The sequence below is a fragment of the Malania oleifera genome, chromosome 1 (assembly GCF_029873635.1).
Source record: "Malania oleifera isolate guangnan ecotype guangnan chromosome 1, ASM2987363v1, whole genome shotgun sequence".
In the NCBI taxonomy this organism is placed as follows: domain Eukaryota; kingdom Viridiplantae; phylum Streptophyta; class Magnoliopsida; order Santalales; family Ximeniaceae; genus Malania; species Malania oleifera.
In genome coordinates this window covers 128,042,704-128,186,882 of record NC_080417.1, presented here as the reverse complement: position 1 = coordinate 128,186,882, position 144,179 = coordinate 128,042,704, and the positions used below count along the sequence as shown (strand labels likewise).

At 35.8% G+C, this 144,179-nt stretch overlaps 4 protein-coding genes across 4 annotated transcripts; 1 reads left to right on the top strand and 3 right to left on the bottom strand.

The window, feature by feature from the left end:
- Positions 1-33,067: 33,067 nt before the first annotated feature.
- LOC131151195 (uncharacterized) lies at positions 33,068-41,346 on the bottom strand. Its single transcript, XM_058102444.1, has 7 exons — positions 41,202-41,346; positions 40,442-40,815; positions 39,681-39,908; positions 39,134-39,488; positions 38,917-39,041; positions 38,635-38,770; positions 33,068-33,746 (listed from the first exon to the last, which is right to left on the bottom strand). The coding sequence occupies exons 2-7, from the start codon at positions 40,783-40,785 to the stop codon at positions 33,507-33,509; spliced, it is 1,428 nt and encodes a 475-aa protein (XP_057958427.1). The 5' UTR covers positions 40,786-40,815; positions 41,202-41,346; the 3' UTR covers positions 33,068-33,506.
- Positions 41,347-47,059: 5,713 nt separating this feature from the next.
- On the top strand, positions 47,060-61,700 carry LOC131151187 (uncharacterized). The gene is made up of 7 exons (XM_058102438.1): positions 47,060-47,463; positions 47,767-47,835; positions 47,936-48,103; positions 48,932-49,102; positions 49,410-49,619; positions 60,013-60,101; positions 60,599-61,700. Exons 1-7 carry the CDS (start codon positions 47,379-47,381, stop codon positions 61,265-61,267), a joined length of 1,461 nt encoding a protein of 486 aa, XP_057958421.1. The 5' UTR covers positions 47,060-47,378; the 3' UTR covers positions 61,268-61,700.
- A 1,539-nt stretch (positions 61,701-63,239) lies between these two features.
- Positions 63,240-96,657, bottom strand: LOC131151179 (cell division cycle protein 27 homolog B). Its single transcript, XM_058102429.1, has 16 exons — positions 96,408-96,657; positions 93,710-93,782; positions 93,454-93,563; positions 93,164-93,210; positions 92,721-92,818; positions 86,736-87,049; positions 80,878-81,024; positions 79,715-79,913; positions 69,239-69,462; positions 69,089-69,154; positions 67,115-67,234; positions 66,093-66,169; positions 65,207-65,326; positions 64,870-65,089; positions 64,493-64,774; positions 63,240-63,634 (listed from the first exon to the last, which is right to left on the bottom strand). The coding sequence occupies exons 1-16, from the start codon at positions 96,510-96,512 to the stop codon at positions 63,584-63,586; spliced, it is 2,253 nt and encodes a 750-aa protein (XP_057958412.1). The 5' UTR covers positions 96,513-96,657; the 3' UTR covers positions 63,240-63,583.
- Positions 96,658-130,784: 34,127 nt separating this feature from the next.
- LOC131148935 (uncharacterized) lies at positions 130,785-131,426 on the bottom strand. Its single transcript, XM_058098901.1, has one exon. The coding sequence runs from the start codon at positions 131,424-131,426 to the stop codon at positions 130,785-130,787; it is 642 nt and encodes a 213-aa protein (XP_057954884.1).
- Between the last annotated feature and the right edge of the window lie 12,753 nt (positions 131,427-144,179).

The window sequence follows — 144,179 nt, the reverse complement described above, 5'->3', positions numbered from 1 at the left end:
GTACACACAGACGTGTGTGGTCCTTTGAGACCATTTTCAAATGGATAGAATCGATACTTCCTCGCCTTCATCGACGACTACAGCAGGAAGACTTGGGTCTACTTCCTGAAAAGGAAGTCAGAGGTGTTCGACAAGTTCAAAGAGTTCAAAGCTCTTGTGAAGAAACAGAGTGGCTATCGTATCAAGTCACTCCGATCAGACTAAGGAGGAGAGTATAAGGACAAAGCTTTCCTAGAATTCCTTAGGCAGTAAGGGATTCAAAAACAGTTCACACCAACCTACACTCTCCAGTTGAACGGCGTAGCTGAGAGGAAGAACCGCACAATCCTTAACATGACTAGAAGCATGTTAAAGGATAAAAATGTGCCCAAGAGTTTTTAGGTAGAAGCAGTGTCATGTGCAGTTTATCTACTCAACCGATGTCCTATGAAGAGTCTTGATACAATGACACCACATGAAGCCAGGAGTACTCACAAGCCCAATGTGAGTCATCTTAGGGTGTTTGGCTCCATAGTCTACGCCAAGATCCTGAAAACAAGAAGGACAAAATTGGAAGATAAACAAGAGAAGTGTATCCTTGTTGGATACGGTGACAACACCACGGGATATCGACTCTACAATCCCATCAACAAGAAAGTCATTCATAGTAGGGATGTCATTTTTGAAGAAAATGAATCTTGGAGGTGGGACTAGGCTGAAACTTCCAAAGATGCAGAATAAACACTTGAAGAAGAAGAACCTACACAGACAAGAGAAGTGATTATCGAGTCACAAGTTCCCAAAGTGCATACACCTCCACATGGTTCACCACAGAGAAATGAATCTTCATCACCAATTGAGCGTGAAATCTCAGACATGAGGCCTAGAGGTGCCCATAACCTAGCTGATCTGTATGAAAATATAGAACCAATGGAAAAGTATGTTGCTCTACACTGTCTGTTGCTGACTAGCGACCCGATTAGCTTTGAGAAGGCTAACGAATAAAACAAATGAAGAAAAGCGATGGATGAGGAGATTCAATCCATTGATAAGAACAAGACTTGGGAGCTGAAGAATCTCCCGAAGAGCCGCAAAACTTTTTGTGTAAAATGGGTCTACAAGACAAAGAAGAACGCTCAAGGAGAAGTCTAGAGATACAAAGTAGGACTTGTTGCCAAGAGCTACAGGAAGAAAGAAGTAGAGTTGATATCTTGCAGAACACATGATCAGATTGCTGACATTTTCACGAAGCCCCTCAGGCATGATATTTTTGCGAGACTGAAGACAATGCTCGAAATGACAAAGTTAGGAGAGTCAAGTTTAAGGAGGGATGTTGAAAAATAAAGTTAACGGTGGCAGCAAAATTTGACGATGGCTGCCGCACCAACCAACCGCTTCTGTTGATCGGCGGCCACCAATCTCACCAACCAACCATAATTGTTGATTATTTTGTTTTAGAATAAGTTATAAATAGATGTGTGTGTGTGTGTGTGTGTGCAATGTAGTATGTGGTGTTGAGATAGTGAATAACTAGTGAGCGAGAAAGAGTTGTTTTTTAAAGTCCTCTATAATGACCAAAGAAAATTTATCAGGTCCTCGTCGACGAACACAGAGGATTCATTGACGAGGGAACAAGAGGGCCTTGTCGAGGCAGACAAGTTTCGTCAACGAGAAGATATCAAACGACTGTGTTCAAGTTCTGAATTTCGTCGACGAGATGATGGTGTTCGTCGATGAACCTTCCTTTTGGCCTTATCGACGAGGTGACGTGACTCGTCGATGAAGCTCGCAGTATAAATAGTGTTAAACGAAGATTTGTACATTGAAAATTCACCAACACTCTCTCTCTCTTCTCTCCTACGGTTCTTCCTCCTTCCCTCTTTGATTTCGGCCCCGTTAGTCGCCGAATCGACTATTCGAGGCCACCACGATGCTCCTGGGGAAGTTATCTCCAAGTCTGCTAGGGCAGATCGTCGGTGAGACAAAATTGGATTTCATCCTAGATTCAAGGTAAGATCTTTTAAGCAAAATTTTACTTTCCAACAATTGTAGGAAATGTAGTAGACGTAAAAATAATGATATTTTGTTCTGGAATATATAGTTTTCAGGGTGTTAAGTGGAGAAGCCTGCAGGTGTAGGACCCGTCATAGTAGGAGATTTTTAGCATGAATCAGGTAAGAGAAATATGTTATGCTAGGCAATTATTGTATGTTTTCAGTATAAATTATACGTTTTTATCAGATTATTATTCACAGCAAAAAATTATACATTTTATCAATCATGTTTATTATGTTTTAAATTATTGTGTGGCTTGAGAATATAGAGATAGTACAGAAACATGTTTTACATAATTTTTCAGAGTTATGTTTTATAGAATATACGAACAATGAATATGGTTTATAGCATTTTCAGAATACCATGATTATACAGTTTTACAATACCATGACATACAGATTTACAATTAATCTCAGGAACACAGTTAATATAGATACAGTTTACTACAGCGTCATGGTTAATACAGTTATTACAGAATCATGGTAAAACAGATAGTTGTGTATAGAGATGTATTATATAGTATCAGACCCTAATAGACCATTACAGATACAGTTTATAGAGCACGATACCATTGTTATACACAGAATAAAGTGCAACCACCCATTTAGATAATACGTGGTAGATAAGTCGATCGTGCCCACGTGTGGACAGACTCCCCATCATATATGGGTTGAGGAGGGCCGATCGGACTGACGGAGTATAGTGGTTTATCTTGATAGGCCAGTCAGTGATAGATCCCGCCTACGGGTCGCACAACCCTATCATGAGGGGTTAAATCCTGACATACAATTATCCATCTAGGGAAGTTTTCAGTTATTATTATGTATGTACATTTTCACAGAAATAGAGAATATACTTATATATATTAAAAGTATTGTAACACGCCAACCCCGAACGGTCTGAGATATTTACTTTTTACCATTGATTTATAGCGGAAGTAAATAAACTCAATTATTATTAAACCAGACTACTAATTATCCATATTACAATCATTCATTTCAAAAGAAGAAAAATTACACAAACATAAATATCTGAAATCATACTAATATTTCTAATCAATCTTTATTTTTCTAATCCCCACCCGCATGCTTGTTAAACCTGATTTCCGACATGCCCTTCAGAGTTATCTAAAATAAAAATATGATTGGAGTGAGACGACGCTCAGTAAGTAAATATGATTATTATTAGTGTGTGGCCAAAATGAGCTTTTTAAAAATTTCGTAAAACAATATTTAATACTATAACTTCAAAATTGCTTTTAAAATAAATATAAATTTAAAATTTTCTACATAAAACTTTTGTCATTAATTACAACAGTAAAATTTTATAATCATATACTATAACTGTTAAATTAAACTTTTAACTTTAAAACTGTAAAAATATTTAATGATAAACATGTATATATTTTTCCTTATACGTTTTCCTTATATCGTCATTTAAGCACAAAAATGATCATTTTCACGTAAACTTACACTTTTCCTTCAAATCATCAGTAACTTTGTACACGTAATTAAATATGTATTAACATATATTATAAAAACCACCCTTAGGCTTATTTGTCGTAAATCATGTTTACCCCCATGATTGGGTTATGCGATTTGAAGACTGGACTTAGCTGGCTGGTCGACCAAACTAAATCAACGTATGTAAACATTAAGTGAAATTTTCCCTATTAAGTCCTGGTCCGGAACCAGGTGTGCACTCAGGAGAAATCCACTAACATAAATAACCGCTCTGTAAACTGTGTGGGTGCACTTTGATCCGTTTAAACTTTAAGTTGCGGTACTGAGCATCTGTAACTTTGAACTTTCGTTGCCATAAGGGGTTTTAAAATCATCTTATTATAATTTATGCAATTTAAAATAATATTGTGAAAATCTCGTCTTTACTCATATTTTCATAAAAAAATGTAACGTAGAAATAAACTCATGCCACACAAATTTTGTGTTAAAAATATATATAATTTTATTTTTGAATAGAAAGAAATGCTGAAAATTTATCCGAGGGGATTAGAATATTTCTTAACCCAAAAATAGATGCAAGTATATTAAAGATAGAACTGGTATAATTAAATATGCATAAAAATAAACTCATGGAAATTTTGTGGAACTAATTAACATAATTGAAATTTACTTATAAAATAAACTCGGGTATGAATTTTAAATAAAAAAAAACTAACATAATTAAAATTTACTTACCTTCTTCTTTTACCTTGTGCTACGAACACTGTAACTATCTCTAAGAGATGAGATCGGAAAGAGTGGGTGAGTGAGAACTTACTCAAAAATTCTCTCTCCACCACAAATTCTTTCATTCACTAATCCTTCTCTTCCTTGAAAAATTATTGTGAAAAATGAAGGTTGAGAGCTCCCTATTTATAGGAAAATTTTAGAGAAGAAATAGAATTTGTAAAAGTGTGGGGAGAGGGGTGAAATTATAATTTTTTCAAAATTAAAGAATGGGCAAGGGATGGGCAAGGTATGGGTTGAGTATGGGATGAGGATGGAGGTCATGTGGAAGTGCTTGCCACCATTCCCATTAAATAAATTTTTAATTAATTACTTACCTAATTAATTAATCAATTAGTTAATTAATTATTTTATTATTTTATTATTTTTCTTAAACATTATTATCATTGTTATTACTTTTAAACTATTTTTACTATTTATTTATTTTTGAACAATAATTAAATTTAAATTTTGAAAACTCATATGGACCCCACATGGTCTTGTGGGCCCCATACAACTTCGAGACTCAAATGGATCATACGAAACTCCAATAATTCTCATACGATTTTATGAGCCTTACACAGTTTCGAGACTCGTGTAAACCTTCACACGGCTTCAAGACTCATGTGGGCCCCACATAGTCTTGTGGGCCCCGCATAGGATACTTATATTATTATTATTTTATCATATATTTTTACAAATTATGTTAGTCAAAACATTATTTTATGTACTTATTTACGTATATAAACAGTGTCTACTCTGTTTTATCTTATGAAATTCCATTTTGACTAAGCCGACCTCTAGGGGGCTATTGAGCCGCAATGGTCTCTCTGCATTCGCTTAGACAAAGTCTTTTTTAGGCATCAAACATGAAATCAAGGATCCTAACAAAGAAACACTTTCATTTTGATACTAACTAAATGACCATTATTATTATTCATTTTTTTTTTTGGTTATTACAAGTATTATGTATAGAAACTTAAAATACAGATATGTTAAGCAACATGAAAGAAGATGGTGGTTTATATTACTTGTACTACATTTACAGATTCAGTTATACATGATTATATAGAAACTCATTTGCCACACACAAACAATAACATATTTCGTCTTACTGAGCATCGTCTTATCCCATTAAATTAATATTTTTCAGGTGATCCAGCCGGACGAGCGGATCAGGCTCGTAGGTAATGGGGCTTCAGTACTGCCCTGTCAGTAGAGTGAGTATTTTTGGGAGTATTTTTGTATAACCCCAGCCTAGTTGAGGGTATTTTGGGAAACAGTCATATATGTATAGTTTAGGAACATTGTAACTCTCTAGTATTGTACATATTTATATATGGTGGTGTTTGTGTGATTTTAGCTTCTTGCTGCTTAGGGTGATGGTTTGGTTTAATCTAGCAGGTATCAAAGCATTATAAATTTCATGGTATAATATAAAAAAAATACTGAAAAATAAATAGCAGGTCTTTACATCCTCCATATTTATTTTCAGATTGAATTACATTGTTTTTGCAATTAATTCTCACTGAATTTCAGCCACAACCAGTGACTGAGTGTCCACTCCACCCATCACCATCCTGACACATTAATCTGTGGATGTTGTTTTTCATCAAACTGTATGTCTATCCTTTGGCTTGCAAAAAATGCAAGAACAAGCTCGAGAGAAGTTGGAGTTGCATATGGGATATTTCTCCCATGCATATATTTGAGTATGATGGAGAAAGGAGATAATAGACGTTAGCAATAGCAAAAGAAATAGTAAATGTGTCCGCAAGAGATAATAGATGTTGCAACCAAATATTAATGTCCCTTGAGATTACTTATTTTTGCTTATGTAGAAACTCATGGATTCCCTCGTCAAGGAGCCAATGAATTAACCATAGTAAAGCAAAAGACGCATTTCACCCCATCACATACGAGATCCATGAGTTTCTGTCAAAGACATTAATGTTTTAAGGAGCCAATGAATTAACCATAGTAAAGCAAAGACACATTTCGCCCCATTATGTACAAAATTATTTCTAAACAAATTAAAAGTTTAATTGCACATAAGAATGGGGTGCTACCCCTCTAGCATCAAGAAATTTAATGTATAAAAGAATTTATTTTAATATTTTTCACCTATTTATTGCATACGTATATGTAGTCTATTTAAGATGCTTCAATTATCTATTAATATGTGGCATTAGTGTTACTTTGTCTTTTATTGTGTTGTTCAAATTCAACTTGTTAGCCCTAGGGGCTAAGGGTTCTAATTCCAGCTTGTTCTGATGACAACAACCCATTAGTGGTTCTTAGGTTTACTAATACTCTTCATCAAGTTCAGTTCAAATATACAGGACAGTTCCAAGGCAAGCATAAGGGTCAGAAATATATTAAACAAGTAAAGAGCAAATGTGTCATACCCCGAACCCAATAATTGGACTTGAGGGTGAAAAAGTAACCTAACTTGTTCCTATATCACCAAAATCAAGATACAGTATAATGAATGAGGGTCCAACCCCGTGGGATTCCCAGGCACCCTATACACATTCACATACATAATAGAAACACAGCAGAAGATAAGTCTCTTTATACACAATCTGTACCATACCAGAGTCTATGCAAAGGAGTCAAACTTCACAAAAAAACAACACAACCCAGGTGACAACCATAACCACAAAAGTCAACCTGATATAGTCCTAGTACTTACCGAAGTACCTATCGCAGTACACTGACCACTATGCTCCCAACACTAGGACGCTAGTTCCGGTTATTCGAAGGACCTGAAAAATATGTACGTACAGCAGGGATGAGACACCTCTTAGTAAGGGCAGATACAAGTTATATCGGTGTGTGGCATTTGAGTGTTATCATGACAGCGAAACATACACAGTTAAATGCAATTCTAGTACTAGTTTCAAAACAGTGCATACACGCACGCACACACATGATCAACCCGGTGTCGTCACATCCTTCGACCCGTAGCCAGCCCACAATACATGGCATCCTCGGCACATGGCGAACCCCAGGCTCCCATGGCATCGTACTGGTACAAACTGATGGATCCGCACCCTTCGGTGATCAGCTGATAAAGGTCACGCGCTTGGATATAGAGCTGGACACTCTTGCCAAACATGGTCAGCAATTTCATACGCCCTCAGATATAGAGTCAGACACTCTCAGTACCTGGAATAACTTAGAACCTAGTTCCGATTGCATTCCACCAAAACACTACCATGCATGCTTATATAACCAAACAAATCACACCCATTTGGTAATCCAAAAATCATGATTTTCCAAACATATACAGTTTAAATAAAGTCAAGGCACGGTCATCCCTATTACACAGTATAAATCACCATACATATACGATTTTCCAACAAAACCAGGGATGTAACCCAATACCCACTTTTTCCCAAAACTGTAACATGAAAAACCCATTAATTTACCCGTCAGATCCCTCCAGATGAGTAATCAAAACGCACACAGGACCGCGAACCACAGTTCTACTAAATCCGATTTCAAAAATAACCGACATAAACTGAATCCCCTTACCTTTCTCAAATGACAAATCCCAAACTCCAAGGCCCCTAAACAGCGAATCGAGTTCCAAAACCTACACACCACAATACATAATATGTTCGCAACCCTATTCTCTACACAACCACCGAATCAGAATTGAAAATCGAGTCTTACCTCGATTTCGAGCCAAAACCCGAAAACGCCCGAAATGAAGATCCGATTCATAGAACTTGTAGAGAATCCTTCCCTGATCCTTTTGGTAACGTTAGATCTACAATTCTCGCTACATACGGCGAAAAAATCTAGAGGGATAGAGAGTAGGTTGAGTTTCTAGAGAGATAGAGAGAGAATTTGAGTTTTCTTAGCTGAGAAGTAATGAAAATATCTATTTATAACCCTTTGACTCGACCACTCCTCGTCGAAGAATGGCATCTTCATCGACAAGACCATATAAACAGCTCGTTGACGAGACGATGGCCTCATCGACGAGCCTAATATTTCTGGTTTCCCGAAACCCCTTAACTTCTCCTCATCAACGAGACTCTGCACTTCGTCGCCGAGAACTACAAAGACTTTGTCGACGAACTCTGGCTTCGTCGACGAAGCCGGGTTCTTACAAAATGACTATCAACAAAGTTACACACATGGCACATCCAGAGCTCAACCACCCAAACAAATCTATATATATATATATATATATATAAAACTCTACATTAATTTTATTTTTGTTGGGTTGTGTGTGTGAGAGGTAAGATGTACGTTATAACTCTTGTGAATATGGTGTGGTCAAGAGTATCTTGCAAAAGATAAGCAAATTACATATGCATATAGTTCATAATAGGTTAGAACATGAATTCCGAATTCACACATGCATATCAAGTCACTTAACTGCATAAGATGTCAAAATGACTTTCAAACGTATTTTATCAAACCAAGGTATCTTATAATTGTTAAAAAGTTGATTCTGGACAAGATTGGACTTTAACTTGACCAAGAACCATTTTTAGACTTGTCCACGTCTATTTAGGTCCTCATATAAGTAAAACAAAGGCACTTGTAGACGAATATAGGAGATTTGTCAACGAACACATGAAGGGAACTCGTCAACGTTCACAGGGGAATTGTAGTCGATGAGATCCCGAGACCACCTAAAATCTTATGGCAGACTCGTCGACGAATATAAGGGATTCAGCGACGAATGTATATGAGTGGCTCATCGACGTATATAGGGGAATTGTTGACGAAGAGAAATCGAGACCTATATGAATTCAGTAGAGAAGACTCGTTGACGAACACAGGGGATTCATCGACGGATGCATGTATAAGACTCGTCGACGAGGTCATGGAATCATCGATGAGTGTCGGGCTGCAGACAACATTTAATGCACAGTAACGGCTAGTTTTGGGTTTGTCTTTTCTCCATTAATGCCCAACAACTCTCTAGCGTGCTGGTCGTCTCTTTGGCCATAAATATATGTCTTTAGCATTCATTGAACACATTGAATGAGTTGAGCACTTGGTTGTTAAGCATATTGATTGAGCATTCATTTTTAGGTTTTCATCTTTACCCATACTCTCTTGCTCTTTACTCTTGTCTCCCACATCATTTACAATGAGAGTTGTGGGAGGTTTTATTAGTATTATCAGCTCAAGAAAAAGCACTTTGAAGTTGTATCTAATTGTTTTGATTTGTTGTATTGAGGGGTTCTTTGTGAACCTTTGTAAGGTGACTCTTGGTGAACATCTTGTTATAGCTCTTGGTGAGCAGTTGGATTGTAAAGGCTTCTTCGTCTTAAAGAAGGATTGATTAGTGGATTTGGGGAATCCTTGAGTTGGTCTCAAGGCGTGGACGTAGGCTTGGTGCCGAACCACGTTAACATCGCCGTGTTAAGCTCTTCTCACCCTACCTAATTTATATTGTTTGCTTGTTATTATTTACTTTGAATATAAATTGTGATATAATACACTTGTATCTTGTCAAGATAATTTTGTGATTGTAGAAAAAGTTATATATCCACAAAAAACGTCTATCCACCCCCCTCTAGACGCACACTCGGACCGACACAACTTATGCCTTCAACAACCAAAAAGAAAAGGGGAAAAAAAATATAAGTCGCGCATCATTCAACTCATTTATATCACAAATTTTAATATGCAAAAAATAGAATTTGTGTAAATCATTTGGAAATTAGAAGGTTTTTATAGTTGATGAGTGAAACAAAAACAATAGTAATAAAAAAATTCGGCTCGTGAGATAAATAGTTCTCATTTTTCACTTTAACATTTCAAAAAATTAAAAGAGGTTGGTTATTTAAAAAAAAAAATTACAACATTTGAATAAAAATAAATAATCAACATTAAAAGGTTTTCGCACCATTTTTTTGCGGAAATTGTTCTAGTTTCCATTTCTAATTTTCAAATGATTACGAAAATATTATCTTATTTTTTTATTTTTAAAATTATATAAAAAAAATTTAAAAATATATTTATTTATTATTTTTTACTTTTATAATTCTTACTTTACATATGAGAGTACAGAATTCATATCTTAGACTTTGAATTATATTTTTTATATATTGAGTTTCTTCCAAATGCGAAAAAAATTTAATTCAAGCCCGAAGTCCATGATCTCACATAATACTATATATAAGTTTAAAAAATTGAAAATAAGTTTTCTCTTTTATCATTATTTTGAAGTCTAGAAGTAAAAAGTAAAAATATATATCTTGCACTAAATAAAATTTTATTTCCCACCTTTTTAATACAAATCTAAAAAAAAAAAAATTTAAAAAGTTGAATTTTTTATGATTTTTGAAAACTAAAAGATAAGAAATAGAACATATTTTCGATAATTAAACAAGCCCTAATGTGTGTCCATTTGATATCATATGATAACTAAATACGTTTTTATTATACCTTAAGTGACAATATATTGATAATTTATATAATTAAAATTATGTTAGAATTTTTACATTAAAAAACATTTAAATTTTAAAGTAAAACACCTATTTGTCTACTTAAATTTTTTAATTTTTTTCATAACTAATGGTATTTGAGTCGCTTCTAAGATTCAATTAATAACAGACATACATTTCCTTAATGTTCACTTCTCTCAAAAAAAAAATTATTTATCTTTATTTTCAATCATTAAAAACTAAATTTAAATTTTCATAATTTGAAATATCTACAAGACCACAAAAAATTGTGACGGTGCGACTCGTATTTCTAATTTAGTACATAAGGTCCCTTAATTTAATGAATTTATTTCATAAAAAATATTTTACGAGATTTAAGTGTTAACTATTCTTACATAATAAAAAAATCATCTAAGAAAATAAAATGTTAGACCGTAACATCAAACTTGTTTGTTGCATGTGACTATCATATTAAGAAAATTAGATATGAAATCTTTCACATCAATGGTGGGTATAGGGAGAAGGTGAAGCCAAAGACATCCAAATTATGTGCTTAAAGAAAGGTTAACCTAAGTTAAGGTTTTAGCTAATGATGCTTGAAAATCTCCCGACAACGACACACAAACATACTTGAAAAAATAAAAATAAAAATAGAGCTATGAATATTTTATATATTACAACAACAAACAACAAAATTAAATTTTAAGTCTCATTAAGTGGGGTCGGTTATATGAATTATTTTCCGTCAATTTATGCGATCATGGATCATTTTTTTTTACAAATTCAGGAATGTTAAATCCTTACCCACTATCTCTTTACTAGTCATTTTAGGTCGACCCCTACTTTTTCTACTGCCCTTCATAGTAACTAACTGACTCTTCTTTACTAGTGCATTATGTGGTTTACGTTACAAGTGTCCATACCATTTGAATCGTCCCTCCCTTATCTTATTTTTTTATAAGAACTACACCCAACTTAGCATGAATATGTTTATCCTTTAATTTATCTTAATTTTTCGAGAAAAGCATTAGTCATATGGATAAAAGTATAAATTGGTCAAAGATGACGGTCGGATGAATCCAAGCATCTAGTGAATTGAATTTTTATTTTTATTATTAAATGGGAGGCAGCGTAGGAAATTTTTTTTAATTATTTTTATGGAAACACTAAATAGAAGACACCCATACACATGTTTATTCTTTAATATTTTATTTTATTATTTAATATAAAGTTTTTTTTTTTTTTTGTCGGCAAAATTACAACTTAAATGCGCTAATAAACTATCTCAAACTTAATAAAATTTAAAATTTTAACAAAAAATAAATTTATCGGCCGACTATCTTTTGCAAAACATTGTCAATGATCAAATAACGTGAAATTTTATAAGTAGTTGAGTTTAAAAATTGTATCAATCGTGAAACGTTATGTCACAGAATGAGTAAGCGTAAATTTCTAATAAAACTCTTCTACACTCTTACGATAATTATTTATTCTTAAGTTGCAGTAGTATAACGTTTATGTTATGATCTCAGGTAAAAAAATATTTAATCATGGTTGAGTGAGACAAAGAAAACTAGTGTACATTTTTAGTGAAGGCAGCTCATGCGGAGCAGAGCAGAGCAGAGCATTGAAAAGCCTTTTTAATTTTTAGTGTCAGAAAATGAAATTCAAGGCATTGCACACCAACCATAATGAAGCCTACACCAAATGCTGAACAGATATAATATAATGAAGCCGAGGATTTTCAAATTGGGAACATTAAATGCATAATATCCTATTAATGTAGCTTAGAATAGTTTGGAATTATTTGTGAAGAGTTTTTTTTTTTAATTTAATCTAAGAAATATTGATAGTAAATATTGAATTGAAAAATTATTTAAAAAGTTAGATTAAATTATTCATTTTATATGTCTTTAAATTAAAATAAAAATTAAATTATCATATGAATTTAAATATAATAAAAAAATTATATATAAATTAAAAAAATAATAAGTCAATTACAAAATACTTTCTATATTTTTCAATTGTCATGTTCAGTAAAATTTTTATTGTAAAGTAAAATTTTAAAGTATAACAATTAAGTAAAATAGTTGAAATAAATTTTATTTTTATTATAGTAATTTTTTAATGTGTATTATTTGTAATTTTATTATTTTAATCATATTTTCATAATATTATTTGATTTAAAGATGAAAAAGAGCATTCTTTAACTAAAATTTAATTTGTATTAATTTTATAATTATTAATCGAACATATTGCTGATTTCAATTTTTTTTTTTATTTCTATTTTAATTTTAAATTTTAAATTTTTCTTTATAATTTTTATTTTTTTTATTTTTAAGAGTGATACCAAACCAAACCAATTGTAGTGAAGATTTTCAAAAACCAAATGAGAAGTTGTGAGATCTCCACCAATCGGCTTTGCTCGTTGGACTGATGTGTCGTTCGGAGCTTCGCGTTCACCGCGGTGACATCCGGCGACGGAGGCTCGCAAGGACAGAAACAAAACGAGGAAACACACAAATCTCCCTGATCTAAAAGAAATCAAGCTTTCTTCTCGAGTGATCAATGCAAACTTCAGAATCACAGATTGACCCCTCCCCGCACAAGCGAGATCCAGAGAACAAAAGCAAGACCCTTTGCTCGTTGGACAGGGGGTCGGAGGACACCAGAAGATGCCAAACCTTTCGGAGATTCGCTATTCGGGGGAACGCCTACGACGAGGCGACGACCAGCGACGGAGGCAGCGATCGAAAACGAGCGAAAGCTAGGGTTCCCCGAGACGAAACCTTCCTTAAAAAAATCGATCATTCACTATAAGCTGTTCCAACTCCTCACAACCTCTCATTTGGTTTTTGAAAATCTTCACTGCACCTTGCTGGAGGGCTGATGAGACTTGAAAAAACCCCGTATGTTACATACAATTCATCATGATTGAAAATCATTGATTATTAACGTATTCTACTACTAAGTTACAAACATGATTAGAGAAGTCAAACCTCCAATCAACCTTAATAAAAGACATGTGTCTCGTCGATAAAAAGTTACCGAGATGGGGGTTTAGTAATCTAAAATTTATAGACGAGGGGTTCATGTTCGGTGACAAACTTCCTTAATGGACTCGTCGACAAGATGACATGTCTCGTTGACGAATCCGAGTCTATAAGTAAGCCAAAAATTGAATTTTTTACAAAAATCGCGCAGGAACTCTCTCTCTCTCTAAAAATCGACCCTCTCCCCTTCTCTCTTCGCTTTAGGCTCTATTTCTCGCCAGTTCGACGATCCGGGGCCACCACGACACTTTTGGAAAAGTTCTCTTCAAGTCTGTCGGAGTGGATCGTTAGTGGGACTGACTTGAACTTCATCCCAAATTCAGGGTAAGATTTTTTATTTAATATTTGACTTTCCCATAATTGTAGAAAATGTAATAGTTAAAGAAGCTCTTTTTCAGGATATTGAACATGGAACCCTATGGGTGTAAGAACCCGAACCGTGATAATGGGTATACATATATATAAGAGAGGGACATTTTGGTAAAGAGCAGGTTCGTCGACGAAGCCTGTGTTCTTCTTGTCGACGAAATTCAAAGCCTCGTCGACGAAGAGAAGCCGAGGAGTTTCAGAAATCGGGAAATATTAGGATTCGTTGATTAGACCATCAATTCGTCGACAAATTCAGTGAAAGATTCGTCAACGAAGGTACCATTTCGTCGACAAAATTGGGTCGGATCAAAGGGCTATAAAAGGAAATTTCCTTTACTTTTTCATTAAGTTACTTCAAGTTTATCTCTCTCTCTCTCTCTCTAAACTCTCCCTACTCTCTCTCTCTCTCTCTCTCTAGATTTCTTCGCTGATCGTTGCTAGAATCAGGAAACGGAAGTTACCACGAGAATCGTGGAAGGATTCTCTACAACTTCTACAGATCGGAATCTCATTTCGGAGGTTTTCGGGTTTTGGCGAAAAATCGAGGTAAGGCTCGGTTTTCAATTTTGATCCAGTAGTTTTGTAGGTATCAATCTTGTGAGTATATTTTGTACTGTGATTTGTAGGTTTTGGAACTCGGTTCGCTGTTTAGGAGCCTTGGAGTTCGGGATTTGTGATTCAGGGTTAAGGTAAGGGGAAACTGTGTTATATTGGTTATTTTTGAAATCAGACTCGGTGGAACAGTGGTCCACGGTCCTGTGTGTGTTTTGACTACTCATTTAGGGGGATCTAACGGGGAAAACTATAGGTTTTTTCATTATTGCAGTTTTGGGAAAAAGGAGGCGACGGGCTGAATCCCGGGTTTTGTTGAAAACCGAGTATATGTGTGCTTTATACTGTGATATTGGGATGGTTGTACCTTGACTTTGTTTAAATTGTATTTGTTTGAAAAACCATAATTTAAATTACCAAAGGAGTGTGGTCTGTTTGGTTATATGAGCATGCATGTGTGTGTGATTGCGGAATGGCTAATGGGAACGCAGTTCCAAAATGAGTCCAGGTACTAAGAGTGTCCGGCTCTATATCCGAGGGCATGTCTTTATCATCTGCCACATAAGTAAGAGTTCCAACTCTATATATCCGGGGGCGTGAGCCTTGTTCTGCAGATTAGGCCAAAGGGTGTGGATCCACCATTTAGCGTCGGTACGATGCCATGGGAGTCGAGGACTAGCCATGTGCCGGTGGTGCCGTGCTTCGCGGGTTGGCTCTGGGACAACGTTGGATTGTCGCAGACCGGCTTTGGGCTGAAGGGTGTGACGACACTGGGTTATTGATCTGTGTGTGTATTGTGATGGGGCTGCGTATAAATGGTCGTCGTATATGTGCATGTATGCACTGTGTAAATTAGTACTGGATTCCATTCAACTACGTGTATATTCTTGTCATGATAACACTCAAATGCAACACACCGATATAACATGTGTTCTTCTTTACTGAGAGGTGTCTCACCCCTGCTGTGCGTATATTTTTTTTTCAGGTCCTTCAAGTAACCGGAACTAGCAACCTGGTGTAGGGACCGTAGTGGCCAGTGTACTACGTTAGCCCTTGGATAAGTGCTAGGACTGTAGTTTTGTTGGGTTGCCATTTTGGATTGTATTTGGGTACCCGGTTGTACGTTTTGATAAAGTTGTGTTTGGCTCATGTATAGACTCTGGTATGGTACTGTATATATTGATATAAAATGACTTTTTTCCGCTGTGTATATGTTGTGATTGGATGTGTTTAGGGTGCCTGGAAACCCCACGGGGTCGGACCTCATCCAGTGTACTGTATCTTTTGATGATTTGTTTGATATAGGGACAAGTTAGGTTACATTCTCACCTCCGAGTCCCATTTCGGGGTTCGGGGCGTGACAGCGGGTGCAAAACTAGACTTTGTAGGGGCTTTTTAGAAATCACGTAAGGGAAATATGCTATGTTATGAATTTTAGCAAGGTTATCAGAAAATTTTGTATATACATATATATATATATATATATATATAATATGTCAGTTTATCATCTAGTTTTTCTAGAATGTGAGTTTTTATTATTTGTGTGGCCTGAGTGGATATTTGCTTGATATAGAATTTATATAATTTTTCCAGAATATCATGATTTACAATATATACATATATAGACATATATTTACCCGACAGATACTTATTAGACAAGTATTACAGATATTTTTCATATCAGTATGTTACAGTAATTACAGAATGTCATGTTTCCTAAAACCAACACTCAGATTTTATAGATTATACAATCAGACATACAATTATAACAATCAGATACTACAGTCATGCTATTCAGATATTACATTATTTCAAGTTTAGATTTATAGTGTTATGTTTATTTTGGAAACATGATGAAAATAGTAGGGTAATTATAGTAATAGTATATATACAGTATCAGATCCCTAATGAAATATTTCAGACAGATTCAGTCAGCAGAGCACGATACCGTTGCTATTTTCATATCAAAGTGCAACCACATATCTCAAATAGTATGTGGATTTCGTCAACCACAGTTGGAGTGATTGCAGTTTCCCCAGAACTCTAGGTTGAGGGGGCTCGGTTTGACGAGGTAGTTTTCCAGTTCTGTGCTTAGGAGATGACGCAGCTTGGTTGGACTGAGGATGGGTAGAGTACAGTTAATTTACCTGGTAGGCCAACCAGAGTTAAGTTCAGCCTACGGGCCACACAACCTTGTCATGAGGGGTTAAATCATGACATACAATTTTTCAGGGAAAAATCTCAGTTATGTATATGTATACAATTTTACAGAATTTTCATCAAATATAGTATGATATTAGAAGTATGATATGTAGAAAAATTCATATGATACAAATATATTTTAAACTATGATAGATTTAAGTTATATTCTATACTGATTTTCCAGCTTATACAGTTTCAGATATTTTCATTATAGTATTTATGCAACTCGGTTGCCACACACTAGTAATAGCATATTTCCACTTACTGAGCATCGTCTCATCCCGACAATCTAACATTTTTCAGGTGAACCAGCTAGGCGAGCAAATTTGGCTCGCAAATAGAGAGACCTTTTGCCTATAGGGTAAGTGTATTCAGAGGTTTATGTTTTTAAGTAAATGGTATTAAGGAGATGTGTAAATATGTATATATGGTTTGGAAACACTAAATTCTGGTATTGTATATATATATGGGTGTATGACTTTATGTTTTCCGCTGCATAGGTGTGTCAATTTGTGTACAGGGATACTTCAGTGCCTATATGAGGCCTGAGATGCTATAACAGGTATAATAGGGGTATCAGAGTAATATTTATATAAAAAAAAATGGTGTAATTTTTAGGTCGTTATAGTAAGCCTTTGCCATATCCACTTTTAAAAATACATTTCCCCATTTACTCTTTTTGTTGATTAAGTAAACCATTTCTTGCGCCAGAGTAATATTTTAAAAAATACTTCTACTAGGGCGAAAAGTCACTTGTTCTGGAGAGATAATTATATTCAGGCAACGCGCTAATCGGCCTATAATAATTTTTGAAAAAAATTTGTATGCGATAGAACACAGACTAATTGGTCTAAACTTTTCAAAACTTCTTGGATCCTTCACCTGAAGGATAAGAACAAAATATGAAGACGTGAAAAATCTAGGAAGAGGCACTCCACTTCCTTGGCAGCTTCCAACAAATCCTATTTAACAAATTTCCAACAAGATTCGTAAAATCCTGATCCAAAGCCATCGGGACCTGAACTACTATCTTTTGGGATAGAATTTAGAGCTATTTTCAGCTCCATTTTCGAAGGATCTTTGACCAAATACTCATTTTCTTCATCTGTTATCTCCCTAGAGATAAGATGGCTCAAATTAAGTAAAACTCTATTATACTGTTCTGAGAAAAAATTTTGAAAATGCTTAATCGCATCTTCATGAATCTCCTTAGGGGATGCCAGAACTGTACCATTCTCGAAGACCATAGAATTAATCATCGAAGAATTCCTATTTTGATTAATAATTGCATGAAAAAACTTGAAATTTTGATCACCCTCCACCAACCATCGCTTCTTCTCAAGCTAAGCAACATAGGTTTTGTGACGCCTTGAACCCGCCAAGTGGGACCTGGGTGCCACGTGTTCCATTTACCTATATCTGATACTCTAACATCAATTACGTAGTGAAAAATAAACTAACATCCTTTATAACATACCAGAGTTCTATATATCCCAAAATAATATTCTCCAACATCCAGTATTCACAAATATATACATCTTTGAAAACATAAATGAAACCCAAAAATATACATCAAAAGTCTATACCCTCTCTCTCTCAAAAATGCAACTCCAATTCCAAGCTCACTGAGCTCGATCATGCAAAGGTCCTGAAAAGATGAAATTCATATTGGGTGAGACACATCTCAGTAAGACGGAATACATTAACACTAGCGTGTAGCTATAATGAGGTTTGTGTACAAAATATAATCATCATTTACAAATATATCTACAATTATGAAATCATTCTCTATCCCTACTCATACACATGCAGCATATTTTATTAATGAGAGTTTCCCAAGGATTTGGGTGATTACCTGCCTATACAAGTAGCATTTCTTTACTCTAATACCTTATGCAACTGGGTATGGCTACAACTAATGCTCATCAAGGCACTTACCTTACTCAATAAGCCCTCAGATGGATAGTTTGTCTCATATTCACACACATTCACACAATTATTTATTAGCAAAGGTTCCCGAAAATAGGGAAGATTACCCACCCATACAAGTAGCTTCCCTTTGCCATAATACATTATGCAGCCCGGTATGGTGACATTTGATACCGATTAGGGCACTCGCCTTTCTCAGCAAGCCCTCGAGCAGTGAGCTTACCTCACCCCAAATAAATATAATATTACAATATATAATACATATATACTTTTGTAAGAACCCGAACCGTGATAATGGGTTTATATATATGAAGAGAGGGACATTTTGGTAAAAGAGCAGATTCATCGACGAAGCCAGATTTCATCGACGAAGCCTGTGTTCTTCTCGTCAACGAAATTTAGAGACTCATCGACGAGGAGAAACCGAGGAGTTTTGGAAAACGAGAAATATCCAGATTCGTCGACGAGGCCACCGATTCATCGACGAAGGTTGTGTAAGATTCATCGACGAGGACACCATTTCGTCGACAAAATTCGGCCGGGTCAAAGGGCTATAAAAGGAAATTCTCATTACTTCTTCATTAAGAAACTTAGATTTTATCTCTCTCTCTCTCTCTCTCTCTCTCTCTCTCTCTAAACCTCTCCCTACTATCTCTCTCTCTCTCTAGATTTTTTCGCTAATCGTTGACGGAATCGGAAATCTGAAGTTACCACAAGGATCGTGGAAGGATTCTCTACGATTTCTATGGATCGGAATCTCGTTTCAGAGATTTTCGGGTTTCGGCAAAAAATTGAGGTAAGACTCGATTTTCATTTTTGATCTGGTAGTTTTGTAGGTAACTGTCTTGTGAGTACATTTTGTACTATTGATTGTAGGTTTTGGAACTCGGTTCGCTGTTTAGGAGCCTTGGAGTTCGGGATTTGGTATACGGGGTTAAGGTAAGGGGAACTATGTTTATATTGGTTCTTTTCAAAATCGGATTCGGTGGAACTGTGGTCCACGGTCCTGTGTGTGTTTTGGCTACTCATTTGGGGGGATCTAACGGGAAAAACTATGGGTTTTTCATTATTGCAGTTTTGGGAAAAAGGGGGCGACGGGCTGAATCCCAGGTTTTGTTGAAAACTGAGTATATGTGTGATTTATACTATGATATTGGGATGGTCGTGCCTTGACTTTGTTTAAACTGTATTTGTTTAGAAAACCATGATTTAGATTACCAAATGAGTGTGGTTTGTTTGGTTATATGAGCATGCATGTGTGTGTGATATGTGGAATTACTGATAGGAACGCAGTTCCAAAATGATTCCAGGTACTGAGAGTGTCTGGCTCTATATCCGAGGGCGTGTGTTTATCGCCTGCCATGTAGGCAAGAGTGTCCGGCTCTATATCTGAGGGCGTGAGCCTATTCCGGCAGATCAGACTGAAGGGTGTGGATCCACCAGTTAGCGCCGGTACGATACCATGGGAGTCGAGGACTAGCCATGTGCCGGTGGTGCCGTGCTACGAAGGTTGGCTACGGGCCAACGCCAGAATGCCGAACTGGCTTCGGGCCGATGAGTATGACGACACTGTGTATTACTGATCATGTGTGTGTATTGTGATGGGGTTGCGTATAAATGGCCGCCATATGCGTGCGTGTATGCACTGTATGAATTAGTACTGGATTGCATTCAACTGTGTGTATGTTGTATCATGATAACACTCAAATGCCACACACCGATATAACCTGTGTTCTTCCTTACTGAGAGGTGTCTCACCCCTGTTGTACATACATTTTTACAGGTCCTTCGAGTAACTGGAACTAGCATCCTAGTGTAGGGAGTGTAGTGGCCGATGTACTGCGTTAGCACTTGGGTAAGTGCTAGGACTGTAGTTTGTTGGGTTGCCATTTTGAGTTGTATTTGGGCACGCAGTTTGTACGTTTGATTAGAGCCATGTTCTGCTCTTGTATAAACTATGGTATGGTACTGCATATGTTGATATAAAATGACATTTTCCGCTGCATATATGATTGTGGTTGGATGTGTTTAAGGTGCCTGGGAACCCCACGGGGTCGGACCCTTATCCATTGTACTGTATCTCTGATGATTTGTGTGATACAGGGACATGTTAGGTTACATTTTCACCCCTGGGTCCTATGACAGGGTTTGGGGCGTGACAACTTTACTCTACATTTGATATCTCCGCAATATTTCTCTATTCATAATCTCAATTCTCACATTTTTTAGTATTTCACATCACATAAATTCATTTCATGTTTCACATCTCCTGTTTTCACATACTCAGTATTCATAACTATTTCACATACACTATTTTCATGTTATACATTGGTTAAATTAATAATTATGCATTTAGAACTCATTACCAGATGGATAATCACTGTTATGCTTCCCCCCATGACGGGTTGTGTGGCCCATAGGCTAGACTTAACCCTTGTCAGCCCACCAAAGTTAAATCAGTAACAACCTCTTCAGTCTGTAAGTTAGATTGGCTATTCTCATACTAGTCAAGACTCCAAGAAGGACTCTACCCTTCTCAGCTCAATCGACCATCCCGTATCCACACTCTCTATAAGACATGTGGGTGCACTGAACTCTTCTGAAATCACACGCAACAGTCCTATGCCTACTATGGTCCACCAGAGTTCTCAAATCATACGTTGCAATTTAACATTCACATTCTGCTATAATCAAACAATTCACATGCAGTATAAACCCACTACATTTCATTATTTCCAACATGTCATACACATATCACAACTCAACTCAGTATATTCATTTTACTCATGCCACACATTTTCAATAATACGCTATATTATATCATCTAAAATAATAAGTCAACTCATGTTCATCATCCGTTTTACTGAAAGTACACATCATTACTTTTATCATTCCATTTTCTCAAAAAATAACTATAGCACAACCCTAGGCTCAAAAATCTCAGTTTAAACGGTTGGCTTTCAATACTTGTAGGATATTCATATAAATACACAAACAGTTTCCATTTTAACCAATGAAATTTACAAATCTACTGACTTAATCTATTCCTTTTACCTGGTTTCCTGAACTACGCCAGCAGGGACCCCAAAACAATGCCCGCGGCGCTCACCCGAACTCTGATTCAATAACGCTCACCTGAACCCTAATTTAATAACCCTAGTTTATCAACTCAATTCCCATATCAACAACTATTAAACATCCCCAAACTCATACATTCCATTTAAATAATCATATACAAGACAAACAACTCATTTCTACCCTTACCTTAACTTTGGGGTGATGCCTAGAAAACCCCGTTCAACAATCCACTCTACTAGACTTGTAAAGAATTTCCCTTAGATCCTCGTGGTAACTTTTGATCATTGAATCAGGTGATGAACGACAAGAATATCGAAGAGAGAGGGTGAGAAGCGTCGTTTTTCGAGAGAGAAAATGAGGAATTTAGGATTTCTTAATGAGGAATAGGAAAGAGAATTCTATTTATAAGTCGTTGACTCGGCCAACCTCGTCGACGAAATGCAGTCTTCATCGACAAGTTGCTAAAGGTCGTTGGTCGATGAAAGAATGACTTTGTCGACAAACCCTAATTCTAAAATTTCTATCGTTCGGGATCTCTTTGTCGACAACGCCTAAACTTCGTTGATGAACCACAGAAGGGCCTTCATCAACAAAAATAGAGGATTCGTTGACGAAACCTACTATTTCCTTTTTAAAATTTTCCTTTTCTTCATTCCTTTATTATTTTCCATAAATAAATTTTCCGGGTTTCTACATGTTTCCTATTTTTTTTCCAATAATCCAATTCACATTTTGTAACCAGGAAGTTTATCTCCACCTTTTGACTATAGCCCCTTTGTAGTTGTTCCTCCAAGTTTATCATTCGATTTTCTAAATCCTTGATATTAAGGTTTACTCGGCCAAAGACTGCTACATTCCACCTCTTTAAAGTAGATGTAGTGTAATAACCCAAATAAAATGGAATTTAAATAATAAAGAGAGAGGGAAATAGAGACAGAAACCAAAGGAGTTTGTCGACGACATTGCATTTGGGGAATAAAATAATTTTTAAGAGATTGCCTGAATTCGTTGACGAACACAGGGTTTCGTCGACGAAGGCTTTAAGGATTTCGTCGACGAACACAGGGCTTCGTCGACGAAGAAATACTGAGAGGGGGTTTTGGTGCCGACTGAATTTCGTCGACGAAGACTGAATTTCATTGACGAAATTAGTAAGAATTCGTCGACAAAGGACGGGCTCGTCGACGAAATCCCCGGTCTATAAATATGAAAATTTTGATTTTTAAACATCATTTGAAGCTTCCTCTCCACTCTCTCTCTCCCCTCTTCGGCCCTCTCACTCTCTCTCTTCGATTTTGGCCCCGCCAGTCACCGGATCGAAGATTTGAGGCTACCACGACGCTCCTAGCAAAGTTCTCTACGAGTTTGCCCGAGCGGATCATTGGAAAAATGAAGTTGGAAATCATCCCTAAGTTGAGGTAAGGCTTTTTAAGTCAAATTAAACTTTATGGTAGTTATAGAAATTGATGTACGCATGAAAATACTGATGTTTAATACTTGGAGTTTTGAGTTTCAAGGTATTGATCAGGAAATCATACGGGGGTTAGCCTAGGATATTTTGGGGGCTTTCTCAGTAGTCAGGTAAGGGAATAAACTAAAACAGTTATTTTCCACGCAAGTTATTATTAATTATGAGCACATTTATTTTCAGAAAAACATATGTTATGTTTGTTTCTCACATATGAAATGTATGTTTGGAAAATACTGCTATTATGATTAAAATGTATATATATGTATGAGATGCAAGAAATGATGATTTTAGAACATGAGGTATGACTTTAAACGGCACATGTGTGACATGAACATTATTTTATATGAAGTGAATCATGATATGAATGATTTTACAAGTAAAGCATATTTTTAGGTATTTTGAAAAGACGAGTTATGCTATATAAAGTTTGATGAATATATGATAAATGAGGTATTTTCAGAATGTAATACCTGAAACGATTTTGGCACGAGGCCGTATTTTATGTTTTTGGCACGAGGCCGTATTTATGTTATTGGCGCAAGGCCACGTATTTATGTTTTGGCACGAGGCCGTACTTATGAAATTATGAACGATGCTATATTACTATGTACTATATGTTATCAGAACCCGGATGTTAGTTTAGTTCAGTTCAAGAGCTCGGTACCGTAGTTATATGTGTAGATTAGATATCTACGTCAGATTAGTACTAACCATCCCACGAGGGGATGGGATGGATAGTCGACGTGGCTTTCAGTAGAGTGTGGACGTCCATCTAGCAATCTGAACCAGGGTGTGGTGGGCCCATCGTACTTACAGACATATTTGATTCGGCAGTGGTCGGCCAGCCATTGTTGGATCCCGCCTTCGGGCTGCACAACCCGTCATGGGGGGTAATACATGACAACAGCTAGCTATTCATCCTTGATATATTTTCAGTATTACAGTTATAACAGATGTTTATGTATGTCATGTTTTATTAATAAATATGGAAGTTTATGAGAATATAGTACTCTATGATGAATGTTTACTGATACATGAAATGTACTATATATGTATAATTGCATTAAATGTTCATGTTATCACACAACTATATTTAGTTTATTTTCCCTTACTAGAGTGTCTCACCCCTGAACTTAATGAACTTTTCAGGAAACCCAGAGAAACCGATGGGTCAAGGCCGCCGTTGAGTGAGTGGAGCTTCCCTACTAGAAGGGTAAGCGTTGAACTAGGACCATAAGATTTTTGTTGTAGGGTCCTAGTGTTGTTTTGACTTTTTGATAGTTGTGTATAAATACAGTATTTTGATGATGTAATAAACTTTGGTATTATATCTGATGGATGGATGATTTCAATTTTATACTTACTGTTGCTTAGGTTTCCACTGTAAAAGACAGGTGTCCGCATTACCCATGGGTTCGGGTTGACCATTTATTCATTATCTTACATTTTATGTTAAAGAAAATTGAGGGTCGCTACATGTAGCCTTTTTAAGCTTTGCAACCAACTTACACATGCCCGAAACCTGAACTAGTTCCATCCAAATTTGACGTATAAATGGGAAAAAATTTTCATGGGAACTCCACATATTTTGATACCTAAAAGGAGATGACCCATATCTTGTCAAGTGATGTGAGAAGTGTATCAGCATAGGTTTGTGATCCGACGTCTTCCTTGCCAAGTATTCTAGCCTAGTAGAGTGAAAACGATTAATAGACAACACATTCACAAGAGCCCAGTCAAGCTTCGCCCATCTCCTAAATGGACCAACATGTCCATTAAACCAAGACATATGCTCACCTTTAAATTTTAAATCAACAACACCACAATTGTTTAAACAATTACTAAACTCCTCCATAGCAGCCAAAGGTCTAGGCTGCTCCCCAATTCATTCCCCATCCTCCCGAATAATGCGAAAGTTCCCTACAATAAGCCAAGGATTCAGCCCTACTTGAAGAGCTTCTAAATCTTTCAAAAGACCCATACGCTCATAAAAGGAGCATTTCGAATAAATGAAGGTGACAAGCACTTTTGTCCCATTTAAGGCCACCCAACCCACGATCATTTAATTCGACATACTCACTATTTCAAAATCATCATGTTCATTCCCCATTACCCACACTTTACCTCCCATTGCTTTATTTGAAGAATAGTTAGGAAAATCTAAAAATTGTGCGAAACGAAACAAAGAGTCCTCCTACATGAATGCTTCCAAAATGGCCAACACAGAAATCGAATATTTCCTAACCAAATTTCTCAAGCGTTTCTTTGATGTGTCTATACCTCACACGTTCCGTACCATTATTTTTGTCCTCATAAATGAAGTCATACACAATCGGTAATAACCCGTTGGGACTGCCTTGCTCTATTACTAGAGGCTTCTAGCAAAGGAATTCTAGGTCAAGAAAAATTACCTTCCGAATCATCGCTTTTGTCAGAAGCCAAACCATGTAGTTTACTCTCATTCTCTTGAACAAGCTGAAATTGTTCTAAAAGTCCAACCTCGTATCCTATACGTCTGAGTCAAGTTCAACAAACTCCCCTTCCTCTATCACCATGTTCTTCTAAGCATCTCTTCACCCTGCACTCTTGCACAAGACAATCTTCAACCTCCTTTGGAATTTATATTCCTCCTTTACTACCTTTATCCACCACCAATGTGTTACACTATCTTTGCCCTTCAAGTTGAGCCATCTCACTCTTCTCAATTGCCTAAGAATTATTTTCGAACCCACTTGCATGCAGTTCCTCATCAATAAGGACAGGGAGAGGACTATCCTCCTCTAAAACATGTTTTCCTTTATCTGCAATTAATTTTACCTCCTTTTCAATATCCTTATTATCAGACACAATAGTAGGACCCACCTCCACATTTTTACTTGTACCTTCGATTAAACTCTTATCCTTTTTTCGCACCTCCTTCCAAGCTTCGACCTCCTCTTTCTTCCCTTCAATCTTTATCTCGCTTTAATAAACTGGTTTCACCTTAAACTATCAACCAACCTACTGGCAACCTCTGTATGTCCTTGGCGGAAAAACTTTTTGCAATAAAAACCCTACTTCTTATACTCCACTTCCTGCCAAACTTGATGTTTTTTACCTATCACTAATAGGAAGCCACTAACTAGCTCCTCCTGCAAATCCACTTCGACAAAAATTCTCGCCTCCATAGCTCTCTTTCTATATAGTGTGGCATTATCTATTCCAAGAAATTTTCCAAACCTTGTTGCTAGAATTTGAAGACAATTCAACCAATACAAGAGCAACGGCAAACGTGGTAGGAAAATCCATTGAGGAGCCATGGATGATTCTTTCTTTACATCAAAATCAACCGTCTAGCTGAACAAACGAAGCTGACAACCAACCACAACCCGTCCCTCCCTCACCCATGTGTATAAATAATATTTCTTATTCACCAGGTGCAGCAACACGTGATATTTATCCATAAGGCTAATTATCGACACCTCACTGAACCCCATGTCTTAATAATCTTTATTTATTTTGATGGAAAATTTTGAGGAAGGCAAAATTGGAAATTTTTATCTTCCGAGGGGAGCTCCTTTAATCTTGTATTCATTATATGCGGATGACTTGCTTGTTTTGCTAACGGAGAAAGGAAATCCTTGAGGATGATTTTGAAGACGTTGGATTTGTATGAAAGTTGGTTTGGCCAATTAATCAACAAGGAAAAATCAGCTCAGGGCTTTTACAATTAACGGATTTTGCGGAAGGAAATTTTCCAACGATAGAATGCTTGATCCATTGGTCTTAAAAATTCAAACTAAGGTGGCGAGTTGGAAGATGAGGTTGCTACCTCAGGGAGGTCATTTCATCCTTGTTTGACATGTTTTATCATGCATGACAACTCATACACTAGTGGTTCTCTCAATTCCTTTGGTGGTGATAAAAAAATATTAACTTCATTCTCTCTTCTTTCCTCTGAAGGGAGAGTAATGGTAGGGCAATAATGAAATGATGTGCTTGGTCAAAGGCTTGTAAACCCCTAGATAAAGGGGGTGTTGGAGTAAGGTACCTTAATGATGTTTAAAGATCTTTTCTCATGAAATTTGTTTGGAGAATGATGATAGTAGATAATCTTCGGACCCGATTCTTTAAGGCTAAATACATTAAATCAGGTCACATGGCTTCAATCGATTATACTCCTACGTGATCTCAATTTTGGAAGATAATCTTAAAGGTCTTTCTAGAGGTCTATGAGAATTTTTATGTGAAGGTTATAGAAGGAAAATGTCACGACCTGCTCATTTTTCACATATTTTTCTTTTTATAATAATATCAACATCAAACATCACAACTCAACAGGTCACCATCCACCTGGTCCCGTGGGTACCAAGGATATAACAAAACATACAGCAGAAGCTTACGTAGCAGAAAGTATAAAATCATATACATCTCATCATAATGTGCATAATACATACCAGAGTACTACAAACACTATCTCTCAATATATACATCCCAAAAATAAGTCTAGGGACAATTCCCACAAAAATCCTATCCCTACCAAAAGCTTACCCTTCAAAAAGGGCAAATAATCCACACTATGTCAGCGGGGCTTTTCCCGCTTTCCTATCTGGGGCTCCTGAAAAGTTAATGAAGTTTAGGGGTGAGACACCTCTCAGTAAAGGAAATAAACTAATACTAGTGTATGGCAATATGAGTAATTTGTGTTCAACATATATCATATATAACACATTTAGTACTGTTTCATCAAATCTGGGAAAACATATATATAGATATATATCAACATGGCAGAACATACTGCATTTTCATAACATATCTCAACTAATGTCATAATAATAATAACATAAAAATCATCCTGGTGGGCTAGTTGGCTGTTGTCATGTATTACCCCCACATGACTGGGTTGTGTGGCCCGAAGGCGGGACCTGACAATGGTTGGTCGACCACTGCCAAGTCGATAGTCTAGTCTGTAGGTCCGATGGGTCTACCCAGACTGGTTCGTACACCAGGGGCGATAACAACACACTCCTCGAACATAACCCATCGACCATCCAATCTCACACCACTCCGTACAGCGGCGTTAACACAGATATCACGATCACGAGGACCATGGACACATAGCAACGGTACCGTGCAAGTGCTAGTCTAAACCAAGCCAACCAGGTTCTGATATCATATACATATACTGAAACCGTGATACATAAATATCTCATATCATTTATTTTCACATCAATCATATCATTTCACATATATGCGTGTATCATGAAAATCATCGGTCCGCACACCGGTATTACACATTTTAACATAGCTTGGCTCGTACGCCAGCTACACATAGCACAGCCCGTACGCTGGCAAACAGTAATCACATAACATGGCCCGTATGCCAGCAAATCACATCTCCTAGTACGGCCAGTACGCCGGCAACCACAGTCACATAGCACGGCCTGTATGCCGGCAAATCATATAGCACGGCCCATACGCCGGCAAATCACATCCATATATATATATATCTAAAAACATCTCGGCCCGTACGCCGATTTTTCCATCATAAAAACCCATCTCATCCACGTTACCAGAAAACAGCATTTCACAACATTTTTACTCATGCCACACAATAGATTTTCCACATATTCAACATACGATCATTTTCACAGTATTTTTGCAAATATAAGACATATATATATGTATAATCATATACATTTTCCATAAATCAAATGATAACTATAACTATATATATAAACATTTTCCAAAACAATACTAGCTTAGTTTATCCTCTTACCTGATTCCTGGAAAGCCCCTAATAAAATTGCCCGCACCCGCAAGGTTCCTAACTCAACACCCTGAAAATGAAAAATCCCAGAATTAAAGTTCAGTATTTCTAAACATACAATACTTTCCTCAACTGTCAAAAACCCGCATATTGAGTAGAAAGTTTTCACTCAAAAGCATTCAAGTTTAACACCTGAGGGGTTCCCTGACCAACACTCTGAAACTGAAAACTCTCAGTATTAAACTTCAGTATTTTCATGCACACAACATTTCTTCTAACTAGCGCAAGACCAAATATGGCTTAAAAAGCCTCACCTCAACTTTGGGATGATTTCCAACTAGCTTTCTCCCACGATCCGCTCTAGTAGATTTGGAGAGAACTCCGCCAGGAGCATCGTGGTGACTTCGGATCGTCGATCTGACGACTGGTGGGGCCAGAAACGTAGAAAGAAAGGAGAGAGAACCGTAGAGAGAGAGAGAGAGAGAGAGAGAGAGAGAGAGAGAGAGAGAGCTTGGAGGTAAATGATTAAAAAATCCCGAATTTCAACTATTTATAGAACAGGGGATTTTGCCGACGAGACCCTGTATTTGTCGATGAAGCCCTGTGTTCGTCGACGAATTTTCTTAAGCCTTCATCGACGAATACAGGGGATTCATTCGACGAAGCCCTGAAACTCCCCTTTTTTGTTTTTCTCTCCCAAAATGTTCGTCAACGAAGTCTACAGCTTCCTTATGTTTCCGGTTTCCATTTCCCTTTCCTTATTATTTAAATTTCATTTTTAAATTCGGGTCGTTACAGAAAGGTTTCCTTTTGGTTCTATAAGTGGTTGAGCAGTGGTCCCCTTGCGGAGTGTTCTGACACGATCTAGCACCCTGAGCTTAAGATTCAAGACTGCTGGGAGTCTGAGAATTGGGATACGAGTATGCTGAAAGGTTTGGTAGGGATCCCTAAAACGGATGAAATTTTGTTGTCGTTCATAAAGCACAAAGTGGGGTCTGATGTGTTTATTTGGAAGTCTTCCATTAATGGAAAATTTTTAACTGCCTCAGCTTGGGAGGTGATTAGAATTAAAGGGGAGCAGTATTCATGGATGGAGTGGGTATGGCATAAACTACTACCTAAGAAAGTATCCATATGTATGTGGAAAGCCATGTTCCAATGTCTTCATGTAGATGAGAAAGTGCTGAAACTGGGACTTGATATGGTCTCTTGTTGCAATTGTTGCATGAATACAAAAGAGGAATCTCTTAATCATGTTCTGAGTATGGGATCCATCGCAAGTATGGTTTGGAAAAGAGTTCCGTTTGTCTTGGGAATTCTCAATTTTGATGATGAACCTTGGAGGGTGAAAATTAGTAGATAGTTCAGATGTTCCAAAAATTCAATCCAAAAAGGTACGATCATTGGTTTGTTACCTACTATAATTTCTTGTAGACTTTGACTCAGACGTTGTAAAGTTTGCATAGAAGATAAGTATGAGTCAAGAAACACAGTTTGGTTATCGGTAAGATTTTGGCTCGCAAAAATTGCAGAAGGCATGAAGGGTTCCTTGCCTGCTATTGATAAGAATTTATTGGAAGAGTTTCAAGTGAAAACAATAACTTTGAAGGTTAGAACTCCTCGAAAAGTAGTTTGGGAAAAACTTTCTGTAGGTTGTTTGAAACTAAATATAGATGACTCGTGTAGAGGAAATCCGGGTTCTTGTGGTGGTGGTGGTATCATCCGCGACTGATCAAGTAATATTAAGATAGTCTTTTTTGAAAAATTTGAGTCGGGTACTAATAATGGAGCAGAGTTGCAGACTTTTACTAGTGGTGTTCGGCTCTATAAATAGTTAGGATATCAGAATATTTGTTTTGAAAGCGACTCGGAATTAGTGGTGGGATGGATCACTTTGAAATTTGTTCTTCTTAATACTTATGAGACTTTTGGGAATTGTTAGAGAAAGAGCTACAAGGCTTTCAATTCTCTATAAAACACCAATTTAGAGAAGGTAATCAGGTGGCGGATTATTTGACGGGTCAAGGCGAGGGAGGCAACGCGAGGAGATATTTTGTAGGTGATGAGTTGTCAAGTAAAATGAGAGGTCTAATTCGTATGGATAAGATGAGTATTTCAAGTCTTCATCTTTAATTGTCATCTTTTGGCTCTTCTATGTTTTCCTCAGGTTTTTGTTTTATAAATATATGTCTTGAGTTTGTAGGTATCTTGTTTTTTGTTTGTGTTTGTTTGTTTTGAATTCTTTTGAACATGTTTAGTTTATTTTAGTTGGTTAAATGATTCGGATTTTGTTAGGCTTGTTGTGATTTTGGTGTCTATGCTGATTTTGTTAGTTATTCGTAAATTTGTTGTGATTTGTTTGTAATGGCGATTTTCCAAAGTCAAGGTTTTTGTAAGAAAAAAAAATTAAAAAAAAAGAGGTTGGAACAGTTTATGGCATACAGAGAGTGGTCGGTTCCACCACCTGCTCATTGCTGCAGCGACTGCCCGTCTTTTTCGGCCAAGCTATGACAATGATACCTTGTGATGTGATGCATCACACCCATCTCTTTTTAACTTTAGATTTTCAGCAACAAAAAAAAAAAAAAAAAAAATCTTTTCTTAGCTGAGGCTGCTTTATATAAAATAAGGCATCCTATGGTTATTAAAGAAAGCACCACAGTCCAATCAACGTAGGGCTAGGGCCTTTCCAGTGTCACACCCTTGCCTGCTGGCTCAACCAATAACTTGTTTATTTATTTATTTATTTATTTTTACTTTGAGATATACTATTCTATACATTTTAAAATTTATCTCAAATTACAAATCACTCTTTAAATATTTTTCTAAAATTTAGATTAAATATAATATAAAATATATTGAAACTTATCGAAATCTATCTAAATTCTAATCGGAAGTCTGAAATTTATATTTCAAACACAATATAATCCTATGTTTAAAAAGGTTTTAGATTTGAATAAAATATGATGTAAAATCATATTAAAATTTGTTCAAATTCATCTAAATTATGATTTATTAAAATTTTAATTATAAGAGTTGATTCAACATTTAATGTTATATATGTTGTGCTTTATCCAAATCATTATTTAAAAATTTTATCATGAAAGCACTTTTGCATTAAAGATTTGGTGTGTTTTTGGAAGAAATTTACGGCAAAAGCTTTTGTTTTAGCAAGTCAAAAAAAAATAAAAAAAAAAGAGAATGGCTAAAATTGAGAATTCTTGTTTTGGTTGAATTTGTTTTAGGTAATTGTAATAGAATTGCAATAATTTTATATGATTTAAAATTTTTGTTTTAACTTTTGGAACATCGAAGTGTGTGCGCTTTTTGCATGTATTAAGATTTGAATAGTACATTTTTTGCCCGATAAATTTCTAGAAACCCCCCACCATCATATTTAATTGGAAAAAAATAAAATAAAAGGGGGAATGAGAAATGAACAAGAAATATATATTTTTTTTCATTGATGCATTGAAAACTAGAGTGTAAAAGAAAAAAAAGAAAAAAGAAAAAGAATCTACATCTTAAAATCAATTTCTTTATCCTCATTTCTCTGATACATGTTACATAATATTGGCATCTTCTAAAACCCCTTCATGCCTATTGAAAATTTTAAAGGTTAAAAATATTTTATAAAATCATTTCATCTTATTTAGTCACAAAAACATAAATAAAATACATAATGACCAAATAATTAAATTTTCTCTTGAGGTCTTTAATATTTAATTTTCATTAAATGTTAATTACATTTAAAATTAAAGTTCATTCCTTTCACTGATAGATTAAAATATAGAGAGAGAGAGAGAGAGAGAAAATGCTACAAACAAATTTTGCTACCTTGGCCACTCCATTCTGATTACACCATTACAGTTTTGTAAAAAGCCTGCTGCTAATTTTAATATGTTAGATGAACTTAAAACCACCAAGTTTTGAAGCCATAAAACCCACAACAGAACAATAGCAAAGCCTCAAACAACAAATACCAAAAAATTTCAGTTAGCTCCATTATACTGTTTCCTGGAACAGATAAAGTAAACCTTGAAAGCAAAAATCCCTACAATGATTGTTTTCTGCAAGGCATGTGTTGTCTTCGTCACAAATACACAAACACCACACTGGGACAACCAAGCAGCTCAAGTTTTAAATTAACAAGAAAACTAAATCAACCATCCTAAAATTTCGAATTAAACTTTGTAATGCTTGAGATGCTGCAACTGGATGGGTTAAGAGAGGAATGGAATGCAAAATTGTGCGGTGACCAGAAATAACCGATTCCACTTCATTTCATTCCACTCAATTCCTACATTCAGAACATTGCCTTGGTGTAGAGGAGAATCTAGTTTCCATTCTCCGCTCACCAAAACTGTCAGGGAGAGCTCATCTTCACTACCAAACACTGATCATATGAGAACCTAAACATTAAAAACCAAAGAAACCAAGCTCGGTAGCTCTCTCCTTCTCGAATGTCTCAAAGTACTGATATATGATCGTCACCGCAAGCAAAATCCCTGTGCCAGAACCAATTGCACCCATAAAATCTGCCAACACAGTCAGTGCCCCGATGCACATGCCCCCAAAGGCTGCTGCAGTGGGTATGTAGCGGTTCAGCTCCTTCTGTAAATTTGCCTCCCGGTGCCCAGGCATCACCATTTGTTGTTCCTGCATATCCACAAAATTACTGACATTGCTCAAAATATAACACACCACCAGGCTTACAACAGAACTAATTATTGTTTGTACCATTTCTTAGTGGAATGAAACAATAGCATGATTATTAGTTCCTAGTTCATAATGTGCCATGTCTCTTTCCTCTACCTGAACGTATTTTACAAGTTCTTTGAAGATATAAATTAATATAAATAAACAAAACATCAGGGTCTAGCTAAGTAGATACAGAGGGCTGCTGCTGCTTTTCACATGTGAAGATTTGGCTGTGCAATATGGTCTTGGGACTTGAATGCAACCATGCAATCTATAAAAAGGCCAACCAGTGAGCAAGGCTCCTGCTTATAGCCAGGTTTAGGTAATAAACAGGCTTATACCCAGTTCCCAAAAGAGGCTAATTACGGAATACAAACAACTACTGCTCTTAGTGGATGAGCACTCCCATCATGCCAGGACTAACCTTCAATTTAAATGATCCAAGGAAAGAGTGGTGGTTGTGGCAGCAGATCGTAGCCATGGAATATATCCCCATTGAAATGGACACTCTTGTATCATAAACTATGGGTTGGTGAGGAGAGATATTTCACATTCTAGAGGAGCTATAATTGGAATTACCAAGTGCTTCTGCTGCATAAGTTTGGATAAGGCGTGGGGACTGGGGAAGGGGTGGAGTAGTCTTATTTCAAGAAGGGGGATTAACAATTATTATTGACATAACATCTAAGACATGGATTATATTGTTGCATCATAATATAATATAAAGTGCTTCTGGTGCATAAGTTTGGATAAGGCGTGGCGGCTGGGGGAGGGGGTGAGGTAGTCTTATTTCAAGAAGGAGGGTTAACAATTATCATTGACATTACATATAAGACATGGATTATATTATTGCATCATGATATATAATACTATCGTATAAATACAGCGCATGCAGCCATTTGATTTTCTAGTAAACAGGCGCTGAGAAGACTGGGAATTCCCAAAGGCCATTTCCTTACATTATCCTAAAATCATTCTAAAAAAATTATACATGCCAGAGTAGAAACAGGCAGTAAGCTTCAAATTTCAACTGAATCCTATTATATTATACAGGGGTAGAGTTCTAATTGTTTCTGGCTATGTTATCATTTCTTTTGTATTCTGATGTGCTGGTATTTTGGCGCAGAGTATGCATCCAATCAGAGAGTTATTTGGGTAAGCAGTTGAGTCATACATTAAGCAGAATAGAATTTCCTATTTTAGAGTCCTAATTGCTTAAGAAAGAGAATGTCTGTATTTGCTGTTTTGTTGTAATTTTTCAGGAGTTTAAATAAAATTTCAAGTCTTAACAGTCTATAAAAGCTGTTTTACCTATTTAAATAATTTGATTACTTAGTTACAAAAGGCACCTAGCTTATTCATTTTTATTTTCTCAATCTATGCGTGAACTACTCTCCAACCACCCGAATTCTAATGCAACAGCATACATTTTATTTAACAAACTCCCCTTAAGGGTGCTGTTATACAAGACAACAAAATGATCATATTTTATCCATCAAACCCCTTCTATGGATACTTTTTGATCTGGGATTACAAGAAACATAATTTTTGGGTATCCCCCAATGCGCAGACTTGAACCATTCCATTCCCTCCCTCCACTTACAATCCAGCTCATTGATTTCCCCAAGCAGCTCCTCCTCCCTTTAAATCCTGAAGATCTATTAGTTCGATTTCTTCAACGGTTCAAACCCACCTTCGGCCACACTCACCACTGCTCGCACGTTAATTTTATAATTCTCCACAAAACTAGCATATCCTTCAGCATGATCTTTCACCCCATCAGCTGGAAAACAAACAAATTTGCGATCCCTTATTCCCCCCACCGCCCAAACAATCAAAAACTATACTTCTCAAATCAACACCACACTTGAACTCATCTCCGTTTCCTGAAGAGTCACTAAATTTCTAAGATAATTTTCGACAACGGCCCTTGTTTTAAATTTTTTGACACCCCTACCATGAAATAATTCTCTTCAGCACGTTATAACGGAAAATTTAAGCTCCCATTTTCTGCTCTTGCTGTTTACAAATTTTCCTTTTCTTACCTCATTTTTTCGGTCGTCAGGAAGTCTTTTATTTTTGGAGTGGGGAGGAACAGAAGATTGTATTAAGAACCAAATAATATGCGGGAAAAAAAAGTACAAGATGCCCTCAAGATGAAAAAGAAAAACCTACAACTGGAAAAGTCAAAAGAGAGATGACTGCCAATACCTTTGAAGATTGGAGAACGATAAACCCCAAAACCCTCCCAAAAGAGTGGGCCATAACAAAACCAAAAACACCACTCTTTCTCTGTCCCATAATAATTTTGGACAAGATGTGTGGCCCTTAAAGATTCTCGTCCCTCTCAGTCCAAGGGTCCATACGGTAGCGAAGACTGCTCCACTCCATAAAACAAGTCCTTTTATACTAGAGCCTAAGCCCCCTTATGCTTCGCTAGCAAGAAGTCTCCCACATTCCAAGGCACCACTCAAGCTTCATCAATATAAGAGAAGAGAGCATTCCAAACGTTTGAAGCCAATGCTAGAAAAGAGATGAGCAATCATTTCATTGGTCTCACGGCACATTGCGCACATATCAGGGCTGAGAAACATATAGGGCCTTCTAATCTAAAGTATATTGTGCATATTAATCCTATTCAGTAACACAGTCCAGATGAAGGTCTGGATTTTCCAAGGAATCTTAGCCTTCCACATTATGTGGCTCCAAGGAAAAACAAGGAAGGGGTTTTTAGAAGGAGTGAGAAGAAAGATTTAGAAGAAAACGACCCTGGAAAATCACCCTCTCACACTCTCTCACCCTCTCATAGGGGCAAAATGGTCCAACACAGAAAGCAAGGTGGTAAGCGCATCGACCTCTCTTTCATTGATATTCTGAAAAAGAATGGAAATGCGACGAAAGAGGGCCTCTCTCAAAAGAGCTGAAAGAGCTGATAAGTAAATTATGGAGAGAAGAAATCTTAAACAAGCAAGGCACCCTCAACTCCAAAGGAACCCAAATATACTTCTGATCACCTTGTGCCGCAGGGAGTTTACTTTCTAGTGGAACCCTCCACAATCATTTACCAATTGGGGAGATGATTTTGGATACCACATTGAAAAGCCCTAGGTTTTCCTTCGGATTTAGGTTAACTGACCACTTCCTAACTAACTAAGTGCTCTCTCTTGCCCTCCCCATGACCAGCCCAAAGAAAGTACGCATCAACCTCTCTACTCTAAAATCCTGGCAATTTCTGTAGGCAATCTTAAAAAGGGAAGGAAGTAAATAGAAATGTTGGATAGGGAGGCAGAAATGAGTGAGACACAACCGCCAAGCAATAAATACGCCCCCTTCCAATCCTCCAATTTCCTACCAACCTTTCAATCACAAGATACCAAAAGTCTGGAGTTCAGGTTGCCTCCAAGCTGGGAAACCAAGGTAAGTAAGCAACAACTCAAGAGAAACACACATTGTCATCAGGACATTTGAAAGCCATATTTTTAAAACCTTTGAGCCACATCCCAAAAAAACTCACACTATCGTCACCTTCTTCAGAACCAGTAATAAACTTGACCTTTATAATCAAACTAGGAACTTGATCCCTGTACACGTCACTCCCCATCTAGATGACAAGATCTGCCACCAGCATCACCTCCAGTGATTTGTAGTTACACATCAAGGGCACTCACTCCTCTCCGCTTCTCAAGCCCAGCCTCCTCTCTGTATGAATGATTGTGAAAAACAGACAAATTAGACAAGCTGGGTGAACTCCAACCAGACCAGCCCATCTTTCTTTTCTTCTCAGGGTTCTTTTCTTCTCTCCCTGAAGTCACCTCCACTTTTTGAGGACCATCCTTTCCATCCTCCTGCCCTCGTCACAAAGTCTCCCCTCACAATTACAGTCATTCAAATTCCTTTGACCCTCCTGATGGGCTTCGGCCAGTTTCCTTTTTAGTATCACCATTTGGGCTTGCTTCTTTCAAAAGCCACTACAATTGAACAGCCCCATTCTTTTGAAAAAACTTCAACAAAAAGTTCAGTAGTGCAAACTATTGGGTTTAAAATTCACCTTGGGTCCACTTCTTTTGAAAATCCCATTTACAAAACATCAGCCTTAATCACCTTCTTCTCCTTTTCTAGGCCCATCTCCAATGCTTTCCCAAGCTACTCAAGGGCAGAAAAAACCCTGTATTTAATATAACCCAATTGGTTTTGAGCTTTATATTTGAATAGGGTCAAAAATTTTAAAAATAATAATAATAATAATAATAAATAGAATCTGCAGCTCTGTAGCTTTAGTGTCCCTGAAGCTATCTATATCCCCAAGGCAGTTACATACTTGCAAGTGTGAAACACACACGTCATCCTCCTCCCTTCTGCCATGGTCTATAGCCCTCAATGCAAATAAACATCTGTTCCTAAGCTATGCTTTTACTTGTCCAAAAAAATATAAGTCCAGCTAACTTGCTTTTCAGTGCAGTGATGAGTTTAAAATAATAAGAGGCTAATTGATTCTTTCAAAAAATTATCATTAGTGGGAATTGGGAAGCATGACTGAATTAGACTCAAAGAGAAGGGTAATGAACATAAATATAATAAATCTAAAAAGGGTATGGTATGAAGCTGCTAGAAAAAAATTCACAGTTATATTGTACAAAATATTATTGCATAATGAGAAATCATAACACCATGCATTCTTCTTTGAGGCTGTAATAATACACAGGCATATAATGATTAATAATTATTTCTTGCAGCAGCTTTTTTCATAGCGTTCGTCCAAAAATCCACATCTGCCTCCAATATATAAGCATCAATGGCATAAGGAATGCAAGAACAAGGAAAATAATAGACCATGTGCTAATCATACCTTAAGCTGCTTTGCCACGTCTTTAGCAGATGACCCAGATACCTCAATCCAAGTTTTTGAGAACAGAGCACAGGCGGATAACATAAAAACAAGGTAGAACAAAGCATGAAAAGGGTTGGCTGCCATATCGGCCAAGCTGCAAAAAAATTTCCGGATGTGTTATTGGAGAATGGTTAGCAATCCACATCGGACAGAGAGCAGGGTGAACAAGTGAATGCAACAAGATTTTCCCAGGAAGAGAAATGCAAACATAACAGACAATTAAGAAAAAGATAATCTTACCTTGATGGAGCAGTAATGTAGTATGCCAGTCCACCAACAGGGACAGATTGGCCAGAATATTCTGATTCCTTCCATTTACCCAAAAGATTCACAAGGAAATTTCCACTGTACTTCCTGTATAGCAACTGCACAGAAACAGATAAAATTAGATCAACTAAATGTCAAAGGGAAACAAAAGTGACTCAACTTGCAATTTACAAGCAAACAAATATAGTACCTGGGAAATGAAGTAGAGATTAGACACTAGCGCAGATTGAAGAATAATAGGCATGTTTGAGGTGTAGAACAACTTGATTGGATAGGAACCCTGCTGTCCGCGGGCATTCTTTGATCTCACAGGCAAAACTACACGGAACCCTTGAAAGTAGATAACAATGAGGAAGATCAAGACCGTAGCAAGCAAATTTGTTACATTTGGTAGGTTCTGCCGGTAAAAAGCCTCACGGAGAGCTCGAGGCTTGTCAGTTCGAGTTATCAGCAGATGGAATAAGGCAATAACAGCACCTTCAAATTCAGCTCCTCGCCCACTATTAATTGTTGTCGGACTAAATGCTTTCCAGATGATGTTCTCACTGCAAATGAATGACAAAGACTCTTAAATTGAGGATGAATATTAACATTAAACACCAAACTGTGAATTTAGAAAAACAAAAAACGAAAAAAAAAACAGCTGTTCAACAGATTATAGTAGCTATGAAACAAGACAAACTCTTGAAGTATAGAATATTGTAAAGAACATATTCAAAGTGAACACAGCAACTCACCATATATTGGTTGCTATAAAAAGAGAAATCCCAGAGCCCAGACCATATCCTTTCTGGAGAAGTTCGTCTAGGCATATAACAATGATACCAGCAAAGCAAAGTTGAATTATAATAAGAATGGCATTTCCAACTCCAAGTTGGCTAACACTGCCATACATTCCCGAGAGGACATATGCAACTGCCTCACCAACAGCTATCAGAATACCCAATAACTTCTGTGCACCATTTCTGAAAGAGGAGAAAAAAAAAATTAATCAAAAGGAATCCTTGTTAGGATTAAAAATAGCACAAGAGAGATGCAACCAAAAAAAATTACACACACAGTGCACACACTTCTGTAAGTAATACATTCATACCCAAAAAACCCAAAACGTGTGCAACACTGCAATCCCAGTTAAGTCTTAAATATTCACAAAATATGATGTAGAATCTAAGGGTAATACATGCTTAAAATGAATAATCAATGTAACTCTACTAATCATGTCACCATCAATATTAATTTTAAAACATCTATTGTTTCCACTAATTACAAGAGTGTTCATTTTATGGATCCTTCATCTGAAGTAAGATAATCAAATTACACCATCATTATTATTAGCTAATACGCAAGAATCACAAATTAAACGCCGACTATGAAAATTCAAATTCTTTACCTTGGGGCAAATGAAAGTACATTAAAGCATCAAAAACCCAAATAACAGATGAGATAATTCAAATTAAACCAGGAACATAAACGGAAAATGACCACAACATGTACTTACAAAAGGGCACGATCCTCGCGAACATTATTGTCAACTTCAATTATCTTGGACCCAGCCAAGAGTTGCATCACCAATCCAGACGTCACTATGGGGGTGATCCCAAGCTCCATGACGGTCCCACGGTTCGAGGCAAGAATCACACGCATCCAGTAGAATGGATCTGCACCCGTTGTAGAGTGTATGCCATACAGAGGGAGCTGACTACATACAAGAAAGATGAAGAGTGATATCACGGTATATATCACCTTCTCTCTGAATGGAACTTTCCGATCAGCACTCTGAACTTCGGGCAAAAACGAAAGAAATGGTCTAACAAGATGAAGCACTCTAAATCCACCTCCCATTTTGTTCTATCCAAATAAAACCAACCTATCCTGCACCGATCGTGCACCAAAAAAAATAATTAAAGAAAAGAAAAGCCAGTACCATCAAAACGTCAAAATATAACGCATAAGACCGTTCCAAGGGAACCGAAAACAAATCAATTGCAACAATTTTCGAAAAGAGAGTCGGTAATAAAGATGATCTGTGCAATTTCGACTCTATTGCGTAGATTTCAACGAATCTAACAACAAATCGCTGTGAAACTCAAGAAAACACAGAGAAAAGACAACTAAATTTCGAAGATTCTGATCTACATCGCCTTAGACCCCAAACACGATCCCAAGAACAAAAATTCGGCTTAATCAATCAAAAATATGGCAAGCATAACATTGTGTCAAGGGATGGCGATTGAAGAGGTTTAGATTCCGATACGAACCGTTCAAACTCGTAGATTCAGAACTCAACGAAAAGCCAAATCGCAAAATCGAAACCACTCTCTCTCTCCAGGCGGACTCTTCGAGGGACAAGAAATGGGCAATATAAAATAAAACTATAAATTGGTAAATGACTGTGTTACCAAAAAATAAATTAATAAAATATATAAATAATTGTAGTCGTGGATACATTCCACGAGGCATGGCCAATGCAAGACCGACGCGTGTTGGTTTCAGTGACGTGGATGCACAGGTGGCGATTTGATTACGTGGTTCTACGCGTGGTAGGTGATTTGACTAGTTCGATGTTTCTCATCCTTTAATCCTCCACTTCTCATTTCAGATTTCACTTCAAATCCACTTTAGTGATTTTTTTTACCTACACTTCAGTTTTGAATTTAGCAATTTTAAATGGAAAAAAAATTAATTTTCATATTTATTTATTTTTTAAAACATTAATAAAAAGTTAGACTAAGACTAGATATTTTTTTTAGAAAATATATTGATATGATTTCTTTGGACTCATAAATTTGATCTTAAAGATGCTTACATTGAAAGTATACTTTATTGTTTAACTCATCTTGTCTTCTAACAAACTCTTATCTCTTAATTATTATGTTTTTGCTAAAATCGTATTTTGATTTTTGCATTCGTATCTACAACAAAGAAAAAGAAAAGTTTAGGACACCTTTGGAGTTTCGATGATTTCTAGAGATCTTATTTAACGTTCAAGTTAAGAATAGTAAATAAATATATATATATATATATATATATATACACATAGAACAATAATGGGACTTAAAGAGATCAATTGCCCTCCTCTACATCCACAAGAATCTCCTCTATAAATAAGATAGTTTTTGGGTATTTAATATTGAGTGCCTTTAATTTGTAAGGAGGTATAAGATTTGTAAGGTAGTGCCTCCTTTATTTTCCTATTTTTGTTCTCTCGCAAAACTAGTGGTCATGGTTGTTGGAGCTAGCCAAAACCGAGAAGCTCCTTAAGTGGTCCAACGATCGGGAGGCCAATTTAAGAGTCATGAAGTTCTTGGTATTACTGTCTATGAGGTGAATGTTGAAAACTTCTTTGTTCATCAAAGTAAGGTCCCAAGTGGAGTTAGTCATATGTTGTTGTCGATTTCACTTTTATTTGATGGTAGCATTTTTCCTATTTCTTTTTTTTTTTCATGTCTTTTTTAGGCCTTGGAGTCAAGGTGCTATTCAGTTTGGGGTTAATTTTGTTGTTGCTCTCTCTCTCTCTCTCTCTGGACTCCTGGAATGTAGGGCTCAAGCTGCTCCCCAATTTAAGGGACCATTTTTTATCTATTTTTTTTTTAAATTACAAAAGTAATCAGGTGGAAACAAACTTTCCTTACCTGATGTGTAAAACAATTACACCAAAATTGTACCCCAATTTTCTTGCCCACAAAATTGTGACAATCACTTGCAATCAAGTGAATAAAGAAATCTTAAGAAACATATGGTGGCCATAGTGTCCAAAATTACCCCTATAATTTTCGTCATTTTGACTACAATGCAAAATATGATCACATGTTATTATCATGATAAGAATGAATTATCATAATAATTATTGTAGTAGTGGTCTGTTATATGCCAAAGGGTCAACACTTATTAGGGTGAATTTTCAAACCATGTTAACTCGAATATCGAACTCGAGATGAGAATATGTCAAATGTGATATACGACTTAAGATTTAAATTAATGTAGTCCCTACTATCCTATGTGCAGTTAGATCACTTAATTAATTACTATCTATTAATTGGTCTTCTAGTCACACTTAGGGTGAAGGAGTTGATAGTCAAAGTCCATGTAAACTGCATGAGCCGAACTTAGAAGTACAATTATGCAAACAAAAGGTACTAACACCTCCTACAACCGTTCCACGAGCAAAACCTAATTAGTCTATCATTTTTTATGTTACTCACTTTCCTTTTTAAATATTGGATAGTCTCGCACAAATAGAAACTACCCTTACTTCAACATTCACAAGAACATGCATAAGCACAACTCTTGTTCCCATTGAGTGGTCTCGTAGAAGACAGAAACCATCTTCATCTCAAGATACTCAAAATTATACACAGTCACAACTAAAGGCTTGAGATCCATCTACAAATTGATTAGAAAAAGGCCTGTAAATACTAAATTAAATTTGAAATTACATGATAAGAGAAGCCTTATTATTTAAATAATGACAACCAAACGTGTCAAGTTAGCAAAGTATGCACATCAAACAAACCAAGAAGTCTATCTCAGCTCATTATTATAAGAAAAAAAAAATCCTACCCTATTGATCTTTTCAATTTCTCAAATTTTGACCTTTTTACACAAATGTAGAACCCTATCCCCTATGGAAAGCTATAAGAAAAAAAAAAGCCTCACAACCTTAAAACTGTAGAAAACAATCTAGCATTTTCAAAAAAAAAATAAATTTAATTTCTACAATTTTCCTATTTATGTGGGTTTTTAATGATTTTTCATTGTTGACAACATGAAAAATGATAATTATAAAAGCTATTAATAATAAGTAATTAATAGAATTCAAAGAGTAAGCAATTTAATATTTTTTTATTCTAAAATTCTTAATTAAATAAATAAATATAATTATAATGACGATGATGATGATGATGATGATGTGATTGGTAGTGAGTTGTTGGGAGCAACTTGAGCCAAGAAGCAGAGACCATCCCACAAATAAAAAGCTTCAAGAAAGAAATGCTTCCAATGGTTGCTTTTGTTATTTTTTAAAGAACCTAAATATATAGTGAAAGAAAATAGCATACTTCTTAAACTTAAATCATCTATAATGTGTAGGAGTTTCAGAGAAGACATGCTTTTAGTGTATATTTTGTTAGAAATTAAAAATAAATAAATAAATAATTAATTAATTAATTAATTAAACTTGACATATATTCATTGTGTTGGGTTTAAGTATATGAAAAGTCTTTTCAATTGGGAGATGTATCTATGGAAATTCATATAATTACATAAATAGACTACAATAAATATGTTAATATTAATTATTATGGATTCATGAGATGTAAGTGAAGCCCATTAAATACTGATGTACTATATTCTAAGTGAAGTCCATTAAATACTGATGTAGTCAATTTATATGCATCAAGTGAAATAAAAAACATTAAAGTGTTATATCATTTATCCATTCTCTCAATCTACTTTGTAGTTTTTATTTTTTACAAATTGGTATCAGAGTTTAGTGTGTGTCTCATATTTCAAATGACGGCAAATCCATTTCAAGTTTCTCTCCTCATCAAAGATAATTTTGACAATTAAGAGTATTCGAATGAAATTCCTACTTAGATCTCAAGATATTTGGGAGATTGTTGAAAAAAGGCTATGTAAAACTACAAAATGAGGGTGATGAAGTTATATTTGAAAATTTTGTTAGTAAAATTTTGTTAGTACAACTTCAAAAACAAGCATGGGACAACCTACAAAATCACAAAAGGAGTTGAAAATCGTAAAAATTTGTCTCCAAACACTAAGATGTGAGTTTGAAACACTACGCATGAAAGATTCTAAATTAGTTTCTAATTATTTTTCAAGAGATTTGGATACTGTTAATCAATTGAGAAGATATGATGAAAATTTAAAATACGCTCGGATGATAGAAGAAATCCTGTGATCATTGGACCCAAAATTCGATGATGTTTTTATAGCCATTGAACAATCAAAGAATTTGGAATCCCTAACAGTTGATCAGCTCATGGGGTCTTTCTAAGCCTATGAAGAAAATCTTGTTAAGAAGAAGTAAGAACCATTGGAGCAGGTTCTTCAAACCAAACCTTCTTTCAAGCAAAGAGAAGAAAGTTGGTAAAGAAGAGGTCATGGATGTAGCCATGGTTGAGGTTGATGAAGAATAAGTTATTCCAACTCATCCGAGAATGATGAAAGGAATCAAAACTATCAATTCAATGAAGGATGTGGAATGGGATCAAATTTGAGAAAACAAAGGTATGACAAATCTCAAATTAGATACTATAATTGCAACATATATGACCATTATTCGTATGAGTGTAGAACTTCCGACAATGTTCAAAAAATGAACGATTGTATTGTAGAAGAAAAGGAACAATTGGAGCCTACTACTAGCATAGGAGATGAAGGATAAGAAAAGAACACATGGTATCTTCACAATGGAGTGAGTAATCATATGCAGAAATAAGAATTTGTTCATGGAGTTAGATGAATCGATAAGTGGGAATGTTGCAGTTGGGGACTTGTCCAAGATTCAACCAAAAGGGGAAATGTGAAATATTAATTCTTCTAAAAGATGAAAGACATCAATTCATTAATAATGTGTACTATAAGTCTAATATAAAGAAAAACACTTTAAGTTTAAGACAACTCTTAGAAAAAGGATACAATATTCACATAAAAAATTATAACTTTTTGAAAAGAAATCCTAAAAATTATTCGGTGGCAAAAGTGATGACGACAGGAAATAGAATGTTTCAAATTAAACATTCAAATTGATGTTGCTAATTGTTTGAAGGTTTGCTTGAATGATTCTTCCTAGCTTTGAATGATTCAAATTGATGTTGCTAAATGTTTGAAGGTTTGCTTGAATGATTCTTCCTAAAGCATGTACAAACTATGATTACTAAATTGTTAATCCCTAATCTCAACATCAATGTTTAGGTTAGATTTGGTTGTATAATTAAATATTTAAAAAAAAAAAAAAGAGAAAGAAATGAGAGACGCAACTTTCTTGGACCCTAATGTGATTTCGGTCATTCTTTCTATTTCATTTGCATTACCTTTTCAATTTATTTTTTAAAACTTATGGACACGCGCATTGCACGTCTAATATTTGTTTGCTTTTTTTATATAATTAATTAAATTTTATAATTTTAATTTTGTTTATTTTTATAAATTAATTAAATTCACCTTTTTATATATATCTAACACTGATTCACTATGAACAATAACTTGTTGCCATTAGGCTTGTGCATTACTTACATACACATGCCCATGTTAGAAAAGCAAACCCAATAAATTGATGTGGTTGCATTTACAAATCACCATGATCTTAAATACAACTCGATTTTATATAAATTATGATTTTATTATGATTTTTATTTTAAAAAAATTAAGTTAGGCATGTATGCGACACGACACGCCTTCTATTGTTAGTATTAATAAAAATGCTAACCTTTCTTGAAATTCCACAAAAGAATACAAATCTTTATTAAAATTCGATAAAACCAAAACAAATTTTTTATGAATTTTCAATAATCTCACGGACCTAACATTTTTTTTTTTGGATTACACACCGGGTTTCCACGTATCCGTTTTATGGTTCACGTGACTAATCCCGCGCCCCTTGAAGCCGACCCCATAACTCCAAAGGGAGGTAAATTTCAAGAATTTAGGGGGAGAAACGAACCCGGGAGGGTTTGAATACTTGAACTCGTGAGAGACACTCCCGCAGCCCGTACTACTATCTGAACTACACCCTGGGTGTCCTAACATTTAATTATAGGGTTTGTACTGAGTTTTTTTTTTTTTAATATTGAAAATGAAGAAATGTTTACATCTTTTTAATTAGGTTTTTGAAATTTTAAAAATCTTAAATAAGATCGTTTATTTTCATCCAATTATATATTCTATTTTCCCAAACACATAATTTAAAAAGTAGAGACAATTAATTGCAAATTATGGAATGCAGAATGAGTGGGCGGGAATAGATGCGTTCTGATTGGGCAGGGGGGCGTGCGTGGTTCAACTAAAGAATGGTAAAAGTGCTTTTTTCCCACAGTGCTTCTCCCTCAGAACTCAAAAAGCACTTTTCTTCACTGGCCTACGCTGTTGCGCACACAAAAGATACTGTCGCACTGCTTTCTTTCTGCAGTCAGATTTAAAAAAGCATTAGATTAAATTTGACAACCCAAACAAAAAAAGATAAAATTAAATTAATGGCTGAAGAAAAATACACGAAGAAAGGGAAAGTTGATTGAGCAATTCCCACCCAAATCCTCACTGCAAACTGTGAAGAGTTCTGAGTAGTTCAGTTCCTCTCCACGTTTCTCCTGCCATAATTTGCAGACTTGCAAGTTCTTCTTGAAAATTAGACCTCTTTTTGATCTTATCTCCCTTTCCCCGTCACCCTTTTTTCTGTTTGGTTTGCTGAGAAAGCCATGAGAAAATCCCGTCTCTTTCTCGCTTTCTTGACCCTTGTGGTCTCCTATCTTCTCCAATTTCAAGCTCATGCTGCACCTGCAGGTTTGTACCCATCTCTCTCTAATTTCGTGATGATTTTTTTTTATTATTATTTTGATCTGTTCGGTTGATGGTTATCCTCAATTCTGAGCATTTTACCCTCCTACTTTCTTCTGAAGGGTTCTTCTTAACATGGAACCTTCATAGAACACTCGTATTTTATAGTTTCTTACTCTGCTTACATTGCACTTCCAGGTATAACCCATCTCCCTGTCACTCACAGAGACAGTTGGGTTTCATCAGTCTGTCTAACCAATGGGTTTTGATTATGTTTTTCCATTGTATTTGCACTTATTGCTTATGCAGGACCTTTGATAAAGCACTTGTCTTCTCTTCTGAGATGGACCAGGTCCTCCTCCAAAACCCCCCAATCAGGTCAACTTTCTGGTTTTCTGATTCTCTGTGAAGGTTTTCCTTGATGAGAAGAAAAGGAATTAAAAACTAATTACTGATTGTGGGATTTGTTGTTTGACAGATGGGAATGTTCTCCAGTTTGAGAATGGTTATTTAGTTGAAACTGTTGTGGAAGGAAACGAGCTTGGTGTTGTACCTTACTCTATCCGCCTCTCGCAGGATGGTGAACTGTTTGCCGTTGATGCCATTAGCAGCAACATTGTTCGGATTACACCTCCATTGTCCCAATGTTTGTTCATTTCCTTGACCTTCTTTAACATTTTATTGTTGATTCATTGTAGTCTGCCCCAATTTTTGTAATTGTGCATCTGTATTGAGCTCAGTATGTAAAAATGGCATCTTTTCTGTCCCTTTTGTGCCCTTTTATGTTGCTGAGGAAAGAGTTGTTTGGGATAATGATATTGTTTTCAGAAAACTGTTTCCTGCTTCCAAAACATAAATCTAAAGAAGGGGCATTGGAAAAGTGGGCATTTGGTAATGCAGTTTTTACCAATACCTAAACTTTTTTTAAAATGGGCTTCAAAAATAAACAATGAGAAGTGTTTTTTTTCTTTTTCAAATAATGCAAGCGTTCAACAATTAAAAATGACCTGAAAAAAAAAAGAAGTTTAGTGTTTCCATTAACTTCTTTTTTGGGAAATGAAATATGAAGTTAACGGCTGCTTTTCCAGTCATGAATCAAATGCAGCATAAGATTTTCAAAGCGCAAGGTTGTCATTAGTTTGAACTTGAGAAAACAGTACTCATTAGTTTGGAATTGCCTCTAAAAAAAAAAATGTAATCGTTAGTTTGAAATTAAGAACACATAGTTTCAGCTGAAGTCTAATCCGACCATTTCAGTTAGTTAGAGTAATCTTTAAAAAAACGGGGACAGAATAACATTACATAAATTTACTTATCCTCCTTAGTTATCTTTGCCACGAATTGGATGATTATTTGTGGGAGATACTGAAAAATCCTTTGGATTGTGAACTGATAAAAATAATGTTATTCTTCTATGACTTTTGTGCTTATTATTATTATTATTATTATTATCTTTCTGTTCTTATGGTTGCAGATAGTAGGGCAAGATTGGTTGCTGGGTCATTTCAAGGTTACAAGGGACATGTGGATGGAAAACCAAGCGATGCTCGCTTTAATCAGCCTAAAGGTGTAACCATGGATGATAGAGGGAATGTGTATGTTGCTGATACCTCAAATCTTGCGATCAGAAAGATAGGAGAAGGGGGTATATATGACTGATATCACTCTGATACTAATCCTTTGTCCTTATATGCTGGGTTTTATTTCTAATTCTATGTGCCAAGCAAAAAAAACATAAAGGTTCTAAGTCTATATTTTGTAATTGATCATGGTTTGGTGAATACTAAAATCTTCAAATGTCAAGCATTTTACAATCAACTGAAAATTACAATGAAATATAAAAAGTTTTGTAATATTTGGCACATCATAAGATCTTTGACAGTGAATGACCACGCATTTCCAACTTTTGTTCCTTGTTGTGAAGAAGATTCAAGTCCTGAAATTCTATGCAGGTGTAACGACAATTGCTGGAGGGAAATCAAATGTTGCAGGGTACAGAGATGGGCCAAGTGAGCATGCAATGTTCTCAACTGATTTTGATGTCATATATGTTCAGCCTACCTGTTCATTATTGGTTGTTGATAGAGGAAATGCTGCTCTTCGACAAATTTCTCTCAATCAAGAGGATTGCGATTACCAGTACAGTTCAATTTCTGCCACAGGTTTGAGCCCCATGTCATATGTTTATTTGCATTGCTTTTTGTTTTCTTCTGGTTCCATAAGCAACTGATTGAAGATACAGTCTAAATGAGTCAAAATTATTAAGCACTGTGGAATCCATATCAAAACGAACGTCAACAAATATTATGAACACACCCAAAATTAAAAATATTTAGGGAATGCAAATCAGTTGAAAGGACTCCATATTGCCTAGGCCACTCAAGGGGGATAAACATGCGTTTAAAAATGTTCTGAGGTTAAAGCTTCCCTATTAGCCCTACCGACAGCTTCTTGATTAGTTGCCTTTGCTGCATATGTGAATGTAGAAAAATGATAGAGAAATTAGTTGCAGAATAGAAAATATTTCAAGGCACGTTACAATGTCGTTTTCCTTAAGACGTTATTTGCCCCTACTAGATCGGTGTGTATTGAGTTAGAAAATATGTTTCCAGGATACAATGAAACCTAGAATATAATTCTGATATCAATTTGTATTATACACAAACGAAAACTAATCACAAACACTTTTAGAAGAATCTGAAATAAATTTCTGGTATTCTATTTTTGCAGAAAACATACTAGATTTGAAGAAGATATAAGTTGTGGAAATTTTATGTGAGAAAGAGAAGGAGAGAATGATGAAATTTTTATGTATTTTGTGGAGTTAATTTTGTCTTTAAATAGACAAAATTATGCCTTTTCCCAAAAGTTACAAAGGTTTGAACAGTTGCATCTGTTCAAAGCGTTATATGCGTCGACCTGGTCGCACCTCCATAATTTCCTGGTCACGCCTTGGTCGACACATTTTAGAAGATTTCTATGTACAGTTTCTATCACAGTTGACCAGGTTGCACTTCCAAGATTTCTTGGTCGTGCCCTGGTTGAACCATTCTGTAAACCTGCTATTATTTAGTACTCTGGAATAATTCGACTTAGACGCCCTTTGTGTCTCCTTTGTCGCACCACATGATCTTATAAAAATATAAGATTAATTTTAAGCATCCGATCATGATCAATGATCACGATCTTGCAACGATGCAAGCACGCAAAGTGCTAAGTGCTTGTGTGCCATCTAAATGCGCCACTAGCGCCCTACAGCCCACGCTACTTGCGCGCGTGCGTGCGCGTGCTTGTGTGGACGATGTGAAGTACCATCCTAGGGTACATACTAGCACTATCTCTTAACCAATTTTAGGAGAATATTCCACCTTATCATTTATTAATCCTTTTTCACTTTTTCCAATGTGGAACATTAAATATATTTTAGAAAATATTTTAACATTCTCCCACCATTTTCAAAATATAGATGAAAAACAATTTATTCAGGTAAGAGAAAATTTATGCATAAATGAAGGTGTTTTTAGAATTTGAACCTTTACTTAGTGAATACATATCAAAGTTAATCAGGATTACGTAGTAGACGAACTTTGAATTAGCAATCTTCTTTTGATTAACCGGATACATAGCACACACAAATTATCATTTCTTTGGGTGTTACCAAAAGCCGACGTGTGGATTGGCCTTGTGTCTATATCCTAGTTTAATAAGTGCTCTAGATTCTAGAGATAAATCTATTTCTCATAGGAAGCAGCACCCCTCTTGAAACTCATATAGGTAGGTTTATCAAAAGTACCCCTGTAATTAAAGGACTTCACAAAACCTGTTATAATCATATAAAGAGCTTAAGCTTAATCTTCACCTTTTTCACATTACAGGTACAAATCACTATTTTCCTTGGGATGAATTATGTGGCACATATACATTTTAGTACTTCTAGTCACTACATATGATGTACTTTGCTCATTGAACTCAAGAGCTTGAAAATTTCAAGTGTTGAGTTGAGTTTCCATCATTGGTGACTATGGGTTACGAATTTAAGTCCCATCCCTTTTGATGTTTTCCAGACCATGTCTCTTGCAAGTCCTTTTGTTAATGGATTAACCAAATTTTGGCTTGATCTCCTAAAATCTATGGTAATTACACCATCAGTAATTAATTGCCTCACATAACTACGTCTTAGGCTAATATGTCTGGATTTACCATTATATGTATTACTATATGCCCATGACAAAGTTGTGTCACTGTCGCAATGCAAAGATATAGGTGGCATAGGCTTTGGCCAAAATGGAATTCTAATAGCAAATTCCTAAGTCATTCTACCTCTTTGCTACAAGAAGCTAAAGCCACAAATTCTGATGTCATAGTAGAATCTGTTATAAGGCTTTGCTTCTTTGAACCCCAGTAGATAGATCCTCCAACAAGGGTGAATATCCACCCACTGGTTGATGTATGATCATTATGATCAGTGATCCAACTGGCATCTGTGAATGCTTCTAAAATAGTAGGATATCCTTCATAATGTATGCCATAAATTATAGTATTTTTCAAATACTTTAACACTCTATATATAGCATGCCAATGAATATCACTAGGATTACTAGTATATCTACTAAATTTACCTACAGCAAATGCAATATCAGGTCTAGTAGAAGTCATAGCATACGTCAAACAACCAATAACCCTAGCATATTCTGACTAATTTACTGCTCTACTAGTGTTAGGATATAATTTCAAATTTGCATCAAAAGGTGTGCTAACAGGTTTGCAGTCATAGTCATTAAACTTTTTCAGTATATTTTCAATATAGTGTAATTGGGTGAGAATTAATTTATTACTGTTTCTAATTATGCTAATACCTAGAATCGCATTTGCATTACCCATATCTTTCATATCAAAGCTAGATGACAAAAGTTTCTTAGCACTTTCAACACTTTCAATATCAGTACCAAAAATTAACATATCATCAACATATAAGCAAATAATTACACCTTTATTTTTATTGAACTTACTATATACACATTTATCAAATTCATGTATCCTAAAGCCATTAGAAAGAGTAACTTGGTCAAATTTTTCATGCCACTGTTTTGGGGCTTGTTTAAGTCCATAAAGAGACTTAACCAACTTACATACTTTATATTCATTCCAGGCATAATAAAACCTTTAGGTTCCATGTAAATTTCTTCATCCAATTCTCCATTCAAGAATGCAGTTTTTACATCCATTTGATGGATTTCAAATTTGTAGATGGAAGCTAAGGCAAGCAAGACCCTTATAGTTGCAATCCTAGTAACTGGAGCATAGGTATTCAAGTAGTCTATGCCTTCCTTTTGTGTAAAGCCTTTAGCTACTAACCTTGCTTTGAACTTGTCAATTGTTCCATCTACCTTCATTTTCTTTTTGAAGATTTACAACCTATTGGTTTTGAACCAAGAGGTAAATCAACCAATTTCCAGGTTTTATTACCCATGATAGAATCCATTTCATCGTTTATAACTTCTTTCTAAAATGTAGAATCTTGAGGCTTCATTGCCTCTCCATAAGAGGATCTGATTCCACACTTGGTGAAATTATAGCTTGTCTAGAGTGTGATTCTATAGTACCTTCTACTAGGGTAGATTATGAAGTCTGCTCCAAAAGACTTTGTTGTTCTCCTCCTCTTACTCCTCCTAGGTTCACTAGGTTCAGAAGGTTCACCACTAGTACGAAGTGATTTCAAAGCATGGTTTTAAATCGCAGTTGTGGGTAGCGTAATGTAACGGTAACGGGTATAACAGGAAGCGAGAGTAGCGGATGTTACATAACGGGAAGTGGGTGTAACGGTCGTGAATTTTTTTGAAGCACTCACAACCTTGTGCATATTAGCGCACTTGCATGTTTTAAGCTTTTAGCCCTTCCTAGAAAGAGTTTTAGTGTATTTTGGATCCTTTAGTTCGAGTAACTAAGTTGTTTGGTAAGGACAACAAGTTTACATTTGTTTTAAACCACCATTGATAGAAAAATTACGTACGTGTGTGTATTTATACTTCTCATTGTTCTTATCTGTGATAAATTCTTATGTGCGCTAAATTAATTAATAGAACAAAATACATTATACACTTTATTAATCTATTAGACACATAAGACATACAAATAATACAAATATAAAATAGCTAGAAAAGAAAGATGGTAGAAGTTGAAAAATATAGAACAAAAATATCACATTACAATATCAAAATAAAATATTTTCCTAACTAGTATTTTCAAATTGTTAATTAATTCATCTATTGTGATTATTTAAAGAAATAGTAAATTTTGTAACATTGTCATCCTCATTATAATCTTTCCCCCCTCATGCCACATGGTATATTGAGAATGATTTATGAAAAAGAGGGAAAAAGTGAGAAGAAAAAGTAAAAAATAAAGTAAAATTTTTGGTGTAACAGTCTTATAGCAGTTACATAATGGCCGTAGTGGCCTTTACGTAACAGTCGCAATCCGTAACGGTCGCTATGGCTGTGATTTTTCTTCTTACTGATTTCGCAGTTTGTAACGGTATCGGTAACCCAAAAAACCGTTATCTAACGGCGTTACGTAACGGTTGCGGCCTTTATTTAAAACCATGTTTCAAAGTCTCCACTGATTTATTTTGATCACTAACCTTTTGTATGGAAGTGAACTTATTTTCATAGAATTCTGCATCTCTGGATTCTATCACTGAATTAACTCCTATAGAATCATATGGTTTAGTTACCAAGAATCTATAAGCTTTGCTATGTTCAGCATAGCCAAGGAGTACACACTCTATTCCTCGCTCACCTAATTTTCTTATCTCAGGTTCAAGAAGCCTTACAATTGCTCTACAGCCCCAAATTTTAAGATATTTTAAATTAGACTTTCTTTTCTTCCATAACTCATATGGAGAAGTCTTAGTCCTCTTAAAGGAACTTTGTTTAATATATGACATGTCGTTAGTAAGACTTCACCTCAATAACCACTACTTAGTCCTGAATTTGACATCATGGCATTGACCATTTCAATCAATGTTCGGTTTTTCCTTTCTGCCACTCCATTTTGTTGTGGAGTATATGCTACAGAAGTTTCATATATCACACCTACAGATTCACAATAGGCGGGGATGTGATATTCACCTCCTCTATCCGATCTAAGACACTTTATCTTAGTGTCACATTGGGTTTCAACTTCTGCCTTATAAACCTAAAATTTATCAATTACTTCATCTTTAGTATGCATATGATTTTAGAAAAATCATCTATAAATGTTACAAAATATTTTTTGCCTCCTATGGTAGGTGTGCCATGCAAATCACATACATCACTATGCACTAATTGAAGTAAAGAATAAATTCTAGTAGTTTTGTTAGGAAAAGGTTTTCTGGTTATTTTGGTTTTAATACATACACTGCACTTATCATCCATGTCACTTACATATCTTGGAATTAATTCCATATTAGCCATATCATGCAATTTTGTAGTATTAACATGTCCTAAACGATTATGCCATAAAGAAAGTGAATCAACAATATAGATAGAAACATTCACTTTATTGATATTAAGCTTAAACATGCCCACATACATATAGCCCTTTCCCACAAAGACTCCACCCTTGGAGAGTACCAATTTGTCAGATTCAAACACTAATTTAAAGCCAAACTTATTAAGTAGGCTTCCAGAAACTAAATTCTTCCTAATATCTGGTACATGGTATACATCAGTGAGAGTTAAACTTTTTCCAGAAGTAAATTTAAAAGTAACATCTCCTTTGCCTTTGACTACAACTATGGATGAATTTCCCATGTAGAGAACATTGCCATCTTCCACCAGTTCATACTTTGAGTTTGAGCTCTTGTCTTTGCAAACATGCCTTGTTGCACTTGAGTCAATCCACCATGTACAGTCATCTTCAACAACATTGATTTCAAAAATCATAGCCACAAACTTGTTAGAGTTTGTTCCATCTTGCTTTTTCTTGAGAAGATGACACTCATTTTTGTAGTGTCCAGGTTTTCCATAATGGAAGCATGAACCTTTTTTTATTTTTTATTTTTTATTCTTAACAGAATTGAACATTCTTTTCAGATTCCCTTTTTTGAGATGTTAGGGCTGTGTAGAACTGCCTCCTTCCTTCTTCCATCATATGCACTTTGGAAGTATGCTCTTCTGCACCTTTCTAGTTCTACCTAAACACTTCCTCAACTTGGAAATGTTGGCCCAATTGTTCAAAAGACATATCATCCTTCCTGTGCTTAAAAGATTTTCTAACATCTTTCCAGGATGGAGGTAACTTATCAATAATAGACGAAACATAAATGCATTCATCCATTTTCATGTTATGTTGATTAAACTGGTTAAGGATATGCATAATTTCATGAAACTGTTCTACAACAAACCTATTATCAACCATGCTATAATTGAAAATTTTTCTAGTCAAAAATTTCTTACTAGTTGTATCATTTGTGAAATACTTAGCTTTAAGTGCATCCTGCAAAGGCTTCAAGTGCATCCCACAACTCTTTTGCAATAGCCATATTTTGATATAGATTGAACAAATTGTCTGACATTGAATTGCAAATGTGGCCTTTGCATATATAGTCATCTTGCTCCCATTTTATCCTTGCACGTCCTTGAGCCAAAGTCTCATTCTCATTCACAACAGGTTTGGGGGTGGTCAGAACATACACCACTTTGAGACCTGCAAGAAGAAAGTGCTTTTTCTACCAGCGCCTGAAATTGTTTCCATCAAATCGTTCAAGTTTGACAAAATCCGTACTAAATTCCCTCAAGGTTGAAGAACCAGCCATTTTGGAAATGACGTTTTAAGATTGTAGAAAAAAGATAGAGAAATTAGTTGTAGAATAGAAAATGCTTCAAGGCACGTTATAATGTCGTTTTCCTTAAAACTTTATTTGTCCCCACTAGATGTGTGTATTGAGTCAGCAAATACGTTTCTACGATACAATGAAGCCCATAATATAATTCTGATATCAGTTTGCGTTAGACACTAACAAAAATTGATCACAAACACCCTTAGAAGAATTTGAAATAAATTTCTGGTATTCTATTTCTATAGATTACAGAACCTAGATTTGAAGAAGATATAAGTTGTGAAAATTTTATGTGAGAAAGAGAAGGAAAGAATGACGAAATTTTTATGTATTTCGTGGAGTTAATTTTGTCTTTAAATAGATAGAATTATGCATTTTCCCAAAAGTTACAAAGGTCTGAATAGTTGCACCTGTTCAAAGCGTTATGTGCATCGACCTAGTCGCACCTCCATAATTTCCTAGTCGCGCCCTGGTCAACACATTCTGGAAGATTTCTATGTACAGTTTATAGCACAGCTGACTAGGTCGCAATTCGAAGATTTCTTGGCCGTGCCTTGGTCGAACCATTCTGTGAATTTAGTACTCTGGAATAGTTTGACCTAGTCGCCCTTTGTGTCTCCTTGGTCGCACCACATGATCTTATAAAAATATAAGATTAATTTTAAGCCATCCGATCATGATCAACGATCACAATCTCGCAACGATGAAAGCATGCAAAGTGCTAAGTGCTTGTGCGCCATCTAAATGCGCCACTAGCGCCCTACAACCCACGCCGCGCGCGCGCGCGTGCGGACGGTGCGAAACACCATCCTAGGGTACATACTAACACTATCTCTTAACCAATTTTAAGAGAATATTCCACCTTATCATTTATTAATGAATTTTCCTTTTTCACTTTTTCCAATGTGGGACATCCCCACATAGCATTAAATATATTTTAGAAAATATTTCAACAATGAACCACACTCTGCTGATAAGTCTACAATCTCTTAACTATATTGCCCAAGGACCTAAACAACCAGGCTTCACTCAGTCTATCGCCATCAAAGAATCACCGTCCAACAGATTGTTTGTACCCTTGAAAAATGCTTTTTCCATTTCCTCTGAAGGAACCACCATCGTCTCTTTAATCACACCCCTTATTATCCCTTACGAGACTAACAAGACTTTGTTTACCTTACATCTTTTTTTTTCTTTTTAATTCCTCCAGTTCTCTATTGACGATGTATGCATGTTTTTGAAAATGTCAACTTTCAGTAATCAATAGAATAAAAAACCAGTTGTCTCATAATTATCATTGTTGTTGGTATGATAATGGAAGTACCTTAACCTCATCTGTATTCCGCTTCTAGCATGAAAAATAAGTATCACTTACTATCGCATAATTATTGTTATCCAACTATAAAAAATCATTCTCAACTTCATTAGGATGTGGATATCATGAGGCATTGAATGATGCCAAACCAGGGTTGTGATGGAACTATCATTTCCATTTACTTAGTGTTATGAAAAGGGGAAAATGATAAAGATGAATATTAGCGATGGTTATTATAGTTAAGATTTATATATTCATTATTATTATTATTATTATTATTATTATTATTATTATTATTATTTTGTCTTGTTTTGCCACAATGTAGTGCTTAAGTTCCTGCACTGTTGAACAATAAAAGTACATGAAGTTGGGTAGGAGCATATCATACTTTTGCTTCATATACTGGTAATGACAGAATCATAGGATGGTTCAACAGTTTGTCAAATTGCCAATTGAGTGGATGAATATATCACCTACGAATATGCATTGCACTGTAATATTTTTTGTTTGAGAATGCATTGTTGATCATCGTTTACAATTTAACGGTTCAGTGGCAAGTTTTCTTGTATTAATCATATAATTTCAATTTCTTCCCATTTGTTCTTGTATTCGGTCGATTAAAAATGCAGTTTGAACATGGGACAAATTTTGTGAAAATGACATTGTTGTCAATTGCCATGTGGGTGCTCTTCAACTCAAACTTGGGGGTGGTACATAAGCAGCATTATCTGGTCAATCTCCAGTCAAGAATCAAGTAGTATAGTCCAAGACTGTCAAATCATCCCATACGTGGGCATGATCAATTCTTCTGGAGAGAAATTGAACTGGGGTTGGGGGTATCTAAAGTAGATTTTCTGTGGTAGGGAGTGAATAAATTCCTCGTATTCATTAGAAGTTGACAAGAAATTTCTAGTTATATTTTATTAGTATCAAGTTGATTTGCTGTGGTAGGGAATGAATAAATTCCTTGTACACATTTGGAGTTTGATACACCTGTTGGGTAACTTTGGCAATTTTACAAAGCTTATGTGAATATCATTAGGACTTTCACATGTGTTCATTGCAGAGGTAGTACATTGGTGCTAAATTTAATGTTGATTTTAACTTAAAATGTAATGTATGCATGTCTTTTTCTTCACTTTTAGAAAAAAATAATAATAATAATTGGCGAGAAGTTCTTATTCTAAGTTGCAATAAAAAGTGTGATCTGAAGAGTTCTTATTCTCATCTGCAATCAGTGGAGTTATCAAATCATATTGTTGTTGCATTGTAAAGATTTCTAACCATTTTCCCTTTGATGTTACGCAAATTTTGTATGAAAAAAATAAAAACAAGTTTTCCTTTATTGGTTTTGTACTTCCCTTCAGTAGGTAGCATGAAGAAGGATATGTAGAAAGCTATGTTAAAACTGCTATGCACCCATTTTCTCTTCAACACTAGCATGACTGACATTTGTACTAGTTGGTGCATTTTCTATCCTAGTAAGTTTCACAATCTGATACTGCTGGAAATATTAGTATTGAAACTCTTAAATGTCCTTATCCACTGCCTGCTTCTCCCTGCAATACCAAAATGAGGAAAAAGAAAACAAGAGAGAGAAGAAAAGTTGGGCCTAGTGCACAAGGCTCCTGCTTATCTGGGTTGGGAAGGTTAATGGTAGCAGTCTTATGCCAACGCAAACCTATTCTGAACTTAGAAAGTACTACATTAAATATGTGTGCTACTGTGCTTCATTATTGATGTTAAAGAACTTTGTGGCCTTTGTCGAAGGTGCTAATAAATGATTATAACAATATTGTTGTATTGTTATTGCTTTTTAACATTCCGAGAATCCAAGTCCACTAATCTGTAGACCCCATGCTTGCCAATTATGGATGTATTGGTCTGTGTTCTGTGTCTGTAGAGCACAATGCCTTTGCTCAGATTTGTATTTAAGCTGTCTAATGGATATTAAGTGCTAACATGGATGAGGAAGCAAATCTTGCGCAATGATAGCTTTTAAGAACAAAACTCTCTTTTTTAATATTCAAGCCGAGTTCAGGGACTGTATTGACAGTTATTTCAAGTGCCCTTTGCCTTTATGTTTTTGAATAGATTTGCCTATAGATTATAGAGCTTTTTCTGGCAGTGATTTTTTAGTCATTGCAGCTTGATTTGAATTGTAAGTAGGTTGGATATTTTTTTTTTTAGCTAATCAAGTAGGTTGGATACTTGAATAGTTGAATTATCTTTCTTCTAATGCTAAATTATATGTTTTTGGTAATGACCATGCCTAAATGTATTTATCACAAATTCTGTCTTGATTCACTTAATTTCGGCAGTTATTACTGGCATATGCTGCATTGTGAAAAATAAATAAATAACTAAATAAAATAAAATAAAACAAACTTCATTGAACCTTGCTTTCTTTTTGCAGATGTCATTATGGTTATTGGTGCTGTGTTGGTGGGATACGCTTTCTGCATGCTTCAGCAGGGATATGGACCTTCTTTTTTCTCAAGGACGGTAAAACCCTTGCCTTATAGCATTCACTTATGGTTTAAAAGATTGCTAGATGGAAGAAAGTAGATGAAAAATTATAATCTCAAAACAATTATTCCAATTACAAATAGTTGAGATCCCAATATTCTACTTCTCTAACATTTTGGCAACCAAGCATATTCGGCCTTTTCTTTGTTTAATGAAGAACTATGCTCATCTTTGCTGCAAAGCATTTGGAATCCATAACAGCTGGTTGTAAATGATGTGATAATGAGCAGTTTCACATGTCAGACTCTTTTTTGGACTAGATTGTCCAATTTTCCCTTTTGTGGGAAGTTGATTAATTGGACATCATTTGGTGATAGTTTGCCATATTTGTTGATTTTGTTCACCATGTCTGTTTTGCTTTCATGTAATTGATCTGATCATCTAATAGCTGCAGCCAATTAGCATCTTTCTATGAATTTTCTTTTACAGTCTATACTCCTGTGGGCTAAGCTTGGTATAATGTATTAATGCAGCCTCAGCAGCCTTCGGAGAGTGAATTTCAAGACCAACCAAGCAAGGAGAAACCTCCTCCTATTGTTGAGAATGTAAAAGAGGAGCCAGATGCATCATGGCCATCATTCGGACAGCTTATCTTGGATTTGTCCAAACTAGCCCTGGAAGCATTGGGTAGCATCTTTCTTTATTTCGTCCCCATTCGTTTCAAACCAAGGAGCTCCAAGAAAGGCCTCACTCCACTAAAAGACACCCTTAGGATGCCTGAAGATGAAGCTGAACCCCCATTAGTTCAAAAGCAGAGAACCCCTGCTCCTCTTTCTGAAACCCGGGAGGCTCATGCCCCAAATGTTGGCGATAAATATTCAGAAATCAAGCCCCCAAAGATGAAATCCTCAAGTTCCAAGGATCCCTCTTTGCCAAGCAAGCACCGGTCTTCAAGACGGCACGAATTTGCAGAATTCTATGGAACTGGTGAGGTTCCTCCTCCCTATGGCCAATCCAGGTCAAAGAGCCAGAAAGAAAGATCACGGCACCGCCAGCGGGATAAAAGCGGGGAAGTGGTTTTTGGTGCAGCTGGGTCAGAGCCAAAACCTGTTGAGATGAAGGCGGTGGGTTATGATGATCCAAAGTTTGATCATTACAATATGAGGAGCAAGTATCGATCCAATGACTCCTTCAACTTTTGATTAGATTTCAATTTCACTTCCTTTGCTCCAGTATCAAATCGGGCTTGGTTCTTTTTCTTGTATCAGTTTTTGAGCAAGTGTATAATCCATCCAGTGCTGGAAATCTGGCAGCAAAAGCGTATGTCTAAATAGAATGGTTCAGTGTCCAGGAATGTAGACTGGACTGCCTTTGATCCATAGCATAGTTGTCAAGAAATTCAGTGCAGGTAGATGGGCATGCTCTGTTCTCTGATATTTCAAACCTACTCACTCTTCATTTTTAAGATTTGAGTATGTGACCTGGAACATGGTTCTGGTGTCACTATTGAGCAGCTCACTAGGGGTTACGGTCCTGGTACGTATGCAAGTCTTTTTAGGTCACAAATGTCTCCCTTTTAAAGATCATAAGTACCTGGTTTATAATAATAATAATAATAATAAGTATTGATAAGCATTTGGTTCAGTGCATAAGGTTTGGTGATATCAGAAAAAATAAGCATCTGCTTGGTTAGATAACTTCATTCATAAACCTTTTGATCACTTCATTTGTGTAGAATTCTAGGACGAAGAATGTATGAAGGAATATGAGTTGATGCAACTAGTGAGGATTTATAATTTGCTTAGACGAAGTATATATCACATCAAATGTTTTCACGAAACTATAAATTAAAAGATTTATTTATTTATTTATTTTATTTAAAAAAAAAAAGGGGTCAAAATTTAATACCGAAATAATCTTCGATTTAATATGAAAAAAACGGAAATGACAAAGTTTAAGAGGGCGACTGCCTTGCGAGCTCTCCCTCGTTGCCTCTTGAACAATGCTATCAAAATATGACTAATGTCAAAATTATAGATAGATATAACTTTTCTTAATTTTTTAATAAATCCATTATGCTCCGTTGTTTTTTTTTTGGACTATCCATAAGCGAGAGCTTTGTGAATCAATTTATTAAAATTAAATTTATTATTAAAAATATTATTTCATCATAATATTTACTAAAAACATTATAATTATTTATAATGAGCTAGAGAAAACAAATTAATAATTAACTTATTAAATTATATATATATATATATATATATATATATATATATATATATATACACACACATAAATCAACAAATTTACAAAATTAAATAAAAATATGGTAAGCAAGTGCACGTGCTCAGGAGTTTGTTCATATAAACATATAAGACAAAAGATTACACATCAAATTGGTTTTATGAATGATTTTTTCTGACTTATTATAATAGACAGAATTAAAAATTTTATATTACAAGTCTCAAATTTAATTGTTCAAATTTTAATAGGGATAAAAAAGGAGAGTAAAATAACCTCCCAAGAAAAGAAATTTCTTCTGATTTGCTTAAATCCCAGTTAAATGAATTAAGTTCTAAAGTCGGAATGCTTCATTTGCACAAAAACTCGAAGAACACGTAATCTAAATCCATTCATTTAGAGACCAAGAAAGGAGTTAAGTACATTATCGAGCCCTTTGAAATTTCAACTAGGAAGGGTAAAACAGTTTTTAAAACTTATTTCTTGCAAAAAGGAATACCCTTTTAACCAAATTAAAATAACTATATTGTTAGAAGTATAGAATTTAAATTTTGATTCTAATTTGCATAAACTGAAATAAAAATATGAACTAAAATTACATTAAATTCTATTCAAACTTGTACAAATTCAAATCTTAAACTTGAAATTCACTCTCAAATAAAACCTAAGAATATCTGTCCACATAAAAAGCTTAGGAGCACCTCTAAGTTTCAATGCTTTTATATAGAGTAGAGAAATATAGAGACTAAGTAGAGAAATATAGAGACTAACTCTTTAAAGTTCACTTAATTATGCAACGAGTTGGAAGTGTAGATACACCTCTATCTATCATTGTTTTATTCTGATCTGAAATTGGTTTCAAATTTCAAAGTAGCTAAAATCCATGGACTGCAATGGGCATGAGCCTCATAGGAGTTCGACCGGGAATTGTTTTTGTTAATTAGCAATGAATTTCAACTAGTAAATTTCTGAAGGATACAAAGCTTCTTTCAACACTTTTTATACAAGTCTTCTGAGACCTAGAAATGACAGCTTTCAGTATCATTGTTACCTCTGACAGTACATGATTCACCTACAAAATTGCAAGCTTAATGTTACAAAGTGTGCCGAATGCCGACTGGGATGCAGCCAAAATGAACAGGCCTCAAGGACTAGACCATTTTCCTCAACCTCAGTCGATAGCACAAGCAGGTGAACTCCACAACAAGTTTTGCGAGCCGAATAATTTACAACATCTCTTGTTCTGCCCTTCAGTAGCAAGTTACCAAGTAGACCTATAAGTAATCTTGCAGTTCATCCGGTACAAGCAGCTTCTCAATGTCAGCCTATAAAAGAAACATATGATATGACTAGGGTTAAAGGTGCTTGAAAATAATAAAAACAATGAAGGTCAGCATAGGCACAGAAAATAAATCCATCTGTAAACTTAAAAGGGAGGAAAAGAAAGGGTTTTTCTCAAAATGAAAAACAAGAGAAGAAAAGTATTGCAGGCTGGATAGCGTTCATGTTGGGACGATTCAAACATATGCAGTCACTTGGTGAAGTCCCAAGCCCAGTAAAGATAATTGTCGGCAAAAGGTTCTTGAATGCATTTCATACTCAAGAATCTTAAATGGACAAATGTAAAAATAATAATAATAATAATAATTCACATGCCTTGCTATGGATCCCCTTCTGGCAACAGGATATTTTAGCTAGTTAAGCTAGCATGCAGATAAGGAAATTTTCAGTATTTTTACTCTTCTAAAATACTAATTAACCATTCATTTTCTCAGTTCCTACAAATACATTCATAAATCAACAAAATTCAAAAAGAATGCACGCACGGCCATTGGGACTCCAACCCTTGAAAGACGCTAGTTCTTGAAAATAAAACAATTTCAAGAACCTAAGGGACGGCCCAGCAAGTAGAGGTGCACTTTGAATGAAATGGAGAACTCTATTTCATGACGAGAGAACTATCATGAGAAATTTTCACCACTTATATGGAACCCCATGATTTATTGATGATTTATTGAGTGTGCAGAAGCCAAATAATTCCAACAAGTAATAGACTCCATATCATTTATTAAAAATTTCTTGAGATGATTTTCAAGTGAGGAATAGAAAAACTCAAATAAAATACAATTTCACCAACCACACCCAAGCGCAGGGTTGGAATATGAATGCTCTTGGCCAGTTACCTTAATTGTTGCAACATCTGCAGCAGAAGGTTTTAAATCCAAAGCAAGTCCAAAATGAAGCATTGCCTTCTCGTGCATGTTACGTCGCTTATAAACCTTTCCCATTAATGCATAAACACTGCTTTCACGAGGAGCATACTCTTTAAGCTCCTCTAGTACTTCTAAAGCTTCATCAAAATTTTCCAGACTCACAAGAATATTAGCCTTTTGATACATAGGAAGAGGGTTCTTCTTATCTGCTAAAATAGCTTTATCCATCATCAACAAAGCTTCCTCATTTCTCTGTCAGATTATCAGAGCACAAGATTTTAGAGAGTAGCAGAAAACAGAATTTCCTGGAATCAGAAAATCCAAATCAACATAGCAAGTGGGCCAACCTTTAAGGCATGCAATGCTGTTCCAAGATAAGACATAATAACAGAAGACCGTGGATTAATTTGGCAGGCCATTCGGAAGTGATGCTCTGCAAACTCAAACTTCTCTTGGCGAAGATAGATCATTCCTAGCCCATACCAGGAGTTATAATGTCCTTCATCTATTCGAAGAGCAGTCTGATAGCACTTAATTCCATTCTCATAATCTTCCAAGGCGACATGTCTGTAAGTTAGAATATAAATTGGTGAACAATCAACTGAAAAATCATCATTTTACTATTGAATGAAATTATTCTCAAGAATCACAATTTTTATTTGTAATGTTATGGAGAAAGCATACTCATGACCACAGAGGGTATGTGCATATGTGAATCTTGAATTAAGCTGCACAGCACGCTGGAAATTTTTTAGAGCAGTTTCATGATCTTTCTGCAAGCTATAGCAGTTTCCCATTGCACACCTGCATCCATCCAGCATTAAAAATATACATTATTTTTTTAAGAAATGACGAAAATCATGTTACACAACATACACACAATTCATGGACTCTTAAAGCTTCAACAAACATGTTAGCTAAGAACCATGCGCTCAACTTAGTAGTGTGTGTGATTGGCAGTGATGCTGAAACACCTTTCACAAACCCTCACTCAATTGTCAAACAGTCAAAGACCACAGTTTTAACTGCAGAATAACAGAAGATGTGCGCTCTTTTATGCATAAATAGGTCTGACTTGCTAGTGTCACATTGTAGAGGAAATAACAAATCTTAATTCAGCAAAATAAATAAATAAGAAACAGTAACGTGAACGCCACCAGCAACTCTCATTACTAAGTCTTTATCGTATCTATTTGGGGTCTGCAGAGAAGATCCTTTTTCTGAGTTGGATTCAGTTTATGGCTATCCCTTTTGCTTTATTAAATTTTATTAATTTATTTACTGCCTTCATCCATGTTATCGTCATTCCTCCTCATCTTAGCAACCCCCTCCACCTCAACAAATCACTCTTCCTAACTGCACATTCATTTTAAGTTCTTTAATGCAAAACTAGTTTCCACCAAGAAAAGAATTTTGAAAAAAAAAAAAAAGTGAATACAAAATTACTGTAAAAAAGAATAAATCAGAAGTTTAAAAGGTTGCAAAAGTCAAGTGCTAGGCAGGGCTATACAGAAACTGTAATGAATTAAACTGCTTTTTTACTCTATTCAATGGAATCTGATGAAACTACCAAGATTGTGGAGCCAACCGATCAGTTGATATCAGTTCCTGAGCGAGGTAACTTAACTTCATATCTTCCTTCAAATGCTGCAAATGGGGCGATCATAACTTTCAGTGACATAGAAGAATGCGATACAAGAGAAAATGTCAAATAGTCAAACATAACAAATATGCTAGAAAAAAAAATGATTAAGCATATGGTCTACATTTGGTATGATTGTCAAGATTCACACAAAAAAAAAAACAAAATTACCCTAAACATTTACAAGATTTCCTAGGATTTTACATTAACATCGACATCATGTCTTTTGGGCAAAATAGATGGGCAAGAAAGGCACTCAACAATCGCATAATGAATTAATGATTGGAAAGTAAAATGTAGAGAATGCATGTCAACGAAAGAACTGCTCTAAACTTGCCACAAAAGTATGATTAGGGAATAAACATGTACAATGGGAAAAAAGAAACAAGAGGGATCCCTACTGTTCTTAGTGATACAAGACAGCGGGAGCATACTGGCACAATCACTTCTCAGGTACTGTAACGATTATTCACATACTCTGGCAGTACTGTTTGAGCTACTGTAGAAGTTCATTCTTTAAGGGGCTTTTATGCCTTTTAAGTATTTATCTGGGTTATTTCTTCCTCGTTTTTACAAATAAATGGAGGGCTCCAATTAAAAGCTCATAATGGATATTAATGGTTGAGAATTAAGAGTTTTAATATCGTACACAACCCTCTCGGCTCTCCTGAATCTGTAGTTTCAGATTTTTTTCCCCATAATTTAGCAATAAAATTTCAGATGCAAGATCGCTCTTGTGGTCACAAATCCTAGCGACTAATCTATTTCCGTTCCCTCTTCAATTCCCTAGCATTTATTTACTATTTCTCCTTTGTCTTGCTCTGCTGAAACCCTGCATTCAGCAGCTGTACAGCAGCCTAGTGCCACATCACCTTAACTTGGAACTCTGCAAATACTGGAACAGTAAATAATTTAGAAATTAATCTTGGAAGGACAAAAAAGTAACTCACAAAAAGAACTGTTGAATATACATCCATTCCCTCTAAACTATGAGGAGATGCTCTACGGGCAAGACTGAAGGCACGATCAGCTTCTAAATAGTCTACCAACTCAAAGTACGCTTTTCCAACCTGCAAACATGGTCGCATATTATTCCACGTATCAATCACAATGTAGATATTATCAAAATTATAGAAATGAAAACCATTTTAGGAAGCAATAGCATTCCAATGAAAAAATGCAGAGTGTACACAAAAAGAAAGATTGGAAGTTCCAATATCCAATCATCTGGATTTTTTTGTTTAAAAAAAAAAAAAAGGAATAAGAAAATATTGTGTCAAAAAAAAAAAGCAGCCTGGTGCGCAAAGCTCCCGCATAGGTGGGGTCCAGGGAAAATATTGTGTAGTAAAATATAATAATAAAAATTAAGTCAGGGAACAGAGTACAAAAAAATATCAGAAAAAAAAAAGAGGGATTTCTTGAATTACAAAATAAAAAAAATTCAAAAACAAATACTTTTATCCTAAACAATTTCTTGATAAATGTATAACAATCCGCTCTAAGATCTCATAAATTGATGTTCATATCTTGAAAAAACAGAAAACTATAAGCAATTTGAGGGACTATTTAGTATCATTTCCATTTTCTCTTTTCTGTTTTTGTTTTTGTACAATGAAGAAATAGATTAGGACAATACATTAGTGTTACATTTTAAATTTTTTGTTTCTGTCGTATTTCAGTTGTTTTAGCCAGAATACTTTTAACATCCCAAATTAACTTTTGTGGATTAAATCATTCATTGATGATTTTAAATAAAATTAAAATTAAATGATCATGTGAATTTAAATATACAATTAAGATAAAAATATCTATAAATTTTATAAAATTTTAATTTTATTGTTTTTCAATTGTCATATACAATAAGATTGTTCTTGCAGTGCTAAAAAGTGAGTTTTGAAAAAAAAAATCATAATAATTTCTAGGGCGAAAGACACTCACCTCCCCTGAGATTTCAAAAATTCCATTGACCTCCCCTAAGGTTTCAAGAATTCTAGGGACTTCCCTAAGATTTTCCAAATAGACATAAGCATCCCCTTGTATTTTATTAAAAAACAAATCGTTTAAGAGGAGATTTGTATTTTTTTTGGCAAATCTTAGGGGAGCTCTATAATTTTGAAAACCTCAAGGGAGGTTCTCAAAAATTTTAAAATCTCAAGGAAAGTTGGTGTTTTTTTGCCAAACCTCAGGGGAAGTTAGTGTCTTTTTGCCAATCCTCAAGAGAAGTTATTGTCTTTTTGCCATACCTAGGGGAGGTCAATGTCTTATGTCAAACCTTAGGGGACGTCAGGGTCTTTTGCCCTAATTTCTATTTTTTAAAAAATATTTTTTTAGTTCGCATTCTTTTGTATTTTTATCATATAATCATTTTTTTAAAAAAATTTTATTTGATTCGAGAAAAAAATGAGCATTTATCCAATCAAGTATGTGACCTAGTTTTATAAATATTAACTAAACAGGTTGTTGGTTTTCAGTTTTGAGTTTTTGTTTCTGATTTTTAGTTTTGGTTTCTGGTTTTCGTTTCCATAATTTTTGACATTGATACCAAATGGGCCCTTCTAAACAGCCTTAAAAGACAAGTAAATTATCAGAGATTGCTTTAATAGCAGTACATTAAAGAAATAGGAAATCTAATTTTGAAAGCAATCATGTACTAAACAAACAATTCAATTTCCTCAAATTGCAGCTAGATAGTACCATAAATTTTAAGAAAAAAATACTCATTTCTTCACATGTCGAAACTAAAATTGCAATGGGCTGCAAGGAACTTGTGGAAAACAAGGGCAATAAAAACATGTGGCTGTTTCATTATAGTTGATATTTTGATCTTAACACATTCACAATAAGCATATGCATATGATCAACACACAATGAGATATAAAATCAGCGAAGACAAAATGTAAGAAAAGATTATCAAACAAGAATACCTGGGAAAGCACCCATGCTGTATTGTATTGTTTGTGTGGAAGTTTCAGATAGACCTCCAATGCATCCTGTTCTAGCCAGAAGCATATATTAAAACATAAAAGCGACACCAGAAAACACTAATGTGGTTTTTTTCAACAATCATCAAGTACCTGGCACCTGTACAGACAGGAAAGTCTATAGCCTTCACCAAGAATTCTGAAGAGGCCCAGCAGCTCTGAAATGCTGCTTAAAAGTTTTGAGCTGTGTGCAACGGGGCCACCTACAGGCAAGGCTGTTCCTTGTTCAAGAGATCTAGCATCACGAGATGGAGAAGAGCAGGAAGAAGGCACTGTAATATTTGAACGAGAATCATCGAGAACCTCAGAGCGTATTCCTACAACGATATAAAAATTATAAGTCCTTAAAATAAATAAACTAGCAAAACCACTTTACCCATTGAAGTAACTATTGCAAATGGCTTCAACCCAGCCAAAAAAAAATTAAAAATTTGATGAACGGAAAATTATTGTATGAAGATGAGCCAATCAAATAACCACTAAACTGAAAATAGTACCTGGATCACTGGAAACCTGGTAATCCAAAGAGAGGAATTTGTTAACATAACGAAAGGTTGTGATCCATAAATTTATTGGAACAATTTTCAAATTTGCTTACAACTTCTACACATCCTTCTGATACACAACTCTTACTGTGCCACCATACTCACTGCAGACTGCATTAGTGTCTATGGTGGAGCCATTACCTTATGTATGGGCGGTCATAATCAGCATTTCTTGCCCTATTTCCTAAGAAGCAAGGGATTTTAACATCAAGGACTTCCAGCCTATTAGCCTAGCGGGAAGTATTTGCAAAATCTTATCAAAGGCACCCGTCTCAAGACTCAAGAAAGCAATTCTGGAAGTAATTCGCCAACACCAACAAGCTTTTGCAGCAGGTAGACAGATCACTAATGCAGCCCTTATTACCTCCAAAGTTGTGGATGCCTACTCAAGGCAAGAAAGAAGGGCTGGTCTGCAAACTTGATATCAAGTTCTCGGCCACATGAGTTAGATTTTTTTGCCATCTCCCTTAGCTGTCGACAATGAAGGTTCTCTGTTTGTGTTTCGTCCTAAACTAGAGAATCCATTTGACCTCAAATCCCCCCTCCCTCAAATAATCCTCTCCTTTACCCTCTTGCTGCAAGCCCTAGTTTGAGCAGTCCTATTTGGTATCGTTTGTCAGGTTCTGGGCCTCCTTTTCTGACTGTTTCTTCAACCTAACCCATTCGACCACGATTCCCTCTTGCTCGAGCAGTCATCTTCCTTCTGCAAGCCCTAGTTTGAGCTGTCTTCTTCTCCGTTGCTTGTCTTGCTCTAGGCCTTCCTATTCGACCTTTCTCTCTGGTTTTTTTTGGTGCTCACTTGCTTCCCATTGGTCTACTCTGTGACTGGTTCACAAGCTTCTCCTTGTTCCTAGACTAGCAAGCTTTCTCCTAGTTCGCAAGCTTCTCTGGTTCACATTCTCCTTGTTCCTCCTGCTTGAAGCTGGCCTTCGGCTGTTCACTGGAAGGCTTTTTCTCTAGTGGTCCTTGCTCTCTCTCTCGCAGGCTGGGTTCTTCGTTTGCTCCGTCTTGACATGATGCTGAGGGATGAGAAGTGCAATGTGGTGACCAAAAGGAAGTCATTCAACCTGGTCTTAGAAGGGGGAAGTTCTGATTTTCTTAGGGTCACAGAATACTGAAGAAGGATCTCCATCTTCCTAGAGATGGCTGAATTCAGATGGTTTCTTGAATCTTGGAAAGAATTCTGGACTATGAAAAAAACCATACCCCAGGCTAATTCTTGGTTTCATCAAACAAGACACAAGGATAGAACGCTCACTTTGAAGCAGAACTCAAACAAGTTTGTGACCTACCTTGCCCTTACAGAGACCAACAGTTGTGGAACCCTTGCATTTCTCGAGGGAGACAAGGGATGGATGAGGATCTCCTCCTCAACAGCCGAGCTCAGCCGCTGTATTTTTTCTCTCACAAAGAAAGGCTCAACATCTTCAGTTGTTCAGCAAGTGGAGAAGAAGTCAACAGCCTCCCCAATGGATTTGCACACAATTCTCAACAGATCAGCTCCCTTGTGCCCTTGCCCTCATTGTGGCAACCCTTTGAGTCTATTACCTTGTGGTGGTGGCTTGATCACAGATAGTGGAGAATATGAGTAAGCGCATGCGATCCTTCACAAGTGTTGCAGGGGGAGAAGAATAGTGCTGCAGGCAACTCCTTGGATTTCCATAAGCATGATAAAGGTAGTCCCAAAGCCTTCATCTTGTTTGAGGATGTCAGAGTGATGTCAGAGTGGGCCCTTATTTGGGCCTTGGAGCTACAGATACAAGGATCTTTTTCGGCCTTGAAATCTCACTTGACTACTCAAAGTCCAATCCCAATTCCTTTTCTCCCTTTTAAGCTACATGATTATCCTTCTGAAGCTGCCAAAAAGTTAGTCCATTTTGGGAAGGTTGTTCCCCTACAGAACCTCCACTCACAGGCAGCTGAAACTCAATAAGAGACCGTTCTGGGGCAGTAACCCCCTAATTCTCCAAATTGATACTGGAAGACCAGCCCTTGTCCCAGCACCTAGTACTGGATATGACACTTTGTGTGTCAATCCCAACTTTTGATTGACAGACCCAATTTTGGAACTTTTGTATGACCCTAGGAAGAGGCATGCAGTAGCCGGAGCCCTTGTGTCAAATTATGTTAAGAAAAATCAGTTTCTGGAACACGAGGGGTTTTAATGACAAATCTAAGGGAAGTGCAATCAAATCCTTTCTTAAGGATTGGAGGGGTGATATGGTGTGCTTTCAAAAGCATAAGGTGGAGACAATGAAGCAGCTCTTGATCAATAACCTCTTGGTCTAAGATGCTTGTGATTGGATATCCCTTGGAGCAGTAGGCTCAAGGGGTACGCTAGTCTTGTGGAAGCCTAGGGTTGTGGAATTGTTGGACCACTGCATCAACTCCTCCTTAGTCTCTTGTTTATTCAAAAACACAAATGGTAACTCCCAGTGGATTTTCACAAGGGTTTACGGCCCAAGTGAAGGTTCCCCCCCCCGAGTCTCATTTTTGGAGTGATATTTTGAGATTAAGAGTGGATAGGATGCTCCTTGGATTATTGGAGGAAATTTCAATATGATTGTATATCCAAATGAAAGAATGCTCCTTGAGACCAGTAGCATGAGAGAATTCCTTTATTTTATCAATGTGAAAGCCCTTATTGAGCTCCCTCTCGCTAGTGGAAACTTCACTTGGTCCAACTTCACGAAGCCGCCTTCCTTTTCAAGGATCAATGATTCCTAATTTTGGTTGAGTTGTAACTTCATTTTCTTCACAATATTCAGAGTCTATTTCCTAGGCCTATCTCAGATCATTTCCCCATCTCCCTTGATACTAAGGGAGTCAAATGGAGGCCAACCCCCTTTCGCTTCAAGAATATCTAGTCAAAACATGATGCTTTCGGGGAATTTGTGAAAACTTGGTGGTCTTCTATTTTGGTCACAGGGAACTAGGGAAGGCTAGTTTGTGCTTGCCTTGAAGTTAAAGGAATAAAAGAAAAGTTGAAGATATGGAATAGAAACACCTTTGGGAATGTCCAAGCAAAGAAGATTGTTATCCTTAATGGCGTCGAAGAGATTGATGAGTAAGAAATAATCTAGGGTCTTGATGATGAACAGAAAGCCAAAAGAGTTATGCTTAAGAAGGAATTGAACAAGGTTATTAATCTTGAAGAGATATCTTAGAGGTAAAAATCCAAAGCTTTATGGCTCAAAGAGGGGGACTATAATACAAAATTCTTTCATCGGATAGTAAACACTCATTGTAGAACTAACACCTTATCTAGCATTGAAATTGGAGAAATCACCTTAACCAAGGAAGAGGATTTTAGGAAAGGTATATGCGATTTTTATAAAGGCCTCTACACTAAACCCGAGGTTTGAAGACCTATAGTGGATGGCATCAATTTCAAATCTCTCAGTTTTTCCACTGTGGGATGGCTTGAGATACACTTTGAAGAAGCAGAAGTCCTTCAAGCTATTAGAAATTGCAATACGGATAAAGCGTATGGACCAAATGGTTTCTCCTTGGCTTTCCTTCAAGTTCTCAAGCAATGACTTGTCAAACGTGTTCGAAGAATTTCAGAGATTAGGAAAATTCGTCACTGTGACCAGAAGGTCACAGGTTCGAGGCGTGGAAACAGCCTCTTGCAAAAATGCAAGGTAAGGCTGCGTGCTATAGACCCATTGTGGTCCGCCCCTTCCCCGGACCCCGCATGCATGGGAGCTTTGTGCACTGGGCTGTCCTTTTAGGAAAATTCGTCAATTGCATAAATAGCACTTTTGTCACTCTTGTTCCAAAGAAAGTTGGGGCTGCTAACATCAAGGTTTTTCGCCCCATTAGCTTGGAGGTAAGCATTTATAAAATCATAGACAAAGTACTAGCTAAGAGGTTCAAAAAAGCAATACTAAAATTCATTGGTCAGCATCAGCATGCTTTGTGGCTGGAAGACAAATTATGGATGCTGCCCTTATTGCTAATGAGGTGGTGGATGCCTATCTAAAGGAGGAAAAAGGGGAATAGTGTGCAAACTAGACATGGAGAAAGCATTTGATCATGTCAACTAGAACTTCCTTCTTTATCTCCTCAAGAAAATGGGCTTTGGGGAGCTATGGTGTAGTTGGATTGCTTAATGCATCAAAACCCCAAGGTTCTCAATGCTCATAAATGGCTGCCCTTCTTATTTCTTTCGCTCCTCGAGAGGTTTGAGATAAGGAGATCCCTTGTCCCCTTTTCTGTTAATTTTGGCCATGGAGGTGCTTAGCCTCATGTTGATGAAAGCTACTCCAGGAGGGATCTTTAAAGGTCTCAAAGTAGGCAGAAATGGAAGGCTTAAAGAAGTTTCTCATCTTCTTTTGCTGATTATACTATCATTTTTTGTGAAGATGACCCCCTTCATATTCTCAACCATCGATGCATTTAGGGTTTAAGGTCCGTTGACTCTATGAGTCCAATCCTGTTTTAATAATGACAAATCACTTGGTATTTGATATGTACATTGAGATTGTGAACAGGAGCTATATTAAACATGCACAGAAGGATAACAAGTCAAGGAAGCCATAAAGAATAAAGCATATATATCTGGGCAAGATCCATGGAACTAAAAGAGTTGAAGAATGAAGATGCAAGCGACAAGTTCAAGAGCGTCATGGGAATGGATACTTAGAACTCATGTATTTACATTTTCAAATGATTTAATTTGAGGCTCAACATATACCCTAGAATGACCTTAAGACTCATGCATTTCATGAACATTATTAGGGGACTTTCATGGACTTAAAAATATTTTTAAAACCCCGAAAAATATTTTTATAAAAGGGCCAAGAAAGAGAGCAAAGCAGTTTTTCAAAATATAAAGAAAAAATTCAGCAAATAGGAACTTCAGTAGACCGAAGTCAACGGTCAGTCACCTAAAGTTGCCACTTCAGAAGACTGAAGTTAACCTAAGTCGTCTGAAGAATTTCTTCAGAAGACCGAAGATTAAGTTCAGTCACCTGAAGAATTTATAGTGAAACATAGAACCTGAGCAGAAGCACCTCAGAAGACTGAACTCAGACTTCAGTCGTTTGAACCCGACACTTCAGTTATCTGAACCCCAAACTTCAATCGTCTGACCCTGTGTCCAAGTTAATTTTTTCAAGCTCTAAGGAACTTCAGTCGTCTGGGTATTTGACCTCAGTCGTTTGAACTTGCAGAAAAACTTAAAAATCTAATTTTTAATAAGAGAACTCGCGAGATATTTTTTGATCTAACGGTTGAGATCTATTCTAAGGGCAAGATACCTATATATTGAACATTTAAACCCTAGTACGTTAGCTAAGATCAACGAGAAGAGAAGAGAACATCTTTTTGAAAAAGAATTGAGAAACTTGAACATATTACTATACGATTGCCTGCACTCCAACTCATACTCATCTAGCTTGGGCAAATCAACTCAGAAAACCAAAGGGACTTCATATACACATCTTGATTTCATGTTGGTATTGAGGTTTGGTAAATCGATCTGCTCATTAAGAGTTATTCTCATAGAGTCTCTTCATATAAACTGATTTGCTTGATTGATATATATTTTTCAAAGAACTTCTCATTCCAAAATCTATTGTTGAAATAAGCTGAGTGATTGATCATGAGTATACTTTCATATAGATTATTTAGATAATATCACTACTTGATAAAGGGTTTCATCATTGATTAAATAGTTTTGATTCAAGTGTGTATTCAGTTAAAGGATCTATATTTTAGATATATTAAAACACTTGATTAAATATCCTTGGTGTTCATAAATATTTATTTTATTGAGGGATATTTTCTTTGGGAAACTTTATATTCAGTTTTTGATCTTTGGAAATCATATTATATATATATACATAGATTTGGATATTACAAAGACTATGTTGTGATTGAATATTCGAAAGAAAGCTTTTTGATTTTGATTGATATAGTATTCAAGATAAAATTTTTGATAAGTTCACATTAGATATTCATGCATTTTCACAAAGTGAACTAGAATCCAAATTTTCTCCTAAGCTTTTAATTATATCATTACTTGGGAGTTTTGGTAAAAAGGGAAATTGTGTGTTAAAGCATATTCATTCATTAACGATTATATCGTTACATACATTCTGAGCTTCAAGTTTCATCATATGATTATGTGCTAAGAATTTCAACTATACTCACTAGCTTTGTTAGAAGCAACATTGAATGTTTTGAAGATTATATTGTAATCACGGTTCCGGTTGTGAAACGGGTTTGAGGAGAGAGTTGTATCTCTTGTAAGCAGCGGATTAGGAGAGAGTTGTATCTCTTGCGAGCAGCGGATTAGGAGAAAGTTGTACCTCTTGTAAGCAACAAATGTAAGGGAAGCTCCGTCCCAATTTAAGGAGAAGGGATTATAGTGAAATCCTTGAGTGGGTTGCTCAAGGCAAGGACGTAGGCCGGGTTGGCTGAACCTCGTAAAATCAAGTTTGCCTTCTCTCTTCCCTTATCTTTTTATTTTCCACATCGCATTTCAATATCTAGCTTAGTTGTGTATGTTGAATAACTCCACATGCACTTAATTGGGTAAAAAAGAATTCATTGATATAGTAATTTAAATCAGCTTCAAATCCCTGCCATTAATTAGTTAAATATAGAAATAGGGATTAATTGGTAAATAAGTTTCAAAAAATTTTTAAAATACCAAATTCACCCCACCTCTTGGGATTACACCTAAATCAACAAGGTCGTCTCAGGTATTAAAATGAACCTTGGTAAAAGTAAGCTTATTCCAAAAGGAAGCAGGCTCACTCCTATCAGAAGCACTTTGACAAATCTTCCAATTTACTTCATGTCTCTCCTTCCCTTACCAGCCTCTGTCGCTAGGAGATTGAAGGGAATTGAAAGAAGATTTCTTTGGGGAAGCTTAGAGGAAGAGTTTAAATATCACCTTGCTAGATGGGAAGTAATCAAACAACCCATTTATTTGGGAGGTTTGGGATTGAAATCCCTCCTCACTTACAATAAAGCCCTCCTTAGGAAGTGGTTATTGAGGTTCATGAAGGAGAAATACCACTTTTGGTGGGATATTATTGTTTCTAATATGGAATTGAGCACAATGATTGGACAACTCACAATAGATGGGGACCCTATGGAGTGGGAGTATGAAAATTCATTAGGAAAGGATGGGATGATTTTATCCAATTTGTGACATTTCAAGTTGGGAATGGGGCCAATGTTTACTTTTGGCATGATGTGTCGCATGAGAATAGTAATATTAGAGCTGCCTTTCCTTCCATCTACAGCTGGGCTTGTGACAAAAAATCCTTTATCAGTCATCATCTCCGAATAACTAATCAAGGTATTTTCTAAGATATTCCTTTTACTAGGAACATGGTAGATCGGGAACACACACACTCTAAATTTTACAAATTTCTCAACAAATTCCGTCATCAAAACATACCCAACGAACCAAAATGGGCTTTGGATAAAATTGGTGTTTTCACTATTAAATTTTTTTTCAAGAAGCTCTCATTGTTGGGAACAAATTGCAATAACTCCCCTTGGATTCACATTTGGAGGATGGCAGCCCCTTCAAAGGTTGCCTTTTTTGCTTGGGAGTTCGTACACAGAAATACTTTAACCCACAACAATCTGCAGAAAAGACGGCTTACGATCACAAATAGGTGTTTTCTCTGTATGGCTGATGTAGAATCAGTCAACCACATTCTTATCCACTGCCATTGGACAAGGAACTTGTGGAATTTGTCTATTTCCTTGAATGGGCAGCAGTGGGTTACAGCAAATTCAGTTGGAGGAGAGATTTGGGCTTGGAAAGGCATCAGAGCCACTAATGAGAAGCGAAAGGATTTGAACCCCTTGATGTGCTTGGAAGAAATAAAAGAGCCATCAAAGATTCAACTTCTTCACTTCAAACTTGCAAAGACCAATGTTAAAGGCTTGATATACATTGTTAGCCCACAACCTAACAACTTAAGCTTTTAGGTAAAGTGGTAATCTAACATGGTATCAGAGCTGGTTACCAAGAGGTCCTCAGTTCTAGTCTTGTTGCTTGCGTTTATTGTGTGATGTTTAAATATTATTGTACTCCCTGTAATGGGTGTTATTTATCCTTCTCTCCACGTGCTGTCAGATTGCACGTGTGAGCGAGGGTTACAGGCTTGATAGACATTGTTGGCCCACAACCTAACAGCTTAAGTTTTAGGTAAAGTGGTAATCTAACAACCAATAGATTGCTGCTATCTCCAGCTGGCTTAGTGGAAAACTATTAACGATCATTATGTAGTCCTTCATGTTTGCAACACTCTTCAAAGTGGTTGATGTTGCATCCCCTTGATGCCTTGCTAATATAGTTTCTCTTTGCTGAACAAAAATAAAAAGAGTCAGGATTTTCTCCTCAACATTCTCAAAAGAATGGCCTTTGGGGAACTTGGTGCAAATGGATCCATCAATGTGCTATACTTATTACTATGAAATTTTTCAGCAGTCATTAATGGAACCCCTCAGATATTTTTTCATCCCTCCAAACGATTAAGGAAAGGTGATCCTCTCTCTCGATGTTTATTATGATGATGAAAAGGTCCCTTCAAAAGTCTTAGCTTCAGGAGGAATGGTAGAGAAATGGAAGTCTTCCACCTTTGCAGATGACAACATGGGTATAAACCGTATAATGCGAGGCAGATCCTCTACAAATCTGAAAATTTAAGTTGCATTCTTCTCTGCTTTGAAGTAGCCTCGAGCCTGAAAGTCCATTTGAGAGAAAGCCAAATTATTCCAATGGGGGTAGCACTGATGGGCCTCTCCTTGTGAGCATTTGGGCTGCAAACTGGGAGCTTATCCCTTCACCTACTTCAGTCTTCCTCTCAAAGCGAAGTATAAAAAGGAAGGACTAAGCAGTTTGGGATCATATCATTGGGAGAGATAAGAAACTTGTTGGATGGGAAAGGAATTACCTATTGGAAGGAGGGAGATTTACCCTCTTCAGAGCACCCTCTCAAACCTCCACGTCTGTCGTATGTCCCTTCCCATTCCTTGTTTAGTAGCCAAAAGATTGGAGGGCATTGATAAAAGATTCCTTTAGGAAGCACGAGAGCGGGTCTCAAGTACCATCTTGTCAAATAGGGGCCTGTTAAGCAACCTACTCAAAGAGGCGGCTGTAGAGCTTAAGTCCCTCTGTACTTTCAACAATACCCTCCATGGGGAATTGCTTTGGAGGTCCATGAATGTTATCATGTGTGACAACAATGCAGAGACAATTTATCAACTTGAAGTTTACACGTTTAACTAAAGAGAAATATTTAAGGTGCTTCATAACCATTTCACTCATTTTTATTTTAAAAAAAAAAAGTTCAGAATAAAAAAATGGGTGTCCCTAGGCCACAACGCTCGCCACATTGCAAGAGTAAGGGAGGGTTGTCACAGTGTTCACAGCCTTACTTGGACTCGAACCTATGACCAACCGGTCACAAGGGAGCAACCTTACCATTGATCCAAGGCCCACCCACAAAAAAAAAAAAAAAGAATACACACTTTAATGTATATGTATGCTTTTTAATTATTAAATTTAACATACCCTCGCCATAACATGTCGGAGTTATATAAAGATTTCTGCATCTATGTCCCATATGGTACTGTACCCATATTATGACCTAATATCAATGTTTCCCAGCGTATATCATTATATTGAAGGGAGGAGGGGGGAAAATTCATAGAAGCATACAACTGGTTTGGATATTTTGCATTTAGATTGTTTTGATGGAATAATCAGTTACTCTAAAAGCTCAAGCTTGTAGAGAGGAAAAATTTTGTACACACACACACATACATAAATGTATTATATATTTATATATTACTACATTAACCCCCCCCCCCCCCAAGGTCTATAATTGGCCAAATAAGTGGAATTATTTTTTAATAGGTGGGGAAGGCGTGGCAGTTCAAACTTCAAAGGCGCACTCATTCAAACATAGGACATTCTGCTTAACAGTATATCATTATTTTCAGAATTTCTCAATTAGTGAAGCATGGTGGGAAGAAGATTCATTACCTTCATCTAAACTTTCAGTTGCCCAAGACTGCCCCTTACGAGCCATTGTAGAACGAAATGTCACAGAGCTAAACCTTGCACCTCCAAGATACTTAGAAGAGTAGCTATTTCCATTTCCAGCTAACATTGTTGCACTTGCATTTTCAGCCAGTCTTGAACTTCTTCGAGGGCCAGAATCAGAAAATAGCCTCCCAGAAATCTGAAAATGCAATAAAACCAATTTCAATGGGAATGTAGTCGCCATTACTAATCTGTATGCAAATCGCTGAAGTTCATATCAACATGAATGTGCCAGAAGTTTCTCACAGAACATATTGATGTTTACTATTTTGAGCCCTAATTAATATATTCAGCAGTTTAAAATGTATCAAGTCTTAAAACTACGTTTTAGTCTTGCTCCTGCAGTTGAACACACTCAATAAGCAATTATTGTTATGTTGAAAAATCAAATAAATTCCTTCTTTCACCCTTGAGTAAATGAATTGCCACAAATCAATGCAAATAGTTCAGCTTGTGTCAAAATACACACACACACACACGTACATACACATGTGCACCAACAAACACAATTATTGGATTGTACTAGCAAAACTTAGTGTTTGAGAGCATGGGTTTCAGGGCTTGGATTAAGATTGGTATGGATTTGCAAATACGCAATATAATGTCATACTACATTTTGTCAAAATCCACACAAATTCAAATAAAAGTTCCAAATTCCATGCTCACAAACATAGAGTTAGTCTATTTGGGTTTCACAACATGAGTTAAAAGGAACTAAGGTTACATTTGGTTTGTGAAATATTTATCTTAGAAATAATGGTCACAGTACAGGGATTTGATAGCTTACAAAAGAAAAGTGGATATCATAAAGCAAATGACAATGTAAAAGTGTGTATTATTCCATCAAACAGGATAGAAATAGACATTCCCATGGTGAAATTTGGGATTGAATATTCTTTGTCCATTCCATGATATGGATTAATAAAAATTTTTGCATTGTCCTTAGCTCTATGATGACAACAATTTTCTTTTGTAAGATATCAAATCCTTATACTATTACAATTATGTTCCTAGAAATAACGCTCCGCGAATCTAACCTAAGGGTTCACATTTTTACCGATCATTAATCCTAAAAAACAATAATGAAAACAGAAATTTATAACCTTTCTCAATTTTCCTTCATCCACAAATTTTCGCCGTGGGGCTTGAATGGTAGAATTTACTGTTGATCTTGGAGAGCCTTCAGCATTAGAAGTGTTCAGGTTTGGCTGCATGTTTCTACACAGAGGTGGTGGAGCAACAGCTGACAGCTGCAAGATATGAAGAATCCAAAACCTCCAAATCATTAAACTCAAATGAAAAGGAATTTTAAACTAAAAGCAAGTGTGATCTATGGCTCGAGAACAGAACCCAGAGGACATCCAAAAAATAACCAACAATATGTTGAAGAATCAATACCAAAAAATTCATAAGCAATCTGTCCTGATTTTATATTATTTTTTTTAAGTGAAAAATAATAAAAGACAGGGTTAAAGAATGGATCCAGAATAGTTGTTTAATCAAGCCAGTACCCTAAACATTGCATATTTTCTAAACAAAGAAAAATACACAATCAATTGTGTTGAAATCGATCACGATTACAATTTTAAATAGAATGACTAAACAGACTGGCAGAGAGGAGCAAACATATTAGCAAATCAATGGGGCGTCATGCTAAGGACCAAAAACTGCAGGATCATTTCATATCACTGCCAAAAAATTATGGAAACAAAAACAAGAAATGAAAACCAAAAACAAACAAAAAACAGAAACAAAAATTAAAAAATCAAAAACCAGCAAGCTGTTTGGTTAATATTTCTAAAACTAAAAACAAATTAAAAACTTCATTGACCAAATGCACCTTTTATGATAAAATCAAATAACAATTAAAAAATATGATTACTTTACAAAAAAAAGTACAAATTCAAAATATTATAAAAAATAGAAATCATTTAAATTATTTAAACTCATTTTTTAACACTATAGAAAAATAACTAAAATATTTTTTAATGTATTTTTATTGCTTTGTAAAAAAAATAGAATTTTCATGGATATTTTTATCGCAATATTAATTAAAAAATATGTATAAAATGATTTGATCCACAAAATTCAATTCTAGATGTGATCTCTTTTGTTTTTTGTTTCTTTAGGAGGATCTCTTATCTTCCAATCATTGTAAATTCTTCTCTCTTGTTAGTGCAATTCTTTTTCTATCCCAAAAAAAAAAAACAATTCCAGATGTTAAAAAACTGAGGCAATAAGTTGTCAAAAACTACTGAAAATCATTACAAAAAAAAAAAGGTATATTAGATTGAGAAAGAGATATTACATCCAAAGGGGACAGGAAGTCTCCCAAAAAAAATATATAAATGTGAATATAAATACGATAACCAAGAAAACCCTTTTCAATCCCCTTTCATCATGATTCACCGAACACCTCAAGTTTGCTAACTCTGACCCTTCTTCACTTTGCTTTTACCCCCATCAAAGCACACTTCATTTCCTCTAGGTTCACACATCTTTAAATCCATTTTATCCATAAGATCTTGAGCTTCTAATCCTTCTGAGGAATCTCAGGTAGAATTCCATCCTTCCACTGCAGTTTATTAACCAATGCATTGTTTTCAAACATAGAAATCCTCTCCAATCCTTCCAACAGAGATGGATAATATTATAAATCCCCAAGCACATCACAGGAATCATAACATATCCATATGATTCCTGAAACTCATCCAACAGCAACACCCCATCACATTCAAACTCACAAATGTCATCACTATCATTATCTGAAAGGTCTCTCTATTCCTTAGCCTCCTTTGCTTTGTTAGCCCTATCACTAGATATACCTTTCATTTTAGCATCATATATATATATATATATATATGACAACCATAACTCTCCTTTTTATCACTCCTTGAAATCTGTGGCTCTATGCTACATCTCACCAGAATGCTCTCTCTTCTTTTCATATAACTTCCTCATTTCTGCCCCCATCAGAGCAGCCTTCCGACAAGCGTAAACCTTAGGACCATTAGATTTTTCAGACTTAAAACCTGATACATCAGGTTTCCTCCCCAAACCAACTTCTTCTCTATTATTCTTGGTGACACCAGGCTCTAATCCCTCTGCAAAACCAGAATCATCAACCAATCTGGCACTTTTGTTTTTATCATCATTTTCACCATGACCCAGTTTCAGAAACAATCTAATATCGTCCTGATTATGATCCCAACCTTGATCTGTTCCACGCATGCCTTTGAGAACCGGAGAAAGGCTTTGGATTTCATTAACAGATGTATGAAAATCCACCTTCCCTGTATCTGCTTCTACGAGTTATGGCTAGGAAATTGGGTCTGCTCATTAACAGGATCAAACAGTGAAGCGGCCTGGTAGCCGTTATCCTTAAAATGGGCCTGTTTAGAGACAAGGCCCAACTGCAAAAGACCCAGACGAGAAGAACCATTTTTTAATCCAAAGAACTCCCAAAGCATTATTATCTAAACGAGGGGCGTGTTCCATTAAGTGGCCCAGCTTAGCTAAAAAAACAGGCTCCTTTCTCAACTTAGTTAAAATGAGGAGCAGATGACCTGGCCCAAAATTCTTAGCCCCCTCATCCCTGAGTGCAATCCTAGCCGCCTCTGCTAGAATCACAGGTCATCCGGAACCCTAGATGCCTTAACAGTATGAACGTTCAACTCCAATCAAGCTGCAATGCTTTCTGGTAACGACCACCCCGAATTCCTTCGATTGCAGCTCACCCCTATATCAAAGGCACATCTCTTTTCTGGTTGATTTCGACTTGCACAACCTTATCCTTCTCCTTTCTTCCCTTCTATCACCTGACTCCAAGACTAGGAGCCAAAGGGCTTGCATCACCTATGCCTCCAAAATCAAGACAAAACTCCTCTGCAAATTTGCAGAGATAAACTGCAAAGCTTCGTGCCACCCAAACCCTTTTACACCACCACGAATAAACAACATTCATCTTTTAGAACACGTTCCCCACCCTCGTCCACCTAATCAACATTCAGTATTGTAGATTTCCCATGCAAACACTTCTAGAACACCTTTCCAACCGAATCAAAGCTGATAAACCATCAACAAACCAAAAAACTACCTCTTTTCGAGAATTTAACCCACCTATTACAAGACATCTTATTATCAAGCACGAACAGAAACGGGTCTCCGCCTCCTTATGCAATCTCAGATTGGAGGTCTTTCCTTTTATCTAAATCGATCACTTTAGCCCCGCTTGCTGCTATCAAAACCACGGTAGTGCTTGTGAGAGAGAGAGAGAGAGAAAGAGAGAGCGAGCAAGAGACAGCCCCTTCATTTTATTTTTTTAAACAGAATAACAGAAAACAAAAAAATTAGTCACATGAACAAATGCGTTTCCACAATCTGTTTCCTCAGGAATGATGGAAGGGAGAAGAGAGGGAAAAATAAGAAAATAATAAATAATAAATAAATAAGTAAATAAAATAAAATAAAGTAGCGAATCTGTATTTTTTTAGATAAAAAATGAAAGAAGTGTTGTTAATCGATTCCAAGTTGAATAAAGAATCAAATAATCATTGATCCAATTATTCATTCTATGCACAAATGAAACATAAAACAGAAACTATAAATGATACCAAACAGTCCCTAAGGTTCTTCCACAACAACAGATAGATATGTAGGGGTGTAATCGGTTCCCTTCAGTTCGGTTTTAGGCTAAACAGAAAACCGAACCAAGAAAATCAGTTGATCAAAATTGCAAACCAATACCAGACCAACACCCTTGGTTTTTTCTGAAATGGTAAATGCGGTTATCTAATGAAGCCCTTCGCAGGCATTGACTTTTAAAGTAAACCCAAAGGCTGACATTTTACGGAACTTCCGATGAGGGAGAAACATCTCCCTAGTCCCAAGCATGCAGCACTCTCCTCTCTCCCCCACTTCAACTTCCCAATTCCCATTCCCACATCGGAAGATGAAATCTTCCTGGGTCTCCTCTACAACTGTATAAACCCCCTTTCCCATAGAAATGTTTCCACTGCAGTGCATTTAAAACCAATATTTGGAAATGTAATAATTTTAAAGCAGAAGACTTAATATATTAAATTAGAATGCAATAATTTTTAATTAATAATTATTTACAGAACTGAAAAATAAATGATAAAAGGAAGATAAAATAGAATTATATATATATATACACACATACATATATATATATATATATATATATAATTTAAATGATACATATGTGTTTCAGTTTTTTTGGTTCGGTTTATTTCTAAACCAAAACTGAAAACCAAATTTTAAAAAAATTAAATACCAAAACCGAAAACCGAAACTGAAATACCAAACCAAAATGTGAAATGGTTCGGTTTCGGTCTAGTTCCCAGTTTTTCAGTAATTTTTGTACACCCCTAAGGATATGTACACATACGAGAAGAGCAGCAGAGCAGAAACTTTACGAAAAAGGGGAAAGTTTCCCAAAAATAGGCAGCGAAGGAAAAAAACATTGAGGGGAGGTGGGCTGAGACCTTTTATTGAGAGCAGCAGAGCAGGCCGGACAAATAAAATAAGACAAAAAGCAGCAGAGCAGAAATTTCAGGAAAAAAAAATAGCAGAAATTCCAAAATAACAGAAAATTAAATAAATAAAAAAGGGGGGGTCGCAGAAGCTCTGACTGAGAACAGGGGACCATAGAAGAATCAGTGATTTTGGTCAATCAAGAAAAAGAAGAAGAAGAAGAAACGATGAGATTTGGCCTCATTGAAGCTTGAGTGCTGGCCTTGGGAATCTAGGATTGGCCTTAGATTGCAGCTCTACCTGTCTCATGGGATGCTGAGAATTTTTCTTTTCAAGAGAATGACTAAGAGTGGAGAGACATTAAATGCAAGATAAAATAAGATGTTATCCAGTGTGGTTCACCTTCTTTTGTACACACACACACACACAAATCAGATGACCAAGATTTAAAGAAGGGAAAAAAACGAAGTATATAACAAAAATGTCACGAGCCACGCCTCACAGGGCCTCATTCTTAGGTCCGCCCTTTGAAGACTCCTCATATCAACCCTTATGAAGGGCAGACCTCATCACCTCAGTCACCCTCTCACCAAGCACACCTTTGACTACCATGGCTAGGAGTGCTTTAGCTAGAACTAACCCACGAAAAAAAATGCCCACAAGATCACATGCTCAAGTCGCATAAATGGCCTCTCCAATTAGATGTAAGGCAGTGTGCATCATGAACTCCCCAAAACCAACATGGCGCAGGAGCCTTATGGACAGGGTGTGGCATTTTAATGATCTCTGTGCAAGAAGGATGAAGGATCAGTTAGCCATCTTCCCCTTCATTGTCTGTTTGTTAGGGTTCTACAGAATTTGACATATTTCTTACAGATGTTTGTTGGGTATTGTCTCCTGAAGGTTGAACTTTGTGCATGGCAAAGGTTCCTTTGGAGGAAGGGCAAGGAGAAGATTTGGTCATCAATTCTCTCACTATTTCTGGATTGTTTCAAAAGGCTAATAAAGATTTTGAAGGGGTGGAGATGGGAGTACCGAAGTTCCTCTTACCAAGTGTTAGGAGAGAGGGCTCCAAATTCCAATTTTTCAGGAAACGGGAGGGGGATATAGTTCCAATTATGACAGCATTGTAAATTTTATTTAGTATATGTTTTTCTTAACAAAAAATTTGTTAGAACAGAGACTCTACTTCATTGCCTACAGCAACCCCCACAATTGGAATCAGCTTTTCAGTTTTACAGTTTGGAAAAATTAAAAATAAAAATAAAGTTCATTTGCCAATCAATAAAAAACAAGGTTATCCTCAAAACTAAGCTGTCAGTTCTTCCACAAAAATGGGAACATACTGATTTGCCTTAGGTTCAAGATTAGCACATATACTAATGTCAAAAGGATGACAACCCAAAGGCAGAAAATAACATGTGGGTAAAGTCAGACAGGAAATATAAGCAAATGTGAGTCATACCTGTGCAGCCATGGGTGAGGGAGTATTATAGAATGATATATTGGAGGAACCACCATTTATGGGCTGAACAGCAGCTCCTCCCGATGTAGTAGCTCGATGATAATTGCCAGGAATATCTCTCAGATTATTACCATGCATATGTTTTAACTGCCTTGGACTGACATCCCCAGAGCTAGAGGTTCTAACAGAAACTGAATTACAATCCTCACTGGATGTCTGCAATTGTTGAGAAGCCAATCCATGACTTAAGTGCTGCTTTTGAATGCAAAGAGCAGCAGCTTCACTGAAAACCTCACTTGCTTCCTCAGCTTGACCTATAACATTAAAAGAAGACCTGTGAGAAAGGAAACTATCATGGCTAATGGCTAAAAACAGAACTGAAAAAGATATTTTAGTTCAAATAAACTAAAAAATGATCACCAGATTCAAGTGCCAGACAGAACAAATGATTAGAGCTGCAATGAGATGGTCTCTAGTAGATCCTTGGTACCATGTAAGGTGCATAAAAAATACGAATGCATTTTTAGTTACAGAAACTTAAGTTTCTAAAATTAGTTGCCAGGATATAACTCATCAGGCATAAATGAAACATAAGTGCTCAAAAGCAACAGCATACAACATACAAGAAGCTCAAAACTAGCAGGAAACTACTATTAAAAACCAAAAGGATAAGATTGTGCATTATAGAAAAGAAATACTTGTGCTGAAATAGATTTTATCATTCTCCTCCTCATTAGTCAAATGGCAAAAGTGCAAATAAAGATACAGAGGACAAATGGAAAGTGAGAAGCTCAAAACTAGCAGGAACAACAACAACAACAAGCCTTAAGTCCCACTAGTGGGTCAGCTACATGAATTCTTTTTCTACAATTCACCCGATCGAAAGCACTTTATTCTACTAGATTAAGGATTATTAAATCCTTCCTCACTACCTCATTCCAAGTTACTTTAGGTCTATCCCTACCCATTTTCATGCCAGAAACAATAACTAACTCACTCCTCCTTACAAGTGCTCTACTAGGACTATTTTCAAATGCCCAAATCATCTAAGTGGAGCCTCCCTTATCTTGTCTTTAGCCGATCCTATGCCTAAATTATTGCGTATATGTTCATTCCTTAGTTTATCTTTTAATGTTATACCACTTATCCACCTTAACATTCGCATTTCGGAAACTTTTACTTTTTGTACATGTTGTTTTTTAGCTGTCAAACATTCTAAACCATAAAGAATAGTCGGCCTTATAGTCGTCTTATAAAACTTTCCTTTTAATTTCAAGGATATTCTATGATCACATAACACGCCTGACATACTCCTCCATTTTACCTAACCTACTTTAATTCTATGTATTACATCTTCTTCAATTTCCCTTCCGCTTGCATAACAAATCCAAGATATAAAAATCTATTAGTGCTGTTAATTTCTTGATTATCAAGTGTAATCTTCTCTCCACTACTCCTTACATTACTGAAATTACACTTCATATATACTATCTTATTCCTATTTATCCTAAAACCTTTGGACTCTAATGCAGTTCTCCAAATTTCTAACCTAGATTCTACTCCGTTCCTACTTTCATCAATCAACAATATCATTTGTAAATAACATATAACAAGGGATCTTGTTTTGGGTATTCCTAGTAAGTTCATTAATCACTAAGTAAAAAAGATAAGGACTCAAAGTAGAACCTTGATGTATACCTATTGTGATTAGAAAATCTCTAAATTCCCCTCCAACAATTCTAATGCTAGTCACTACTCCATCATACATATCCTTAATAATCTAAGCATATCTACTGCAAACCCCCTTCTTTTCTAAAACCTACCGAAGAACTTCCCTAGGTACTCTATCATATGCTTTCTCTAGGTCAATAAAAACCATATGCAAGTCTCTCTTCTTTTCCATAAACTTTCTCATTAATCTTCGTAAAAGATAAATAGCTTTTGTTGTTGATCTCCCAGTCAGAAAACCAAATTGATTCTCTAAAATCTTCATTTCTAGTATTATTCTTTGTTCAATTACCCTTTTCCATAATTTAATCGTATTACTCATAATCTAAATTCCACGATAGTTATTACGATTTTGAATGTTGCCTTTGTTTTGTATAAATATATTAACATGTTTTTCCTCCATTCTTTTGGCATTTTCATGGATTTTATAATAATGTTGAAAATTATTGGTTAACCAAATACTTCCTTTATCCCCTAAACATTTCCAAACTTCAATTGGTATGTTATCTAGTCATATAAATTTCCCACTATTCATTTTTTTTAATGTCATCTTAACTTCAAGAACTCTAAGTTTGCAAATAAATCTCTATTTTTAGTATTCTCCTCATTTGTCATTTCCAAGTTCAATCTTTTTTTGTAGCTTTAATTAAACAACTTATAACTTATAAAAGTATCTTTGCCACCTTTCTTTTATTTCTTCTTCTCTAGTTAAGACATTATCATTCTCGTCCCTTATACATTTCACATCACCTAAATCTTTGCATTTCCTTTCTCTAACTCTAGCAAGTTTATAAGTATCTCTTTCTCCCTTTGTATTTAGTCTAGCATATAAAGTATCATAAGCTCTATATCTAACTTTACTAATAGTCTTTTTTGCATTTTTTCTTGCCTCTTTGTACTTTTCAAGATTTTCTATATTTCTACAACTTTGTCATATTTTATACCAATTTCCTTTTGCCTAAATGGCTTCTTGGACTTCTTGATCCCACCAACAACTTTCTTTACTACCCGCGTATCTTACTTGGACTCACCTAAAATTTCTTTTGCGATCCTTACAATAGAGTTCCGACCCCACTTAGTGGGACTAAGGCTTGGTTTTGTTGTTGTTGTTGTTGTTGTTATCCTTACAATAGAGTTAGCCATTTCATTCCAAACAGTATTTGCATCAACCTTACCTCCTACTATCCAATCACACTCTTTGGTAATTTTATCTTTTGCTTTTACTATATTATCTCCCTTCAAGCTCCACCATCTAGTCCTCTTGTGTTGATTCATGTTACTCTTTCATTTCCATTTTGTAATATGTATATCTAATACTAGGACCCTATGTTGTGTAACCAAACTTTCACCTAAGATAACTTTACAATCCTTACAACATAGACCATCTCCATTCTTACTCAAAAAGAAATCTATTTGGTTTTTATTATGCCCACTCTTGAAAGTTATTATTCAATATAACCAAATCGTAAAACATGGCAAAATCTAAAATTGCATCACCAGCCTCATTTTTATCTCCATATTCAAGGCCTCCATGTATCCTTCCATAGCCTATATTTTCCTTCCCAATTTGTCCATTCAAATCAGCTCCTATGAATGTCTTTTCAGATATTGGTATCCTTTCTGAAATAATATCCAAATCTTCCCAAAATTGTCTTTTAAGATTTTCAGCTAAGCCCGTTTAGGAAGCATACACACTAATAGCATTCACTGTCTCTAGGCCAAAAGTTATCCTGATTTTAATGATCTTATCCCTTGTTCTTTTAACATCTACTACATTATCTTTTAAGTCTTTGTCTACAAATAATTCCCACCCCCATTTATGTTTCTCTTTTCTAGTATGCCAAAGTTTAAATACTAATTTTTCAATTTCTCTTTCTCCCCTACCCATTTCGTCTCTCGTCTCTTGAAGACAAATTAAGTTAATTTTCCTTTTAAGCATAATTTCCACTATTTCCATACTTTTGCCCATAAGAGTCCCTATATTCCAAATTGCTAATATAATCCTGGTTTCTTATGCCAATTTATTACTTCTTAGCCCTCTCCCTTCTATATTGACCTGGTTTATTCCCTTGGCCTAGGTGGATTTGGTAAGAATTCATGATAATAAAGATCTAGCAAAGTTTTACACTGATTGTAAGCTACCTAACACAACCCTACTCCTTTATCCGGGCATGGGACGGGCCGTGTGTATAAGATAATGTGTGCTACACTAACACAGGCGAAGTACAAGTACCAAGTTTTTTTTTTTAAAAGCAAATTTAGTTCGCATAAACAATTTCCTAAAACACACCCTACAACTAGTGAAAATCACACAAACACAATGCATTTTAAAATCTAAAGCATACAATTTTGGCGTGTGAATCCAAGCTAGACTAAAATTCAAAAAACTCGTGCCATAGTACTTTTTGAGAAACTTTGCATACTGCAAGATTTTTTCAAATGGAAAACACAAAAATGCATATGTTGAGTCTACAGATCATAAACACAAAATCTACTCTGCTAACCAACAATTGAAATATATATATATATATATATATATATATATATATCATAACAATACTAATAAAAAGGAAATAACAAGAGAGGAGAAGATCTCACCTGTGGCTGAAACTTAAGGGCAATGACAACTGATTGACTGGAAATACTACCTTAAGTACCCTTTGGCACCGAAAATTCAATGCTGCTAAAGAAAAAACAATCGAAGAATATTGAAGCAATGAGGGATGCAAGATTTCTTCAATCCAAATTCAAAATTGGCAATGGAGTTAAGTAGTCAATGGTGCCAACATAACCTCTCACTGGATTCATGTCCCCTCACACATAACCACCTTAATCAAAGTTGGATGTTCTTTTCTAGCACTATCTCAAGATAAAAAAATAAATAAATACTAGTAGGAAGCTAATATTAAAAACCAAGCAGATAAGATTGCGCATTATAGAAAAGAAATGTTTGTGCTGAAATAGATCTTATCATCCTCCTCCTCATTCTCATCTACACAGCCGCGAAGCCAACTCCACCAGCGCTATCTCACTGGTCAAATGGCAAAAGTCCAACTAAAGATATATGGGACAGATGGAAAGTGAAACAACCAGAACATCCCTCAACTATCAAATAAATTCTAACCACTACAGACAAGCAACGAAGATTGAACTTCGGGGGAATTAGCTCACTGAATGTTCACAAAATTACTGCAACATTATAGGAATGTTAAATAGGCCTGCATTAGGCTCACAATTAAAAAATAGGATTCAAGGTGTTTGATTACCAATGTGATTGCCATAGATTAACAGATGACTTACTGCTCCACTGCCTCAAGACCAGAATTTTCTGCAATCTGGCCACTGCTCTTTCCAGGCAGCATGAATCACTGCCGAATCTGTGGGAAAGGAAATGAGAGCTTGGAAGGGTACTTCTTCGAATAGAAAGAAAAAAAGCCTTATCTTTGATTCCTCTTACTACTTTTTGGGCTTTTGTGGAGAGAGAAATGCTAGAGCTTTTGAAGGAACATCTACTTCTCCCACAATCCTCAAGGATAGATGACTTACTTTCAAGCTGGTTTAGTCGGCAGTACCTGCTGGACACACATCTAATGTTTGATCTCTTGGATACACTGTCACACTGCCGATCCACTTTTTTGTCGTCTCTCTTTTCTTGTTTGTATATGGGCACCCCCTTGGTGACTGGTGCCCACTCCAAAGGTCGGATAACACACAAGTGCAATGAATGGAGTCAAAAGGCTAAATTCCTGATAATGTGATGGGAATATTACTGACCAAACATAGGAACCCTACATTGACAGAAATCTGATTCCAGAAATTTAATATTCCAGTGGTGTCAAACTTCAGCAGAATCCTTGATTCTGCAGATCAAACGCCCCTAAAAAGATCACATTGCTTATCTTATGAATATCATTTGGCCTACCATGGAAAAAGCTATCCCTGAAAGAAACAAGCAGAACGACACCAGGGATGCTGATGAATTCATGTTGGATTTGCAAAATAATGTATTAACAGAAGAAAACTAAATTGTTGAGTGATCCAAGTAGTATTGCTGGTAAAATTAAACTGAATTCAAGACATAGATAAAAAAGAATTCAACTCAATAAATATGCTATCCAAACCAAAGTAGCTTGAAATTTGTGCCAAAAAAAACATTAAAAATATAATGAACAGGCAGCATTTAAAGATTCTCATAAGCATATGCTATGAGTGACTCAAGAGAGAATTTGGGATCATCTAGAGACCCTTTGTACCGACCTAATAAACACAGCTCCTCATAAGCAGCCCACATTAAAGGATCTATCAACAAAGCCTGCTTAAAGTGATGAACAGCACTCTTCCTTCTATCAGTATACCTGAAAATGATAGATCCCAACAGATGACACATTGAAATGTTAAAAATTATATGAGATGGGTAAATTGTTGTCACTGAAACCAAATTAAACACAAATCCTTGTTCTAGTTATATAGGTCCTTATCCATAAGATGTTTCACATTCTTTGGGTTCAATTTTAAATTGTGCACGGCCTAAAAGGAAGAGAAATAAGTTTTACCAGCACTTCTATCAACATAGCAGTACTTAAGAGTAACTAGTCAAAAGCTGGTCTAATTTTTGGCAGCTATTTATATCTAGCTGAGTATAACATACTAAAACTGAGGGGATTTCCATGAAAAATATTTGATAAAAATATGAGGGTCACCTGTAAATAAGCCCAAGAAGGTAATGACCAGCAGCACCATTTGGAATCTGCATAAAAATGACAAAACAACAACAATGATGCACCCTCATTATGAAAAGCATGTAACTAGAAAACTAAGAACACAGCATAAGAGTTATTTAAAATCAAGTATAGAACAATCAAAACTAAATAACACTACTCATTGTAACTTGTGTAGAATAAAGAAGCTGCAAGTGAAGTTTAAATTGTAAGAACTTCAGTTATTTGATATAGCCAATTTTGCGCTATCTGTGTAAAACATTATTGGTCACCTCTGCAGCAGGCTCATTGGCAGGACATAATGCTGTTTCAGCTTCAATAAGAAGATCCATCTGAAAGCATGATAGTGCATATAAGTAGCGGGATTGAGCCATTTGTGTTCCTTCAGATAACAGGAAAAAAGGGAGAGATATTTATAAATAAGTATCAACTCACGTACGATTAAACAGGAAATAAACCTTATGATTCAAGATTCTATAATTTGAATAGTCAGATTAATTGACGGGAGAAGAAACACGGTGCAAATACCTTTTAAAATATGGTATGCAGAGTAAGCCTGATTGTTGTGCAGGTAACAGCCAGCTAATAATTGCAAGTTCACCTGTATTGTTAATTGTTGAGATTCAAGTAAATTAAATAAAAACAAAATGAAGGAAGAGGAGGGATTCATGCTCAAAGCAAAGAGAGTATAAAGAGTCAATGAGGAACAAAAGCACATAAAAGTTAGAAACTAACAAAAGAAATTAAGTATTAAGTGCTCAACACTGAATTGAAAATCTCTTAGGAAACTATCCTTGCCTAGTTTGTATATTCCCTCTCTTTCTCTTTCTTGTTATCAAAAAAAAAAAAAAAGCTCTCAGGAAAGAATCTCTTTCTCATTTCGGCCTTCCTTTCTAGAACGGGAGATCCAAAATTTCACTCCAAATTGGATGTTGTTAAAAGTGTGCCAAATGGATAGGTGCTGGAGCAGCTGCAATTGCCTTAGCAGGGAGCAAGGGCTGCAGCCGGTATGCAATAGCTCTGAATTTAACTTGAACAGCTTGAACCAACTGCTGTATACTGAATTATTTTAACTGTTTGGTATTTAATGTCTAAATATGTGTTATTTCTCAATTTTAACCCTCTGAACTGTATAGAGTATATCTATTTGGTAAAATTACGAGGTAATTGCCTAAAACGTTTTTAATTTAATACGAGTAATATTTTTTGTCATATATTTATTCAATAATTATAAATCAACAGCAACATAATTTCTTGTTAGAAAAAAATAAAGTTATTATTTTAAATTTTACAAATATTTCAAGTGATTGATCATCAACATTACTCCAGCCTACACACACACACACACACACACATATATTAATCTTTTTTTTTACTTTTAAAATTGAAAGGTTCTTATTAATTTCTTTGTTTATTTTTGTGGTTGAGCCGTTGAGAAGCAATGAAGCCATCTCCAAAATCATGTTAGGGTGAGGATTGGAGGTGGATGGTTTCTTCGTATCAGTAAGAATAGACGGTGCAATACTTTCATAGGGACAGGTGATTTGAAAAACTAATTAGAACTTCAATAAGCCACAAACAAATAAGAAAAATCAATGCATGGCAGAGGAATTGTTAAAGACAGAAGAAGTAAGAAGCTAGTGCATGTTGTCTCTGGAGGAGATTGCCAGAGAGGGTGCTGGATGGGCAGCTGTAGTGTAGCCTCTTATGTGTATCATGGATTGTGGGAGCAAGATAGGGTTTGGTGTTGGACTTTTTTGTCATTTTTCGAAGGACAAAAATGGAATAGTGAATTCTAAATTTTCCCTCTTGTCGAATCAAACATGGGAATATGTCTCATTTTCAGGGAAACTAAGAGCTGCCGCCAAAATCTGTAATGTGATTCACTTATTTAGTGAATCAATTTAGATGTAGCCTCTATTTAGACCATTCATGATCAAAGGAACATCCCCTAAAAGTGAGAATATGCCTCATTTTCAGGGAATAGTGAATTCTAAATTTTCCCTCTTGTCAAATCAAACATGGGAATATGTCTCATTTTCAGGGAAACTAAGAGCTGCCACCAAAATCTGTAATGTGATTCACTTATTTAGTGAAACAATTTAGATGTAGCCTCTATTTAGACCATTCATGATCAAAGGAATGTCCCCTAAAAGTGAGTTCATGATGTAAAGCATCTTACAGATGCAGAGTACACAGAATTTTGCAAAGCAAATACAATGAAGTAGCAGTGCAATAGGTGAACTTGCACATGGTAGTAGAAGTTATACATGTGTCAGAGCATTAACTCGCCATCTACTTCTCTAGATCTTCTAAAGTTTGAATTTTGACAAGTTAGTCCACTAATGTTTCTTTTTTTCCCTTTTTTTTGAACAAAAAGTCCACTGATGTTCTTATTTGACATGTACTCGAACTGAACTTACTACATTTCTAAGATTTCATACTCTTCTAGCAGTGGGAACTACACCCCTGAAAAACCAATAAAAGAAGAAAAGTTTCTAGCATATCTTGAAAACTTTCTAAAATTGAGCAAAATTTGTCATTAAACAACAAAAAGAAAAGAAAAGAAAAGAAAAAAAAACTATGTTTGCACTGCATACAAAACCAACATAAAACAAATATGAATCTATGATATCATCTTGAGCAATGAGTTCAGCAAACATCAAAACTGTACTGGGCACCAATTGATTTGGCTATATTTTCAAAAATCCTGAAAACTACTCTGTTCTCTCATCTCTAAAAAATAACACCAGTTAGTCCAGTTTTATGCTATAGAAGAAAGTTGCAATCAAGATTATAGAGTAAACCACACCCATAAAGATTCTCTAGTGTGTTTGCCATCCCAACCCTGATAAAGTTTCCTCTGAATAAATGAAAAAAACAAGAAGAACGCACATACTCAGGTTCTAAAGTAAATTACAGGCTGAAATGTTGTATAATGAATTCACCCTCACCTACTAACATAAACAAAGATGTTAACTCTAAAGCAAAACGAGCATAAATAAAATAAAATTCCATCAGAAAAGACACTAAAAGTGACTGATATAGCATAAATTAAATGCAGATACTGCGAACGAACATAGAACCCCATAAACGGAGCCGCAAACACAAACTATGGCACGTGCATCAAAATTACGAGATTCACAGTAAAAAGACCAAGTATTTGAATTACAACAGAATGACTCGATACGAATCTCGATTATTAACGCTGAGAATTTGGAGATACCTCGGAGGGGAACTCCGCACAAAGGCGTTCGCAAACGAAAATGGCGTTGCGGTACATCAAGTGGCGAATACTCCTCTGCACACAGTCGACAAGTACAGCTTCCATGGCATCAAGTCCCTGTGCACGCCCAGGGGTTTCGGATTGGGAAAAAGCTTGTGCTTGCGCGATTTCGCAGGTAGGAGAGAGAGAGAGAGAGAGAGAGAGAGAGCGTGAGGAATGGGGACAGGGGTTTTGAATTTTTGGGTCGGTTCCGGGTGATCCAGTGGACAGTGGATCTTCGGGTTGTTATTGGGCGCAGTATTGGACCATTTCGGCCTTTTTATTCATTCGGATCCTGTTATGGGCCGGATATCCAAGTCCAACTACAATATTTTAATTTCAATTTTAAGTTCAAGTTGCTTTTTTTTTTTTTTTAGTTATGTTTCTGTATATTCTATTTGTTGATTTTTTATTTTTTTTACCATTTATGTTGTTCTTTTGGTTTATCCAATTTCATAGCACAAACATATGTCCATCTCCAAATTTAAGCAATTTAATTTTATATGGTAAAAATAAGGATGGGTATGGTTCAATTAACCGAACCAGTTGAACTAAAGTTTTGGTTCATTAAAAAAATGTGAACCAAAACTAAACCTTTTTAAACGATTAATTGAAATTCAAATAACCAATTTTTAGACCAATATCCAATGATTCAAACCAAAAGTATAATTTAAAACTTTAAAGTAATTAAAAAAATTTCTTTCATGATAATCAACAAGTAAATTTAAAATATTTAAAATAAAATTTAAGCATAAATATTAGATTACTAATATATTAGTTTGTATATTTATAATATATTAGTTTGATTCGGTTAATTGTGGTTCTCTGTGAGCCAACGGGGACCGTGGATGGTAATGGAGATGTGTCCCGGTAGTCGGGTTGGCCGAACGTCCAATTGATGCACGGAAGCCGTGTCTGCATTCCGGACTTTACCTTATTAGCAAGACCTATGGGAAGGATGTTGATCCATAGGTTTGGTATCGCACTAGGGGGTCCGAAGGGCTTGTTGGTGGCTGGAATTCCTATGTAATAAAAAAAATAAAAAACCAAAAACAATTGAACAACTCAAGATTTACATTTTTAAAATTACTTAAAAAAATAAATTACCAATCACCTTACAAATTACTTAAAAACACAAGAAACCTCAAATTGGCCTTAGAATTACAGCACAAATGCTTCTAAAGGATGAGCATATGCATATCATATACTCATATCCAAATTTGCCTTAGACTTCAATTTAATGTTAAACTTTGAATTTTTTATTGTTTTGTTTTTAATAGTCTAATGTTCACCTACCAATGCCCTTATCTCTTTTATTAGTCTATGAGTACAATGTAGTCTCCTATTGTATTTAGGTAACACAAGCAAACTCGGTTAGATTCAACCAATTGAATTTCAATTTCACTACAAATATTTTAATTGCAACATGTCACTTGTCTCCTATTGTGCAACAAAGAGCACAAACGAGTGAACTAAAACTATGTAATGGTCAGACAAAAGAAGCATTGTGTCACGGACCGCCAATTTCGACTCAATTAATGGGTCGTGCAGCACTTGTCGAGGTTCTCTCTCGACAGAGTCAGCCAACAACTACACATTCAATCCAGCTATCACGAACACTTTAGAGGTTTTCGAAAGCCATCATAGGCATGAAATATCAGTTCCAACAATAATGAATTCATGAAGACAAACGACCTTCATACTCAATGACATGTGGAACTAGTTGTTATATTCAATCAACAATACAAACACACAAGTCATTATCTGAGTTATTCAACATCTAGTATAAAAATTCATGGCGAGAGCAAGTGAAGGCATCTCTCCTCCCCATTTAACAGAGGTCATATTGTCAACCCCTAACATTCTCCCCCACTCACTCTATCGACGACCTTGTCAATGTATTTGTAAAAAGACTTCACACTCTTGCTGTTGATGACCTTCGTCATTGACTACATGTCCACCACGTTATATACTCTACATATTTAGTATCTACTCTATATGACTCGTCCAAGGTATGAGGGAACCATGAATTCTCACTTGTAAATAGCTAAAAGGGGACACAAACGCATTCACTGTGTGAGATTACGATGACTACTGACTTACAAAGAGCTGAAGAGATAAACAACTCATCCACTATGTGAATTAACTACAACTATTGACTGGTAAAGAGCTAAAAAGGGGTACAACTCATCGACTATATGGGATAACGACGACAACTAACAGGTAAGGATCTGAAAAAAAAAAAAAAAAAAATACAACTCATCTGCTATGTGAGGTAACTACGACAACTAACAGGTAAAAAACCGAAAAGATTTATGACTCATCCATTCCAGTTGGTTGTCTTTTGGATATTGAAATCTACTGAAACTCTCATTGTAGCATTGTTCAAGTTGTCAAAGGCTTGCAATCATCTATCTTAACTCGGTCAGAGCGTGCAGCGTTCACCCTGCCTACTTTCCTAGGTACTTGGCGAGAACCATTATCTTATATTTGCCATACCAACCGAAGCATGCATCATTTACCCTGCTAACCCTTTTGTGCTTGGTATGACACCCTACCTGCTTTCCTGGGCGCTTGGCGTGAACCATTACCCTTTCTCTACCATGTTGACTTATAAAGTGTGCATGCACGTTCACATTGTCTTCCCTTTTTCACTTTTGTGTGGCACCTTACCTACTTTCCTGCGTACTTGGTGCGAACCATTATCTTCTCTCTGTAGTCTTACTCGAAGTCTTTCTACTCACTTACCCATCTAAAAAGGAAGGTGTATTCCCAAGAAGGGGTGAATTGGAATTTTAAAATTTTCTTTAAATCCTTTCTATTAAACTTTTTCTCAATCCTCTTTAGTTTTAACAATTACACATGTAAAATTTATTAACAATAATAAGTACAGCGGAAGATTAAATTAGTTATTAACCTTAATAAATGAGTAGGCTTACTTTGAATGTTTTATGGATTAGTCAAGAATTTTTTCAGGAATTATCCAACAAATCAATTCAATCAAAGTAACCAAGATAAGATTCACAATAACACAATATCAACAATGCTTCCAAGTTTCAGCACTTAAGTAATTCAAAGTTGAGTTTGAGAATGAATGCTTGCTAATAATAAGCCCTGTATTTATGGACTTGTTTTCTCAATGTAAACCACAACTCAAACATTCAACAATCTTCCAAAATCTTAGACTTTAAATAAACTTTCACTTAATTAGTCTTGGGTGTTAACCAATCAACGAACTCCCTTTAAGGTTTCTGCAATTTATATTGATCAATCAACGTACTCCATTTTGGTTTCTGCAATCCCAAAACTGAATTAAACCTTGATTTATTTAATTTCCAATCTACGTAGTATATATGATCAAAAATTAAAATCCAACCACGTAATTAATATAAACAGGAAATTAAATGAGAGTAAGGAAGAGAGTGAGACGAGAGTTTTTACGAGGTTTGGTTTATACCCAGCCTACGTCCTCGTCTTAAGTCAATACCACCTAAGGATTCCACTATACCGTTCCTTTTCGGGATGAACAAACCTTTTACAATCTTCCTTTAGGGTAGAGCCCCCTCTCCAAGTGATACCCCATGCTCGTTCACTCCGTCAACAGGTTAGAGTGCGCATCTCTAAGCGATACCCCACGCTCGGTCTAGCAACGATTCGAGAACCTGAACTGTTTACAAAATAAGAAATAAATATTGGTGTACAAAGACTGTAGAGATCCTAAAATAAATAAATAAATAAATTAAGCTATATGATGGTTAAATATAAATGCCTAAATGTATAAGGATCAAAGTATATGTATATATATATATAAGAAGCTTAACTTCTAAGCTAGATTGAAATTGAAAAGAACTACGGAGAGCATCCTCTCTCAGTTCGTCCGTCTCTCTCCTCCGCCTCTCTCTCTCTCCTCAATTTCTCAATCAATACTCGGTTGATCGAAAAACGAAAAATACCGTTGGGTTTCATTCTCCGCCATTGTCAATCTAATCGGAGTGGATTTTTCATATGAGCGTTGTAGGCATCACTCCTGGGGTAAGGTACACCCACTATTTTTCCTTAATTTCTCTCAAATCTTTAGCCTAACTAACGATATGAAACCACCATGTGGTTCTAGGAGCGTTTCTCTACATGTCTAGCAGAGCGAATTTTTGAATTAGGTTTTTCAAACACCAATCTAAAGTTAGGGTAAGATTTAGGAAATTGAGCAAATTAGTGGTTTTTGGTAATTCAATTATTTTTTTGAAGTTTATGAGTTTAGGAAATGTTAAAATAGTATTTTATTTGGGATGAAATTGATAAATTAGAATTTATGAATTCAAGGTTCGGGTGAACGTCGTTGGTATAATTTCGGGATTCCTGCAAGCGTAGTTCAAGAAACTAGGTAAGGGGAATAGATTAAACCAGTGGATTTGTAAATTTCACTGGATAAAATGGAAATTTTATGAGTATATAAATTAATATGATTATCATGCGAGTTTTAAAAGAAAAACCAACCGTTTGAATTATGATTTTGAGCTTAGGGCTGTGTAGATATTATTTGTGAAAATGAAATGTGGAAACTAATGAATTTTTCTGGATAATTGTGAAGGATATTAAATGTGTATTTTCAGTAATCTGAACGATGAAAATGGGTTGACTTTTGTTATTTCAAATGATATAAATTATATTATTTGAAATGTGTGGCATGAGTAAAATGAAAAATACTGAGTTGATATGTTGGAAATACTTAAATGTATTGGGAATATGTTGCATGTGTATTATTAATTAGAGCAGGATATGAATGTTAAATTGCAATTTATGATTTGAGAACTTCGGTGGACCATAGTAGGCACAATAATGTTGCGCATGATTTCTGAAGAGCTAGTACACTCACTCGTCTTGTGGAGAGTGTGGAAACAAGATGGTCAATTGTGCTATGTAGGGTAGAGTTCCCCCTAGAGTGTGGACCAGTGTGGGAAAGTCAATCTGACTTACAGACTGAAGAGGTTGTTTTCTGATTTAATTCTAGTGGGCCAACCAGGGTTAAGTTCAGCCTTTGGGCCGCACAACCCGTCATAGGGGAAAGTATAATAGTGTATTATCCATCTGGTAGTTAGTTCTAAATGCATAATTGTTTAATTTAACCAGTGAATAATATGAGAACATAATATGTGAATGCAGACGTGAATACAGAGTAGCATGAAATCAGAGTAATGTGAAATATAAATGTGAAATGTGGATGTGAGATTAACGTGATGTGAAATGTGAAAGTGAATTATGTAATGTGACATACTAAGAACATGAAAAGAAGAGTGATACAGAGATAACAGATACAGAGTAAAGTAAATATGTATTATATATTGTAGTATTATATTTATTTGGGACAAAGTATACACTTCGCCTGAGGGCTTGCTGAGAAAGGCGAGTGCCCTGATTAATATCAGATGTAGCCATGTTGGGCTGCATAACGTATTAGGGTAGAGGGAAACTACTTGTATAGGTGGATAATCTTCCATATTCTCAGGAACTTCTAACAGTAAACTTTTGTTTGAATGTGTGTGTGAGTACAAGATAAACTATCCACCTGAGGGTTTACTAAGTAAGGTAAGTGCCCTGATATGCTTCGATTGTAGCCATGGGTTGCATAAGGTATCAAAGCAAATGGGTGCTACTTGTATGGGCGGATAATCACCCCAATCCTTGGGAAACTCTCATTAAGAAAATACGCTGCATGTGTGTGAGTAGGGACAGAGAATGATTTCATAATTGTGGATTAATTTGTAAACGATGATTATATTTTGTACACAAACCTCATGATAACCACACACTGGTATTAATCTATTCCATCTTACTGAGATGTGTCTCACCTGTTATACAATTCATCTTTTTTAGGACCTCCGTGTGATCGAGTTTAGCGAGCCTGGGGTTGGGTTTGTTGGCATAGTATTTTTGTGAGAGGGTAAAGATTTTGGTTGTATTTTTGGTTTATGTTTTTTAGTTTTTCTGATATATATATATATATATATATATATGGATACTGGATGTTGGGAAATACTGTTTTGGGATAGTTTATATAGTACTCTGGTATATTATTAAGGATATTTATTTATTTTTCCGCAACGTGATTGAGATTATGGTATCAGACACTGGTGATTAGATCACATCACACCTTGGGCCCCACTTGGCGGGTTCGGGGTGTGACAAAGACACTCTTAGAAGAGTAGATTAGTACAATTGAAATCACTAATATACTTCAATAAAAATATCAAAAAGAATGAAGTATGAAGCTCAAGAATTATTTTAGTGGTATTCTTCTCTTGATAAGATTAAAGAACTCAAAACTTTTACTTAGAGAAGAAATCGGCAACTCATAATAATCTCAATTGATTAGTAGCAATTCAATAGGCAAGAAAGCTCTGAGAGCAAGTGAGCATTGAGAGATGTTTTTGAATTCTTGGTGTTAATTTGATTTCATAAACCATGTACTTATAGACTTAGAAAGAGACAAATTCGTGTTGCCCAAGATTACTTTGAGTGTCCCCCAAGTTTTAAGAAAGTTTGGGGTGCAAAAAATTAAAATTTGAAATCAAAACATTTTAATAAATATAACTGTTGTCGAGGTTTGGTCGCCTGAACTATAGGTTCAGTCGCCTGAGCCTTCAGCCCACTATTTTATTTTTCTATTGAAAACCGGGTCAGGGGCCTGAGGTCCAACTTCAGTCGTGTAATGACCCAGAAAATTTTAATGATAAAATTATTAGGAAAAATAATAGATGAAAAGGATAAATAAGGAATAAAGAAAAAGGGGAAAAGAAGAAAGGGAAAAGAAATGTTAAAAAGGGTACAAACAGGTGCTCGTCGACAAGCATGGTTTTCTTGTCGACGAGAGATCTTCAGGAACTCGTCGCCGAGCAAGTATATCTCGTCGACAAGGATTAACCGAGAGGGTTTTGGCTGTTCTAAAACTCATCAACAAGCTCACAGCCTTGTCGATGAGTGTTCTTCAGTGATTCATCGACGAGTCTTATCTTCTCGTCGATGAGTCCACGTGGCAACATCGTCTATAAATTGAACCAGGATTGCTTCCACACGAAGGAAATCATTTTTCCTTCGCATTTCTCTCTCTAAAACCATTTCTCTCCCTTCTCTTTAAGAATCCAGCCCGGTTTCAGCCCGAATCGACAATCAGAGGTCACTACGATGTTCTAGGGAAGATTCTCTACACATCTAGCGAATCAGTTTCTTAAACTGGCATTTCGGGAAACGCTCCTAAATTGAGGTAAGGGTTTAGATTCTCAGTTTTGGGTTTTAGAAGGTTATTTAAGGTTATTAAGTTGATAAAACGTAGAAATAGTAGTTTATTTGGGGTTTATTTAATTAAACTAGGGTTTTTGAACTAGGGATCGGGTGAGCATCACAGGCATTGGTTCGGGATACCTATTGGTGTAGTTTAAGGATTCGGGTAAGGGGGAAATTTATATATTAAATTAGGTTTTTATGGATTAAATAAAAATGGACTATGTTATATATGTATGTATGTTTTCATGCTTGTATAAAATGTCAACCATGTAAGTTATGTTTTCTGAGCTTAAGACTGCTTATTTAGTTACGTATATATGAAAATGAACTAATGAAAGTAGAAAGTATTTCAGGATAACTATGTAAGAAATGAAAGTATATTTTCAATATATAAATGTTAAATGTTGGTTGACTTATTTTACAGGTAATGTATGAATTTTACTGTTAAAATGTATGGCATGAGTGGATTGTAATGTTGTTTGAACATATGTTACATGTATGGGATGCAGGCTATGTAAGAATGAATTGTTAATGAAATGTTATAAGGACCATGTTGCTTGTGTTTGATAATACAACCATGTATGCAACGACAGCTAAAAGGAGCAATAGACTAATTGATGACAGCTAAAAGGAGTTGTGTTAGCAGATTTTAACACATATCTATGTAGACTAACTGATGTACAACTAAAGGGAGTTGTAGTGTGAATGAATGAAATGAAAAGGAAATGTGAATGAAATGGATATGAAATATGAAATGTGAACGAAGTAAAATGTTAAAGGTTACGTAAAGTGAAATGCTATAGAATGCTAAAGTTATGAACATGAACAGTTATGGATGGTTAAATAACGACAAATAGTGTAATGTATTATGGAATTATCAGTAATTATGCTAGTAGAACATATCACCTAAGGTGGGGCAAACTCTTTACTTGAGGACTTGCTGAGAAAAGCAAGTGCACTAGTAGTATCAGATGTAGCAATAGGCTGCATAACGCGCTAGGGCAGAGGGAAACTATTTGTATGAGAGGGTAGATTTCCATATTCTCGTGGGCCTTCGCTAGTAAACTTTGTATGAATTATGTGAGTACGAGATTAATTTATCACTTGAGGGCTTACTGAGTAAGGTAAGTGCCCTGGTATGCTTCAGTTGTGACATTTGGGTTGCCTAATGTATTAGGGCAGAGGGGTACTACTTGTATGAGCGGGTAATCACCCTTATCCTTGGGTAGTCTCATGGGTAAATATTCTGCATGTGTTTGAATAGGATGAGGAAATGTTTTTAAGAATTTATGTTATTGGTTTTGCAAATGAAATTAAAATGTTGATTATAATCTCATGTGGACCACATGTTGTTTTAATATATATTGTTTCTTTCCCTCACTGAGATGTGTCTCACCCAATTACGAATTTATCTTTTTAGGACTGCCATGTAAACGAGCTTAGAGAAGCTCGAGGTTGATAACATTTTTGTGGTTCTAGATAAAGAAAAGGGTATACATATTTTTGATGATATTTGGGATGTATATAAGTTATGTTTTATGATTTATGTTTTAAGTCTTCTAGATTTTATGGATGGTTGTGAAACATACTGGAGATTGTGAATATTGAATATTTATGGAGATATGTGCATATATGGAAATGCAAGTGATGAATGGCTATTATGGATTATGGATAGAATTAGTAAACTTTGGTATTGTTTGTATGATTGAGGATCATAGTTATGTTTTCCCCCACGTATGTATGATTTAATTATGGATTATTAGGATTTAATCAGGTATAACGCACTAGACCGGGATTAAGGGTTTGGGGAGTTACATTTTGGTATCAGAGCAATAGATTTTGGGTTCTACAAATTTAGGAATGATTTATACCAGAGTATAGGAATTAGTTAGGATAAGGGTACTAGATGAATAGGTTAGGTGTTGAGAAGTAGGTATGGTGTAGGAAAGTATAGGAATTTGTTTTGTAGTTTAGAGGCGGAAGTACATCGACGATTTCCTGTGATTTTTCTGAAGCAGTCGAGCCTCAGAAAAGTCACAGTAAACCTTAGATGATTTCATTTCTGAATTGCGAGACTGGTCCTTATATGGAGATTTTGGATGTTTATTGGATTTAATTTAATGATTATGATGTTTGGGAATTATGATATGAAACTCTTATCTCTTTTCTATCCTATTTTTAGGATGGACTTTGGAAATGAGAATATAGATGTTGAAGGAAGGGAAGGTTCAAATACTTCCAGTGAAGAGGACATTGATACCTCCAAGGTGTTGCGGGGTATAGTCCGCCAGGTTAGGGCAAAGATGAAGAAGGAACCTAAATAACAGAATTGTCCACCTGCAGGCCAAGGCTGCAGCATTAAGGAGTTTATGAGGATGAACCCTCTGACCTTTGTAGGAGGACCTGATTCAATGGCTGTGAAGAATTGGATACAGGAAATAGAGGAGATCATGGTTGTACTCGATTGCACGGACGAGTAGAAGGTTTGTTATGCTACATTCAAGATGACTGGAGAGGCAAAACACTGGTGGCTTTTTGCAAAGCTGCTAGAGGACCTGAGGCTGAAAAAGATAACTCTTTCTTGGGAGAGATTCAAGGAGCTATTCTTCGACAGGTATTTTCCTTTATCTGTCAGAGAGGAGAAGATTGATGAATTTACTAATTTGACCCAGGGGGAGATGACCATTGCAGAATATGCAGCAAAATTTGTGGAACTATCACGCTTTGCACCATTTCTAATTCCGAAAGAGGCAAGGAAGGCCAAGAAGTTTGAAAAAGGCCTGAGACGCAGAATATATGAGCTGGTGGTGGGGTTTCAAGTTCATACTTTCTCAGGATTAGCTGATAAGACTTCGATGCTAAAGAAGAGTATTCAAAGCAACATAGAGCCTTTAGAGTAGAAGAAGAGGTTTGCACCATCTAGATTTCAGTTTGAGGCCAATCAGGGATCAGGGAGGAAAGGGAAAGAGGCAGTGGACTCTGTATGCCAGAAATGTAATAAAAGGCATACGAGCGAATGCTGGTTTGGCACTCTGAATTATTTCAGGTGCGGTAAACCAGGGCATATCAAGAAAAATTGTTGGGAACCATTGCCTTTGGTATCTGTTCAGAACCAGGATCGAGGAAAACAACAGGTACCACTTGGAAGAGGTGTTCCACCTCAATTATATACACTACAGGCTGAGGAGGATGCCATCAAAGAAGCAGGTATGACTTTATGATTAAGGAAATTATAAATTAATTCAGTTATGGATGATTAAGCAGTATACATGATGATCTAAATGTTTATGATGATGTAATTAAATGTAAATAATGTAGGGATTTGGGTGATATACATATTGAATTATATGACTTAGTGAATTCTAATGATGTGAAAGGATGATTGGTAGGTAAACTTTCAAGGACGAAATTTCTTAAGGGAGGAAGAATGTAATGACCCAGAAAATTTTAGTGATAAAATTATTAGGAAAAATAATAGATGAAAAAGATAAATAAGGAATAAAGAAAAGAGGGGAAAAGAAGAAAGGGAAAAGAAATATTAAAAAGGGTACAAACATGTGTTTGTCGACGAGCAGGGTTTTCTTGTCAACGAGAGATCTTCAGGAACTTGTTACCGAGTAAGCATGTCTCATCAATAAGGATTAACCGAGAGGGTTTTGGCTGTTCTGAAACTCGTCGACGAGCTCACGGCCTTGTCGACGAGTGTTCTTTAGTGGTTTGTCGACGAGTCGACGTGGCAATAACGTTTATAAATTGAACCAAGATTGCTTCCACGTGAAGGAAATCATTTTTCCTTCGTGTTTCTCTCTCTAAACCCGTTTCCCTCCCTTCTCTCTAAAAAATTAGCTCGGATTCAGCCCGAATCGACGATCGGAGGTTGCTACGGTGTTCTAGGGAAGATTCTCTACATATCTAGCGGATCAGTTTCTTAAACTGGGCATTTCGAGAAACGCTCCTAAATTGAGGTAAGGGTTTAGATTCTCAGTTTTGGGTTTTAAAGGGTTATTTAAGGTTATTAATTTGAGAAAATGTAGAAATAGTAGTTTATTTAATTAAACTAGGGTTTTTGAATCAGGGACCAAGTGAGCATCATAGGCATTAGTTCGAGATACCTATTGGTATAGTTTAAGGATTCAGGTAAGGGGGAAATTTATATATTAAATCAGGTTTTTATGGATTGAATAAAAATGGACTATGTTATATATGTATATATGTTTTCATGCAAGTATAAAATGTCAACCATGTAAATTATGTTTTCTGAGCTTAAGACTGCTTATTTAGTTACGTATATATGAAAATGAACTAATGAAAGTAGAAAGTATTTCAGGATAAATATGTAAGAAATGAAAGTATATTTTCAATATATAAATGTTAAATGTTGGTTGACTCTTTTTACAGGTAATGTATGAATTTTACTGTTAAAATATATGGCATGAGTGGATTGTAATGTTGTTTGAACATATGTTATATGTATAGGATGCAGGCTATGTAAGAAATGAATTGTTAATGAAATGTTATAAGGACCATGTTGCTTGTGTTTGATAATGCAACCATGTATGCAATGACAGCTAAAAGGAGCAATAGACTAATTGATGACAGCTAAAAGGAGTTGTGTTAGCAGATTTTAACACATATCTATGTAGACTAACTGATGTACAACTAAAGGGAGTTGTAGTGTGAATGAATGAAATGAAAGGGAAATGTGAATGAAATGGATATGAAATATGAAATGTGAATGATGTAAAATGTTAAAGGTTACGTAAAGTGAAATTTTATGGAATGCTAAAGTTATGAACATGAACAGTTATGGATGGTTGAATAATGACAAAGAGTGAAATCTATTATGGAATGCTAAAGTTATGAACATGAACAGTTATGGATGGTTGAATAATGACAAAGAGTGAAATCTATTATGGAATTATCAGTAATTATGCTAGTAGAACATGTCACCTAGGGCGGGGAAAACTCTTTGCTGTAGGGCTTGCTGAGAAAGGTGAGTGCACTAGTAGTATTAGATATAGCAGTAGGCTGCATAACGCTTCAGGGCAGAAGGAAACTATTTGTATGGGAGGGTAGATTTCCCTATTCGCGGGGGCCTTCATTGGTAAACTTTGTATGAATTGTGTGAGTACGAGATTAATTTATCACTTGAGGGCTTACTGAGTAAGGTGAGTACCCTAGTATGCTTTCGTTGTGACCTTTGGGTTGTCTAATGTATTAGGGCAAAGGGGTGCTACTTGTATGGGCGGGTAATTACTTATCCTTGGGTAGTCTCGTGGGTAAATATTCTGCATGTGTTTGAATAGAATGAGGAAATATTTTTAAGAATTTATGTTATTGGTTTTGCAAATGATGTTAAAATTTTGATTATAATCTCATGTGGACCACACGTTGTTTTAATATATATTGTTTCTTCCCCTCATTGAGATGTGTCTCACCCGATTATGAATTTATCTTTTCAGGACCACCACGTAAACGAGCTTAGAGAAGCTTGAGGTTGATAGCAGTTTTGGGGTTCTAGATAAAGAAAAGGGTATACATATTTTTGATGATATTTGGGATGTATATAAGTTATGTTTTATGATTTATGTTTTAAGTCTTCTGGATTTTATGGATGGTTGTGAAACATACTAAAGATTGTGAATATTGAATATTTATGGAGATATGTGCATATATGGGAATGCAGGTGATGAATGGTTATTATGGAATATGGATAGAATTAGTAAACTCTGGTATTATTTGTATGATTGAGGATCATAGTTATGTTTTCCATTGCGTATGTATGATTTAATTATGGATTATCAGGATTTAATCAGGTATAATGCATCAGATCGAGATTAAGGGTTCATGGCGTTACAAGTCGCCTGAGGCTACACTGCCTCTTCAAAATTCTTTCAAGAAAATCTTTAGTCGCCTGAACTTAGTCTTCAGTTGTCTAAGGAAATTCTTTAGGTGCCTAAGCTTTGATTTCAGTCGCCTAGACAAACAAAATTCCTATTTTTCTGTTTAGTTTTCATAACCCTTGGCCTTCTTGCTTTCTTACATTTAAAATAGATTTTTTGGGGCTTTTAAAATAGGGTCTCTAAGTCCATTTTATCCCCTAAAGAGCTTCATCTCATCCAAAATGATATTTAGAGTTGAAGTACTTACATGAAGCTTTCAAAAACTTAAAAACTCTTTTGATCTTTGCAGTGTTCATGAATGACCTTTATTTTTCTCTGAGCTTGATTATTCTTTGAGCTTCATTAGCTTTAACTATCTTGAGTCTCCTTGAGTTTCCACTTGATCACTTTGTAAATGTAGTATGACTTTAAGCACTTTGTTATCTTTGGTCATTCTTTCTTGATCCTATTTGAACTTGTCATTTTAGAGTTCCTGAAATCTCATTAATAAAGACATCTTGAGACTTTGACATTCTAAGCACTTAAGTCTTCATACTTGTCTTTCTTTGAATCCATCTTGTCTTCAAGCTTCAATATATTTTAAGCTTTTGGCAAGTTCTCTTAATATTCATGCTCTCATGATCTTCAAGCTTTATTAGATCATCTTTGAATGCATGCTTTAATATTCTTTTAAGCTTCATTTGATCATCTTTCAATGATCCTTGTGAGCACTTGACCTTATATTTTCATACTTAAGTCCTGAAATATCATCATTTAACCAAATATGTTAAGTTCCTCTGATTTGTTATCATTAAAACAAAATTTTAAGCCTTGTAAAGCCAACAATCTCCCATTTTTTTATGATGACAATTAAGGATTAAAAAATTGAGTAAGCCTTAAAAAGGCTCTCCCTTAGAATAACCATCAACTTAACAATATTTGCAATATCAAGATAAATTTTAATATTAATTTCAATATTATGCTCATATATCAAGATCACATCATTCAAGATCAAGATCACATCATTAAAGATCAAATACCTTTATAGTTGAGTCAATATACATGCTTTGGTATGCATCATCATGTTCAATTTTTGCTCAAAACTTCTCCCCCTTTTAACATCAATCAAAACAAGTAAGATATAAAGAAAAACATATAAATACTAAGGTAATGAGCAACCATAAGCAAAAGTATAGATCTAGTGAAGGCTTAAAACAGAAACTTTGCATTCAACATGCATAAAAAGATAGACAATAAGTTCTCAAAGTAGCATAAGAAAATACAAAAGATTATATATCATAATTTTCAATGATTTTCAACATAAATTATGATATCACCATTAAACAAAAACTTCCCCTGAATGAAGTATATTTTATATTCAATAAATTCAGAATTTCATTTGTGAATTATAAACTATGTATTCATGAAGATGTCAAGATTACCAATAATTCTGTTAAATTTATCGTGTCATGCTCAAATATCAATTAACATGCTCATAAATACCAATATATTTCATAGATACCAATACTAATATCATATCATACGCTGCTTAAGGATATCAATTTATTTTCATAGATACCAATTTTTCAATTCAACTCTCTCCCCCCTTTTTTGACATTAATAAAATAAAGAAGGTTATCAATAAGCATATGCATTCTAATGCAAGGAGCAACACAAGACAAATAAGTCTTAGACAATTCATCCATTAATTGTGGTCAACAATATTATTTTCATTTGTTTCAATATGATAAGCATCAATAGGCTCAAAAACTCATCCTTTTCCCCTATTTCAACTTGTTTAATATCCTTGTATTATGAAATGATTTTCCGTAGATTTGAACAAGGATAATTTTCTTCTTGAGTCAGTCATATGCTATGAGCATAAAACAAGTTCATTGCACCTACAATACTTTTATCAGTTGTATTTCATATTTTTCTCTTGTGAGCTTCGTTAGCGATTGATCTTCTAAATCTCAAGTATGTGCAAATAATATCATATGATGTGCTCTTTAAAAAAAAATTTTACCCTTAAGTAATTATAAGAGTTCAACTAAGGTTATGCTTTTTCATTCGTTTAGCTATAGCTGAAATATTTATCATGATATGCATAGTTAATATAGACTTTCAGATTATGCATTAGATCTTTATGATAGACATATCTATTTATATTTTATGATTTAAACATGTTTATTATTAGAGCACATTTATAATTATCACTTTATTTCTATTAGGATTGGCTTACTTAAATTCTATAGGCTGTTGAGTCATTACTAATCCATTTCATTTTAACATAATTTTAGCTTTCTTAACTCCTAATAAGAGAATACATATGCGTAAAATCTATGGAGTCATTGGTTTATGAACTATTCTTTCATCTAGGTACCCACACTTTCTTGGGTCTGGATGATGTTTCTTTAACTTTCCAAACTTGTTTAATTTTCACACCCTTTCTCTTTAATGGGCATTCAAACTTTATATGTCATTTCTTCTTACATAGTAAGCATGTGGTGTGAGTGTAAGCATTTGAAGAGGTGCTAGCATAATCTTTGGAGGCTTTTGTAAAGTATCCCATGTAGAGGTTCTTTTTCCTTGTGTTCTCAACTCCATTAAATCCTATGCCTTCTTTATTCAAGGACATTCTTTGTTAGCCAATCATTTTATCAAGATTTTCTTTTCCTATTGTGAAGTTGTAAATTATTTTATTTTGGTCCTTAATTTTCTTTTCAAGACAAAGAATTTTTGAATTTTTAATTCCTTCGCAGTTAACTTGCAGTCTTACTAGTTCTTTAGTCATTTGATTTATTTTACTTTCAAGTTCATCAATAACTAGGTCTTTTTCTTTTTCAACTGAAACTTGAGATCTTAAATCTTCTAGTTCTTTCATCATCTTTTCATTCTTACTTTCTAATCTCTTGATTTTTAGATTTTTTCTCTTTCAGCAAAATTTTTAGATTCTAATTCTTTTATCACAGTTTCATTCTTATTTTTCAATGACGTATATCATTTAGTTACTTTAACTAAAATATTATAAGTTTTGAATAATTCACTTTATAGTTCTTCATAAGATGGCATACTCTCATCATTGAATTCATTAGATGATTCATCACTATAATCATTAAATGATTTTGATGAGGAGTTTTGTTTTTCATCATCGTCCCATGCCATAAAGCAAGCAAGCTCTTGGTCACTTGATTCACCATCTAAACTACTTGTACTAATATTATCCCATGTAGTGGCTTTCATTGCCCTTTTCTTTTTCTTTTTGGAATCTTTCTTAAGTTGTAAACAATCCGATTTTATGTGTCCAACTTTCTTACAATTATAACATGTAGGAGGTTCTTTTTTTGTTTCTTTCTTATTAGTTTCTTCTTCATCTGATTTTGAGTTTCGAATTTTTCTTATAAATTTATTCTTCTTTCTAAGGATTTTTTCAAGTTTCTTAGTTATGAAAGCTATATCATTTTCATCAATTACCTCTTCATCTTAATCGTTAGAGCTTTCACTTGAGGCTTTAAATGCAATGGACTCCTTGTTTTTAGATTTTCCACGTCTTTCATTTATTGTCATCTCATAAGTGAGCAGAGAACCTATTGGTTCATTTAGGGAGGTGTTTTTCAAATTTCTTCCTTCAGTTATTGCAGTGGCCTTAGGTTCCAAAATCAATGGAAGTCCTCTAAGAATTTTTCGAATCATTTCATAAGTTGAGTAATTCTTTCCTAAGGCATTGAAGGAGTTTATTATATGGGTGAACCTAGTGTACATACTAGTGATGGTTTCATACGGGTTCATCCGAAAGACCTCATACTCGCTTGTGAGCATGTCGATTCTATTATCTTTAACATCAACTGTTCCTTCATAGGTTACCTCTAGTTTATCCCATATTTCTTTAATTGATTTACATGCCATGACCCTATTGAATTCATTTACATCAAGAGCACAATATAAAACATTCATAGCACTTGAATTTACTTGCAACATCTTATGGTCATTGTCTCTCATCTCTTTTTCCTCTTTAGGTATTTCTTTGTTATCTATGTTTTTGGTAGGGACAAGGTCACCATGTGTGACAACTTTCCAAGCTTTCCAATCCATGGTTTGCAGGTATATCCTCATTTATTGTTTCCAAAAAGTATAATTGACTCTGCAAAAGAGGGGAGGCTAATATGAGGATTGACCCTTAGTAAAGGGAGCTACGCCTAGGTGTGCCATAAAGACCTTTATATAGCTTCTAGTTAAGATTTGCTATAACTCGGCTCTGATACCAATTGAAAAGGAAGATGTATTCCCAAGAAGGGGGTGAAATGTGATTTTAAAATTTTCTTTAAATCCTTTTTATTAAACTATTTCTCAATCCTCTTTAGTTTTAACAATTATACATGTAAAATTTATTAACAATAATAAGTACAGTGAAAGATTAAATTAGTTATTAACCTTAATAGAGGAGTATGCTTACTTTGAATGCTTTATGGATTAGTCAAGAATTCTTTTAGCAATTATCCAACAAACCAATTCAATCAAAGTAACCAAGATAAGATTCACAATAACACAATCTCATCAATGCTTCCAAGTTTCAGCACTTAAATAATTCAAAGTTGAGTTTGAGAATGAATGATTGCTAATAATGAGCTCTGTATTTATGGACTTGTTTTCTCAATGTAAACCACAACTCGAACATTCAACAATCTTCCAAAAACTTAGAATTTAAATAAACTTTCAGTTAATTAGTCTTGGGTGTTAACCAATCAATGTACTCCCTTTAAGGTTTCCGCAATTTATATTGATCAACCAACATACTCCATTTTGGTTTCCGCAATCCCAAAACCGAATTAAACCTTGGTTTATTAAATTTCCAATCCACACTGTATATATGATCAAAAATTAAAATCCAACCACGCAGTTAATATAAACAGGAAATTAAATAAGGGTAAGGAAGAGAGAGTGAGACGAGAGTTTTTACGAGGTTTGGCTTATACCCAGCCTACGTCCTCATCTTACGTCAATACCACTTAAGGATTCCACTATACCGTTACTTTACGGTCGAAACAAACCTTTTACAATCCTCCTTTAGGGTAGAGCCCCCTCTCCAAGCGATACCCCACGCTCGGTCACTCCTTCAATAGATTAGAGTGCGCCTCTCCAAGCAATACCCCATGCTCGGTCTAACAACGATTCAAGAACCTGAATCGTCTACAAAATAAGAAATAAATATTGGTGTACAAATACACTCTCAAAAGAGTAGATTAGTACAATTGAAATTACTAATATACTTTAATCAAAATATAAAAAAGAATGAAGTATGAAGCTCAAGAATTATTTCACCGGTATTCTTCTCTTGATAAAATTCAAGAACTCGGAACTTTTGCTCAAAGAAGAAATCAGCAACTCAGAATAATCTCAGTTGATTAGCAGCAATTCAGTAGGCAAGAAATCTTTGAGAGCAAGTGAGCTTTGAGAGATGTTTTTCAATTCTTGGTATTAATTTGATTTCATAAACCATGTATTTATAGGCTTAGAAAGAGACAAATTCATGCTGCCTAAGATTACTTGGAGTGTTCCCCAAGTTTTAAGAAAGTTTGGGGCACAATAAATTTAAATTTGAAATCAAAACATTTTAAAAAATATAACCATTGTCGAGATTCAGTCGCTTGAACTATAGGTTCAGTCGCCTAAACCTTCAGCCCACTATTTTATTTCTCTGTTGAAAACAGGGTCGGTCGATTGGAAAATGGAAAATACAACTAGGTTCCATTCTCTGTCATTGACATTTTAACCGAAGTGGACTTTTCGTAGGAGTGTTGTAGGCACTACTCCTCGGGTGAGGTAAACTCACTCTCTTTCTTCAATTTCTCCTCAATCTTCAGCAAAATTGATGATTGGACACCACCACGGGGTCTTAGTCTCAATCGTTGTCATTTTAATCGGAGTGGATTTTCAATTTGGGTTTTCTAGGCACCACTCCAAAGTTAGGGTAAGGGTATGGGAATTAAGCAAATTTGTAGTTTTTGAGATTTTAATTATTTATTTGAAGTTCATGAGTTTAGTAAATGTGGAAAAGAATGATGTTTTATTTGGGGTGGTATTGATAAACTAGGGTTCAGGTGAGCATCGCGGGTATAATTTCAAGACCCTTGCAGGCATAGTTCAGGAAACCAGGTAAAGAGAATAGATTAAACCAGTAATTTTGTAATTCAACCAGTTAAAATGAAAATTATATTTATATATATATATATATATATATATGTGATTATCATGTGGGATTTGAAAAGCCAACTGTTTGAACTATGATTTTGAGCTTAGGGTTGTGTTATTAGTTATTATTTGTGAAAATGGAATGATTAAAGAAATGGATTTTCTGGATAAAATGTGGAGATAATTTAACGTGTATTTTCAGTAAAACAAATGATAAACATGGGTTGGCTTATTATTTTAGATGATATAATTATGCGTATTATTCAAATCACGTGATATGAGTAAAGTGAATATAATGTGTTGAATTATGATATATTTATGAGATGTTGGAAATACTGAAATGCATTGAGAATATATATTGTGTGTGATTGTTTAAAACATAGCTAAATGTGAACGTTAAATTGCAAGTTATGGTTTGAGAACTCTGGTGGACCATAGTAGGCATAGTACTGTTGCGCATGATTTCTGAAGAGTTAGTGCACCCACATGTCTTATAGAGAGTGTGGAGATGGGATGGTCGATTGTGCTGAGAAGGTTAAAGTCCCCCTGGAGTCTAGACCAGTATGATAATAGTCAATTTGACTTATATACTGAAGAGGTTGTTATTGATTTAACTCTAGTGGGCCAACCAGGGTTAAGTCCAGCCTAAGGGCCGCACAACCCTTCATTAGGGGAAGCATGACAGTATTTATCCATCTGGCAGTGAGTTCTAAATGCATAATTGTAAATTCAACCAACATACAGTGAATGTGAATACAAATTATGTGATATGAAATGTGGGAACATATTATGCGATACAAGATATTATGTGATGAGAAATGTTATGTGGTGTGAAATATTGAGAATTGTGAAAATTGAGATTATAAATAGATAAGTATTACAGAGATAACAAGGCATGGAGTAATGTAACAAAGTAATAAGTGTATTACATATTGTAGTATTATATGTATTTGGGGCAAGGTAAACTCTCCGCCTGAGGGCTTGCTGAGAAAGGTGAGTGCCCTGATAAGTATCAGATGTAGCCATACTGGGTTACATAACGTATTAGGGCAGAGAGAAGTTACTTGTATGGGTGGGTAATCTTCCCTATCCTCAGGAACCTTCGCTAACAAATAATTGTGTGAATGTGTGTAAATACGAGAAAAACTATCCACATGAGGGCTTACTGAGTAAGGCAAGTGCCCTGATGAGCATCAGTTGTAGTCATACCCGGTTGTATAAGGTATCAGAGCAGAGGGGTGCTACTTGTATAGGCGAGTAATCACCCCAATCCTTGGGAAACTCTCGTTAATAAAATACGCTGCATATGTGTGAGTAGGGACAAAGAATGATTTCATACTTGTGGATTAATTTGTAAATGATGATTATATTCTATGCACAAACTTTATGATAGCCACACACTGGTATTAATCTATTCCGTCTTACTGAGATGTGTCTCACCCGATATGAATTTCATCTTTTTAAGGACCTCCACGTGATCGAGCTCTGTGAACTCGAGGCCGGCCTAGTAGTTTAAAGAGAGAGAGAGAGAGAGAGAGAGAGAGAGAAAGGGTATAACTTAGAATATATATTTTTGGGTTGTATTATATTTATGATTTACGAGTTGTATATTTGTGAATACTGGATGTTGGAGAATACTTTTTTGTGTGATATATATATAGAACTCTAGTATGTTATATATAAAGGATGTTAGTTTATTTTTCTGTTGTGTAATTGATGTCATAGTATTAGATACAGGTAAATGAACACGTGGCACCTGAGCCCCACTTGGGGGGTCGAGGAGTCACAAAAGTTGTTTGGATTTATTTAGCAGGATTAGTGAAATTTGACCACTTGCTCCAATCTAATTATTCTAATGAGAAGAGAGTATATGTGTAGGTTCAGGAAGATACCTTGATTGTTTCCCTTTTATGGAATTTGATCGAGCCACACATTGCACGTATATGTATGCATCTAGATACATGCAATGAGATTTGGGATTATGTCAAACTTCTATACTCTAGTAACATTACACAAATATATGATTTATCCCAGGAGTACTTTCACTTACAATGTGGAGATAAGAGCATTGCAGATTATTTTGGAGAGATGAAGCATATTTATGAGGAGCTTAACGTTATGCAACCTAAAACTAGCGATGTTCACGAGATGTAGAAATAGAGGGAGCAATGACAGTTCTTTGTTTTATAGCAGGCTTGAGACCTCAGTTTGAAGCAGCTCGGTCTTAGATACTCAGTAGTGTCGACCTACAATCATTTTCTGATGTTTATTCTCGTGTCCTTCGTGCCTCTAGCACATATTCTTCTACTCATGCATCTATCTCTAAGAGGGCAACCATTGTTACACATAGTGATTCTAGTTCTTTACCAAACAATTGCAAAAGTTATCGTGGTGGTTTGAGTAGTTGTAGTGGTTGAGATGGACAAGGCAGAGATACTCGTCACAAGTGTACTCATTCCAGATGGAATAATTATATTATTGAGCAATTTCAGGATCTTTGCAACAGCCCTTCACGTGTTGCCAATGCCGTCACCACTGACTTCACACCTTTGGGGGCAGCTAATGAAACCACCACCAAATCCTTACCTTTGGGGTTTAGTGGGGGGGGGGGGTGTGGGGGAATGTATTGTTTCTATATCAGAGGAAGAGTATCCCAAGTTCCAGTAGTATCAAGCGTCACAACAAGTTTCTCTTCTCATTGCATCTCTTGCCCAAATAAGTATGTTTGTCATCCAGTACTTCTCGTCCTAGTCCTTGGGTCATAGACTCCGCTGCCATTGATTATATCACAAGTATACCTAGATTTTTCTCCACTCTTCAATATCCTGCAAATTTACCTTGTGTAACTCTTATTGATGGATCCACTACTTCAATCAATGGAATTGGGACTATAAGTCCCATTTCTTCTATTTATCTTTTTTCTATTTTATATATTCCCAAATTTCATTTCAATCTTATGTCTGTTAGCAAAATTACTAAATCCATGAATTGTTCAGTGACATTCTTCCTTGATTTTGTGGTTATACAGTATTTCAATACGAAGAAGAATGATTAGTGGAGGGCGTGAAGCTGGTGGACTCTATCTGTAATGACCTACTATTTATCTTTGGGTTTTTTTTTTTTTTTATACTATAAAATTTACAATGCTCTGATACCAAACTGAAATAAACCCAACCATCAACCTAAGTAGTGAGAAGCAGAAATCAAATAAACATAACTGTATATAATTATATACAATACTAGAGTGCTAACATGTTTCCCAAAATACACATATATGACTGTTCCCCAAATATCCTCAACTGGTGAGGGCTACACAAAAATACTCCCAAAAATTATACTCACTCTCTACTGACAGGGCAGTACTGAGGCCCCTATATCTGCGAGCCTGGTCTGCTCGCCTACCTGGATCACCTGAAAAATGTTAAAGTAATGGGATAAGCCAACGCATAGTAAGACGAAATAAGTTATTGCTAGTGTGTGGTAAATGAGTTACAATATTATGAAAATATGTTGCTATATAATCATGTATAACTGAAATTGTAAATACAATACAAATAATAGAAACCATCCCCATTTCCATGTTGCTTAATATATTTGTATTTTAGGTTTCTACTCAAAATACTTCTAATATAAATAAGTATAATTTCTGTCTCTGTAAATCTATGTATACATAATAATAACTGAAAACTTCCCTATGGATAACTATGTGTCATGATTTAACTCCTCATGATAGGGTTGTGTGGCCTATAGGTGGGATCTACCCTGACTAGCTGACCAGGGTAAACCACTATAATCCCTCAGTCAGATCGGCCACTCCTCAACCCATATCTGATGGGGAGCCTGTCCACGTATGGGCACGATCGACCTACTACCACGTATTATCTAAATAGGTGGTTGCACTCTAAACTGAAATATCTGTAACTACAGTATCGTGCTCTGTGACTGTATGGTCCAACAGGGTCTGATACTATATAATGTATCTCTATATACAACTATCTGATTTACCATGATTTTGAAATAACTGTATTAATCATGACACTGAAATAAATTGTAACTGTGTCAACTGTATTTTTGAACTGAACTGTAATCTGTAAGTCATGGTACTGGAAACTGTATAATCATGGTACTGAAAACTATATAATCATGGTATTCTGTAATTACTATAAAACATATCCACTGGCTATATATTCTGTAAAACATACCCTGAAAATACTGTAAAACATGCTTCTGTACTATATTTATATTCTCAAGCCACACAGTGATTTAATACATAATATTCATAATTAATAATCTGTATAATGTCCTGTTGTGAATAATAAACTGGTAAAAGTATACATTTCATATTGGAAATCATTTTAGAACTACCTAGCATAGGATATTTCCCTTACCTGATTTATGCTAAAATCTCCCTACTGTAATCGGTCCTACACCCGCAGGGTTCTCCACTCAACACCCTGAAAACCATAAATCTTAGAACAAAATATTAATATTTCTTTGCCTACATCATTTACTACAACTGTCAGAAGGCCAAAAATTGACTAAAAGGGCTTACCTTGATTATGGGGAGAAATTTGACTTGATCCCACCGACAATCCGCCCCAGTAGACTTGAAGAGAACTCTGCCAAGAGCATCGTGGCAGCCTCAGATCATCGATCCAGCGACATACGGGACTAAAATCAAAGAGAGATAGAAGAGGGGCCATAGGAGAGAGAGAGAAGAGAGACTGGCACTAAAATTCTACGTAAAAACTGAGTTTAAGCACTATTTATACTGCGGAATTCGTCAACGAGCCACGTCACCTCATCAACAAGTCCTGTAGAAAGTTTGTCGATGAACTTGCATTCTCGTCGACGAATTTCAGACTTCTCAAACCTCTCTCGATGTCTTCTCGTCGACGAGATGGGACCTCATCGACGAGGTCATGAAGAACCCTCGTCGACGAAACCCCTATGTTTGTTGACGAGGCCAAGGAAATTTCTTGGAAATTTTCACCTCCAAAATGCAATTTCGTCGGCGAACGTGAAGTCGACTGCCTCCTTCTGTTACTGTTTCCATTTTCCTTCCTATTTATTATTTAAATATCATTATTCTTCGGGTCGTTACACTATCACTTTGAGTCGCTACCTCCTTCTATCGCCTACACTACTGCTACCACACCTTTCCAAATTCATTGTCAATCGGGTCATCCTTCATTGGAAAAGTTAAAATTTCTTGTTCATAGTTTGATTTCTATGTATAGTCTCAATTGTGAGTCTAGTCAGTTAGGAAAGTACCATCGTGTTTCTTTTGATTCCTGGGTCAATAAACGAGTAGCAAGTCCTTTTATGTTAGTTTATTCAAATTTTTGGGGTCTTAGTAGGGTCGTGTCCAAGTTGGGTTTTCTATACTTTAAAATCTTTGTGGATGATTATTCAAGAATGACTTGATTATATTTAATAAAAGACCATTCTGAGTGATTTCATGTTTTTTTTTTTTTGTCTCTGTTTTGAAATAAAGACTAAATTTGGTTTGTCTATTCGAATACTTTGAAGTGATAATACTAAAGAGTTTTTCAATGCACAATTCACTACTTACATAACTTGATATGATATTGTTCATCAATCATCTTATGCCCACATTCTTTAACAAAATAGGCTAGGGCAAAAAAATAGACATCTTCTTGAAATCTTACTTTATCAAATGTATGTATCTAAATTGTTTTGGAGCGATATTGTACTTACCGCTTGTTATTCGATTAATAAAATGCCGTCTTCTATTCTTAGTGATAAAATTCCCTACCCCATTCTCTTTCCTAATTCACTTTTATTTTATTTTCCTCCTCATATATTTAGGTGTGTGTCCTTTGTTCATCAACTAACTCCAGGGTTGGATCCTCATGCTATAAAATGTGTCATTCTGGCCTACTCATTATATACTCAAAAGGGATATCATTGTTATAGTCCTGTGCTGTATTGCTTTTTTGTTTCTACCGATGTTAGTTTCTTGAAGTCTACACCTTACTACACCTCGCCATGAGTGCTTCTAAGCTCAATGAGTCTCTTTCTTTGCCTAGTTTGAGTCCTTCTCATCACCTTGATCATCCTAATTTGCAGGTGTATTCACAGTGATGGCTCCAAGGAAGATAGTCCCCTCTAGCTTCTACTACCATAAATTTGGTTTCCTTATTTAATGAGCATCTTCCCATGATGTTGATCCTTCAATTGTTGTTTGGAAAGTTACACGCTTATGTACTTAAAACCCTATCTTTAACTATGTTTCTTTTGACACCCTATCACCCTCCTATCATTGTTTTGTCACTGCTTTATCCTCTACTACCCTTCCTAAATTTGTTTCAGAAGCCTTAGCCCATTTAGGGTGGAGGGGTGCTATGGTTGAAAAGCTGATTGCTTTGCATGACAATGGTACTTGGGGCTTAGTACCTTTTACTCCTGACAAGTTTACAGTTGGTTGTCGCTAGGTTTACACTGTGAAAGTCAACCCTGATGGTTCTATGGCTTGTCTTGTTGCTAAAGGATGTACTCAGGTGTATGGTCTAGATTATTTTGATACTTTTTCTCCATTTTCCAAACTTACGTCAGTGCGTCTATTCATCTCATTGGCTACTACTTGTGGCCTTTGCATCAGTTAGATGTAAAAAATGTCTTCTTGTAGGGTAACATTGAGGAGGAAGTTTATATGGAGTAACGACTTGGGTTGGTCGCTCAAGGAGAGTCAAGCTTAGTGTGTTGGCTCAGTAAGGCTTTATATGGTTTAAAATGTTCTCTCAGAGCACGGTTTGGTCATTTAAGTTACAGTACTTGACTTTCGTCTTTGATAGTGTGTTGTGGATCATTCTATGTTTTATCGTCATACTTCATTGGGTAGGATCCTTCTTGTTGTTTATATGGATGATATTGTTATTATAAGTGACGATGATATTAAGAGTCTTAAACTTTTTCTACACACTAAGTTTCAGACTAAATATTCAAGATTGTTGAAATACTTCTTGGGTATAGGAGTATCTAAACCTTGTATCGGAACTGTTGTCTCATAGAGGAAGTATGTTCTTGATCTATTGGATGAAACTGGCTTGATGGGATCTAAATCAATTGGTTGATACACCCATGGATGCTAACAGCAAGCTAATGTAGGATATAGGTGATTTGCTAGCTAATTATGGACAATACCAGTGAGTTGTTAGAAAGTTAAATTATCTCACAATTACTCGATCGAATATATCTTTTGCAACAAGTGTTGCGAGTCAATTTCTAGATTCTCTGAGGACAATTCATTAAGACGCGGTAATTTGCATCTTAAAATATCTCAAATGTGCACCTAGGAGAGATCAAGGTCACATTTACATCCATGGATATCAGATGAAGATTAGGCTAGATCGCCTTCTAATTGGAGATCTACCACCGGGTACTATATCTTGGTTGGTGGTAATTTGATTTATTATAAAAAGTATGAAACAAATTGTGGTGGCAATGTCAAGTGCTGAATCAGAATATAAAGTTATGACTCACATTACCAGTGAACTTTTCTGGTTGAAGAACATATTGGAAGAATTGGATTTTTTACATTCTCAGTCTATGAATTTGATGTATGATAATCAAGCTACTTTTTATATTGCCTTCAACTTGATCTATTATTGTAACGCCTCGACTCGCCATATGGGCCCGGGGTGCTACTAAAGTGATGTCTGCGTACCTAATACCATAATCATTTAAAAATAATGCAACGAAAATAATGAAACATTCTCCATAAAGACATTACCAGAGTTCTAAGTTCGTTCATTTATAAAGGTTTCCATGCATCCATATTACAATCCGACCAAAACTAGACAACTAGTTCGGTCCATATGACTATAATACAAGCCCTGATCCTGACAACATAACTTACATACGCCAGAGTTCTTACAGACACTCTAAAAAATGAACTAATCCAACTTTCAGCCTATGATCTTGTTAAGCACGATATCTGTAGTTTCCTGAAAAGATGATTTGTATAGTGGGGGTGAAACACTTCTTAGTGAGGGTGATCAAGTTAATATTAGTGTGTGGACATTATGCTTTTAGTGCTTACAGAAAATATTCATTCTTCATATAACCGAAAATAGTTGTCTTAACATCATACATACATATATACAGTTGGAAATACTCGTTTTGTTTTCTTGACATAAACACTTCATTCATTTCATAACATCATCATTTACATAAATGTACAGATGTGCATAAAAGACACCTCCTTGGACTAAAGCCATGTATAAACCCCCGGGGTCAAGGTTGTGCTGTCCGAAGGCTGGACTAAGCCTAGGGTGATCAACCTAGACAAAGTCAAAATTCATCTGCGTCATAACACCGACTACGCAGACATCTGCAACGTACTTGCGTGCCCCGATTGCCCTACCGTGTCTTGAAAGTCCGACCTTCCAGCTATAGTACACTCTCTATCGAGGTTAATAGGCATAGACTACCACAACACTCTCGCAGTACAGTGTGGCGCATATGGTCACATGTATAAATTCTAGAAACAATATTGTGCTCCTGACATAATGGTCCATCAGCATTCCTAAAGCATATTGTGTAATTTAAGTAATAAAACCATATTTTATAATCATTTCATATAAAACCTGACATGTAACTTTTGGCCCTCGACCGTCATATCATACCCAGGTTATAGCCGTTAAACATATACCTGGCCCTTATGGTCGTAAACATCATCTTGTATTTTCACAAGCAGTTCCAGTATATTTTGCAAACAGTTCAATATTTCACAAACATTCATCATTTCGGTTATAACATAATACATACATACTATTCACCTGCCACACAATCTCTTGTACTTTAAACATTACTCGTAGGCAACCATGAAAACATAGTATTTATGGTTTAAAAACATAAAACCGGCCTTCCCACTATTCATTTGTACTTAAAGTGGGATACCATATATCCTAGGTTTGAAAAATGACCTTTTAAATGGTCGATTTTTGAAACCTCAACTAAAAACATAAATATACTTACTCCATAAACATTTCGTACGGTTCAAAATCATTAAAAAGCTGACTTAACTAGTTCCCCTTACCTATTTCCTGAAAAACAACTTAAGACGCTCGAAAACCGAACCCTAGCTTTTTCCTAAGTTTGAGAATCTGCTCCGCTAGACTTGTAGATATTCACTCCCTGATCCTCGTGGTAACTTTCGATCATTGAAACAGACAATGATCAGCGAAAGATCGAAGAGAGAGAGAGAGAGAGAGAGAGAGAGAGAGAGAGAGAGAGAGAGAGAAAGAGAGAGAGAGAGAGAGAGAGTGGGCATGTGTAACGACTTGCTTAATAAACTATTTTTTTTTTTTAAATACTATGACATATAACATGCTCTGATACCATTATGGGAATAAACCCATACATTAACCTAAGCAGCGATAAGCATAAATCATATAGACATTATCATTTGTACATATATATACAATACCAATACCATCCAATACAATACCAGAGTACTACATATTTTTTCAAAATATACATATATCACTATTCCCAAAAACACCCACAGCTAACTAGGGTAATACAAAAACACTCCCAAAATATACTCACTCTCTGACAAGGCACTACAGAAGCCCCTCTACATGTGAGCCTAGTCTGCTCGCCTACCTGGATCACCTGAAAAATAATTCAACACTAGGATGAGCCAATGCTTAGTAAAATGAAATATGCTATTACTAGTGTGTGGTAAATGAGCTACAACATAAAGAAAATCCGTTTTCATATGAACATGTATAACTGGATATGTAAGTACGGTATAAGTAATAAAATTCTCCCCCTTTCAATGTTGCTTAACATTACAGTATTGTAGGTTACTATTCAAAATACTTCTATTATACATAAGTATATTCCTTGTTTCTTTAAAACTCTAAATACGTAATAATAATAACTGAAAATGTTCCCTGTGGATATTTGTGTGTCATGACTTACCCCCTCATGACAGGGTTGTGCGGTCTGTAGGTGGGATTTACCTTGGCTGGCCAACCAGGAATAAATCACTATACTCCATTGGTCTGATCTGCCCACCTCAACCCATATCTAGATGGGGAGCTTGTCTATGTCAAGGGCCTAGGTGATCGACCTACTACCACGTATTATCTAAATAGGTGGCTGCACTCATAAAGTAACATAATATCTGTAGTAACGGTACCGTGCTTTACTGTATGGTCCAATAGGGTTTGATACTATATAATGTATTTCTATATACAACTATCTGATTTACCATGATTTCGAAATAATCATAATAACCATGATATTGCATTAACTGTACTGTAATTTTGAGAACTATATAATCATAACACTGTAACTGCATAATCATAATACTGATATTTGTATAATCATGGTACTGAGATTCATAAAATCATTGTACTAAAATATCGTAAAATCAAGATACTGAAATATCGCAAAACATATCTTCGTACTATATTCTTATTCATAAGCCACACAATACTTTAATACATAATTTTTTTAATTTAATAAATTGTATAACATTTTAAAAAATACCTAACATAACATATTTCCCTTACTTGACTACTGGAAAACCCCTATAGGATACTAGCCTCACACCCGCAGGGCCTCCTACAAAACACCCTGAAAACAATATTTTCTAGAACATAATATCAGTATTTCTCCGCCTACATCATTTCCTATAACTGTCATAAGGCTCAAAATAGGTTAAAAGGTCTTACCCTGAATTTGGGATGAAATCCAACTTCGTTTTCCCAACAATAAACTCTGACAGATTTGTAGAGAACCTTGCTGGGAGCATCGTGGTAGCCTGAAATCTTCAATCCGGCGACTAACGAGGCCAGAATCGAAGAGAGAAGGGAGAGAGTTCATAGGAGAGAGAGAGGGGCGCCGAAATGTGATAAAAATTTGATTTTTCTCTACTTATAGGGCCAGATTCGTCGATGAGACACGTCACCTCGTCGACGAGTCCCTTATTAAATTCATCGACGAAACCTTTTATTTGTCGACGAAATTCAAAGTGGCCCATTCCTCGCTCGGTATTTTCTCGTCGATGAAACCCTGTATTTGTTGATGAATTTCCTTATGCACTTGTTGACGAACACCTGTATTCGTCGATGAAGTCTACAACCTCCTTTTGTTTCTATTTCTATTTCTCTCCCTCTTATTATTTAAATACTATTATTTTTCAGGTCACTACAATATGGGTTCTAGAGAGAGAGAGAGAGAGAGAGAGAGAGAGAGAGAGAGAGTTATATAAAAAAATACATAACTTAACTATCAAGTAACTAAAATATCTCCTCCAAGATATTTATATATAAATATCTAAAATATCTAAAAATATCTCCTCCAAGATTTTTATTATTATATTTATTTATTTATTATTTTATTTTATTTTTATTCGGGTTACTACATTCTCCCCTCCTTATAAAAATTTCGTCCTTGGAATTTGCTGATTAACTCCCATTACATCCACTGGATTACTACTGATCTGTTGGACTGACTTTAGTAATAGCTGTCGGCCACCCACATAGTAGTCCCGTCCCAAGTTGATTACCTACTCTCACTTATGGCGTAGGAATACCATGGTTACATATCTTATCTCAGGATATTATAATATTCATACAAAACTCTCCAGGAAACCATACATACTCTAAACATGAACAAAACATACATATATAAAACCACTTACCTACGCTCTACTTATCTGACTAGCCCTGAGCGTATCTAAAAAGATGAGGATACTTTTGACGTATCTCTGACTCTAACTCCTATGAGGCATCCTCTACTGCATGATTACACCACAATACTTTTACCAGAGGAATATTTTTCGTACGTAACTCTTGCTCTCTATGATCTAGGATTTAAACTGGTATCTCCTCATATGCTAACGTGTCTCTGAATTCCAACGACTCGTAACTGATCACATGCGAAGGTATATACCTCCTAAGCATGGACATGTGGAACACGTTGTGAATCCTAGACAATGCGGGAGGTAATGCTATCCTGTACGCCACCGAACTGACTTTTTTCAGAATCTCGAATGGCCCGACGTACCTAGGGCTCAGCTTGCCCTTCCTACCAAACCTCCTCACTCCTTTCATCGAAGCAATTCTCAAGAATATAGCATCACCTACCTCGAACTCTAGCTCCCGTCGGTGTGCGTATATACGCAGCTCTTCCGCCTATTCTGAGTTGCTCCGATCCTCTCCCTAATAAACTCGACCTTTGTAGAGGTCCACTGAATCAATTTCGGACCCAAAATCTACCGCTTGCCTACCTCATCCTAGCATAACGGAGATTGACACCAGCGACCATACAAAGCTTCATATGGTGCCATCTCTATACTAGCCTGATAACTGTTGTTGTAGGCGAACTCAACCAATGGCAGATATCTAATCCAACTACTACCGAAATCCAATATGCATGCCTGTAACATATCTTCTAATATCTGGATAGTCCTCTCTAACTGACCATTTGTTTGTGGATGGAATGCAATACTGAATTTGAGCTGCATTCCCAAAGCATCCTGCAAACTATTCTAGAAACGAGAGGTAAATCGTGGGTCTCGATCTGAAACGATAGAAACCGGGATGCTGTAGAGTCATACAATTTCCTATACATATTGCCCTGTCAATCTATTCATGGAATAAATGACTTTCACTAGGACGCAATGGGCTGTCTTCATCAATCTGTCAACCACAACCCAAATCGCATTCTATCTTTGGAGTGTTGATGGCAATCCCATGACAAAATCCATGAAGATGTGCTCCCACATCCCTCTAGGAATAAGGAGTGGTTGCAACAGTTCCGCTGGCCTCTAGTGTTTTGCCTTAACTTGCTGACATGTCAGGTACTGCTCTACGAAATGCACAATCTCTCTTTTCATGTTAGACCACCAAAAAGATTCCTAGAGATCCCCGTACATCTTCATGAACCTCGGATGTACTATGTAGAGCGAACGATTTGCCTCCTCTAGAATGACCTTCTTAATCTCAGCGTCATTCGGTACGTAAATCCTGGTGTGGAATCTCAATACCCCATCATCTGAGATATTGAAATCCGACTTTAAACCATCCTGAACCCCTTCCATAACCTCTACTAGTTCTACGTCTTCCTTCTAAGCAACTTTGATTCTCTCCTACAAAGTTGGTTGAATAACTAAACTGGTAATGAACGCCCATAAATCCTTGCCCACCAACTCCACTCCCAGCCTCTCTAGATCCATCATGATCTGATGTTGTACCACAACTGCTGAAATCAACATACTCACTGACTTCTAACTTAATGCGTCAACTACCATATTAGCTTTTCCTGGGTGGTAACTAATGGCGCAGTCATAGTCTTTAATCAACTCAAGCCATCTGTGTTGCCTCATATTCAACTCCTTCTGGGAGAAGAAGTATTTGAGGCTCTTATGATCCATAAAGATCTCACACCTTTCATTGTATAGGTAGTGCTGCTAGATCTTTAATGCAAAAACCATAGCTGCTAATTCTAAGTCATTCGTAGGGTAGTTCTTCTCATACTCCTTGAGTTGGCAAGAAGCATAAGCGAGAACTTTACCATGTTGCATCAAAACACACCCGAGCCCTTTCTAGGATGCGTCACTATAAATCACGTAATCACCATCCCTTGATGGAATGGTCAACACTGGGGCTGTGACTAAACGTTGCTTCAACTCCTAAAAACTCTGCTCATACTCACTAATCCAGTCAAACCTACTGTTCTTTTTTGTAAGCTATGTCAAAGGACCTGACAGCCTAGAAAAACCCTCGATAAATCGACGATAGTACCCTGCTAGACCCAAGAAACTTCTAATCTCATGTATGTTCTTCGGTCTCACCCAATTTACAACTGCCTATACTTTGCCTGGGTTTATTGATATTCCTTCCTTGGACACCACATGTCCTAGAAATGCAACATGTTCTAGCCAAAAATTTGCATTTCTTGAATTTAGAAAATAACCTATTCTCTTAGAGTACTTGAAGTACTAGCCTCAAATGAGCCTTATGCTCTACAGATTTCCTCGAATAAATCAGGATGTCATCAATGAACACCACTATGAACTGGTCTAAGTATGCGTGGAACACCCTATTCATCCGGTCCATGAATGTTGCAGGTGCATTCGTCAAATCAAACGACATAACTAAAAATTCATAATGGCCATACCGGGTTCAAAAGGTTGTCTTTGACACGTCCTCTAACTTCACTTTCAACTGATGATACCTGGATCGCAGATCGATCTTAGAGAAAACTTGAGTGCCCTTCAACTGGTTAAACAGGTCGTCAATTCGTGGTAATGGGTATTTATTCTTTATGGTTACCTTGTTAATCTCCCTATAGTCGATGCACATCCTCATCAACCCATATTTCTTCTTCATAAACAATACCAGCGCTCCCCAGGGTGATATGCTCGGTCTAATAAAGTCATTATCTAGAAGTTCTTGTAGTTGCTCCTTTAGCTCTTTCAGTTCAGTCAGAGCCATTCGGTACGGAGCCTTGGAAATTGGTGTCGTCCTTGGAGTCAACTCAATGGCAAACTCTACTTCGCGGTCAGGAGGTAATCCTAGTAAGTCTTCCAGAAACACATCCAATAACTCCCTTATCACTGGGATATCCTCCAATTTCTATCCTTCATTTGGTGCTTCTTTCACATATGCAAGGTATCCCTGGCAACCCTCCTAGAGAAATCTCCTTGTCTGAATCATTGAAAGGATCTGTGGTGCAGAGCGCACACACGACCCTATAAATCTAAACTCCTGCTCCCCTAGAGGTATGAATACTACCTCCTTTCTGTAATAGTCTATTCTTGCATAGCTGGATGCTAGCTAATCCATCCTTAGAATAACAACAAATCCATGCATATCGAATACAATTAGACTAGCAGGCAGCTTTCTCCCTAAATCTCCACTGGATAGTCTCTTACCACTTTACGACATACAACAACTGACCATGTTGGCATGGACACACTTAACTCAACTTCTAACGGTTGAATCTATATTTCACATACTTCAACAAACCTCCTAGACACGAATGAGTGGGTTGCACTTGAATTAACAAGCATGACAACTTTATGGGAAAGCATATAAATAATACTTGTAACCACATCTCCTGCGTGCTCGGTATCAGCCGACATCATAGAATACACCCGTGCCTGGGTTGTATTCCCCTGGTGACCCCCTCGAGGTGTCTGGTTCCCTCTCCCATATTGCTGTAACTGAGGTGGGTACTTCAGCGTCGCACGACAATCTTGCACCTGATGCCTTGCTACTCCACACCGATAGCAGACAGCTGTTCCAGCCCTGCACTCGCCTAGATGATTCTTATGGCATCTAGGACAAGTGGCACTCAGAGAGCTCCCCTGAGAGGCTCGAGATCCTAACTCCTGTCGCTGACCTATAAAATTACTAGGTTGCTTCCACGTACTCTGACTGGAGCTAAACTGAGACCCATGAGATAAGAGCCTCTTCTTTTGGTTCGCCTCTCTCTCCTCTTCTTGCATACTGGCCTCTTCCACCATAGCCCTATCCACCAGCTCAGTAAAGCTCTGGACCAATAACGTCGCCACCTGCGCACGTATCACCTGTCTCAGCCTTCTCTCAAACATCCGAGCCTTCTTCGGTTCATCCGAGACCATATGTGGAGCGAATCAGCATAGCTCCATTAATCGGGTTGTATATTGCTGAACGGTCATGGATCCCTGGGTTAGGCATAAGAACTCCTTTACCTTTATCTCCAAAGTGGCAATAGGGAAATATCTGCTGAAGAAGATCTCCATGAAACAGCTCCAGGTAATAGATACATACCTTGGACGCTGCTCCTCCACTAGCCTAGCCGATCTCCACCACCTCTTTGCCTCCCCCAACAGTTTGAAGGCGTCAAATCAGACTTTCTGCTCCTCTGTGCATTCCAACACATCCAATAGTTCCTCCATCTCCTGAATCCAGTCTTCCACCATAATCGGGTTTGGTCCTCCCGAGAATTTCGGTGGATTCATCCAAGAAAACTGTTGGAACGTGCAGCCTCTATCAGTTGCTGGCTAACTTCGTTCCTGAGAATCCCTCCGAGATTCTTTCCTAGCATGTCATGCTTTACTACACAGCACGACCAAGGCCTCAACATCATTGTCACTAGAGGTATCTACATGATTATCCCCTCCTGTCATAACTTCCTTTTCTATGGGATTCATCTTGAACATGAGATAGAAACTGACTTAGAAATTCCACATTTATCCTGGTCAATGCAAATATGGAATGACTAAATAACATTACATATGAGTTTGCAATTAAAGGAAATCATTTATGCACTTCAACTGCAAAACTGCCAAGGTACGGGTCCTTAATCATAACGCTGACACTACATACATACTTTTCCATCCTATCGTTCCCAACCTAAATTTTTGAGCCCCCGTCCTTCAATCTAAAACCAAAACCATCAATGGATTTACCATGGTTTTCCTGAAATTGTTATTCCAGGAAAAGCACAAAAGACCGCCGAAAGATCATTGTCCTAGAACTCCCAGACTAAATCTCAACCTAACTTATCCATTCTTATCCTTAACTTATCTCAACCTATACTCTGGTAATTATCACTGACAAAGTCTGCATAACCTAGCAAACCTAGGCTGTGATACCACTTGTAACGCCCCGACTCGCCACATGGGCCTAGGGTGCTACTAAAGTGACTTTTTCGTACCTAATACCATAATCATTTAACAATAATGCAGCGGAAGTAATGAAACATTCTCCATACATACAGTACCAAAGTTCTAAGTTCGTTCATACATAAAGGTTTCCATGCATCCATATTACAATCCAACTAAAACTGGACAACTAGTTCGATCTATACGACCATAATACAAGCCCTAAGCCTGACAACATAACTTACATACACCAGAGTTCTTGTAAACACTCTAAAAAAGGAACTAATCTAACTTTCACCCCCTAATCCTGCTAAGCACGATACCTGTAGTTTCTTGAAAAAATGATTTGTATATTGGGGTGAGACACTTCTTAGTAATTGTGATCAAGTTAATATCAATGTGTGGGCAACATGCTTTTAGTGCTTACAAAAAACATTCATTCTTCATATAACCGAAAATAGCTATCTTAACATACATATACAATAGGAAATACTCGTTTCGTTTTCCTGACATAAACACTTAATTCATTTCATAACATCATCATTTACATAAATGTATAGATATGCATAAAAGACACCTCTTGATACTAACGCCATGTATAAACCCCCGCGGTCAGGGTTATGCTGCCCAAAGGCTGGACTAAGCCTAGGGTGATCAACCCAGACAAAGTCAATATTCATCCGCGTCATAACTCCGACTACGCAGGCATCCGCAACATACTTGCATGCCTCGATTGCTCTATTGTGTCCTGAAAGTCCAACCTTCTAGGTATGGTACACCCTCTACCGAGGCTAATTGGCATAAACCACCACACCACTCTTGTAGACAGTGTGGTGCACATGGTCACATATATAAATCTTAGTAACGGTACTGTGCTTCTGACATAATGGTCCATTAGGGTTCCTAAAGCATATCGTGTAATTTAAATAATAAAACCATATTTCATAATCACTTCATATAAAACTTGACATGTAACTTCCGGCCCTCGGCCGTCATATCATACCCAGCTCACAGTCGTTAAACATATACCTGGCCCTCACGGCCATAAACATCATCCTGTATTTTCACAAGTAGATCTAGTATATTTCGCAAACAATTCAGTATTTTACAAACATTCATCATTTCGGTTATAACATAATGCATACATACTATTCACCTGCCACACAATCTCCTGTACTTTAAACATAACCCGTAGCAACCATGAAACATAGTATTTATGGTTTAAAAACATAAAACTAGCCTTCCCACCATTCATTTGTACTTAAAGTAGGATACCATGTATCTTAGGTTTGAAAAATGACCTTTTGAATGGTTGGTTTTTGAAACCTTAACTGAAAACATAAATACACTTACTCCATAAACATTTCATACGGTTCAAAATCATTAAAAAGCTGACTTAATTATATCCCCTTACCTATTTCTTGAAAAACAACCCGAGACACTCGAAAACCGAACCCTAGCTTTTTCACGAGTTCGAGAATCCACTCCGCTAGACTTGTAGATATTCACTCCCCGATCCTCGTGGTAACTTCCGATCATTGAAACAAGCAACGATCAGCGAAAGATTGAAGTGAGAGAGAGAGAGAGAGAGAGAGAGAGAGAGAGAGAGAGAGAGAGAGAGAGAGAGTGGGTGTGGGTTCTTGAGAGAAAGAAAGAGAGAGTTATATAAAAAAAATACATAACTTAACTCTTAAGTAACTAAAATAACTCCTCCAAGATATTTATATATAAATATCTAAAAATATATTTTCCAAGATATTTATTATTATATTTTTTATTTATTATTTTATTTTATTTTTGTTCGGGTTACTACAATTATAAGTGAACAAAGCACATTGAAGTTGATTGTCACTTTGTTTTGGAGAAACTCATGTAGGAGCTCATTACAACCTCTTATGTGAAGTCGAACATGCAGCTTGCTGATTTGTTTACCAAAGCATTGGGGGTTACTTGTGTTAAATTCATTTGTAACAAACTAGGACCTTATGGCATTTATGCTCCAGCTTGAGGGGGAGTGTTAGAGGTTATATATGTATTTTTGTATTGTTATTATTGAGTGTGCTAGTATATTAATTAGTGAGAGTTAGTAAGGGTATAATTGTCATTATAATGTATTTAGTTTGTATGATAAATAAAGGGAGAGACCTATCTTCTAGTTAGATAATTCATTTTACTCAAATCTTAACAGTTTCAGTTTCTCTTTTGTCCATGGTTTTGAAAGGAGAGACTATTATATACATAATATGAATATTAAGTTTGATCTCCTTAAGTGGAGGACAAACTAAAGTCGTGCTTTTAGAATCAGGAATTTTCCAAATTTTAAGATATTGAGGAATCGCATTAATGGATTTTTTCTTTTGCTTTGGATAACTAATTTCATACTAGATGAAGAAAGGGGTATCTAAGTTATTAGAAATCATATAAGAATAACAATGACTTTGAAGGGCATCTAACTTTTCTCAACTGTGAGTTGAGAGGAGTTTTTTTCTTTATTTTCAAAGTTTCTAAGAAAGTTTGCCTTAAGATAAGTTTCATTAACTTGAAACTTAGAAGATTAAATAACAAACAGTTGTTTTGGACATGGGTTTTGTTTTTCATTAAAGAATTTAGACTATGTGACTGAAGAATAAGATTTTGATCTTTGAAAAATTGGAATGGGAATATGTGGTTCAAAGTTTACTCCTTTAAGTATCAAGTCTTCTTCCATGAAAAACCGCTCCTAGCTGAAGTCATATGGAAAACAAATTTTAAATCTAGAGACTATTAAGATTGAACTGTCACTAATATTATTGTAGGAGATTGGAGACTTTGAATTGACTTTGGAGTATGAAGATGACTCCAATCCCATATAGAATTAGTGGTAAGATTTCTCCAAGGCATTTGTTTTGGTAAATGGGTTTTCAACTTTTCATTGTTGGTTTGGAAAAGGAGAGTTTTTCCTTTTAGATTTGAAGAAGACAATTTACATTAAAGGTAATTATAGAAACCCTAATTTTTACCAGGCATTCTTAAAAGACCTGATATAACAAAGCTGGTTTTAAGCCCGACCGAATCCTGGTCATTCTATTTTCAAGTAGTGTCCTGGTTTGTTTTCAAGTGAGTCTTTTTCAAAGTCCAAGTCCCACGTAGAGTCCCAGTCATTTCAAAATAAATTTTAAGAAGAGTCTCAGTATTCGAGGAAAGATTTGTATCCTTTTTACACTGACTTTTTATAAAAATTTCTTTAGTTGCAGGGGCAAGTCCCGATGTCAATCATTTTTAAATCAAACCCTTTTAGTTCCAAAGTCAATTTCATTTTTCAAAATAAGTCCAGACACTTTGGATAAATTTTAATTTCATTCTAAAAATTGAGTCTCTCCAATTTTCATTTTTAGTCGAGGATAAGCTTTAGAATCATGTCGATTGGGTCGTTTTGACTTTTTTTTGTTTTAAACCCAATTTTTATCCTAGTGTAGGTTCTTTTAATTTTAGTTAAGGTCCAATAATCTCGAAATAAAAGTGATATTTTCAAAAAATTGAGTCCTTTTTAATTTTCAATTTTAAAAACTTGATTCTTTTAACCATGGTTCGAATTTTAGAGTTAAGTACCATTTTTTTGTTGAAAATCGAGTTTTTAATGTCCAAGATTTTAAATGGAGTAGGTATTTTAATTTCAAAAACCCAGTTACTGTGGTTAGGACTTAAAGTCATTTTTATTACCAGATGTCTTTTAGACAAATTGGTCAACAAAAGGTCAAAATTGAAATGCATATGTCACAATGTTATTAAGCAGGGGGGGCACGTGTAGGTGAAGTCCGCACAGAGAAATGTACATGTAGGAGTTTTACAACAAAAAGGCACATGAAAAATACATACATGGAAAAATACAGAAAATGGTACAAAGAGATGTTGTAGAAAGGCAACCCGGGGGTACATGCAGTAAATACATGGAAATTGCAAAAAATAAATACAAAAAGTTAGGAAGTCCAATCCTCGAGTGCCACCTAGGAGCATCTCCCAAAACCCTCCAATGCCCTGCTTCCAGCTAGGACCTCCCGTATTCACCTGCGCACAAAAAAATAAAAACACATCAGTGAGCAAATGAAATCCAGAAAGCAAAAGGAAAATGCAATCACATGGGTGCAGAATAAGTTTGTTAAACAAAATATTCCCTGCCAGCGTAGGGAATTCTATTAGAAAAAGACAATTGGCTCCAAAAGGATTGCCCAGCCTCCCTATTTAGGGAGGCTCGTGTTGTTGCAGAACACACAATTAGAGCCTTAAGAAATCCTTGTTGAAATGACATTCAGAGTATCAAACACCCTACAGAAAGTGAGAAGAAAAGTTAGAGGGGGGAGGTTTTGCACAATTCGAGAGAAAAAAATCAGAGAAACTCTACCAAATTGCAGAGATTAAAGAAGCATAAAATGAAAAGAGAGAGGAGAAAACTCTAAAAAAATTCAGACTACAAAACAGTAAGAGGAACAACCAGCCAAAAGCATAACTCGGTATTGTACCAGAATAGACTACCTTAGGAACCCATACCAGACAACAGAACAAGCAAACAGATTCAAAGAAGGGAGAAAGAAAAGATGGAGGAGAGGGAAGATTAGGTAAAATGTGAACATCTTTTTCTTATTCAGTTCAAATAATTTTTGTGTGAGATGTGAATGCAGGTACCCCCCCCCCGTTCTCAGGTTTTGAACCTGAGTTCAACCCAAATACCTGACCAAAACCCGAACTCGGGTTCGGATCTTTCAATGCTCACTAGACCCGAACCATAGACCCCAACCCGAATGGAGCCACTCTGAAGAACCCACCAAGCCTAGTTCGCATTTTAAAAAACCAGGCCTACGTCCATCCTTAAAACAACCAGCCCCATTTTAAACCTAGGCCCGTTTTTAAACTTTAAACCAAGCCCAACACATTTTTAACTCCCAGCCCATTTGCAATCTCACCCGGTCCACCCGTTTTAAAATCAAACTAGCCCATTTTTGTTAAAAACCAACCCAGTTTTAAAAATTACTCGAAGCCCATCTCCAATTTAAAAACCAGCCTAGTTTTAAAAATCACCCAAAGCCCAGTTGTTAGATTTCCAAACCCAGTATATTTTTAAGCAAACCCAACTCTGTTTTTAAAACTAAACCCAAGTCCGGTTAAAACCAAAAGCCCAAATTCGTTTCTAACTTCCCCAAGCCCAAGCTCTGTTTTGAGACATCCCAAAGCCCAAAATCCATAAGCCCAAATTAGTCTTACTCATCCTTTAATCCACATATGATCAGGGTCACGTGACTAACTCGGGTTTACCCAAGTCCGCAACTCACCATGGGTTGACTCATGTGAGTCAACCCTCACCACTCACTGGGTTGAAGACGATTTGACTCATCTCCCACCTTCAACCTAATCCTGGCCCGAAACCCTAACCCTAGAACACACCCAAATCGGCATGCAATTAGATAATCACAAGATCGGGACCATAATATTCATAATACATGCACATTCACATGGCACAGTCATCGGGCATTAAACAGAAAACAAAAAATCAAAATAAGGAAAAAAGAATCATCTTTTTCTCGATATCTTCAAGGGCCAAGGGAGTCTCCTTGAGTCTCAGATCCCCTTTGTCATGCCCCTCGGGGTGTTTGCCGGTTGACATCGCAAAAGAGACTTGAGGTCTCTTGGTGACATATAGAGTGGTTTCGAAGCTAGAGCTAGGGTTTTCCAACCCTTCTAGATGGAAAAATTCAGGCAAGTGTGTGTTTAAATCAAAGAAAAGGGGGCAGGTGGAGGATGGGAGAGATAGCAGGCATTCCGTAAGGTCTCTAATGGTCGTTGGCAGGAGATTAGAGAGAGGTGAGATGAGAGATCCTTAGAGCATTTCGAAACAATGTGTTGAAAGTGAGATTTAGGAGTGATTACGACTTCAGGGGTCGGGGGTCTGAACCTAAGTTCAAATCATTCGAGAGATGGAGGAGAAAGATCGAAAGGGAGAAGGGTTGAAACTTAGGGATTTGTTTGTAGAGAGTCAAAGAAAGAAGAAAAAATGGTGAGGATGAAGGAGTTATAGAAACCCTAGGGTTTATGAATTAGGGTTCACATAAGGGAAAAGCAAAGAGGAGAGAGAGAGAGAGAGAGAGGAGAAGATAGAGAGAGAAGAGAGCGCTGCAAGGAAGAGAGATGTAAAATGGGATTAGACAAATTTTCGGGGGCTTAAGTATCTTAAGCCACATCACCGCAGGATCAAGCCATGTGGCACATTTGTACACTTCCGATCGGGAGACCACATGTTGCTCTCAAAACCGCTCAATTTGTGCTTTCTATGAGCGCCCTGGATGGAGCCACGTCAGCAATTTGTGCAGGATCACTCTCCACCATCAAATCCCTGCCCTGCATCAACAGTAGCGATCACCGCCTATCAGAAGCCATCATGTACGTGCGCCCCTTGTCCGCTCCTCGACACATGGCATTCCTGTTCCCCTACGCGCCTAGCCTCAGGCGGCCTGCTAGCCGTTGGATCCCCATTTTCGCACAACGATTGCGATGATAACACATCAACCATCCTCACCTGCATGCACCTTCCATTTGCAATGCGACACGTGGCGTATTGGTCTTGACCATACTTTAAAAAGGTTTACTGTAATAACCCAACCCCGAAGAGTCTGGGATATTTACTTTTTACCATTAATTTATAACGGAAGTAAATAAACTCAATTATTATTAAACCAGAACGCTAATTATCCATATTACAATCATTTATTTCAAAAGAATAAAAATTACACAAGCATAAATATTTGGCATCATTCTAATATTTCTAATCAATCCTTATTTTTTTCTATCCCCACTTGCATGCTTGCTAAGCCTGATTTTCGACATGCCCTTCTGAGTTATCTGAAATAAAAATATGATTGGGATGAGACGACGCTCAGTAAGCAAATAAGATTATTATTAGTGTGTGGCCAAAATGCGCTTTTTTTAAAAAAATTTCCTAAAACAATATTTAATACTATAACTTCAAAACTGCTTCTAAAATAAATGTAAATCTAAAAATTTCTGCATAAAACTTTTGTCATCAATTACAACAATAAAATTTTATAATCATATACTATAACTGTTAAATTAAAATTTTAACTTTAAAACTATAAAAATATTCTTTAGATCGTCATTTAAGTACAAGAATGATCATTTTCATGTAAACTTACACTTTTCCTTCAAATCATCAATAACTTTGTACACGTAATTAAATATGTATAAACATATATTGTAAAAACCACCCTTAGGCCTGTTTGCCGTAAGTCATGTTTACCCCCATGACTGGGTTGTGCGGTCCGAAAACTGGACTTAACTGGCTGACCGACCAAACTAAATTAACGTACATAAACATTAAGTGAGATTTTCCTTGTTAAGTTCAGGTCCGGAACCAAGTGTGCACTCAGGAGAAATCTACTAACATAAATAACCACTCTGTAAATAGTATGGGTGCACTCTAATCCGTTTAAACTTTAAGTTGCGGTACCGAGCATTTGTAACTTTGAACTTTCGTTACCATAAGGGGTTTTAAAATCATCTTATTATAATTTATGGAATTTAAAATAATATCGTGAAAATCTCATCTTTACTCATATTTTCATAAAAAAAAAAAAAAAATGCAACATAGAAATAAACTCATGCCACACAATTTTTGCGTTAAAAATATATATAATTTTTTTTAATAGAAAGAAATGCTGAAAATTTACCCGAGGGGATTAGAACATTTCTTAACCCAAAAATAAATGCAAGTATATTAAAGATAAAATTGGTATAATTAAATATACATAAAAATAAACTCATGGAGATTTTATGGAACTAACTAACATAATTGAAATTTACTTACAAAATAAACTCGGGTATGAATTTTAAATAAATAAAAAAAATAACTTAATCAAATTTACTTACCTCTTCTTTTATCTTGTGCTACGAATACAGTAACTATCTCTAAGAAATGAGATCGGAAAGAGTGAGTGAGTGAGAACTTACTCAAAAATTCTCTCTCCATCACAAATTCTTTCACTCACTATTCCTATTTATAGGAAAATTTTGGGAAAGAAGTAAAATTTGTAAAAGTGTGGGGAGAGGGGTGAAATTATAATTTTTTTTAAAATTAAAGAATGGGTAAGGGATGAGCAAGGTATAGGTTGAGTATGGGATGGGGATGGAGGTCATATGGCAGTGCTTGCCACCATTCCCATTAAATAAATTGCCACCATTCCCATTAAATAAATTTTTAATTAATTACTTAATTAATTAATTATTTATTTATTTATTTATTTTATTATTTTATTTTTTTAATCATTATTATCATTGTTATTACTTTTAAACTATTTTTAGTATTTATTTATTTTATTATTTATTTTTAAAAAAGAATTAAATTTGAATTTTGAAAACTCATGTAGGCCCGGCTCAACATGGTCTTGTGGGCTCCACATAACTTCGAGACCCAAGTTGGTCCTACGTAACTCCAATAGTCCTTATACGATTTTATGAGCCCTACATAACTCTAGGACTCATATGAATCCCACACGACTTCGGGACTCATGTGGGCCCCACATATGATACCTATATTATTATTATCTTACTATGTATTTCTATAAATTATGTCTGTCAAAACACTATATTATGTATATATACTTATTTACGTGTACAAACAGTGTCTATCTTGTTTATCCTATGAAATTCCATTTTGACCAAGCTGACCTCCAAGGAGCGATTGAGCCACAATAGTCTCTAAGCACTCGCTAAGATAAGGTCTTTCTTAGGCATCAAACATAGAATCAAGGATCTTACAGATAAACACTTCTGTATTGATATTAACTTAATAACCATTTTCATTATTTTATTATTATTGTACTTTAATTGTATATATATTTTTGGGTCATCACATTTACCCCTTTCGAACTGGTCCTTCTCCAAACCGGTTCGAGTCCTTTGAACAGATATGGAACCAATTTAATCTTTTTTATAATATTAAACTTTCAATAATTCACATAAAATTTCAAATAAATTTCACAAAAATCATAAAAACTTAGAAAAAATCATAAAAATGCACAAAAGATATTTTGAAGTTTTAAAATGTTTTGCACTTGAAAAATGTTATAAAATACAATAAAAATTTAGAAAAATCTGAAAAATTCACAAAAATATTTTAAAGTTGAAAAACTATTTGTGCATTTGAAAATCATAAATAATCCACAAAAATCCATAAAAATAATAAAAATGTCAGAAAGATCACAAAAAATTTAGAAAATTCAGGAGAAAATTCTAAAAATATTTTTGACTCAATCTTTGTTATTTTTGCTTAATTATCTTTTTGTTATTTAAAAATAGGGAAAAATTATAAAAATTCAAAACATTAGAGAAAAAATCCAAAAAAATATTTTCGAGCCTGACAAACATTTTTAACACTCTTTTTACCTCGAATGAGTCCAAAAACCTCATAGAATATTATTTTTCATACTTAAAAAATTCTATAAAAATTCAAAAATCTTGGGAGTGTGTTTTTCAAACTATTTTCTCGATTTTTCAGTCTCGATGATTTAAAAGGGAGGCATGAACGCTTCGGAGTACGATATGCCTTGGTTTTGGGGGAATACTTATATATTATTCATCTTGCACATTTCTTCAAATTTTGAAAGGGGGTAATTTTGAAGGCTTATTAAATTTAATTTGTGGGATAATTTTCAATTAATTAGGTACTATTTGCAAGAACAGGCGCGTAGGGGGTGTTAATACCTTCTCCTCGCATAACCGAACTCCCGAGCCTAACTCTAGTAATGCAGACCGATTCTACCCTTAATTGGGTAGTAATCAAGTGTTCTAACCGCACTTAAAAAGGTTAGTGGCGACTCCATCACACCATGTTTTTCACGAAAATATCATTTTTAAAACACACCATTTGGTCCCAGGTTCGCGTCTGGAAAACGTCGTGACAGTAATTGTCATGGTTTTGTAAAAAACTCTATATATGACTACAAGACCTTTTGGTTTTGGTTTCATTTGATAATTTTTTGTTTGAATATCAAAAATTAAAGATTCATGATCAAAGGGATCAAGGATACAGTCAATTACGGAATTGGAAAGACAATTAAAATAGACTAGTCCATAGGCAAGATTGGATTCAGTAATACCAATAATAGAGTATTGAAATTTTTCATGCCTAATGTAGACACCCAATTTTAATCGGACCTTAAAACATAACAAAATTTTTATTAATGTCTATAACAATATAGGGAGATACATCAAAATACAGGGAAATACATCTGAATATAGGGAAATAAAGAGAAATACAGGAGAAATATAGAAATACACAAAAATACAGGGGGGAGGGGAAACAAAAAAATGTAGGGAGATACATGGAATATCCAAAGGATCTCTAAGAAGCTACAGGTGGCACCTGCACACAAAGTTAGAAAGAAATCAAGCAATAAAGGGAGAAAATTTGATTGATTTATAAATTTATTTGGAGGATTTGCAAGTTTGATATGTTTCCAATCTCAACATTTGGCCAAGAACCCATATGGAAAGAAATCAGTTGATTTTAATGAGCCATAGCCAGGGATAAGAATTTTGCTTTAGGAAGGAAGGCACGCACATGGAAAATTTAGTACAAGGAAATGGTTGAAAAGGGAAGGTTACCTATGTTGGCTGAGGCCCCAATCCTATAAATAGGGGACCTTCGCAGAGAGTAAGACACGCACGAAGAAAATAGAGAGATCCAAGAAAAAAGAGAGAAGTGGCAAACTAGTGAGGATTTTTTGGGGGGGCGGGGGTGTATGAAATCCTAGTGAAAAATGAGAATAACATCATACCCTTCTTAGAGAAGAGAGTCACAAAGCCCATTGTTCAAGGGTTCATAAGGTCCTTGTTGACCTTATAGGTCACACCCAGTTTTGATAATGATAAATATTCAGGTATTTGATGGCTTTCTAGTTTGTGTGCAGGCTTATATTAGCAAACCAATTGATGGCACATGAAAGCAAAGCATGAAGACCCTGAAAACTTTTATTTGTATTGTCAAATCAATAATTGTAATATAGGTCTGAAATATTTAAGTAAGAACGGTCTGTAATAATCTTTGCATGTCATGCATATAATATTTGTAAGCTCTCAAAATGGCTATAGATTGATCATAGGGACCGAATGACCTTAGGGCACCCTTCGGTCGACTGTCGTCAGGGTTTTTTAGCGTACTTGAAAAGACCCTCGGTTCCTACACATTGTGCACAAAGTCCCCATAATCTCTTGTCATAATCAGGGGAATCAAATTAAGGCTAAAATGAACCTAATGGGAAAAGTTAAGAGATCTCGGGCGACCGAACCCTAGGTGAACAAATCACATCGGGCGCCCGAACTGTTGAGAAGTCAACAATTTGACCATGCTTCGGGCGACCGAACATATTTTGAGCGTATCTCCCCCGAGCACCCAAACCTGTGTCAAGTTCCATTTCAACTACCCCGGCGCCCGAACGATCATGTTCAAAATAGGGCTCGGGCGACCGAATTGGCTAGTTCGGTTAACCGAACCTAGGACCGGGCACCCGAACCTATGAACAAATGTTTCTGACTTTGATTTGGGTAACCGAACTTATTTGAATATCTTTTAAAGTTGTGTCTGTTCGGCCAACCGAACCTTGGTTCAGCCACCGGAACCTTGGCGGGTTAAAAATTATTTAACCACAGTAAAATTAGGTTATTAGGGTTAATGGTGTTTAAATATTTTGAATCTTTTCTAATAAT

Bases quoted from the DNA above. Each gene is read 5' to 3' on its own strand.
- LOC131151195 (XM_058102444.1), bottom strand. From the start codon at position 40,785: ATGGGAGGTGGATTTAGAGTGCTTCATCTTGTTAGACCATTTCTTTCG. The intron at 39,909-40,441 runs GTAAGTACATGT...CTCCTCTTTCAG, and splicing joins CGCGAGGATCGTGCCCTTTT to AAATGGTGCACAGAAGTTAT. The intron at 38,771-38,916 runs GTAAGATTATCT...ATTTTTTTGCAG, and splicing joins TACATTACTGCTCCATCAAG to CTTGGCCGATATGGCAGCCA.
- LOC131151187 (XM_058102438.1), top strand. From the start codon at position 47,379: ATGAGAAAATCCCGTCTCTTTCTCGCTTTCTTGACCCTTGTGGTCTCC. The intron at 47,464-47,766 runs GTTTGTACCCAT...TTGCTTATGCAG, and splicing joins AGCTCATGCTGCACCTGCAG to GACCTTTGATAAAGCACTTG. The intron at 47,836-47,935 runs GTCAACTTTCTG...GTTGTTTGACAG, and splicing joins CTCCAAAACCCCCCAATCAG to ATGGGAATGTTCTCCAGTTT.
- LOC131151179 (XM_058102429.1), bottom strand. From the start codon at position 96,512: ATGGAAGCTGTACTTGTCGACTGTGTGCAGAGGAGTATTCGCCACTTG. The intron at 79,914-80,877 runs GTTATAAATTTC...TTGCATTTTCAG, and splicing joins ATGAAGGAAAATTGAGAAAG to ATTTCTGGGAGGCTATTTTC. The intron at 63,635-64,492 runs GTAACTGGCCAA...TTTCTTTTATAG, and splicing joins CAGATGTTGCAACAATTAAG to GCTGACATTGAGAAGCTGCT.
- LOC131148935 (XM_058098901.1), bottom strand. From the start codon at position 131,426: ATGGTCTCGGATGAACCGAAGAAGGCTCGGATGTTTGAGAGAAGGCTG.